Source organism: Macaca mulatta, chromosome 2, assembly GCF_049350105.2.
Source record: "Macaca mulatta isolate MMU2019108-1 chromosome 2, T2T-MMU8v2.0, whole genome shotgun sequence".
NCBI classification, from domain to species: Eukaryota; Metazoa; Chordata; class Mammalia; order Primates; family Cercopithecidae; genus Macaca; species Macaca mulatta.
This window is the reverse complement of record NC_133407.1, coordinates 43,918,740-44,035,665: the sequence shown is the minus strand read 5'-3', so window position 1 is coordinate 44,035,665 and position 116,926 is coordinate 43,918,740. Positions and strand designations below refer to the sequence as shown.

The window sequence follows — 116,926 nt, the reverse complement described above, 5'->3', positions numbered from 1 at the left end:
GTCATAGCTCAGCTCTGCTTGGCTCACCTTGAGCACAAGGCTTTCTCATTCTGAGACCCAGGCTGATAGTAGAATCATCTGAGATGTGGTGCTATTCTCATGGTAGAGACAAGAGGATGATACCAAATGAACTTATATTAGGCACTTGATATTTCTTACAGAAGAGGAACTTGATAATTGGGAACAACAATGTAATTTACCACAGCTGATTTTTTTTTTTTTTTTTTTTTTTTTGGGATGGAGTCTCACTCTGTCACCTAGGCTGGAGTGCAATGTCACAATCTTGGCTCAGTGAAACCTCTGCTTCCCAGGTTCAAGCAATTCTCCTGCCTGAGCTTCCCGAGGAGCTGGGATTACAGGCGTGAGCCACCACACCTGGCTAATTTTTGTATTTTTTGTAGAGATGGGATTTTGCCATGTTGCCCAGGCTGGTCTTGAACTCCTGACCTCAGGTGATCCACCTGCCTCAGCCTCCTAAATTGCTGGGATTACAGGCGTGAGCCGCTGTGCCCAGTCTGATCATTGTTATTAAAAGCCTCTTCTGCAGGTAAATTTCCCTGTATATTTTTGTTAAAAGCAACATACGTTTTTGTTAAAAGCTATACTTTCTCAGGAATCTCAAGGTGAACGCATCTCTGTCCATTCACATTTCCTTTATCCCCGGCATATCTCTGCCCTCCACTCGGCTTTTGATTGCTCGGTGAACTCTGGTTACTCACACTGCAGGAAGTGGGATGCTTCATTCATAATAGGCTAGAAGGCCATTGAGGCAGGTGGATGGTAAAAGCACAGTTTGAGGGCAAACAGTATCAGTGGTCTAAGCACTGAGAGAATACCTGAATTACTTTCTCAGTCTTCAGTGTATCAGTTGGATACTCAAGTCTTTATTTCTTACCAATAGTGCAGAGCAACGGCTTAGGGCCAAGGCTCCCATGATTCATCAGAGAAAATCAGCCCATCGTGAAATGCCAGTCACTTTTCTTCTTTTTCCAGGAATTTACCCCACCTACCTCAGTCTGAATGGTCCTGGCCTTCACTGAACTCCAAGAGCCTTTATTTCAGGGCATTTCACTTGGTAATGAATTATAAGTTATCTTGTAATAGATTTTCTGCTTTATTATTTAACTAATATATGGTTTGAGGATGATGGAATTCAGATTTTTTTCAAATGCCTACTCTGCACCAGGTCCCTTACATGTAGTGCAATTTTAAACCTCGTGACAACTTAATGAATGATATAGGAGGCCACAGAGCTAGTAAGTGGCAGAGGTTGGATTTAAACCCAGGTCTGTCTACTTTGCATTGTGCTTATTTGGGCTCCTTTGGGGCATTTTAAGCCCCTTGAAAGCAGGGACCATATCATATACTTCTTTGAATCATCTAAAAAAATCTAATACAGAGTCAGGACACTGGGTGGCTGTTCAAAAACATTTATTTATTTTTCTTTACAAAGAGAGAAGCAGGTGGCTCAGTGCTCCTAGGGTCTTGAAAGAAATACTGGGTATAGAGTTGTAAAAATTATTATTCCTTTTGGCTCTCATTCCTCTGGTGGTCTAATCCTCATAGCTGGTTGATGGTGTATTAGGCTGAGACTACTTTGGGGCTGAGAAGATAGATAAGTAGGGCTTTGTCAAGGCACAAAAGTAAAGCCATGGAAGTCACAGAGAGACAGAAAGGAACTCACGTTTACAGGGTGCCTGTTAGCCAGGCTTTCATCATTCATTATTTCAGCCAAGGCACATAATATCTTCTGGGGAGAGGATTTCTTACCCTCATTTAACAGCTCAGCATCACACAGCAGTAAATAACAGAGCTGGAATTTAAATACGGGTCTAACTGACTCTAAAGCCCTGATTGCTGCTGTTACACCCCACGACTAGCCTGAATAGCACAAGCCCTATTGAGAGGAAACCAGTTCAAGCCATCAGTGAGGACGGCTGGTCTCAAGCACTTGTGGAATTAATAACCAGGAATATATTCCACCACACAACTGAAAGTTACCCATTCCACACTGCCCAATCTACTGCCACTTGAGACTTGTAAGCTATTACCTGTGTGGTAGTCAAGCATTTTATCTTTTTCACTGAATTATCTTATGTTTTGACATAGTTGCTCATTCTCTCCAAAAATAAAGTGATTTATGAAGAAAACTGCAATTACAATGCCATCTATTAAAAGAATCTGAGATTCCTGTAGAGTTAAAAGGAATATGTAATTGCCAATTAAAGAAAAGCATGCCATTGGCCAAAATTGTTGATTAGAAGTAAATCTGGAAAAATTCTCTGAGCAGCATTACAGACAGACTCATTTCCTTTCTCCTAGAGCTGAAGTGACCTGTGAAAAGTTGATTTCATGGGCAACATGAAATTGCCCATGATTTCACAGGCGATCATGAAGTTAAAAGTTGATTTCATAGGCAACATGAAATCAACTTTTTTCTGATTTCTGGATTTTATTATTTCTCCCCTGGGCTTTGGCAGTCGAGTCTCCTCTCCCTGTCCTCACTCCTTTCCCCACCATCTTCTCAAAATAACACCCATGGTGATGTGGCAATCACTATTGATTGCATGCCGAAAAACCTTCCCCATCCCTTTTACATCAACAGAACAATAGTTTTAAATTTGGTCCAGTGGCAATATATTCAGCCTCAGGAGAGGAATCCTGATAGGTCTCAGTCCTTCCTGGCAACCACATTTTATTTTACCAGTGATTGATCTAGGATTAGGCAAGTGAACTAATTCTGGTTAATGAAACTTAAGGGGAAGTCTACTGGGACTCTCCGGGGAAGGTTTTTCTCCCTTAATAGAAGGTCCATCTTGAGCAAAGGAGAAAATTCCACTTGTTGTTGCTTCTTCCTTCTAGCTTCAGACATTACCCTGTAAGAAAATGATGCTTGAAGCTGTAGACACCTCTCAACCATGAAGACAAGACTAAGAGAATCATAGAGATGCCAGCCCAGCATTCCAATGTTGTTGAGTCACTAAACCAACTGGGAACCACGACCCCATGACTACATTCATATATTCAACAAACATTTATTAAGCACCACTGTGTGCCAGGCACTGTTTCTGGCATTAAAGATATATCAAGGAACAGCAATGATTTTTAACCTTGTGGTTTTTAGATGGGGGCGGGGGTGGAGAGGTGGAAGTCAGACAATAAACAGCACACATAGAAAATATAGAATATTTAAGAGGGTGATGAGTATATAGGAAAATAAAGAACAGAAGAGAGGAAAGGTGATTGCAAGTACTGGGGCATCATGGAAACAGTGAGATTGGAGCAAAGTCCCAAGGAGGTAAGTGAGTGAGCCATGCATGTAACTGGGGAAAGAAATTCCCAGGCACCTAGTGCAAAGGCCCTAAATAGGGAATTGCATATTGTGTTCAAGAACAGCAAAGAGACTAGTATGACTATGCCCTCCACTGGGATATTGAAAATAGGGGGACAAGGACAGGAGCAAAATTAGGAGGCCATTGAAGTAGTATTTTCGTTATTGCAGCTTCTTGTTATAAAATAGATAATTACACATTTTTCTCTACTTGAGCCATTGACAGTAGTCCATTGTTTGCAGTCAAAATGATTCCTAATCATTATCATAATCTTGCTAGTACATCATCTAGTCATAGTACTGCCTTGTAATTGGGGGAAGACTTAAACAGAATACAAACAGATAAATGAAGTCAACTGTATCTCAAAAGAATATCCACAGTGAAGGGGAAAAAAAGAATGAACTTAAGTAATTTTTCAGCACAATCCTTGACTGACTTCCCATTGAATAAAATACAGACTTCTTGACTTGACATAAAGGTCCTCCATGAATAAATGAATTTCCTAGCCCCTGGATTAGCTCCTTTTCTCAGTTCTCTTGAATCTCAAGTGAATAGGTTTTCCTGCCTATATACAAACAGAATTTGGCTATGAAGAAAACTTGATAGCCTGGGTAATATGGCAAAACCTCATCTCTACTAAAATTTAAAAAAACAATAAAAGAAAGATCAGGTGTGGTGGTATGCATATGTAGTCTCAACTACTCAGGAGGTTGAGGTGGGAGAATCACCTAAGCCCGGGAAGTTGAGGCTAAAGTAAGTTGTGCTCGTACACTACTGCACTCCAGCCTGGGCAACAGGGAGAAACCCTGTGTTGAAAGAAAAAAAAAAAAAAGAAAACTTGTTGGCCAGGCACGGTGGCTCACAGCTGCAATCCCAGTGCTGTGGGAGGCTGAGGCAGGAGGCTCACTTGAGCCCAGGAGTTTGAGGCTACATTGAGCTACAATTGTACCACTGTACTCTAGCCTGGGTGACAGAGCAAGACTCTGTCTCTACAAAACATAAAAAAGAAAAAGAAAACTTGTCAAAATTATTTTATTTTTTGTTTTGTTTTAGAGATGGAGTTTCACTCTTGTTGCCCAGGCTGGAGTGCAGTGGTGTGATCTCAGGCTCTCTGCAACCTCTGCCTCCTTATTTCAAGTGATCCTGCTGCCTTAGCCTCCTGAGTAGCTGAGATTACAGGTGCCTGCCACCACGCCTGCCTAATTTTTTGTATTTTTAGTAGAGATGGGGTTTCACCATGTTGGCCAGACTGGTCTTGAACTCTTGACTTCAGTTGATCCACCTGCCTCGGCCACCCAAAGTGCTGGGATTACAGGCGTGAGCCACTGCGCCTGGCCTCAAAATTATTTTAAATAAGAATGAGAGTTGAAAAGTTAGGACCATTACTTTCATACGTTGCTGCTGGTGGGAATGCAAAGTAGTACTGCCACATGAGGAGAAATTGACATCTAACAAAATGTCATAAGCATTTACCCTTCGATCCAGAAAATCCTTCTTTTAGAATTTACCCTGAAGATACACCTCAAATAATATGAAAATACATCTGCACGAGGTTATTTATTGCAGCATTATTTTGTATTATAAATTATGAGACACCACCAAAATGTTAAGAAATGGATTGAATAAGGCCGGGCATGGTGGCTCATGCCTGTAATCCCAGCACTTTGGGAGGTCGAGAAGGGCGAATTACGAGGTCAGGAGATCAAGACCATCCTGGCTAACATTGTGAGACCCCATCTCGACTAAAAATACAAAAAATTAGCCGTGCATGGTGGCGGGTGCCTGTAGTCCCAGCTGCTTGGGAGGCTGAGGCAGGAGAATGGTGTGAACCCGGGAGACGGAGTTTGCAGTGAGCCGATATCGCGCCACTGCACTCCAGCCTGGGTGACTAAGCGAGACTCCATCTCCAAAAAAAAAAACAAAGAAAGAAATCGTTGAATAAACTGTGATGCTTTCACACAATAGAGCATCATGCAGCTGTAAAGAAAAAATGCAGAAGATCTTGAATTCATGGCTGAGTGTGGTAGCTTATGTCCGTAATCCCAGCACTTTGGGAGGCTGAAGTGGGAGGATCACTTGGGGCCAGGAGTTTGAGACCAGCCTGGGCAACATAGTGAAGCAGTCACTGTCTCTACAAAAAATATTTTTTTAATTAGCCAGGGATGGTGGCATGTTTCTGTAGTCCCAGCTACTAAGGAGGCTGAAGCAAGAAGACTGCTTGAGCCCAGGAGTTCAAGACTACAGTGAGCTGTGATCACACAACTCACCTCCAGCCTGGGTGACATGACAGAGCGAGATCATCTCTAAACAGACAAACAAAAAAGATCTTTATGAACTCATATGGGGGAGTTCCATGATACACTGTCAAGAGAAAAAAAGCAAAGTACAAAAGAATATGCAACCTTTCATGTAAGAAAAAGTGTAAATAAGAAAATACACACGTAACTGTTCATTGTTTAAAAATGCAATACAGGAATAAAAACTAGAAACCACTGAAGTTTGTTGCTTAGACAGGTGGGCAGGAAGGAAGAGAAAAGGACGGGGAGAAGGAATAACATTTCACTGAGTTTAATCTTTTGCATAGTTTTGGATATTGGAAGTGTGCTAGCGTTTTGCCTATTCAAACTAATCTAAAGTAATTGGGGGAAGACTAAAATGGAATACAAACAGATAAATGAACCCAATTGTATCTCAAAAGAATATCCACAGTGAAGGGGAATAAAGAATGAATTTAAGTAATTTTTCAGCACAGTATTTTGACTATAAACCTTCAGTTTATCAACAAAAAGAAGTGCATAGATAAACAAATAAATCTTATATTCAACTTAATAGATCTGGTTTTCTGTAGAAGTGTAAGAATTCTGAAACTATTTTCTATGATTTCCAGATCTGAACAAATAAGCAAATACGCTAATGTTGTTGGTAACCAGAGTTCTTACTGTGGAAGTTAAGGAGACATAACTACGAAACCAGCAAGGGAAGCACAACCTTACAGAGGGGGCTTGGAATTAGAGATGATTAGTATTTCTGGCTTTGTCCAGCCAAAGGCCCAAAGCGCTGACATTCTAGTGGAATGAGCATGCTCTAACACACAATTCTTGGTTTCTGAAAAACAGAAAAACATTTTCTTCTGCTCAAGAGAACCAGAAATTCTTGAAGAAACAGTTGATTCAAGGACTAGGGCAGGAAAAGTGTAAGATAAATCTGGAACATGATGCTATAACAGAAATTAAGAAATAATGGCACCATATCAAAAGTATGCAAGACACACCTGAAGGCACTAAGTATCCAAATATAAAGCAGTAATAGATTATAAGCAAATGAATATAATAAGAATTCATAAATTTGTACAAATGCATACATACATACATACATAAAGAACAGCTCTTCCTTACTGTAGAATGCCAACTAATAAATGCAGAACAAATAACACTGTTAGAAAATCACCATTTTGCTACCATTCTAGTAATAGACACAGGCCATAATTATCAAGAAATGCTAAAACATGTGGGTGAAAGTTTGATGAGGATCAAGATATTTGCAGTCCCAACAAAGCTCTCCACAAACATAATTATTAATTTGAAAAGGAAAACTAGAAACTCAGTAAGCACCACTTTAGCATAGGAATGAAAGTCATCACCACTATGGAACAAATCTGCATCATGTGCTTTCTAGTACGATGCACTGACAAGAATACATCACTTCTGTGGTATTCTAGCCAAAAGTATATAATCTAAATCTAACAATGTGGACATATCAGACAAGCCCAAATAGAGGGATATTCTGTAAAACAATTGGCCTGACTATACCGTTCAGAATATCAAGGTCGTAAAAGAAAAAGAAGGAGGAATTGTTCCAGGTTAAAGGAGAATAAAAAGACGGGATGATCAAATGCAATATGTGATGCTGGATTTGATCCTGGCCTAGAAAAAACTTCGCTATAAATGATATTATTTGGATGATTGGTAAAATTGGAATATGGACTATAGATAACAGTGGTTATCAGTGTTAAATTCCTGCTATATTGTGGATATGTAAGAGAATTCTTTGTTTTAAGAAATGACAAATATTTCAGATGGTACAAATGCTAATTACTTCAATCTGATCACTATACATTATATGTACGGAAACACCACTATGTGCCCCGTGAATAAGTACAATTGTTATTTGTCAATTAAAAAATAAAATTAAAAAGAATTGTTTTTAGAGTGTATATAAGGAAGTATCTAGAAGTAAAGGAGCATAATGTATGTAACCTACTCTCAACGAGCCCAGATGAAGAATGATAAAGCAAATGTGGCAAATGTTAACAATTGGTCAGTTGTTGTATAATAAAGGTGGTCACTAGTTTTTTGCTACTCCTCTGATTGAAAGATGGAGTCCAATTTCCCACCTTTAAATCTGAGCTGGCTTCTTTTTTTTTTTTTTTTTGAGATGGAGTCTCACTCTGTTGCCTAGGCTGGAGTGCAGTGGCACGATCTTGGTTCAGTGCAACCTCCACCACCCAGGTTCAAGCAATTCTCCTGCCTCTGCCTCCCAAGTAGCTGGGACTACAGGCGCCCGCCACCATGCCTGGCTAATTTTTGTATTTTTAGTAGAGACAGGGTTTCGCTATGTTGGGCAGGCTGGTCTTGAACTCCTGGCCTCAGGTGATGCCCCCGCCTCAGCCTCCCAAGTGCTGGGATTACAGGCGTGAGCCACTGTGCCCGGCTGGAGCTGGCTTTAGTGACTTGTTTGAATAACGGAATGTGGGGGAACTGATGCTTTGCAACTTGCAGGACTGTCATGAGAAACTTTACGCCTTCAACCTGGGGCTCTTGGAACACGTTGTCTGGGAACCTTGAACTGCTATAAGACATCCAACTCCCTGACACCACCGCACTGAAAGTGTCTTGTGTAGGTGTTCCTGTCAATAGTTCCCATTGGACCCAGCCTTCCAGCCATCCTCAGCAAGGTGCCAGAAGCTCTTTTGGATTCTCCAGACCCATCCATCCACTTGCCAAATACTATCCTATGACTTCTGTGAACACCACATTGAACGTAAATCACTAAACTGAGCTCTGCCCAAATTCTTGTCATAGAAAAGAATAATATATACTTATAATGGTGCTTGTTTTAAGCCATCAGGTTTTAGAGTAGATCTTTATACAGAAATTGATAACTAGCACTAGGTGACTGATAAAAACGGTATTCTTTGTATTGTTTTTGCAACTTTTCTGAACATTTGATATTATTCTTAAATTAAAAGAAAAAAAGTTAGAGCCAGAAATGAATGGCTAAAATGAGTATGTATTTCTGTTTAAACCAATGGCCCTTTCTCCCAGCGGGAAAATCATTCAGCAGTTTCTTAAATCTGTGCCAATCTCTGGATCCAAGTTGAGCTCTCTGAGTGAAACATTATGAATCGAAACCATGAAGGGGTTCGTTGAGCTTAGATCCTCAATGTGGAACTAAGATTCATCCAAATGGAAACATCCTATCAAAAGAGCTTGCCTCTCTGGTATTCCCATGGTTCTTCTGCTTTTCCACTGGGTATCTCAGCGATATTGCAACTCAGCATAACCTAAATCAGACCCACATTTTCACCTCCTTGAGAGCCGACCCCCATCAAAACAAACAAACAAACAAATAAAAAAATTTGGCTCTCCTTTAGCCAACATAAAAGAGGGAAAGGGCATATGAATACACAAAAGGGTTCTTAGCTGCCGTAATTAAATAAATATGAAACTAAGAAATAAGCAAAAGATTTGCTTATCATATTGGCATAAATAAAAGGTTGTGAAAATATGCAAGTTGATGAGAATATAAAGATACAGGCAAGTTCCTACATGGTTGTACAATTAAGGTATTTAAAAACCTTCACAGGTCTCAGGCAGTCTTACTTTTGAAAGCCATACCCTACAGTATATAAAATATATTAAACTACACATACATTCATAGTAAGTGTAATTTTTGCTGATATTGAAATATTGAAAGGGTTTTTAAAATAATTTTTCTTTTGAAATGTCTTGGCTATAAGTAATTTTTATAATGGGCTATTGAATTCATAATAGGCTATTTGATTTATGATAGGCCATTTATCAACAAGAATTCACATACTTGTGAATTCCTGCAAAATGAGTAAAATATATAGCCTACAATTTTTTTTCAAATATAATGAACTTTTTAGGAATAATAACATTACAAGTAATACATTGTAGAGCTATTTGATGAAATATTTATTGATCTCAAATTGCAGTTTCCCTTTGTGTTAGGAAGCTAATATAGGCTTTTCAGTGCCCAAACCTGTTCCTAGACCCCTAATGATAAACTATGCCTACAGAACATTTTAATGATGAAATGGCCCTAGACAAACATCTCTGCGGGACAATTATGCAATGTCTATAAAAATTGTAAATGTGCATACTTTTTTCACCAAGAAATTCCACCAAAACTAATTTATCCTACACATATACTCACAAATGTACCCAAATATGTCTTTAAAATATATGTATATATTTTAAATATGATATATATTTTATATATATATATATTTTTTACTTTAAGTTCGGGATACATGTGCTGAATGTGTAGGTTTGTTACACAGGTATACATGTGCCATGGTGGTTTTCTGTACCTATCAACCCATCATCTAGGTTTTAAGCCCTGCATGCATTAGGTATTTGTCCTAACACTCTCCTTCCCCTTGCTGCAACCACCTGACAGACCCCAGTGTGTGCTGTTCCCCTCCCTGTGTCCAAATATGTCTTTACAAGAGTGTTCATTGCTGCATTGTTTGTAATAACAAAGAATAGAAGAAACTTAAAATATCCATCAATCAGGGACTGAGTAAATAAATCATGGCATGTCTGTCCACTGGAGTACTGTGCAGCTCTTGAAAATATTGGTGTACATCTAACTGTGTTGATGTGGAAAAGTCTCTTTGTGTATTATCAAATGAAGCAAGGAAGGTTCAAAACATTGTGTATAGAACCCCATCTCCCTTCTTGCTGCATATCAGTTTTTTTAAGAAGAAGCTTTACATTTCCACATATGTTTTTGTGTTTGTGAAATAGTTCTAGAAACCTCGATGGTGGTTGTCGCTATGGAGTTGGACAGGGAGGGGGCAAGAGAAGGTCACTGGGTTTTCTTTGAATAAATCTATAGGTTATTTTCATTGTTCAACAAAGGGTAAAAGGAGAAGGAAGATGAGGCAAGAGAAGAAAAAGAAAAACATATTTCTAAACTGGATCACAAAGTTTGCCTGGCCATGACTCTGTCCTCTATGGATTTATCTTGTGCTACTCATTTCACTGTCCTTCAGGCTCTAGCTTACTAGTCTGCTCTCCATTCTTTGCATTTTCAATCCTCCCTCTGACCTCTGGATCTTCACACATGCTGTTCCTTCTAACTGGAACTACCCCAACTAGCACACACAGTTAACTTTTACTTCCTTTTAAATGACTTTTTGCTCCTGAGGGAAGCCTTCTGTGACTTCTCAGGCTGAGCCAAGTTCCCCATTATGCATTCTTGTAGCATCAATGCTTTTCATGCATGGCACCAATCACAGTTTAAAATTCTGTATCTGTGGGCTGTTGTTTAACATCTGGCTCCCCTAGTAAATTGCTGCTAATCATTTCACTATCACTTAGCACCACATATGACACATATGAGGTGCTCCATAAGTATTAATGAGTAAATGAATCATCTAAGGGGGTTGCAAGGGGCAAGTCTCCCAATATGGAGTGGGGTGTTGTTTACCTAGCATGGCTCCTTTCAAGTTCTTCCCACTCAGTGGTCTCCTAATTTGAGCTAATGGCTTTACCTTTGTTGTGGGAAAGTGTCCTGCAAAGGTCTGCACTTCAGAAATGTTAGAACACACAAGAATGAACCCTTTCTTGTGGAAAACTGGAGGAGGTGTCAATAGGCTTCATCTTAGTACTTCTAGATTTTTGTTCATTTCAACGTTGTTAGAACTCGGCAAAATAAAAGTTTATTTTATGTTGGACACATTTTGTCATACATATGTCAAACAGGCCTAAAATAAATATAACAGAAGTAAGTGTATAGACAAAACAAAGGCAAAAGGAGATTTTCACTGCCAATATGACGAATGGATCTGATCCTCCCAGAGAGAACAATATAAACTTGGATAAACATATCAAAAAAAAAAAAATGACCTGGGCCTGAAGAATGATGGTAAGCAAGTAGATTCTGGAGAGGCATCTACACTTGGAAAACATGAATGGCACAGATTGAATTACTCACACGTGTGGCTTTTAGCCTTTGTTCCAGGTCTAAATCAGTACTACACAAAGTAGCTAAATCTCTGCTAGAAAACCAATAGTCTTTCTGGCCTGAAAAAACTAGAGGACCCTTTTCTGCCTGTGGACGCCGCGGAAGAAGCATCCTTAAAGTCTCTCTTCTCCCTGCCATCATGTGTAAGTCAGAGTCTCCTACAGAGCCCGAACAGCTAAGGAAGCTCTTCATTGGAGGGTTGAGCTTTGAAACAACCAATGAGAGCCTGAGGAGCCATTTTGAGCAATGGGGAATGCTCCAGGACTGTGTGGTAATGAGAGATCCAAACACCAAGCTCCAGGGGCTTTGGGTTTGTCACATAAGCCACTGTGGAGGAGGTGGATACAGCTATGAATGCAAGGCCATACAAAGTGGATGGAAGAGTTGTGGAACCAAAGAGAGCTGTCTCAAGAGAAGATTCTCAAAGACCAGGTGCCCACTTAACTGTGAAAAAGATATTTGTTGGTGGCATTAAAGAAGACACTGAAGAACATCACCTAAGAGATAATTTTGAACAGTATAGAAAAATTGAAGTGATTAAAATCATGACTGACTGAGGCAGTGGCAAGAAAAGGGGCTTTGCTTTTGTAACCTTTGACGACCATGACTCCGTGGATAAGATTGTCATTCAGAAATACCATACTGTGAATGGCCACAACTGTGAAGTTAGGAAAGCCCTGTCAAAGCAAGAGGTGGCTAGTGCTTCATCCAGCCAAAGAGGTCGAAGTGGTTCTGGAAACTTTGGTGGTGGTCGTGGAGGTGGTTTTGGTGGGAATGACAACTTTGGTCGTGGAGGAAACTTCAGTGGTCGTGGTGGCTTTGATGGCAGCCGTGGTGGTGGTGGATATGGTGGCAGTGGGGATGGCTATAATGGATTTGGTAATGATGGAAGTAATTTTGGAGGTGGTGGAAGCTACAATGATTTTGGCAATTATAACAATCAGTCTTCAAATTTTGGACCCATGAAGGGAGGAAATTTTGGAGGCTGAAGCTCTGGCCCCTATGGCGGTGGAGGCCAATACTTTGCAAAACCATGAAACCAAGGTGGCTATGGTGGTTCCAGCAGCAGCAGTAGCTATGGCAGTGGCAGAAGATTTTAATTAGGAAACAAAGCTTAGCGGGAGAGGAGAGCCAGAGAAGTGACAGGGAAGCTACAGGTTACAACAGAGTTGTGAACTCAGTCAAGCACAGTGGTGGCAGGGCCTAGCTGCTACAAAGAAGACATGTTTTAGACAAATACTTACGTGTATGGGCAAAAAACTCAAGGACTGTATTTGTGACTAATTGTATAATAGGTTATTTTAGTTTCTGTTCTGTGGAAAGTGTAAAGCATTCCAACAAAGGGTTTTAATGCAGATTTTTTTTTTGCACCCATGCTGTTGATTGCTAAATGTAAGAGTCTGATCGTGACGCTGAATAAATGTCTTTTTTTTAAGGTGCTGTGTAAAGTTAGTCTACTCTGAAGCCATCTTGGCAAATTTCGCCAACAGTGTGAAGTTAGAATTCCTTCAGGATGATGCCAGGTTCTATTTGGAATTTATATACAATCTGCTTGGGTGGAGAAGCCATTGTCTTTGGAAACCTCGGTGTAGTTGAACTGATAGTTACTGCTGTGACCTAAAGTTCACCATTGAAAGGGATTACCCAAGCAAAATCATGGAATTATTGGTTATAAAAGTGATTGTTGGCACATCCTATGCAATATATCTAAACCGAATAATGGTACCAGATAAAATTATAGATGGGAATGAAGCTTGTGTATCATCCATTATCATGTGTAATCAATAAATGATTTAATTCTCTTGAATGAAATGAAAAAAAAAACAAAAAACTAGAGGACAGAGTTCAGGGCAACTGAAGCCACTGAGAAGTGAGGAGGGATTCTGTAAAGGACACAGCTAGAGAGGAGAAGTCCCAAATTCTGTGCAAAATCTCTACCCTAATTTCTGCATAGCCCTGGATCCATGCATACCTGGGCAGATTGTGAGCATCCGAATTAGGAAAAAAATAAGTGAACTGAGTTTTCAGGTAGTATAATTTACCTTCACTCTGAAGAATTTTCTTTGCTTTTTATTTTGTCATATAGTTCTGTCAGTAACAAGTTCTCTCAGTCTTCTTTATCTAAAAATATCTTCTTAATAGTTTTCTTCTTTATTCCTGAAAGAATACTTTCACTGGAAGTAGAATTCTGAGATGACAGTGTTTTTCACATTCACATTGTGAATATAATGTTCACAATGTTAGGGTACAATCCAAAAATATTTGACACATGAAGATCAGAAAAATCTAACCAATTATCAAGAAAAAAAGAAAATCAGCAAAGACCAACCCTGAGATAACACAGATGTTAAAATGAGCATATAAAAATTTTAAAGCAGTTATTATAATTGTGCTCAAGCAAGTAGAGGAAAATATATGAAAACAGCACACATACAGGTACACACACACACACACACACACACACACACCCCAAATGGAAAATCTACAAATGAAAAGTATAATCTCTGAAGTTTTTTAAAAAGGTACTGATGGGCTTAACAGAAGAATGGAAATAAAGGAAGAACCAATGAACTTGAAGATAGATCAGGAGAAAGTCTTCAATCTGAATAACAGAAAGGGGAAGAAAAGATTGTAAGAAGTGAACAAAGATTCCAGACCCTGTAAGACTGTATCAAAAGATCCACCATAGGTGTAGTCGAAATCCCAGAGAAGAGAGAAAATGCAGCAGAAAATATATTCAAATAAATAATTGCTGGAAATGGCTCAAATTTGGTGAAAAATATATACTTGAAGGTTCAAGAAACTTAGAGAACCAAAAATAGAATAGATAAGAAGAAAATCACATCTAGGCATATTACAGTTAAATTGATGAAACCAAAGATAAAGAGAAAATCTTGAAAGCAGTTAGATAAAAATGACACATTACTTATAGAGGAGCAATGATTTGAATATCAATGAGTGTTTCATCAGAAACTGTGGAAGCCAGAGAACAGTGAAACATTTTTTTAAGAGCCAAAAGAAAAACACTGTCATCTCAGAATTCAACATCTAGTGAAAGTATTCTTCGGATAACTAAGATATTTTTAGTTAAAGAAGACTAAGAGAACTTGTTGCTAGCAGGACTACATGACCAAAAAAGGCAGAGAAAATTCTTCAGGGTGAAGGGAAATGATACTATATGAAAACTCGGATATCTAGGAAGGAATGAAACGTATCAAAAGTTGTTAATATTTGTGTAAATAAAATGACTATTATTATGATCTCTCTTTTCTTTGAAATGCATAGAACTGTTTAAACAAAAAAGTATATTATCTTATGGGATTTATAATGTGTGTAGAAGTAATACTATGAGAACTATGGCATAAAGAATGAAATTAGGTGGACTAAGACATATGAGGCTGCAAAATATTGTACCATATTTTCATGAAGTGGTATAATATTAATTTTAAATAAACCATGAAAAGTTAAGGATATATATTGTAATTCCTGGTACAACTAACAAAAAGAAATGCAAAGATGTATAGATAAAAGCCAATTGATGAATTTAAATGAAATGCTAGAAAAAGGATTCAAAGTGAAATAAAATAGAAAAGGGGGGAAAGAAAAATTATTTAAAAATTAAAAAAAGAGACAGAAAACTAATCATAAAGTTATTAATTCAAATTCAACTATATAAATAACTACACCAAATGTTTTGAGTAACCCTCTAATGAAAAGGCTGAGATTGTCAAAGTATACTAAAAAATAGTGCAAACTAAGAGGAGCACTTTAAAAACCAAGTGCAACTAAGAGATGCACTTTAAAAATAAAAATCCAGAGCGATTGAAAGAAAATAGATTTTTAAAAATACAGCAGGTAAACGCTAAGCATAAGAGATCTATGGTGGCTATCTTAATGGCAGAAAAAATGTTACAGAGGTTAAAAAAAGGGTCATTTCATAATTATAAATGGGTAAACTAATCAGGAAGACATATGAATTATAAATATGTATATATTCAACATCATAAAATGAATCATAAAAATGTATATACTCAACATAACAGCTTTATAATTTATGAAGCAAAATTATACAGAATTAAAGGAAAAATAGACAATTTCTAAGTTATAAGTAAAGATTTTTACTCTCTCTCTTAGTAAATAATAACCACAAAGAAATCTGTAATAACAAAAAATACATATTATTTTTCCAATCCCGTAAGGTATGTTCAGCAACATAGACCATATAATGAACCACAAAACAAGTTTCAATATATTGAAGTCACGCAGAGATCGACCAACATGACCTAATTGGCATTTATAGCACAGTCTAACCCAAATAGTAGAATACACAATCTTTTCAAGTGCACATTGAACAAACATGAAAATAAACCATATTCTATGCCATGAAACAAATCTCAACATGTTTACAAAAAACAACATCATAAAAAGTATAATCATTTGAACAAAATTAAACCAGAAATCAGTTAAATATAATCAAACAGAAAGATATTTGGAACATACACAAATATTTGGAAATTGAGCAATGCATTTTTAAATAATTCATAAGTCAAAGAGAAGGTTACAAGGAAAATTAAACCTATTTTAAATAGAATGATAATAAAAACACAACCCAACATACTCTATAGCTTTTTCAATTAGAGTAATGCTTAGAGAGAAATTTATGTTACAAAATGCTGATATTACAAAACAGAAAGGGCCTGAAATCAATAATATATTCTACATTAAGCAACTAGAAAAAGAATAAAATAATCCCAAAGCGAGCAGAAAGAAGGGAACAATAAAGAGAGTAACAGGAATAAATGGAATTAAAAACAGAGAAAGAATAAAAATAATGAAGTGTTTTTTGAAAAAAAGATACATAAAGTTGATAAACATCTAGCCAAACTAATCAAGAAAAAAAGAGAAAAGACACAAATTATCACTATGAGGAATGAAACAGGAGAGAGACATTACTCATAAATATCCAATAAATATTTAAAAGAAAAATAAAGGAAAAATTTTATGCCACTTTTATGAACAACTTTACAAACAACTTTGTATCAATAAAACTGATAACTTAGATGAAATGGACAAATTCTCTGAAAGATACAAATTACCAAAACTCACTTGACAAGAAATATATGACCTGAATAGCTCTCTATGTAGAAATAAACTAAATTCAGAGTTTAAAATATTCTCACAAAAAGAGTTCAATCCCAGAGGGTTTTACTTGTGATTTCTACCAAACGTCTAAGAAGGAAATAAGATCAGTTCTACACAAACTCTTCCAGAAAATAGAAGAGGATGGAACACTTCCCAGCTCATTCTGAGGCCAGCACTATCCTGATACCAAAGACAACATGAAAAGAAAGTAAACCACAGACTATTATGAACACTGATGCAAACATTTCTTTAAAATTTAGTAAATCTAATCCAAATACATATATATGTGTGTATATATATATAAAAAATCAAAATACATATACACACACACACACACACACACAGAGAGAGAGAGAGAGAGAGAGAGAGAGAGTCTCCCTTTGTTGTCCAGGCTAGAGTGCAGTGGCACAATCTCAGCTCACTGCAACCTCCTCCACCTTTGAGGCTCAAGAGATCCTCCCACCTCAGCCTCCCAAGTAGCTGGGACTACAGGCACCATGCTCAGCTAATTTTTGTATTTTTTGTAGAGATGGAGTTTGCTATGTTGCCCAGGCTGGTCTTAAACTCCTGAGCTCAAGAAATCTGCCTGTCTCAGCCTCCCAAAGTGTTGGGATTACAGATGTGAGCTGTCACTGCACCCAGCCCCAATAATATATTTTAAAAGATCATGACCAAGTAAGGTTTATTCCAGGAATGCAAGGTTGGCTCAATATTCAAACATCAACCAAGGTAATTCACAGTATCAACAGACTAAAAAAGAAAAAGAAAAAGAAGAAGAAACTATGTAAGCATCTCAATAGTTGCAGAACAAGTATTTGACAAAATTCAATTCACATTTATGACTTTAAAAAAATTATCAGCAAACTAATAGAAGTGAATAAACAGAAATTTCTCAACCTGATTAGGGTATCTATTAAGAACCTACAGGTAAACTCATACCATTGGTGAAAAACTGAAGGCTTTCCCCCAAGAATGAAAAAAAAAATATTCACTCTCAGCACTTCTATTCAACATCATAGTAGAGATCCTCACAAGCTCAATGAGACAAAGAAAAGAAATAGAAGGCATTCAGATTGGAAAGGAAGAAATATAACTGTCCTTATTTGTCAACATGATCATGTGGGTAAAAAATTCTAAAGAATCTACAAAAAACCAATTAAGACTATTAAGAGAATGTAGCAACATCAGAGGAAACAAAGTCAATATACAAAAATCTGTATTTGTATATACTACAAGCGAATGATTAGAAATAAAATTTATAAAACAGTACCATTTATCAGAGCACAAAAGCAAAATAGTTGGCATGGTGGCTCACGCCTATAATCCCAACACTTTGGAAGGCTGAGGCCAGTGGATCACTTGCACTCAGGAGTTCGACAACAGCCTGGGCAATATGAGGAAACCCCGCCTCTACAAAAACTACAAAAATTAGCCAGGCATCGTGGTGTGCACTTGTAGTCCCAGCTATTCGGGAGGCTGAGGTTGGGGGATAGCTTGAGTTCTCGAGGCAGAGGTTGCAGTGAGCCAAGATGACACCATTGCACTCCAGCCTGGGTGATAGAGAGAAATCCTATCTCAAAAAACAAACAAAAAATACAAAGGGATGCATCTTAGTAAGTATGTGCAAGATGTGTGTGAAAGAAATCAAAGACGACTCAAATAAATGAACAGACATACCATATTCATAAATCAGAAGACTCAAGATTAAACATCAATTCCCCGAAACTGATGTATAAATTCAGCACAATCCTAATCAATATTCCAGGAGGCTTTTCAAAATTTACAAGCTGATTCTAAAATTCATATGGGAAAACAAAGAACCGATAGTAGCCAAAATCATTTTGAAAAGGAAGAACAAGTTAGAGGATTCACACTACCCGGTTTCATAACTTATTATAATAATCAGGACAGTGTGGAATTGGCATAAGAGTGGACATATAGATCAATGGAACAGAATAGAAACCATAAATAGACCTATACATATATAGTCAATTTATTTTCAACAAAGTTCCACAATCAATCAATGGAGAAAGCATAGGTTTTTCAACGAATAATGTTAAAACATTTGGACCTCCACATGCACAAAAAAATCTTAATCTTTAACTTGAACCATATGCAAAAATTAATTCAAAATGGATCCTACAGTTAATGTCAAATCTTCATCTTCCTGACTTTAAGACAGGCAAATATTTCCTAAAGAGAACATTTTTAAAAAGCATGAACCTTAAGAGAAAAATTGATAAATTGGACTTCATCAAAATGAAAAGTTTCTGTTCTTTGAAAGGCTACTATGACTGTAAGAAGATAAGCCACAGTGGGCAGAAAATATGTGCAAAACACATATTTGGTAAGTGACTTGTATCCAGAATTTATGAACAACTCTCACAGCTCAATAATAAGACAACAAATAACTCAGTTTATAAAATGGGAACGGGCACGGTGACTCATGCCTGTAATCCCAGCACTTTGGGAGGCCGAGGCGGGTGGATCACTTGAGACCCAGAGTTTGAAACCAACCTGGCCAACATGGCAAAACCCACTAAAACCTTTAGTCTCACTAAAAATACAAAAAAAATTAGCTGGACCTAGTGGGGCATGCCTGTAATCCCAGCTACTTGGGTGGCTGAGGCGAGAGAATCGCTTGAACCCAGGAGGCAGAGGTTGCAGTGAGCCGAGATTGCACCACTGCACTCCAGCCTGGGCAATAGAAATGAGACTCTGTCTCAAACAACAACAACAAAACAAACAAACAAAACACACACACACACACACACACACAAAAGAAAAAGAAATGGACAATGAAATGTATATATACAAAAACATATAGAATGTTAACAGAAGTATAAAATGCCCTTTTGGATACTTATGGAAAAACAAAATGGGGTCTTGGCAGCTTTAATTCTTCTTTCCCTGGTTGGAGACCCTCACTGTTTTGGGGTGGGTTCTGAAAAGCACTGGGAACACCCAGTGGGCTCCGTGCCATTTGTTGTGGGGCACCCAGAGTTGCTGGGAAGTCAAGACGCTGAGATGGCTTCCTTGCTGTGGCTTTCTTTCTTTCATTTGTGTGTTTTCTCTTCCCTGGCTCTGCCTCCAAGGCTGGAGTCATCTCTCCTGCCCTTCCCTGTGGCCACCTGTACTTTGAATCTTCATCCCCTCTTCTTCCTCACTGTGGCTTCCTTCCTCCTCTTCAAAGCCATCACATTCGGCTTCCTGCACCCTGGCCAGAGATGTTGCATTTCTCTTCTTCTCTAGGGCGGGGAGATCCCTCAGCCACTGTGGCGCATGCCTGGACTGCGAAAGTCACCTGTTACAAGAAATTACAGGGTTCACAGGCTTGGGATAAAAAGCAGCATCCACACAGAGAACAGCTGGTTAAAGGTACAGATACCTTTAACAATCTCTCCTTATCTATTATTTCACTTAAGGCTTAGGAGCACCTTCTGCAATAGGATGAGTAATATCCCTGCTTTACAGGGAAGGAGGCTGAGGCCTGGCGGGCCTTCCCCACCGAGGTCACATCACCCATCAATGAGCGAACAACACAAGACTTACACCCACAGGGCTCCATGCCTCACAGGGGACTGGGTGAGCCTGTTGAGGCGAGCAACGGGTTTGGAGCCAGAAAATCCAGGTCTGAGTTAGCCTTTGCCATTTGCCAGCTGTGTGATTTAAGGCAAGTCACTTACCTTCTCTGAGCTTTCCTTTCCTGTGCTCTGCTGTGGTGATAATGCTGCCTGCCGCACAGGGCTATCAGTGATGGTCAAAGGCACAATGGAGGTAAAATTCTTCTACAAGGAACTCATTTGATTTCTTTCTCTGTGAAGACAAGTCTGTTTATTATTATTATTATTATTTTGGATTCTTGCTCATTTTATTGTGAAATATTAAAACCTAAATGTTCAAAGCCGCAGGTTATATATGCAAATAAAAACGGAACTGTTTCCCCCAATTATTTGAAAATATTGTTTTCTTCTCCATTTTTCCTCCTATCCTCCCCAGGCCCCTTGTACATAATCACGCACCCTCTGCCCACCAGCTCTCCCTGTGCAGAGCCTAACTGAGGAAACATCCACAGAGTCACTGCAACAAAACTACAGAGAGGAACTTCGTTAATGAACACCACCTAAACACGGAGGATGGGTCGACGTCCAAAAAAGGAGGAAGAAGGAGAACAACGCGCAGTGGACAAAATTAACTCAGTACATTCTTGTAAATCCAGACACACTCGTGCCTCCAGGCCTGGTCAGTTCCTACACAAAGTCAGAACCATCACAGCGAGGAAACAGCGCGGAGGCAGGCCTGGGGTGGAGCAGCGAGGCGGCAAGGGAATCCAGGAAAGTCTGGCTCCGAGGGAGAGGGGCCGAGGGGCAGGCTCCAAGCAGAGGCTGGCGCGCCCCGCAGGCGTCCTCGGCGTTATTCAGAGGGAGGCCCTGCGCAGCCCGAGCCCAGGGAGGCGGAGCAGGCTGGGCCCAGATAGCAGACGGCACCCTGGGCCAGGCAGATGGTGAACAAAGGGGCCCCACAAAGGAACCAGAGCCGCACAGCTCCGTCCCGCCAAGAGCCCCCAGTTGCTGCCCTCAAGGGCACACCATGCCTCAGACCAGCTCAGCACAGGAGGAAAGGGAGCTGCCCTTTGCGGCTGGCCCGCCCCAAGCTGGGAACAACCCAGTTTCCTCCTCCAAATTTCACAGCCACATTCTAACCCCCATTTTACGGATGAAGACAGTGCTTGTCCGTCTGCTTCCAAAGCCAATGTTATTTTTATGTCTTTTCCCATAACCATTAATAAACCAAACACATTACTGCTTAGCTAGACACTTCTTTTCTTGTTTTAACTTTAATTTTAGGCTCGGGGTGCATGTGCAGGTTTGTTACATAGGTAAGCTCATGTCAAGGGGGTTTGTTGTGCAGATTGTCTCATCACCCAGGTACTAAGCCTAGTACCCAACAGTTATCTTTTCTACTCCTTGCCTTCCTCCCACCCTCCACCCTCAAGTAGGCCCCAGCGTCTGTTGTTCCCTTCTTTGCGTCCATGAGTTCTCATCATTTAGTTCCCACTTATAAGTGAAAGCATGTGGTATTTTGTTTTCCGTTTGCGAGTTAGTTTGCTAAAGATAATGGCCTACAGCTCCATCCACGTTCCCGCAAAAGACATGATCCCATTCTTTTTTATGGCTGCATAGTACTCCGTGGTATATATGTGCCACATTTTCTTTTATTTGATCTGTCATTGATGGGCATTAAGGTTGATTTCATGTCTCTGCGATTGTGAATGGTGCTGCAGTGAACATTCACTTGCATGTGTCTTTATGGCAGAATGATTTATGTTACTGGTTATATACCCAGTAATGGGATTGCTGGGTTGAAAGGTAGTTCTACTTTTTAGCCCTTCGAGGAATTGCCATACTGCTTTCCACAATGGTTGAATTAATCTGCATTCCCACCAACAGTGTACATGTTCCCTTCTCTCTGCAGCCTGGCCAGCATGTGTTGTTTCTGGACTTTTTAATAATCGCCATTCTGACTGACGTGAGATGGTATCTCATTGTAGTTTTGATTTGCATTTCTCTAATGATTAGTGATGTTGAGCTTTTTTCCATGTTTGTTGGCTGCATGTATGTCTTCTTTTGTTTTTTTGACACAGAGTTTTGCTGTGTCACCCAGGCTGGAGTGCAGTGGTGTGATCTTGGCTCACTACAACCTCTGCCTCCAGGGTTCAAGCAATTATCGTGGCTCAGTTCCTCAGTAGCTGGGACTGTGTCGGGAATTTATTCTTTCCGGTGGGTTCTTGGTCTTGCTGACTTCAGGAATGAAGCCGCAGACCCTCGCCACCGGTGAGTGTTACAGCTCTTAAAGATGGTGTGTCCACAGTTTGTCCTTCAGCTATTCAGATGTGTCTGGAGTTTCTTCCTTCCGGTGGGTTCGTGGTCTCGCTGACTTCAAGCCACAGACCCTCGTGATGAGTGTTATAGCTCATAAAGATAGTGTGGATCCAAAGAGTGAGCAGCAGCAAGATTTATTGTGAAGAGCCAAAGAACAAAGCTTGCACGGCAAAGAAGGGAACCAGAGAGGGTTGCTGCTGCTGGCTCAGGTGGCCAGCTTTTACTCCCTTATTTGGCCCTGCCCCCATCCTGCTGATTGGTCCATTTTACAGAGTGGTGATTCTTCCATTTTACAGAGTGGTGCGATTTGTCCATTTTACAGAGTGCTAATTGGTGCATTTACAATCCTTCAGCTACATACAGAGTGCTGATTGGTGCGTTTTTACAGAGTGCTGATTAGTGCATTTACAATCTGATTGGTGCATTTTTACAGAGTGCTGATTGGTGCATTTACAAACCTTTAGCTAGACACAGAGTGCTGATTGGTGTGTTTACAATCCTTTAGCTGGACAGAAACGTTCTCCAAGTCCCCACCCGACCCAGAAGCCCAGCTGGCTTCACCTCTCAGGACCACAGGTGCAAGCCACCGCACCCAGCTAATTTTTAGTATTTTTGGTAGAAATAGGGTTTCACCATGTTGCCCAGGCTGGTCTTGAACTCCAGAGCTCAAGCGATCCACTGGCCTTGGCCTCCCAAAGTGCTGGGATTACAGGCGTGAGCCACTGCCCCGGTCCAGTTTGGTTCTTTTTGCTTAGGATTGCCTTAAAGCCTATGTTTTTGATCTACTTCACCAGATTCTTTTTACAGGGTGCATGCTGAGCTCTTGGCCTCTGCACATGACTTCTGTTCAAGGTTAGAAAGACAAAACACTAAGAATTCCTCAACTTGTGTTATCACAAGCCAGCATGTTCAATAGAGACAAGTGAATCAAGCTGCCAAATTGCTTGACTACAGATATTCATAATAAGATGATAAGATGTGTGTTTTTAAATGTTTATTTATTTATTTTAGAGACTGGGTCTTGCCCTGTCAACCAGGTTGGGGTGCCATGGCACAATCATAGCTCACTGCAGCCTCGACTTCCTGGGCTCAAGTGATCCTCTTGCTTCAGCCTCCGTAGAAGCTGGGACTACAAGCATGTACCATCACACTTGGCTAATTTTTGTATTTTTATTTCGTAGAGATGGGGTTATGCTGGTTATGTTGCTCAGGCTGGTCTCAAACTGGCTTCAAGCCGCCCTTCCTCCTCTGCCTCCCAAAGTGTTGGGGTCATGGTCATGAGCCGCCACGCTTGACCTAAGATAATTGTTTTTGGAAAAGAGAGATTTTTGACCACACATTTTTGTGCTGCAGCACAACCGATCTGGACAACTAAATGCGTTTTGTAAACATAAAGAGGTGGCCTACCCAATTTCTGTGTAGCAACCCCCACTTCACCAGGTATTTCGCCAGTTCTAGGGCTCTCTGATCTCCCTGAGGAAGAGGGTGGTGACATGAGGTGGCTGTCATGAGGTACACACGTACCAACTCAAAGGGAACCTGTAGCACAAGCTCTGTCTCCATGGAAAGTAATAGCAGTAGAACCAACAGTGAGGGTGAGAGCATTATGCTGATCACATTACTGAGTGCTAGGAATTTTATAGATCCCACTGATTCCTCAGGTAGACAGCACTGTCCATTTTACAGATGAAGAAATGGAGGATGGAGATGGTGAAGTGATAGAGGGACATCTTTTTGTCTTCTTTGCCAAGGCTCCTCATCATATTCAATTCCTGGGACACAGGAATGGGCTCAGGTTTGTGCAGGTGACCCAACTCCACCAGGGAGACCCCATCCTGGGACTTGTACTGTCTTCTTAGAAAAGAGGAACCCTCTCTCCACTAGAATGGCAGAAACAATAAGTGGGTGATTGGCCTTGAGGGATCAGAGCATCCTGCGGAGTAAGCCTTCCCAAGGCTGAATTATATAGAAAAAGGGACCAGGAGGTGAGGGAGGAACAGTCCTGGGGGCCTGAGTCCTGCACTGCTTGAAGCTTTCAAGTATGTGAGCAAAGCAATACCCAATTTTGATTAAGCCCGTTCATTTTCTTTTTCCACTGATTTCACCTAAGTTCTTCAGCTCCCTTTCTCTTCTTTTTAACCTCAAGTGCAGGAATCATATCCCCCAGTCATGATACACAGTCACGAATCATTGGGAGGCCCTAGCAGGCAGAGGATGGGTGTCCAGAAAGACTGTCAGTCTCCTGTCAATCAGTAGCATGTGGCCGAGTTTTTTCATCTAGTCCACTTATTCTCTCCTCACCTCTATTTTTTTTTTTCTGGAGAGTTCTCAAGTAAATCTTAGATATCGTATTATTTTACCCTTAGATATAGATACAGACTTTTAAAAAACATTAGCACAATACCATTATGACGATGTCTTAAAATCATCTGATACCCAATCCATGTTCATGTTCCTCCCAATCCATGTTCATGTTCCTCCCAATCCATGTTCATGTTCCTCCCAATCCATGTTCATGTTCCTCCCAATCCATGTTCATGTTCCTCCCGTTGTCTCAAGCTGTCTTTTTGTATTTGGTTGTCTAAATCAGAATCAAATTATGCCCCTTACATTGCATATGGCTTCTGTATCTTAATATCTTTTACACTTATTTTAACCTGTAACAATATCCTCCTTGACTTTTTAATCTTGTATTACTTATTGATTGAAGAAAGAGTCATTTATCCTGTGGAATTTCCGACATTCTGGACATGGCAGATTGTATCCTCACAGCGTTTCTGAACACATTCTTTCATCCCTTGTATTTCCTGTAAAGTGATAGGACCGTCCATAAGCTTGGTTTGGTTCAATATTTTTTTTTGACAAGAATACTTCATGGTGGTGCTGTGTATTTTCTATGGCGTAATGCCTGGAGGAACCTTACATCTAGATGCTATGCTTTTGGCCACGTTAAATTGACCAGCAGGTTCAGCTGGTGTCATCCTGATTTATCCATCATAAAACACCCTCACCCTTTACCTAATGATTTTAGCAGCATTAATGATTGTGGTTTAGATTTCAATAAGAGTTGCAAAATGCCGGTTTTCTAATTTAATCATGTTTGATCATGTTTCTTACTTTTATAAGCTGTGATTTTTCTATAAAGATAGGCTGGGCCCGGAAGCTCATGCCTGTAATCCCAGCACTTTGGGAGGCTGAGGCAGGCGGATCACTTGAGGTCAGGAGTTTGAGACACCAGCCTGGCCAACATGGTGAAACCCTGTTTCTACTAAAAATGCAAAAATTAGCTGGGCGTGGTGGTGCACACCTGTAATCCCAGCTGCTCGGCAGGCTGAGGCAGGAGAATCACTTGAACTTGGGAGGCGGAGGTTGCAGTGAGCCGCATCACTGCACCACTGCACCACTGCACTGCAGCCTGGGTGACAAGAGTGAAACTCTGTCTCAGAAAAAGAAAGATAAAGTTTTGCCCATCAACCATTTGACTCTTCTGAAACATAGACCATCCAGTAAAGGCAGGGTTAATGCTTGATTCTTTTATTTACCTTTTTTTCAGAATAATGACTTATTCCCTGTCAATTAAAAAAAAAATGAGAAACTCACAATATATATATCTGTATATACATATTATATATACCTGATCACTATATATTTTATAGATCAAAACATCACTATGTACCCCATAATATGTTCAGTTATGTCAATTTTTAAAAATAAAAATAAATAAAAAAATTATTGGCCAAAAAATAAGTTTTTGACTATCATTTAAAGAGGATTTCTAGTATGTATGATATTTCAGTACACTGTAATCATTATTCTTTTTGATGCTCAAATTGTCTCATCTTTGGCCACTGAAAGTTACTTCAAGTTGGACTCTACATCCTTCTGGCATGGCCTGGTAGTCCTGAGAGCTTCCCTGCTCGCTGGCACAGGATGCCTTAGGCGTATCTTGTATGTATCCTGCCCCAGCCCTGGAATCAATCATTTCTCCAAGGAGCCCTAGTTCCTTTTGGTGGTAAATGGTGCTTACACGAACGAAATCATTTCAAAAGCACTTCCTCTCTGGAAATGAAGCAGACGAGCAGTTCATACAATCACTGGTCAGATCTTTCCTGGTGCAGCCAGGGGAGGCAGATGCTGCAAAGCGACTTGACTATGTTCAAGATTTTGGCCTCTGGCTGGCCCTGCCGGAAAGGACCATGGAGAAAAGCCCAGAAAAACTAAGGCCAGCTGTCTTCGCATCCTTCCCGGAGAGCAACTGGCCAAGAGCTGACAGGTGTGAGGCTGGTGTTTTCCTGCAGACCTGCTTTCTCTGCTCATCCAGCTGATATCTGCAACAAAGTGTGCTGGGCTTCCTCACAGAGCACTGGACAGTGCTATTGTGAAGTGTGTAATGAAAGGGGGAGTGAGGTGGGAGGAGTGGAGGGGGAGGAGAGGCGAATGGTTACTAAGGGCTTTTACAATTTCTTATTTAAACCTCACAATGACCCTAGAGGGTAGGTACTACCTGTATCTCCATTGTACAGCTGAGGAAAAGAGGCTCAAACAGACTCAGTCACTTGGCTAAGGTCACCAAATATTAATAAAAAGTAAATGGAAGGGTTATAATGTGACCCAGGTCTCTTGGACTTCGTAGCCTTTGTTCTTTTCATGACAATGGGCTCCCTAAACCTGGGGAGGGAGGTACTTAAATATCAACAACACTAGCAGCAGCCCCAACTGAAACTGGTAAATGCCACCCTAATATCCTTTCTCCCTTTCTTTCTTATTGTAGAATTCTGATTTTATAATGGAGAACAATGTGCTCAGCTTGAAAACTACATTTCCTGGGTTATCTTGCAGTTAGGGGCGGCAAATGTGACGTGAGTACAAGTTGTGGCATGGGACTTCTGAGTAAGCTCCTTATAAGGGGACAGATAGAGGTGAGGCACCCTATTGCCTTCCTCCCATTCCTAGCTTCCTGCTTTAACTGTGGCCATGATGACTGGAGCTCCAGTATCATCTTGGATCATGCAACAGCCTTGAAAATGGAAGCCTGGCATTAAGGATAAGGGTCTAGGAATAGAGAAGGAGGCTGGGTCCCTGATGGATGACCATTAGAATTGACATGCTGGCCCCAACTGCCTATCTTTGTACTTCATTTCTGGGAAAGAGAAACACTTCTGTCATGTTTAAGCCACTTACTTGGGTATTTTGTTCCAGGCAGATGAGCCTAATTTAAATCGATATAAACCACAGCATCCAAATCAGACATGACGCAGAATGCTGGAACTTCAGTGATCTCCTAGTTCAGAAGGTTTCAGGCTTCCTGATCAAACTTCCCTTTGTATAACAAATATTTTGCAAGGCCTCCTTTATCATCTTGAAAAAAAATTTACATGTAATCTATCCCAGTCAATATAATGTCCTAATTCTAATACAAAGGAGAAATAAAAGGAAAGTAATTTGTAATAATATGTAGTTTAATTTATAGGTGCTCAGGCACATTCATCGTAATGCAGCAGATACGATGAAGCAGTCGGATGCCAATACTTACAGGTAAACTCACTGTGAGCAAGGCAGCTTCAAATGCAAGCTGATAACCGAGGGGGTTATTTGTGACTCAGATACAGGAGTGGTAGTGTCATTGGTGGTGTGATTCTGTGAAATGGCAAACAACTCTGGGTAAAGTTTTAGTCAAACGAATTTTGCCTTGATTTACACAGTAGATGCATTTCTAGAAAACACTGTATATTGAAACCACCCAAAAATATCAAAAATACTTCTGTTTATAAAACAGAGTTCAAGGATCAGTTAGTTATGTACAGGTGGTTCACCTACGTCAATTTCTGGGAGAATACTAAGAATTCATGTGAGGTGCATGACGGCTGTGTTGTATGGGACTGTCCCATACTTTGCAGGGCTGCCAGCAACACCCACCCACACCTACCAAGCGTCCTCCTCTTCTCTATCAGCCTGAGGGCGAAAAGCACCCCTCAAGCCTCCCGAGCGCCCCCTCCTGTTCTTGCTGAGAATCTCTGGCACAGTGCATCTCTGTGAAATGCAGACGTCTCCTCTGCAGCTTCCAATATGAGAGCAAACTCATCACAACGAGAGTGCCTTCTCTTTCATGCTCCTTCTGGATCTCAGGGGCAACTCTAGGGAGTGGGTATTATTGTCCCCATTTGCCAGATGAAGAAGCAGAAGAAACCGGAAATTACTGATGCTGAAACAGTTGTACCCTGAGCAACTCAACAATTGAATTCTCAATCTCTAAGAGAAGTGACAAAGAATAGGGACATCTAACCATCTACACAACTGTCTCTGTTTTATATAGAAACACTTAGCTAACGCTGCAGATTTTTCTCATAAGACACTTGCCATGCCAATTAAGTTGGGCTGGGGTAACGAATCCCTGGATAATATGAAATTATAATCTAACAATGCTTTGCTAGTGTCATAAGAGTAAAGATGAAATGCTTCTGTGTCACTCTTCTGCTAACAACTACTCAGCCCGAAATGCAAGCTGGATAAGCAGGGACTCCCTTTAGGCACATGGTTCCACAGACCACCCTGGGCTGATACTCAGCTGCAAGAAGGAATTTATTATGGGAGTTCCTAAGAGCAACGGCATGAGAGGAACAATATGAAAAATCCATATTTCTTCTACCAAAAATTGACCAATTTATTCTTACCTTCCAAATTATGGTTTGACTTTGGCTTTGCAGAACTTGAGGCAAGGTGAATTTACACTGTGATTTCTTTCCTTCATACAGATGAACACTTCAGTTACTGACAAAGTTTTCCTTATACATATATATACACACACACACACACACACACACATATAACAGAGAATACATATATTTCTCTCATATGTATAAAAAATAAAGAAAAATGTGTTCTTTACCCAATTTATCTCCTTTCAATGCTCTTTTTTTTTTTCTTTTTCTTGGAAGAGGAAAAGACTAAGGCTGGCAAAATTTTCTCTAAGCATACGTCAGGCAGCTAAAGGGTTTAAATGGAAGTGCAATTGATTGCTTTCCTCCAGCTGGGGAGGGGGCTGGGGTGAGGTGGCATGAAAGACCCTGTACTTACCAGCCTCCTACTGTGTACCAAACCTTCTCACAGGCGCTCATCAAATTTAATGGCCAAACCAAACGTGTTGGTCATTACAATTGTCATCTTATAGATGGGGAAAATAAGAGAAGTTGACTTACTCAAGTGCCTAAGCAGGTGCTAGACTCAGGATTTGAATCTAGATCTGTCTGAACTGGGAAACCATAGTGATTTTATGATACCCTTTGGTAACCACTTGTTTGTATAACCTTGCCTTCCTCCACTGTCTCACATAGGGCGTAGTGTTCACTGCCCCATTGGGCATTTTTTTTTTTTTTTGAGACAGGGTCTCACTCTGTCTCTCAGGCTGGAGTGCAGGAGTGTAATCATAGCTCACTATAGTCCAAACTCCTGAGCTCAAGGGTTCTTCCCATCCCAGCCTCCTGAGTAGGTGGGACTACAGACACACACCACCATGCCCAATTAATTTTTTAAATTTTTTGTAGAGACAAGGTCTCACTATGTTGCCCAGGCTGGTCTGGAACTCCTGGTGTCAAGCGACCCTCCTGCCTCACCCTCCCAAAGTATTGGGACTATAGGCATAAGCCACCACACCCAGCCTTAGCATAAATCTTTGCGTGGCACAAAGAGCTGGACTTTCTGCCCTTAGAATTTGTCTCAGTTCTGAAATCTGAAACCCCAGGGGCGCAATTGTAAATGGAAACTCTACTTTCAGGGGCCTTTAGAGAGGAGCTCTTTCTCCTCTCAGCTCTGTCTCTCCGGCAGATATAACTGTGAGCACAATTTCAATGGTCTTTCACTATACACAATGAAGAACTGTTGAAGGAAGTTCTAAATTCCATCAAGCTCTGCCATGATTTCACTATAATTCAGTAAACATATGCTGAATATGAACAAACGAATAAACAAGAAAACTGATGACTGTATTCTGTGCTTCCGCAGCCTGAGAATACTTTCTCAATGAGTGAGGACTAAGGGAAGTGCTGGAACAGGCCTACTGCAGGCCTGGGCTCTTCCCCTCTTCCCACCTGCTTTAAAGTAAAGCCCTGCAGGAACAGAGAGGAAATTGCACCAATAAACACAATATTACTTTAAATCCTCGATTTCCTGCATGACATAGCAAAGCATTTGCTCTCATGCCCACTCAAGTCAGCATGAAATCCCATCCCAAAAAAGTGGAGAGGGGCTAGAGGGAGATTAAAAAGAGAGCATTTATCACAACTGCAATTAGAATCAGAATCAAATTGTTTTAAAGAAACAATGTCAACATTTTACAGACTATTCTTCTATGAGGTAGGGAGCCTGGGAGCACCCAGCTGCTGTTTTCAACTTCATAATCTCATTCTAGCTAAATTATACCATTCAGTCACAAAGGTATTAATATGCAGCACAAACTTGGATATATACAACAGTACTAAATAATATGTTAAAGGGCAAGTACCTAATGGCAAATGAGTTTATTCAAACCATATTTAATTTGCCCTTTATCATCACAGAAGACTATGAAACCACTCTTTATTTCTCTCTGTGTTTTAATGGTTGTCATCTATCAGGCTGTTGGGCATCTTGTGTATTTTGATAAAATGTTAATCTAACAGATGTTCAGGGGCACTCCTCTGTGGGTGGATGCTATCTCCAGGTTCTGAAGGTTCTCAGTGCCTGCTCCTCAGCTCAGAGGGGAAGAACCAGTGTGGACATCCAGACAGTGGCTCCAAGCCCCACAGCAGCCGCTGGACACCCCCTAGGCGTCTAAAGGGGCACGACGCCTTAATAATATTTAAGTCTCAAGCCAACTCTGTTTCTAAAAACCTTTTCAACTAGAACTAGGTTTCGATTGGGAAAAATGTCAGGGTGGATTTTTTTCTAAATTATTTCTCACCTAAGTTGAAAATTGGGTTGCATTTGTAATTATTTTCTAATTGTTTCAGGAATAGAATTAACCTTGCAGTCACACAATATCCTTTCTGTGGTATTCCTTCCCAAAGGTGCATAACCTCAATCTCATCATAAAGATAAAATAAGACAGACCCAAATTACAGGTCATTCTACAAAATAATTGATCTGTGCTTTCAAAAGGATTAGCGTCTTCAAAGTGAAACTGAGAATAGCTCTGGACTGAAGGAGACTAAAGAGACATGATAACTCAATGCAGCCTGTGATTCTGAACTGAATCTTTTTGGGACAATCGCTTGAATATGCATTGTACATTAGACAGTAGCATTGCATAAATGTTAATTTCCCCAGATTTGGTCATTGGACTGTAGTTATATAAGAGAATGTTCTTAATCTCTGCAATTTACTTTTAACTGAAAAAGAAACTAAAACAAAAAATCGAATGAGGATATGTAAATAATATACACTCTATATTAGCTTCCGTTTGTTGCTTTAACAAGTTACCAGAAACTTAGGGCTTTAGGTAGTACAAATTAATTATTTAACAGTTACGGAAGTCAGAAATCTGAAATGGGTCTTACTGGGCTAAAATCAAGGTTTCAGCAGGGCTGCATTGCTTTCTGGAGGCTCTAGGAGATAATCTGTTTTCTTGCCATTTCCAGCTTCTAGAAGTTGCCTGCATTCCCTGGCTCTTGGCCCCTTTTCATCTTTAAAACAAGTAATGACTTATTTAGTCTTTCTCACGAAGTTATCTCCCTGGTTCTGACTCTCCTGCCTCCCTTTTCCTTGTTTATAAGGCAGTTGTGATCGCATTGGATCAACCTGAATAATCCAGTATAATGTCATTATCTTAAAGTCAGCTGATTAGAAGCCTTAATTTCATCTGTAATCTTAATTCTTTCTTGCCACGTAACAAAATATACTCATAGGCTCCAGAGATAAAGATGTAGACATCTTTGGGGAGTCATTAGTCTGTATAACACACACACACACACACACACACACACACACACACACACACACGAGAAAGCAAACATTCCAAGATGTTAACAAGTTAACAATAAATAAAGGGTATATGCACCATGAAAATTCTCGTCCAAGTGGGATTTATCCTAGGGATGCAAGAATGGTTTAACATACACAAATCACTAAATGTGATACATCACATTAACAGAATGAAGGACAAAAACCACATAATCGTCTCAATAGGCACGGAAAAAGCATTTAATGAAATCCAACATCCCTTTATGATAAAAAACTTTCAACAAATCAGGTAGAGAAGGAACATGCCTCAACAGAAGAAAGGCCAGGTGTGACAAACGCACAGCTAACATCTTACTAAATACAGAAAATTTGAAAGTTTTTTTTGGATAACTGGTACAGGAAAAGAATGCCTACTTATTATTCTTATTCAACATAGTATTGAAAGTCCTAGTCAGAGCAACTTAGGTAAGAGAGAGAAATAAAGAGCAACTGAATTGGAAAAGAGGAAGTCGAATTATTTTTGTGTGCAGACAACATGATCTTATATACAGAAAAACCTAAAGACACCACTAAGAAACTCTTGGAACTGATAAACAAATACAGTAAAGTTGTAGGATACAAATCAGCATACAAAAATCAGTAGCATTTCTACACACCAATAATGAATTAGCTGAGGAGAAAATCAAGAAAGCAATCTCATTTGTAATAGCCACAAAAATAAAATACCTAGGAATAAATTTTACCAAGGAAGTGAAAGAACACTACCATAAAAACTATAAAACACTGATGAAAAAATTGAAGAAGTCACACAAAAAAGAAACCATATCCCATATTCATGAATTGGAAGAATTAATAATGTTAAAAAGACTGTGCTACCCAAAGCATTCTACAGATTCAATGTAATCCCTATCAAAATACCAATGGCATTTGTCAAAGAAATAGAAAAAAATAATTCTAAAATTTGTACGGAACCACAAAAGACCTTGAATAGTCAAAGAAATCCTGAGCAAAAAGACAAAGCTGGAGGCCCACACTACCTGACATCAAAAAATACTATAAAACTATAGTAACTAAAACGGGATGGTACTAGAAATAAAACCAGACACGCAAAATGATGAAACAGAATAGACAACCCAGAAATATATTCATGTATTTACAGCCAACTGCTTTTCAACAAAGGAATTGAGAAAATACAGTGGGAAAATGACACACTCTTCAATGAATGGTGCTGGACTGGATACCCACATGCGGAAGAATGAAACTGGACTCTTATCTCTAACTATATACAAACATCCACTCATTAGGATTGAAGACAAATGTAAGACCTGAAGCTATAAATCTACTAGAAGAAAACACAGGGGAAATGCTTCAGGATTTTATGATCTAAGGATTTTATGGATAACACTTCAGAAGCACAGGCAACAAAAACAAACGCAGACAAATGAGATTATGGTAAATTTTATTAAAGTTTCTGACCGGGCACAGTGATTCAAGCTTGCAATCCCAGCACTTTGGGAGGCTGAGGCAGGTGGATCACTTGAGGTCAGGAGTTCAAGACAAGCCTGATCAACATGGTGAAACCTCATCTCTACTAAAAAAAAAAAAAAAATAGCCTCTACGCCTATAATCCCAGCTACTCGGGAGGCTGAGGCAGGAGAATTGCTTGAACCTGGGAGGTGGAGGTTGCAGTGAGCCGAGATCATGGCAATGCACTCCAGCCTGACAGAGCAAGACTCCATCTCCAAAAAAAAAAAAAGTTTTTGCGCTGCAAAGGAAACAATCAACAGAGTAAAGAGACAATCTGCAGAATGGGGGAAAATATTTACAAACTATTCATTGAACAAAGGATTGATATTCAGGATATACAGAGAACTCAACTCAATAGCAAAAAACAAATAATCTCATTTAAAAATGGCAAATGATCTGAATAGACATCAGATTATTTCTCAAAAGAAGATATACAAATGGCCAAAATGTATATGAAAAAATGGTTCGACATCACTAATCATCGCGGAAACACACATAAAACCCACAATGAGATATCATCTTACCCCTGTTAGAATGGCTATTATCAAAAAGACAAAAAATCACAAATGCTGGTGAGGGTGTGGAGATAAGGGAACTATCCACTACAGGTTGAAATATAAATTGTTACAGCCATTGTGAAAAACAGTATGGAGTTTCCTCACAAAACTAAAAATAGAGCTACTATATGATCCCACAATCCCGCTACTGGGTATTTAACCAAAGGAAAGGAAATCAGCATATCAAAGAGATATCTGTAACCCCATGGTTATTGCAGCTCTGTTCACAATATTTACAATATGGAATCAACCTAGGTGTCCAGTAACAAATGAACAGAAAAAGAAAACGTGGTATATATATATACAATGGAATACTATTCATCCATAAAAAAGAATGAAATCCTGTAATTCATGGCAAACATGGATGAGCCTGGAAAACATGTTAAGTGAAATAAGTCAGGCACAGAAAGGCAGAGATCTCATGTTCTCACTCATATGTGGGAACATAGAAGTAACGTGTAGAATACTGGTTACTAGAGGCTGGGAAGGGTAGCAGGGTGGGTGGATAGGAAGAGGTTGCCTGATGGATCAAAAGTACAGCTACATAGGAGGAATATGTTATAGTGTTCTACAGTGCTGTAGGGGATTACAGTGAACAATAATTTATTGCATATTTTTGAACAGCTTGAAGAGAGGATTTTTAGTGTTCCTAACACAATGATAAGTGCTTGAGGTGCTGGATATGCTAATTACCCTGAATCGATCATACATATTGCATACATGTACCAAAATATTACTCTGTACTCCATAAACATGTACAATTATTATGTGTCAAATAATAAATAAATAAAAATGGAAGAAATAAAGGATGTATGGAAATTAAGTGCAATACACTAGAAGCTTTTTGTGGGTTTGAATGTTTTTCACAAAATAAAAAGTCTAACTTAAAAAAACCTTACAATAATGCTGGATATTTCAAGCAACCACAATCCCTTATCTAAAATTCTGAAGGTTAAAAGCTCTGAAAACTGAGTTTTTAAAATAACTTATTTGGCAACAAAGCCCCACCTGAACTGCCATAAGGCTGTTTATGGCCTCAATTTACCCCCTTGCTATGACTACGCATTGCTGCAGAAGTATCAATATCCCATCATTCAGTCGATGCAGTTTCACTGACAGTGGTTCATGTGTCCGGCTCTGGGCCTGGTACCAGGGAGGCAAAACAGGGAGGCAGGGCCCTACTCTTCAAGAGCCCAGAGTGGAAGGGGGCGAATGCCCAAGCTATCATGAGATCAGCAGAACCCAGCACAGGCCTGAGGGTGGGGGAAGATGAGGAACAGGGGCAGAGAAGCCTTTCTGGGAGATGGGATGCTTGTTCATCAGATGAGTGGAGAAGGTAAGTGAGGACACTTTAGGTGGAGTGTAGCATGGGAAAATGCTTGCAGGCTTAACAGCCTTGCCTATTTGGGAAACTTAAGTCAATTGTCTGATGGGAACGACAGGGGAGGAAGGAAGAGAAAACACGGCCACGTCATGAAACTGAGTCTCTTAGCATGGGGTTACCTGCTTTTTTGATCCTGAAGTTCCTGGAGAGCTACTGGGGAGGTTTTGTTATTACACAATATTTAATACAGAAAACACACACACACACACACACACACACACACACACACAGAGATATGAGGTAGGCAGCTTCTAAAAGAGCTCTCAGTTATTTCTGCCTCCTGGAATACACTTGGGTAATTCCGCCCCCTTGAGTGTGGGCTGGACCTAGTAACTTGCTTGTAATGAATAGAATATGGCAAAAGCAATAGGTTTTCATCCTGAGATGAGGTTATAAAAGACTCTGGCTTCTTTCTGGCCTGCCTCTTGCCCCATCGCTCACCCACTCTAATAAAGCCAGTGCCATGGCACGAAACTGAGGGTGGGCTTTGGCCAAAAGCTATCAAGGATCTGAGAGCCTCAGTCCAACAGCTCACGAGGAACAATCACATGAGTGAGCCTGGAAGTGGTTTCTTTCCGGTAGAGTCTTTCTTGAGTTGCCTGCAGCCCCAGGCGACACCTTGCAACCTATAAGAGTCCCTTTCGGAGGTGGAAAACCCAGATTTGTAATTCATAGAAACTATGAGATGATAAATACCTGTTACTTTAAGTTATTGAGTATCAAGGTAATTTGTTACGCAGTGATAGATAAGAAAAATATTTTCTTCTGACAAAGGTAACCATCATGTAGAATTTTGTGTTTATCATTCCCTTGGTTTTATCATTTTGACATGGATGTATGTTTGCCTAAACAAATTTTGTTGAGTTTTGCCAGATTTTGTACTTTACATCAACAGAATCATGTCATTGGTATGCTTCTGTGACTTGTTTTTCTTATTCAGAATTAAGTTCCTGAGATTGAGCCACATTGATGATGTAGTTCATTTTCACTTATGTGATGTATTTCCTCATACTCCTGTGCATGGACTCTCAGAAGGCTTTCAGAGTTTTGCTGTTTCAGCCAGGCTACTATGAACATGCTGTGTGACTCCTAGAACACGGGAGTCAGGATTTATCTGGGGAATTATAGGCCTAGGGGTGAAACTGCCAGTTTATACCTTATAAATATTTTCAACTTTATAATATAGTGAAGATTTTTTCCCAAAACGCTGATACCACTTAACACTCCCAACTAGAGTACAAAGAAATGTTTATTTCTTTGTTCCACATCCATTTGATATTGTCTGAATTATTACCTTTTGCCTCTAATAGTTGCAACATGACATTTCATTACGATTTTAATTTGCATTTTCCTAACTATCATACTATTAACATGACCATTTTTTAACATGTTTATTGCATATCAGGTTTTATTCTCCTGTGAAATACTTATGACTTTTGGCCAGGTTTTTACTGGATTGTCTTTCACTTATTGATTCATAGATATTCTTTATATATTCTATTTCTATCTCTCATCAGTCATCCGTGTGGAAAATATATTTTTCCGTTTTTTGAATTATCTTTTCATTCTCTTTGGAGTACTTTCAGAAAAAAGTTTTGAAGTTTAACGTAGGCTCATTTATCAATCATTTTTAATATCTTTTTAAAGTACTTTTAATATTTTGCTTAAGAAAGCCCTTTCTCTCACTCGTTTACAGACTTTCTCCTATATTTTCTTCTTCCAGTTGTAAAAGTTTAGCCTCTCACGTTTAAGGCTAATCCATCTGAAATTGCTTCTTTTAGTATAGTATGAGGTATCCACCAATTGGATATGAATATTTAATTATATATTTTTTCATATGGATAACTTTGAAACAGCACTATTTTGTTGGATGGTCGAGCCATCTCTCACTGATTTGCAATGTTGTCTCTGACACAGTCACGTTTCTTCATAGGTGTGTCTCTGTTTCTGGGCTCTGTCTTCTGTTTCATTATTCTAGTTGTATATCCCTGTACCAAAACCATACTGTCTTAATTACTCTAACCTTATAATAATAATGTTACTATATCCTATTCTTCTTCTTTGGAAGCATCTAGGCTATGCTAGTCCTTTGTTCTACCATGTACATTTTGGAATTATTTTAACAAATTCTAAGAAAAAGTTATTGAGCTTCAATTTTGTAGAACTAATAGGTCTATTAGACACAATTGGCATCATTCTAATACCAAGTTTTTCTAACCATAACAATTCCTATCCAATTATTTGGGACTTCTTCAAAAGTTTTCCAAAAGAGTTATTTTTTTTCACATTTTCTTCCTATATTTTCTGAGCTTTATGTTCAGCTATATGATTTTTCGTGGTTGCATAAAAAAGGCATTATTTAAAATTTGTATTTTGTTTCTTGCCTACTGTAAAATACAGTGTTTTCTATATATCCAGCAACATTGTTAAACATATATTAATTCTAATAATTTACCTATGGATTCTTTTCAGTTTTCCATACTGATGATCATAATAGCTTCATTTCTTCCTTTTTAATTGTTTCTGGCTAGGACCCTAATTATGATATTGAATAAAAGTGATAAAAGCAGGCATTCTTGATTTGTTCCTGATTTTGAAGAAACTACTGTAACGCATCACTTTAAGTATGATGCTTACTCTAGGTTTATTGAAGATATTTTCTATCAGGTTAAATAATTCTCCTTCTATTTCTAGTTTGCAAAGAGTTTTATCTCAAATGAATATAACATTTCACTAAATGCTTTTTCCACACCTGTGAGGATCATGTGGTTTTTCTTCACTAATCTGCTGATGTGAAAAATTTACACTGATAATTTTTTAAATGTTAACTAACCTTGTATTGCTGGGATTAACCCAGCTTAATTATACATTTGTTATATTTTTTAAAAGGCCATCAATAAATTCCATTTGTTTTGAGCCTATCAAGTTCATGAATGAGATTGGTGTGCAATTTTTCATACTGCCCTCTTGTTGCCTGCTTTTGCAATCAAGATATAATAATCAAAATAATGAATTAGAGAGTGTACTATTATTTTCTGTTTTCTGGAAAAATACATGTACATTTGCAATGATCTGTTCCATAAGTGGTTGATGAGACTTGATGGTTAAAATCTAGGATTTCTGGGTGTGCTATGAGAAAATTTTAAACCACAGATTAAATTTCTCTTCACAAGACAGTGTTAATTAATTTGGTAAGTGATTCTCATGAACTTGTTAATTTCATCTAAATTTTAAAAATGCTTAGTATAATATTTTGATAATCAGCACAGTTAAGATGAGTTACATATTTTTGAAGCAGAAATAAAAATTCTAGTGGCTTAAGCTGGTTTCATTTTTGTTGTATAATGGTAAGATCAAAGGTTGGTTGCCTAGAGTGGTACCGTTGCTTCACATTGCTATCTGGGATGATTTCTTTGTCTTGCTGCTTAGTCACGTCCTGTGTGCTTGTGATTACCTTGTCACAAGTTGCTTGGCCTCAAGCATGATGACAGCATTCCAGGCAAGAGGGAGTAAAAAGGTAAAGGGAGTGAGATATGGTCCAAGTAGAGATAGACAACTGGTGCAAGGTTTCTATTCCATAGCTGAAACTGCAAAGGCAAATGCACTAAGTGGTAAAACATATCAAGCATTTGAAAAACCAGGGGAAACTAGTATCTAGAGGTATTGGCATTGGGTGGCTATTGTTAAGCTCTATCACAGCTCTAGAAAGAATTAACAAATGGCTGAGTGATTAGCAGGTCATTAAAAGCCCAGTGTGAAAGCCAGGGGGGCTTCCTTAGCAGCACACAAAGAAGGGCTCATCTCTGCAGTAGGAGGGCAAGGAGACTAAGGACCAGGCCTAGGATCTAATCATCAGAGCAGTCCAGCTCCAAAGATTGAATTCCCAACCAACACAGGTCTGCTATGCCCAGGACAGAGCTGTGATTGGGAAATAATGAGGCACATGTGACAGAGTCATCTGGGTTGATGCTTCTGAAAATCTTAAATGCCTACTCTAGTGCTGGCAAGTGGCACAATAACAAAGTCACCACAGTGGCAGAGATAAAGGCCCTGCCTGGGCCCAGCAGAAAGAGATGAAGGCTCTGCCTGGGCCCAGCAGAATGGGCTTCCACCCGTAGAGGCTGATCAAGCTATTGCTGCCACCAAGTGGCCAGCCTTCCGGCAACAGAGACCAATGCTAAGCCCCAGACATGACACCATTCCTTGAGGGGTCCCGGCAGCTAGGAAGTGGGAAGTTGACTCTATCTGGCCTTTTGCATTAGGGAAGGGCCAGATATTTATCTGGACAGAACTGGACATATATTTTACATATGGGTTTGCCTTTCCTGACAGCACCTCCATCTGAGAACTTACAGAAAATATGACCCATTGGCACATCACATCAGACCAGGGGGCCCACTTTCCAGAGAAGGTGGTGTAGGAGCAGGCCTGTGATCACAAGATCTACTGGTTATATGACACTTACTACCCAAAAGCTTCGGACCTCATAACCTTGCAATGGCCTGCTGAAGGCACAGCTGAAGTTCCAGTTCACAGGTGACACTGAATAAAAAAGATGGGACACTATCCTCCAGGATGTTGTATACAAACCAAAAACTATTAGGTGGATCTGCATTCCCAAAAGAAGGAATGCATGGGTCCAAAGAGGTGATTCCAATTATCACCTCTAGCTGGTGAGTTTCATCTTTTTGCCACTCCGGGCTCTGCAAACTTAGAGGTCTGGGTCCCCAAAGAGAGGAACACTTATGCCAAGAGCCCACTTGAATCATAAGCTGCATCTGCCACCTAGGCATGTCAAGTTCTTCATGGCCAGCAGGCAAGAATAGGGGTCTTCATTTTATCAAAAAGAATTGGCCGGCATCATTAGGAGAAACTTAGGGTTTTCTGCTGCACAATGAGGGCAGGGAGGAATAAAGGGGAACCAGAAGATCCACCTGGATCCCTCCTGGTATTCACTTTCCCAATTTTGATGGTAGCTAGGCAAGTGCAGCAGACTTGCCCTGAGAAGGTTATGGTGACCAGACATTGAGACACTGCAGAGATAAGTGTCTACATCACATCATCATATGAACCACTAAGACCAGCATAAGCATGACCTGAGAGTGGGGGAAATCTAAAATAACCCGGGGAAGAGGGAAGCAATGAGTATAGTTGTAGCTTCAAGATCAGCCGCAGTTTTCCTCTTAAGTTTCCTTCAGGAAGAGCTTTCCACTGGAATACCAGTTGATAGTGTTGTTCAGATCTTCCAAAATACATTGGAGAGGTGGATCTGGACTACAGTGGACAGGGAAAGGCATCAGATAGATCACCGTTTCAAGAAATCTGTTCTTTTCCTCTAAGTTGTTGCATGTATTGGCATAAAGATCTTCATGTTTGCTTATTATCTTATTATTTCAGTATTTGTAGCATTGGTAGTATTTGTCTCTGTTTTATTTATGATATTGCTAACTTGTGTCTTAGTATTTTTTTTTTATTTTTTATTTTTTTAGAGAGGGTCTCACTCTGTCTGGAATGCAGTGGTACAAGTGGTGCAATGTCAGCTCACTACAGCCTCAACTTTCTTGGACTCAAGTGATCCCTCTACCTCAGCTTCCCAAGTAGCTGGGACTACAGTCACATGCCACCATGCCCAGCTAGCTTTTAAATTTTTTGTAGAAATGAGGTTTCACTATATGCTTAGGATGGTCTTAAACTCCTGGGCTCAAGTGATCCTCCCGCCTTGGCCCCCAAAGTGTTGGCATTACAGTTGTGAGCCGCCATGCCCAGCCTGTCTTATTCTTTTTATCAGTCTAGCTAAGGTTGTATCAACTTTATTAATCTTTCAAAAAATCAGCTTTCAGTGTCATGAATGTTTTATACTTTTTATTTTATTGATTTCTTTTTTATTACCTTTATTATTTCCTTTTTTGTACTTAGGGATAAATTAGCTCTTCTTTTTCTAGTGTTTTAAGGTGGGAGCTTAGATCTTTGATTTTATACTTTTCTATTTTAACCATTAAAGCCATTTATTTCCCTTTAAAGCACAACTTTAAATGCATCCCACAAATTTTGATATGGTGTTTTCATGATCATTCAGTTCAAAGTATTTTCTAAATAATCTTGTGATTTCTTCTTTGACCCATGGATTATTTAGAAGTATGCTGTTTAACTTCAGAATATTAGGAAGGATATTTCAGGTATTTTTCTGCTATTAATTTCTGATTTAATTCTACTTTAAATAATGTCTGTATTATTTAAATCCTTTTACATTTATTGAGACTTCTTTTATGACCCAGTATATAGTCTATGTTGGTGAATGTACCATATGCATTGAAAAGAAAGCTTTTTGCTTTATTAGATGGAGTATTCTATAAATGCCAATTAGATCAAGTTGGTTGATATTATTGTTCCAATCTTCTATATCTTTACTGACTTTTTGTCTATTTGTTCTACCACTTATTAAGACAGGAGTGTTGATATTTCCAACAATAGTTACAGATTTGTCTATTTTTACTTTCAGATGTAAGCCTTTGCTAGGAGTATGTCTGCTTTATGTGATGTTAATATAGCCACTTAGCTTCTTATGCTTCGTGTTTGCATGGTATATCTCTTTTCATCCTTTTCTTTAATTCTAATCTCTCTGTGTATCTGTATTTAAAATGGGTGCTTCTGCATGTTCTCACTTATAAGTGGGAGCTGAATGATGAGAACACATGGACACATGGCGGGGAACAACACACACTGGGACTGGTCGTGGGGGGCAGGGAGACAGAGCATCGGGAAGAATAGCTAATGAATGCTGGGCTTAGTAGCTTAATACTTAGGGGATGGGTTGATCTGTGCAGCAAACCACCATGGCACATGTTTAACTATGTAACAAACCTGCATACCCTGCTCATGTATCCCTGAACTTAAAATAAAAGCTAGGCTGGGCGCCGTGGCTCACGCCTGTAATTCCAGCACTTTGGGAGGCCGAGGAGGGCAGATCACAAGGTCAGGAGATCGAGACCATCACAGCTCACACAGTGAAACCTGTCTCTACTAAAATTACAAAAAAATTAGCCAGGCGTGGTGGCGGGCGCCTGTAGTCCCAGCTACTCGGAAGGCTGAGGCAGGAGAATGGTATGAACCCGGGAGGCAGAGCTTGCAGTGAGCGGAGATTGCACCACTGCACTCCAACCTGGGTGACAGAGTGAGATTCTGTCTCCATAAATAAATAAATAAATGTTGAAGAAAATAAATAAATAAAATGGGTGCTCAATGTGACCAAACTGAAGAGGGCAGAGAAGGAAGAACAATTCTAAGTAACTTTGGAAAACAGTGTTTTGACTATAAAGTATACAATATTGTACTCTACTTTGTAAATTTGTTTTTCAGAGAAGTGAAATTCACAATTTTTAAATGGCTTTCTGTGTATTCTAGGACTCACCATGAACAATGAGAGCCAGGTTTCTCACTGTCAGAGAAAGAAGTTACAAATAAAGGAAAGGAGACTGTTAGAGTGAACACTGTGGTGCTGGTTTAGAATAGAATGTATTAGTATGAACTCATGGTACTAGATATACAGCTATATACATATAGATATATGGCTATAGATATAGATATATACATGTATGTGTATATATTGGTTCTGTTGCTGAGACGGCCTAGAAGCCATGGTACACCATGAACAATGATTACACCTGGTGCTTAGATATTGTTTCTAAACAGCATCCTCCAACGAAAGCAACTAGTGATGCTTGGAGAAATGTCTGATTCCATGGCTGGAATAGGCAAGTACAAGATGAATGTGAAACATCTTGCGGTGCCAGAAAGAAAGAAAACACACAAAAATAGTGAAGGTATGTTAAAATGAGACAGAAGAAAACTTGAAGTAGATCCCAGTGGCTAACTCTGGAACAATTTGAACAAAAGATCAAGTAATAATCAGTAGATTAGGCTGGGCGCGGTGGCTCTCGCCTGTAATCCTAGCACTTTGGGAGGCCGAGGCGGGCAGATCACAAGGTCAGGAGATCGAGACCATCCTGGCTAACACGGCAAAACCCCGTCTGTACTAAAAAAAAAATTACAAAAAATTATCTGGGCATGGTAGGGGGCGCCTGTAGTCCCAGCTACTCGGGAGGCTGAGGCAGGACTCTGGATCACGTGAGCCTAGGGGATCCAGGCTGCAGTGAGCCATAATTATGCCCCTGCTCTCCAGCCTGGGTGACAGAAATGAGACCCTGTCTCTAAATAAATAAATAATAATATAACATTTAAAAAATCAGTAGATTATTACACATAGAATAAATCGAATAACCACCGTAGTGGTATAAATAAATAATTGGGCTGGGTGTAGTGGTTCACGTCTGTAATCCTAGCACTTTGGGAGCCTGAGGTGAGATGGGCTCAAGGGTCACTTGAGGCCAAGACCAACCTGGGCAATATAGTGAGACCACATCTCTATAAAGAAAGTAATAAATAATTGCATAAATAAATAAATTGGGTGAAGACACCATTCTTCCTTATAATAGAATTCCAATGAATAAATATAGAAGGAATGTGGAAATAGAAAGTCACCATTTGGAAGACACAGCAGTAACAATTGTTTCCTTTTCTTCATGAGACAACAGCTACTGGGTATTTGCCAGCCTCCCTTGCCAGTAGGTGTGGCCATCTGACTGGTTTCTAGCCAGTAAAATGTGAGCAGAAGTTATATGCTCCCCTACGATCATTCTCTTTTCAGCTGACTTAGAGATAGATAATCTAAAGTGTGGTCCTTGAACCAATAGCAGCAGCAGCACCCATGAACCTATTAGAAATGCAAATTCATGGGCCATACCCTTGGACCTCCTAAATCAAACTCTGGGGGTAACACCCAGCAATCAGTGTTTAAACGTCCCTCCAGGTGTTTTGGATACATGCTAAAGTTTGAGAACCACAGCCCCAGTGCAACCTTAGAAGGCACATGTGGAGAACAGCAGAGCCTCAGGCAGCCGAGTCCCTGAAAGGCTGCTGGAGAAGAACACTTGTTCCTCTGTCCAAGACTACTAAATGAGGAAGAAATAAATATCTACCATGTTGAACCACTATGCATTTATGTCTCTAAACTACTGTACTCTAACTAGCCCTAACTAAATAATACTCATCTCATTAATTTTCACCCTTTTTCCTTTTCTAATATGCAGACTTAAATTTTAAATTGTTTTTCTGAAGACTACTTAAGCTGCCTCATGGTTAACCTTGACTGGGCCACAGGGTGTGCCCAGATATTTGGCCAAAAATTATTCTGGGTGTGTTTGTGAGGGTGTTTTGGATGAGATTCACATTTATGTATTTTTCAGATGGAGTCTCACTTTGTCACCCAGGCTGGAGTGCAGTGGTACAATATTGGCTCACTGCAACTTCCACCTTCTGGGTTCAAGCGATTCTCCAGCCTCAGCCTCCTGAGTAGTGAGACTACAGGTGTGCACCATCACGTCCAGCTAACTTTTTTATATTTTTAGTAGAGATGGGGTTTCACCGCGTTGGCCAGGCTGGTCTCAAACTCCTCCTCAAGTGATCTGCCCACCTTGGCCTCCCAAAGTGCTGGGATTACAGACATAAGCCACCACGCCTGGCTGAGATTAACATTTAGATCCGTAGACTGAGTAAAGCAAACTGGCCTTCCTAATGTGGGTGGGCCTCATCCAATCAGTTGAAGGCCTGAATAAAAGGCAAAGTAAGAACACTCCACCTGCCTGACTGCCATCAAATTGGAATGTTTGTTTTTCCCTGCCTTCAGACTCAGGCGGAAACATGAGCTCTTGCTGGGCCTCATGCATGCCAGCCTTTGAACTGGAACTCCAGCACTGCCTCTCCTGGGTCTCCATAATCATGTGAATCAATCAGTCTCCATAATCATGTGAACCACTTTCCTAATATATACCATTGGTCCTGTTTCTCTGGAGAACCCTAATACAAGCTGCATCTCACCAGTTTTGACATTTAGAATTTTTACTATCATTCAGTTCAAAGTATTTGTTTCACTTGAGTTATCTGACCTATGGATCATCTAGAAGAATGTCTTAATTTCCAAACATATGTGGTTCTTCAATTTGCAAACATATGTGGTCCTTCAATTTCAAAACATATGGTTCTTCAATTATCTCCTTGTTGATTTCCAGCTTAGTTGTATTGTGGTCAGAGAACAAACCTCTGTATAATTATAATACTTTGGAATTTGTTGAGGTTCTTTCAATTCTTGTGGTTGAGGTTCTTCTTGTGGTTCTTTCAATTCTTATGGTTCTTTTCTATCTCACTTTTGACTCTATATACTGTGGAAATTTTTTAAATATATGAAAATTTTTAATAATTATATCTTTAGTGAAATAAATCTTTTATGTATCATGAGGTAACCTTCTTGAATTTTAGTAATGCTTTCTTGCCCTAAAGTGAGTTTTATTTGAGAGTAATATGACTGTTTTCCTTTGGGTAATGTTTTCACAACTTATCCTCTTCATTCCTTTATTTTCAACTTTAGCATACCTTTAGGTTTTAGCCATGTCTCTTACAAATAGTTTGTTGGTTGTTGTAGTTTCAAAATCCTGTCTGATAATCTTTAAATCAGAACATTTGGTCCATTCCCACTTAATGTACCTATAGTTTGGCCCTTGAACAATGTTGAGGTTAGGGGCACCGACCCCCGACACAGTTAAACATCCACGTGTAACTTTTGACTCCCCCAAACTAAAGTACTTATAATCTATTGTTGACTAGAAGACTTACCAATAACATAAACAGTTGATTAACACACATTTCATATGTTAAATATTATATACTGTATTTTTAAAATAAAGTAAGAGAAAAGAAAATCATAAGGAAGAGAAAATAAATTTACAATTAAGTGAAAGCAGATCAACATAAAGGTCTTTATCCTTGTCATTTTGATGTTGAGTATGAGGAGGAGGAGAAAGAAGAGGGGCTGGTCTTGCCCCTCTTGTCTCAGGTGTCAGAGGCACAAGAAGGGGAATGAAAGGGGAAGCAGGAGAGACTGGCACACTCAGTATAAACTCTATAGAAGTACATCATAATTTCTGTCTGGCATATTTGCTTTTTCACTTCTCTAAAAATGTTTCTGTATGACACTTAGTCCATTTTGTGTTCCTGTAAAGGAATACCTGAGCTGTGTAATCTATAAAAAAAACAAGGTTCATATGTTTATGGTCCTGCAGACTGTACAGGAAGCATGGAACCAGCATCTGCTTCTGGTGAGGGCCTCAGGAAACTTCCAATTGTGGTCGAAGGGAAAGCGGGGACAGTGTGTCACATGGTAAGAGCGAGAGAGAGAGAGAGAGAGAGAGAGAGAGAGAGCGAGAGAGCGAGTGCGCAAGAGAAAGCAAGGTGAGGGATGCCACACTCTTTTAAACAACCAGCTCTCATGATGTAATGAAATGAGAACTCAGTCGTTGCTGCGGGGAGGGCACCAAGTCATTCATGAGGGAAGGGCCTCTATTTCCCAAACACCTCTCATTAGGCCTCACCTTCAACACTAGCGATTAAATTGTGATTTGGAGGACACAAATATCCTAACTATATCAGGTACAAATTCTCCTTTCACCTTTTGCTTTGGCTTCATTGCTGATATCATAGAATGTTCCATGTTGTAAAAGAAGTCAAAAGTAGTCTTGAATAATCAGAATCCTTCTGCCAGATTGCTTAATGTCAAGTTGTTTTCTGTCACTGCCTCCTCTACATCTTCATCCTTATCATCTGGCGCTGGTTTGGAAGCACTTATCTCTGTCAAGTCACCTTCTCTTAATTCCTCTGGCATGGTGTCTATTGGCTCTTGAATTTCTCCAAGATCTGTATCTTAAAACTCTTCAGCCCTTATCTGTTTTGCCCACAGCCACAGTATATTTCATGGTATCTGTGATTGGCTCTGTCATGAAGCCTCCGAATTCATGCACAAGATCTGGACACAGTTTTCTCCAGCAGGAATTTCCTGTTTCAAGTAATAAGACAATCTAAATGGATTGTCTTAATTAGATTGTCTTGGAAACTTGATGTCTATAAAAAATATGTCATAGGGCCCAAATACCTGAAACAATCTAAGAATATGGCAACAGCAATGGCATTTTCAATAGTGTAATCCTTCCAGACTTTCATGATGTTCTCTCTCTCAGGGTTCTCTTCCACAGCATTGACAATCCCTTCCACAGAATACTGTGTTTAATTAACCTCAAACCTTATGACCCCCAGATCTCTGATGATCTGGTGGTCAGTGGCTGATTTAGAGACATCGTGTTTGGGGCAAGTAGACCACTTTGATACCCTTGGTATTGAATTCATGGAGTTGAACTCATGGTGCCCAGAGGCATTATCCAATATCATAAGAGCTTTAAAAGGCAGTCCCTGGGGAGTGGGGGGCAAGGGGAGGCAGAACATTAGGACAAATACCTAATGCATGTGGAGCTTAAAACCTAGATGATGGGTTGACAGATGCAGCAAACCACCATGGCACATGTATACCTATGTAACAAACCTGCACGTTCTGCACATGTATCCCAGAACTTTAAAAAAAAAAAAAAAAAAAAAAAAAAAGATAAAACGAAAAAAGACAGTCCCTTATTGACAAGGTACTTCCTGAATTCAGGGACAGAGCACTGATGGGACCAATTCAGAAAAAGGGCTCTTCTTGTCCAGGCCTTCTTGTTGTACAGCCAAAAGACTGGCAGCTGATTTTTAACGTTTCCCTTTAAGGCTTGGGGGTTAGCAGCTTTTATAGGTAAGGACAGTCCTGATCATAAACCTGACTACATTTGCACACATCAGTAGAGTTAGCCTACCCCTTCCAGCCTTAAATTCTGGTGCTCACTTCCCTTCCTTACTAATTAATGTCTTTTGTGGAATTTCCCCCCCACAGAATAGGGCACTTTGGTCTGCATTAAAAACCTGTTCAAAGCCTGGGTTACATAGCAAGACCCTGTCTCTACAAAAAAACAAAAGAAAAAAACTTAGCCAGGCCTGGTCATGTGTACCTATGGTCCTAATACTTGAAAGGCTGAGGTGAGAGAATTGCTTGAGCCCAGAAGTTCAAAGTTACAGTGAGCCATGATGGCACCATCGCACTCCAGCCTAAGTGACAAAGCAAGACCCACTCTCTAAAAAACAAAAATGAAAACAATACGAAACAAAAACCTGTGTAGGCAGCTATCCTTTCTCCTCAATGATTTTCCTAATGGTTTCTGGGAATGTGTGTGCTGTCTCTCGGTTGGCAGAAGCTGTGTCTTCTGATATCTTGACAGTTTTAAAGCCAAATATCTTCCAAAGTTATCAAACCATCCTTTGCTGGCATTACATTCTCCAGCTTTAGACCCCCCTCTTTTCTTTTAAGTTGCCATATAATGACTTCACCTTTTCTCAAATCATATTAGTCTATAGGTAATGCCTTTTTAATAGCCATCCTGCCTCACATAAAAGCTGCATTTGCAATGAGATAAAAAAGTAGTTCAGAAAAAAGTGCCAGGTTTTCACACCTGCTGGTGTAGCCACAGCCATGGCTTCACAAATTTTTCTTTTTGTATAATGGTCCTTAGCTAGATTAATTTATCTTGAATGGCAGGCCAATGCAGCTGCGGACCTCAATCTATAGCACACATCAAGCAATTAAACTCTTTCTTGTAATGTCATGCGTTTCTTTGCTTCTTGGGAGCACTTCCAACACTTATAGTTGTATTTTGCATGAGTCTAATGGTGTTACTCAAGGTTTATGGTATTGCACTAAACACTACAAAAAATACCTGAGAAGCAAGAGACACCACTTTTTACTGCAATGAACAATTTACTGGAGACAGGAACTGCTCATCTGACATGATTAGCGTCATGTCACATGGCATTTTCAATGGATACTTGCAATACTTGGGCTTACCACAATAGCAACAAGAGGTGGCTATAAAATTATTACAGTAGTAAAGTATGTACTAGTTAATTTTGTATGGTTATAATACTGCCTGTTTACATTTGCTTACATTGCTCTGGACTGCAAATGGCACCATGTATGGTTTGTTTGTGAGCATAAATTTTGATAAATTTTGACTTTTCAAAATAGATTTGTATATATTCCATGGTAGTAAATGATAAAGTAGTATCTACAATTATTTTATGCATTCATCACATACTGTGGAGACAAAAGTGACGCCATCTTGGATGGTAATCCATCGTGTTGACTTATGATTGACCCCAGTCTCATGAATCCCTCCTGATTTCTACTTTATTTACTATCCTTAAAGTAAGAGCATGTACTCACTAAATCTTGCCTTTAGATCAAAGCAACCTTAATGTTATTGCACAAATTATAGGCTATGATGCACACAGGATTCTCACCTCTTCTGGAGGGTGGCCTCTAACTGTTTTGCACAGATCATGTACTCCCTTTTTCGATGGTATAAAGCCCTGGGGCTGAGGGTAACAGCAAAGCTCTACCTGTCTTGCAGCGGCCCAAGACCATGCTTCTGTTGGTAAGTTCTCTAAACCAATTACCCTATACTGACAAACTGGACTTGTTTGCCTCATTCTTTGATTTCTAGGCTCCTTCTGTGTCTGCATATATGGCTCTGTCATGGAACACACATGAAACTTTTTCTTAATTTTTTTGTTACCTCTAGGCTACACAGTTTGTGAGGGTTTTTTTCCCCCCAAATTGTTACAAATCTCCAAAAAACGTTTCAATATACTTACTGAAAACAGTCTGTGTATTATTAGCAAACCCTTGCAGTTCAAACCTGTGTTGTTCAAGAGTCAATGGTACTGATAGATTTGGATTTAAAACTGTGTAATTTCATGGTTTCTCCTTTCTGGCCTTCCTTTGAACTGATTTTTAAAAAAGAATTATTTCATGTTTTCTCCTTCTACAAGTATACTAGTTACACTATTTATGTTCTTTTATGGTTACCCTACTTATTACAATATGTATACTTAACAAAAATTAAAATTAGTCTTCATCTTCTTCCTGGATAACACAATGCTTTGTAGAACACTTTAACTCCATTTCTCTCCCTCTTTACTTTCATAAAATTGTCATAGACTATATTGTGTGTATACATATATATGTGTGTGTATGTGTGTATATATATGTGTGTGTGTGTGTGTGTGTGTATGTATTTTTTTTTCCCGAGACAGAGTCTTGCTCTGTGGTCCAGGCTGGAGTGCAGTGGTGTGATCTTGGCTCAATGCAACCTCCATCTCCTGGGTTCAAGCAATTCTCCTGCCTCAGCCTCCTAAGTAGCTGGGATTACAGGCATGTGCCACCATGCCCGGCTAATTTTTGTATTTTTAGAAGAGATGACGTTTCACCATGTTGGCCAGGCTGATCTCGAACTCCTGATCTCAGGTGATCCTCTCGCCTCAGCCTCCCAAAGTGCTAGGATTACAGGCGTGAGCCACTGCACTCAGCCTATTGTGTATATTTTACTTATTACTTTTTATATGGTAAATCACCTTTTGCACTTGCCCACCTGTTTTGTTTGCCTTTTTTTCTTCCATCTTAGTTCTTCTGATATCACATTTCTTCTGCCTAAAGTACATCCTTTCTGGTTTTCTGACATCTTAAAAAATTTAATTTTAAAAAATATTCAAGGGCTACATAGTGATGTTTTGTTACATGCAATGTATAGTAATCAGATGAGGGTAATTAGCATATCCATAATCTCATACACTTATCATTTGTTTTGGAAACATTTAATATTCCTCCTTCTAGCTATTTGAAACTATCTATTATTGCTAACTATAGTCATCCTACAGTGGTATAGAACAGGATTTCCTTTGGTGAGCTTGAGCTGCTGCTAGTGGCAAACTGTTTTAATTTTTCTGAAATTTATTTCACCGTCATTCCTAACCCATCATCCAGGTAGCAGAAATCAGTATCTTCACTTTGTTTTCATATTCTTCCATTTCACTACAATGTTTATAGGCATGTTTTAATCTTATTTAGAATGCATTGTGATTCATGGAGCTATGGATTCATGTTTATCATCAATGCTGGAAGTTTTCCAATTACTTTTTTTTTTTGAGACTGAGTCTCCCTTTGCTGCCTAGGCTGGAGTGCAGTGGTGCAATCTTGGCTCACTGCAACCTCCGCCTCACGAGGTCAAGCGATCCTCCTGCCTCAGCCTCCCAAGTAGCTGGGATTACAGGGGCCTGCCACCACACCTGGCTAGTTTTTGTATTTTTAGTAGAGACCGGGTTTCACCATGTTGGCCAGGCTAGTCTCGAACTCCTGACCACAAGTGATCCGCCTGCCTCAGCCTCCCAAAGTGCTAGGATTATAGGCGCGAGCCACCGTGCCTGGCCTCCAATTACCTTTTAAAATATTGTCTCTTCTCCATCCTCTCCGTTTACTCTAGAACTCCGATCAGAAGTACATTAGACATGCTCATCCCATTCTCCACGATACCTAACTTTTCTTCCATATAGTTCTCTTATCTCTTTGCTGTCTTCTGGGTGAAGCACTTTAAAGAGATAAGTACCTAGTTTATGCTTTTATTTTGCATTATTAAGTTAAAAATGCTTAACATGAACACATCTTAAATGTACAGTGACAGTTTGGATGTGTCGCTGCCCAAATCTCATATTGAAATGTAATATCCAGTGTCGGAAGTGGGGGTTCTGGTGGGAGGGGATTGGATCAAGGGGGTGAAATAATGCTTCATTTTAATTCATATTGATGTCCAATTGCTCCAGTAAAATTTTTGCAAGTTAGGAAAACAAAAAAAACACACCCTAAGAATCAGTATCTAATTTAGGAAGGTATAGATCAAATAGTCTGGGCCTCTAAAACACCTCAGTTAAGTTCATACTAAGGAGATTGATCATATTAGAGAACCTTAAAAGTTAAGATTCAGAAGTAATGGTTGAAGAATGTTAGGGCTGTTTATCCTTGACAATGAAAGACTCAAGGAAGAATTCTGTAGTGCATTGGAAGAGCAGGTAGGGGACCTGGAAACAGAGAATCAGGGGTCTAGTAGTAAATTGTTTGGTTGCATTTGATAAGCTCCTGAGTTAGATTAGGTTTGGAATCGTGGTCTACCCCTGGTTTTAAAATCTCAAGAAATTTACACCTTTTGAGTCAATTCCTAGGAGGTAAGAACAAAAGAAAATGGGTTATTTTTCCCTACTTGGGCTGAAACACTTTGACCTTTAACAAAGAATGCCCCTCCCCGTATCAGCCTGTAAAATTTGTATCCGTTTCAAAGTTTAAAAATGCCATTTTCTCCATGCAACCAGATTTTGCTAAAAGAATTAATAGTTTCAGAGAACACAGATCATGCTGACACTCCTGAAGCTCATAGACAGTATGATTAAGAGCAACTTACATAAGACAAACTAGTATCTGTTAAGTCTGATTTTCTAGGATGTTGCCAATCATTCTTTGGGAGAAAAAAACTTCGAGAGGTTCCCCACTGGCCTCAGGATATCATCTAAGGTCTATATACATTAGCTTCTAAGACAGTTCATACCGTTCTTATGTATTCAACTCTGTTTCTGATTACTTCCTAATGTTTCATTCAGAGCCAACTTCTATCCATCTTTCCTTTCAAATGAAGTTTCTAAAACATCATCCTAGCGTCAAGTGCTGATGAATAACCTAGTGTAGTAAATAAAAAAACACAGGACTAAGATTCAGAGCACTCAAGTTACAAGAGTCCAGTTGTGACTAATATTCCTCTGTATGTTATTGGATCTATGGGCTATTAAGAAATCACATGAAACCACTGTATAAACAACACTCTATATACATAAACCTTGAATTGATTCAATACATATTAAGGCAGTCAGCTGGTCTATACAGTGTGAAAATAAACAAAAGGGAAGTCAGGCTGAGGCAGGAGAATCGCTTGAACCTGGGAGGCAGAGGTTGCAGTGACCCGAGATCACGTCATTGCACTCCAGCATAGGCGATAAGAGTGAAACTCCCTATCAAAAAAAAGGGGGGGGGGACATTTAATTACATTTTGCTTGCCTGAGTTTTATCAGTTGTATAGATGTTACACTAGAACCTTAAGAAATCATGAACTCACAAATTACTTCCTCTATCACGGCTCCCAATGTTCAGTAATAAACACACACACACACAACTTGCAACGCTTGTGCTCAATCTTAACCATTATTTTGCCAGTGCCTTCAGTGCAGAGTACTATTAAAGCCAACAATTTCAGATTTATGTTAATGTCGAAACACAAAAGATATTTTGTTCTGGTTTCTTCACCTACAAGACTGGACAGTGTTTGATGTTAACTACAATTCAGGAAAACCTAATAGACAAAATATAAAGCAAGTGGGCACTACATAGCATTTTATCTGTGTCATCTGTATTTCGATCTAATATATGTGGATTCATTTGGTTATTCTAACAAGTTCTCACCTCTATATTTTTCATATCAACTTTCACAAAGGCTGAAATGAAAACATGAAAAGCTTTGGATAAAAGTCAATAAACCTGTGGAAGATACGCAAGATTTCTTTCTATACTATGAGGGAGTTGGATTACTTGACCTTTTGGTTCTTTTAGACATCACTAGTCTAATAGATACCAAGTGCTCAAGATAAGGTTTGCTGACTGAATCAAACGAGCCTAATACTTAACCTGAAAATGGCAATAGATTTTTGTTCCACACATAGGATAATCCAAAAAAGTGTGACTATATTCTTAATAAAATGTTGATGTATTATAGAAAAAGTCACCATATTTTCATAAGCGTATTTTAATTTTTAAAATTTGAACAATTCAAGTAAAAGTCAGCTAGGTAACATAAATACAGAGTAAATGCACATAATTTACAGCCATGTACATAAATGCAAGATACCAAACCTCACATGAATAGTCCAAAGTTAACACTTTTGAGGTTCACTATTTAGCTATGACTGATAGGTCCTAATTGTTCACATACACGGGGGTATACATTCCAAAAGTTTATAAACACAAAAACTGAGTCAAACTAGAATTTTGTTTCTACAAGGAGTAGCATAAAAATCAGTGTGTAGGTTAATGGGATATGTAAGCACATGATGGAGAAGAGATCTGAGTGGGCAGAAAGTTTGTACACTGTATTTTATGTATTAAAATCCCTCAAATTTAAATCATTCAGAAATACCTATATTCTTAGGAATGTTAAAGTCATTAGATATTTGAGAAGAAAAGGCTGAACTGTATTCATCAGTTCCAAAGAGGGTCCCTAGATTACTAACAGTCTGGGCAGAAGAGCATGTAAACAACAAAAGGCAGGCATGGACAATTCTTGAAGAGCAAGAAATGGATTGATTTTTAGCACTTAAATCCTTCAAATCTGAATAAATATTTTTAGTGATTTAAAACCAATCTTAAAATGCTGAAATGTTTGTAATCCAGTAATAAACATTATTTTTACCAACCCAAATTCTGCTGGTCCTAATATAGTAACGCTATTCCACAGATAATCTAATGATATTCTATCCTGACTTCAAAGTTACAAATCCACTGTGGGGGACCCATCTAGAAAGGATGGTTCTACAAAGTTACATAATGAGAATCAAGCCAACTTTCGGTGACAGATTTTTTTTCTTGGGATTAAAAGCACTGCATGGTATCCCGAAATCGCAACTGCTAATTCTTCAGATTTGAATTTTGAAATTTAAAAGTACATACAATCTAAACAATGTGGACTACCTCTACACCAGAAATAAAAAAGTCATGATAAACAGATGAAAAAAAAGTCCAATGCTTTGAATGTTTTTGTTTTTAAACATGAGTCAATTTTTTAAAAACTTCAAAGAAATATTTCAGAGACAAACTTTATATACAACTTTTATATATAGTTTTCTTTTCTGAATTATCTCTGTCATACATAAACTATGGCAGATTGTGCTTAGGGAAAAATACATCTGAAATAAACCTCATTGCTCCTTTCTAGTTGTTGCACAAATAAACAATGTCCAAGACTCTAAAGATTTCTTTTCTTTCCAGTACATACATAATACTTTCAAAAGCTGAATATAATGCACTAAAGGTCAACACAAGTTTTACTTGATAAATACAAATAGAATGAGAATATATGTTCATCCTTGAAGGACACTTGTTATGAATATGCTACAACTAAATAATAAGATGTTCCTTAGCTGCTGGTTTTCATATCATTCTTAATCATTTGTGGGGTACTGAGATCAGTAAGACTAGGGAGAGTCTCTACCTTACATTCAACACAATGAATGTTTATGGGTCTTCACAAGGCAAATGGCACTGTATTAGGCAGTAGAAATGGCACCTGAAAAGGCAAACATGATAGATTCAGACCTTCTCTACAGATTTATTACGAACCCGTTTTTGGTATGTTCCTCATAATATGTGTCAAAGCTGAAATTTACCATGAAAGGTACGAATAATTCCAAAGGTAAGAAAGCTGATTTTGCCTTTGGTCTCCAAATAGATTGGAATATTTTTATTCCAATTGAGCACCTCAAAAACATCCAGTTACTGTTGACCACAAGGAAGTTAAAATGGGGGAATTTAACAGGGCACTATGTTTCATTGGTGACAGCAGAGAAAGCTTGCGATGACACGCTGCAGTATCTATAACGTTGGGGGCACAACAGGGTACACAGAATACCTAAAACATTTATATTAAGGATCTCCAAAACAACATACTTAAAACCCAGAAAAATGTTATGAACACTCTTTCTGCCTAATACATGATCAATTTTTTTAAATCTTAACATGGTATTCTCTCCTACTCTCTCACCACCCCCGCCCCCAAAAGGCCACAAAGTGCTTTCACAAAGAGTCATTCTTTTAGATAAAGCCATTGCACAAAATGTACAGTTCAGGTACTGAAATGAGTACCACACATTGGCGTCCAATCGTGGCAGTTTTTATACATCAGAATAGCATAGGCGAAGTCTTTTAAAAGAATTAGAGCAAACATCTTTATAAGGGCCATACATGTAACACATTTAAAATATTAAAAGGTACAGCTGACTCAATAGCAAAATTTAAAAGCTACATCCTGTTAGCACATTTAACCCAAATGAACTTGAATCTTTCTATGATTTACCACTCAGGAAACTAGGACAGAATAAATTTCTTGTCAAAAGCAGTTTGTTTATTTACACAAAACTAGAAGTTAATTAATGTCACTACCTGCTAAAGCAGATAGCAACGAGGCCCTTGTCTGTAATATTTATACTGTCCCAAATATTAACATCACCTTAAAATGGCAAAACTTTAAATTACTATTTTCTCTACAAAATAAATGTAATCTATCATATATAGACCTGGAAAAAACTCAAAAGTTCAAATTCTTAATGTGAAAGTAGGGAAAGATTCAAAAGTGAAAAATGTTTTATACTTTATGTAAATGATACTTAAGTATGACAAACAGGTGATAATTCAAGTTCATAACTAGTAAGTCACTGAAAGATAAATGCATTCATTCATGTACCACAAAATTAAAGAAGACATGAGGACATGCCGCAGTCAGCGAAATAGCCAAGAATCAACAATTTACTAGTTATTTTGTCCCAAACTATTACCGTGTGTGTTTGGTATGTTAACAATTTAAATATCCACATTAGGCTAAACATCAAGCACCTGTTAGCAGTGGAAACTGAAACATTTTGATGCTAAAAAATATACAAGATATTTAGACGCTATTTCATTGGTTGTCAAAAACAGTGACTACTGCAAATAATTAAATATAAAATATTGTGCCAGGTCCTCTCAGGGAAATGTGAAAATAATACTGACGATCTCATTGTCATTGTTGTGATTTTACTGGAATTAAACAAAAGCCGGAAGTTATAGATTTATGACTGCCAATACTATCTTTGGATAGTTACAATACAGTATGTAAAATTAAAGATGGCTTTGTTTAAAAGACTGCCATAAATCAACAAAACCCAACTGTGTCTGGTGGACATGGTAGAGAGAATGGCAATTTTGAGAGAGGAGTGCTTCTAAAGGCATTTCCTTGGAGGTTCTGAGGTTTTTTTTTTTTTTCTCCACATTACTGAAAGGCCAAGAAATGTGGTGTGATCACTGTAATTCCTACAACAAAACTTCCACTTATAATAGTTACATGTTCCCAAACTATTTTTCTTCTGTCTGCCATGCTGGCTTCCATATTCCATGGTCCACTGTCATCTTTTGGTCTTCTTTTTTTGTAGTACAGCAGCCCTCATGCTGCTATCCATTGAGTAGGTAAACCACCAATTCATAGGTGGCCATCATAATGGCTGTGTTTGGAATCTGTCTCACTAGATGAGTTGTCAGACCACGGTAAAGAGACCCATAACCTTCTTCTTGAACGAGCAAAGCTAGTGTCTGAAAAAAAGATCTGTATTTTGTTCCCTCTTCACGTAGTCTTGTTCTTACAACTTCTGTTTAGGAAAGAAATAAAATCATTTTACTTAAACATTATTGATATCTTTACACTCTTCTAATTATAACTGAGCACATCCCATTTATCAGTCTGTAAGTGTAAGCTCAGGATAAAAAAGGAGTAGCTTCTAATGTGTAGCTTATTGAAACCAGTCTCATTATAGTAACATCAAACTTCTAATATGGCCCAAATCATGCACGTTAATTATAAGACTTTACAGTCTTTGAATGTAAAAAGACACAATATAACAAAAGAGAAGTATCAGTTGTAAGCTAAACAGATAAAACGAAGGATAGATGTAAGAAGGAGGAGAAGGTGAAGAAGCAGTAAAGAGGTGGCATCCAGGATGAATATAAAAAGGATACAGTGAGAAACAAGCAAAAAAGATTTAACATGAATACTACAAAGAAACAATAGCATTATTAATCTATTCAAAACAGTCCACACATATGAGTGTGAAACATCATGTGGACAAAGAAGCTGACAATGTTCCAAACATTAGCTGCCAGCTATAAATCCCAGCCTGGGAATCAAGTAAGCAAAAATCATAAATTTTTAAGAGCTGAATGAACCTTAAAGATTAGTCAGTCCAATTTTTCCTCATTTTAAAAGATGAGAAACCAGAGCTACTGAGAGATTCTGGCCAGCTGCGCATAGAAGCTGGGACAAGAATTCAGAGCTTCCTATGTAACTACTTTTTTCACATCCACTATTTCTCAAATTTTTTCAACAAAGTATTCCAGAAGAGCATGGGGAAACAGTCTAAAGCAACCCACAGCAATTGTTACTATTTCATTTAACTCGAAAATGTCCTATTTGACCAGGTGTGGTGGCTCACGCCTGTAATCCTACAGCATTCTGGGAGGCCGAGGTGGGAGAATCGCTTGAGCCCAGGAGTTTGAGACCAGCCTGGGGAACCAGAGACTATGTCTCTACTAAAAATTAAAAAATTAGCTGGGCATAGTGGCCTGAGCCCATAGTCCCAGCTACTTAGGAGGCTGGGGCAGGAGGATTAATTGAGCCTTGGAGTTCAAGGTTGCAGTGAGCTATGATCATGTGGCTGCACTCAAACCTGGGTGACACAGTGACATTTTGTCTACCAAAAAAAAAAAAAAAAAAAGAATAACGTATCTTGTTTATCAACTGTACCTCTTCCTGTAATGACATCATCTCACTTCAAGGGAAAAGTCTGCTTAAACCCCAAAACCCTATTCCTTACACCTTAGCAGGCCACCATCCTAACCCATCCCATAGGTCAGTATCTAAACAATATTGCTGATACTGTCGTATTTTGACTTCTTTTAGAAAAGTCAGGAAATTCCTTCAGGAAACTGAGATAAGTTCATAGTCCAACCTGGTTAAAGAGTTGGTTTCATAAATTACTATTAGAGCAAATGTGCATTTTCTAGGCCTGTCTCATTTTTCCTGATATGATATACAATGGACACGATAAATATTAATCAGTGTAAGTGAACAAAAACGAAGTGCTTACACTAAAAAACAAATCTTAAACGTGCAAAAATCAAAAGCTACACTTAAACCAAAAAAGCTACCAAAAAACCTCAGCATGTAGCAAATAAATTCTTAAGTGATTTATCTAGCTATCAATGAAAAAGGCTATTATAAAATTTAAATACAGAAATATTAATATACTTATTTGCCAACATGAAATAATGTAAAATAGCTTGGTCTTTGGGATTACAGACTTTAATTCAAATTTGGGCTTCAGCATTAAGTAGGTATGTGACCTTGGGCAAGTTATTTCATGTTTCCATTTCTTTTCAGTATTCCATTTGAAAAGGAGAACAATTCTGGTTATGTTCTAGCAAAACAGGGAAAATAAGTACTTTAGATAATTTTTACGTAGATTAGTAATGTATGTAAACTATTTACTATAGCGCCTACCTCTATGCTTTTTTCAAAAATCAGAAACTTGCCCAAACATCTATGCTCTTTTCAAAAATCAGAAACTTGCCCAAAAGTCACCAAGCGGAAGTGAGTAAGGCTGGAATTTGATTGACTTCAGAGTTCATGCTCAATCATCACCATGCTATTTGATAGCATAATACTGACCTATTAATAGAGCCTACGTTACTTAACCAGATTTAATCTCATTATGAACTCTCAAGAATTGTATTTTGTTATACCAGAACGCAGTAAAATTATAAATGCTTTAATAAGTGAGCTGTTGGCTGGGGTGGGAAAATATTTCTGATTTAATAGATATCTCTTCTTACCATGTGGATATGCTATAGTTGTGGCACAAGTTTTTGAGGTGGCAGCAGCTAGCATCATTCCCACAAAATCTGATGCTTCTTTCACAGACTCTTCATCATTTTCCATTGTAGAAGCAGTCTTACATTCCAGTAGTTTTTGTTTTATACTTTCATAAATAACAAAATGGATAACAGTCTCTGATATACCAGCATATGAAGCAGACATGCCCCTATAAAATCCTTTTAGTCCATCTGTCTGATACACTTTACGAACACATTCAAAAGCACCCATTCGCCTTTCCCCACGGTTCCTGAAAAGCAAAAAGAAACATCTTACTGATAGGTTTTTAAAATAAAGTAAGTAAAATATAATAAAATATGTCACTCTAATAATAAAGAATGGCCTTAACTCATGAAGAATTAAATTAGAACTTAAAAAAAAATTCATATTTTAGATTTCCTATTCTTTTGTCTCAAATTTGTCGTATGAAATGAGTGATAAGTAAATAGTTTATTTTACTGAATGCAAAATGCACTACATTGAATCTTCAGTCTCGTGTCCTCATTGGGGTTCATGTGGCAGTGATAAGCAATCAAATCCTTTAGGAACTGTACACCCTGACTGCAGCTCAAGACAAAAACAAAACAAAGTAAACAAAAATCCTCACATTGTATTAATTCCAGTTCTAAGTAAACTGAATTTCCTTTGCATTTAGTAACACAAATAGAATGACTGAGACACTAATGATGATACAATATCATAAAGCAAGCAGTATGATTAACTAAAATTCTGTGCACCTGAGGGATTCTCTTTCAACCCCACTCATATTCTACATAAGAGGCAATGGGGTGAATGTAAGTCAAATTCCCTATGATCATTTAAAGGCAATGGCCATATCAGTCTCCCTGGTGACTAGTAAATGAGAACTTGTAGTGTCATAAAGTATTTATTCAGTACTCTGCCTAAGACAATGTCCTTAGTTCTACCTAAGGGGGCAGCACCTACTCTTACAGAATACAACATCTCCTCCTACACATGCATGTAATTTTGAGTTTTAACAATATTTGTTACCTTATACTGATTCCCCCAACAGGACCTTATCTATAAAGAGATAGGTTTATATGCTACCTATAAAAAAAGGGAAAATTTACCTATTTATAAATTATACCTAACTTGTTTCTGACATAAAATAAAACCACCACCACAACACCCACTTAATTACCTACAGATTCCACCAGTTTTATGAATGGATTGCCTTGAGATATTGAATACCTATTAGATAAATGATCCACAAACCAACTGTAACTAGTTTCTGCCATTAAAGATCCTTCCTCACAAGTTAAAAGAGATACAAATCCTGAAAGGTGACATATCAGCCCTATTTTTATTTTTTTTTTATTGATTTTTCTTTTTTTTCTTAACAAATGGAGTCTCCATAGTGCAATCATGGTTCACTGCAGTCTCAAACTCCTGGGCTCAAGCAACCCTCCCATCTCAGCCTCCCAGGTAGCTAGGACTACAGGCATGCATTTTTTTTTGTAGAGATTAAGTCTTGCAGTGTTGCCCAGACTGTTCTTAAACTCCTGGCCTCAAGCAATCCTCCTGCCTTGGCCTCCCAAAGTGCTGGGATTACCAGTATGAGCCATTGCACCCAGCCCTCAGCCTTATAAACTAGAATCCTCAAGTCAACCTTTCATTATCACCCCACCCCTATCTAACTCCCAACCCTGCAAGCCTAAGAATTGTGCTAGCTTGTGTTACAAGTGGAAAAAAATAAAGAGTTTTAAGTCATGCTTTTCCTGGATTCCTTATAGAGCAATGCTAAACACAGTGAAACCTAACCCTGGTAGTTTACAACAGAATAATGTGGACTAGCATCTTGTACTTTCTAACCTTTGGAATAAGTCTTAGCTACCATTACTTTTCAGATATGTGGCTTTAAGAAATAAACTTGGAGTTTTACTACAACACTTAAGATTTTATTAAAAGATCTATTTCAGATCAAACAGTTAGATATTTCTTTTCAAGTTTCCAAACAGTATATAGTTCAACATGACAGAAGATGGAAAACAGATATTTAAGCAGGCATAATTGTTAATGATGTGTTAGATCAGTTTGACTTAAAGCCTATAGGACATAACACTATTTCCCAAACACCAAAATATAAAACAGTAAAAACATGTTATACACAGAACCTACTCCAGACTGAAAGTCTAAAATAGTTTAAAATCATTAATATTATTATTGTAACATAAAAGATAGGACCATCTTGCTACTTGAGTCTATTCTAAAGCCAATAGGAGAGCTGAGATGGCAAGACCCTATGCAGCACTGCTTTTGGCCTACTCTCAGTTCCCGGAACACCAAAGGCCCTACACTTTAGAACCTCTGAGGTTTGCAAAGATTGGTTCCTCTGCTTTAAATGGGTTCAAAAAACCTTTCCTTGATTATTCCATTTAAAATTAGTCCCCACTGTTTCCTGGTGCATCTCTAAGACATAGCAGTATCTGCTAATATAGGTTTGTTGAATGAATGAATCTTACTATTATAAAGTGGTCAGTGGTAACAGACGATATATGAGAACTATTTTGTCAGCCTAGGGTTCTAGCCTAGGCCAATTATAAGTACCCATGTAGGGAAAGTATTACCTTTTGGGTTAGGTTAATCTATCTCTTTCTTTCCTTTCTGTTCCTCTACGGAATCTTTCTAGCCACTCTTTTTAAAACAAAACAAAACAACACATATTAATAATACACTTTTTTCACCTGGAAAAGCTCATATTGTCAACTCTTACATTATCTTTTTTCTGATGGCAGACCCAAATTTCAAAACTACAACAACAAATTCAGCAGCAAAAGAAAGAAAAAATTTGTAGAAAAAAAGTGGTTAAATCCACTTTAACCAATTTTATTTTAAGGAATTAACATACCTTGCATCAAGCTGTAACCGAGTCTTTATAAGCCAAATGGGGTTGGTTGCTGTGATTGCAGTAAAACCTAAACAAACATGTTTAAAATGAACTCTGGTAAAAATGAAGAATACACTATTAACTTTAAGGTTTTAAAAATTAGATAAATCTATATTAAAGAAAATGTATATAAACTACTAATTTATGTATATGTTACACTTTTCATTTTACAAATCCATACAACGACAAACATTTGTCTTCACTTCCAATCTATATGAATTCTCAAATTCTGTCCTAAACTAACAGATTCTTTTAAAAGCAAAATGAATATAAATTGCTTTCCCAACCTACTTAGAATATCCTTTAGGGTGCTTTCTACTATCTAAGCTGAATTCAGAAATCCATCTCTACAAACACGTAGACATTTTGTGTATTCTACGGCTAAAAAGCATGCACCTGGGATCCTAAAAACCAGCTAAAAAAACAGTTACTTGGGGTTTGATTAGCATTCCAAATCACTACATTCAAAATGAATTCTACATAAATGTCAAATTTCACCAATATTTTGATCTTCAATTGATTATATAGTGGGAAAGACTGTTGTTTGGCCCCATGAATACTTTCTACATATATACTTACTAATACTGTTAAAATAACCGTATCACAGTAAAGTTTTTGTTAGGGTTACTAGGACAGGCCTATCTTCATCTATTTAAAACACATACAAAAACTCAAAAGTTCAAAAAGTTACAAATTGGAAGTTCCTTCTTACTTTTATAGACATGGAAGAAACTCAGGGTAGAAGACAGCTCTAGTTTACTTTAAAACTAAAGTATTATGTACTAAGTATTGGTGCAGAATGGTGGTCACCTAAGATGGCTCATTCCAGGTAGTAAATTAAGATCTACCTGGAACAGTATGTTTCTAGGATAGTGCATGTTTTACTGCCACCTTCCTAGCTATGGAAAAATAGCACACAAAATACAATCTTGATGACAGAAACTTATAAAGATTGCTTCATCTACACAAAACAGGGTTTTAATTTACACAGACTTCATAGACCTACTTACGTTAAGTTACATTTATTCAATAAAAACTTATATGCAGAAATGTTTAAGGATCTTAACTGTTTTAATATTTCTATCAAATACTAGCAGGTCAGGCACATTATTTTTATAAAGGTGGCTAATGATCAGTACGTTCAAGATGAGTAAAGTACTTACAGGAACAGAAATGCTACAATATACTTAAGAATAATTTGTTTTTAAATTAATATAGTACAGATCCAATCATAAACCTTTCTTGGCTTTCAAAGGTATATCTACATACGCAAAATAATTATACTAAATTGTTTACAAAGCTGAATTTGGTCTCACGGGGTTCTTTTCTATGTCAGTAACTGGCTAACTCAAATTTTACTTCCTTAAGCCACTGTTTTAACATTGTAGAACTACCCAGATATTACACAGATGGATGCTCCAATTAAATCTATTTAGCAAGCAAGATAAATGGAATAAATATTCAGTTTAAATAATTCCTTTACCACTTTTGTAAAGATTATATAGTCTACATTTCTCTTAAGTGCTTTTAATACTACATACGTAAGTATAAAACTAGAATGGGACCAGCAATTTTAGACGCATCAGCAGGTACTAAGTTGATAAAATTTAAAATGTTGAGCAGGTTGCCAGGAACATCTTTTTATATAAAAGGTTGTTTTCATGCATATATTCTTGGTAAAATAAAAGAAAAACATGAAACTATCAGACCAGTTTAAATATTTTTCTTGCATGGTTCTAGCTTAACTGAGAATAAAATTATAGAGTATTATTTTTCTCTTCTTTTGAACCTCATTTTTCTACATGAAAAGGCTAGGATATTCAAATTATATTTTAAAGCAATCGGACATCAATATTCTGGTCAAACTCCAATTTAATGATTCTTGTTTTGTAAACTTAAATATCTGTATTAGCTAAATGTCTGCACAGCAAAATTAAGAGTTTGTAAGTAAAAAGCTGCTAGCCAGCATAAACCAACAAAATATTCTGCATTACTCACAATGATTTTTATTAATCATTTTATAGAAATCTTAAGAAAAACTATTTGCTTTTTATTGAATTTTAAAAGCTTAAAACTGGGAATCTTTACATCAAACTTTTTAAAAACAGCCGATCTAGGTAAAAATTCTCATTCATCTTATTATACTTATTTGAAAAGAAGATGAGCACCTAAGTTTTTTTTTTTTTAAATAAAAGTTCTATTTCTAAAAACAAACTTTAAATACCCAAGCTTCTGTCCATAATACTCTTCCAAGTCACAAAAGAATTTGAGGCTGGAAAAAAACCCATATATAAAAAACTTTATAATAGTACAATAAATTTTTATAAATGTTGTTAGGAACAAAACTTTTTAAAGACCCATAAATTATAATTTTAAATTATTCTCTGTACATATTACTATAATGTCACAAAGCAAACAACAGGTATTTCTCACTTAACTAAAATTCATTTCCAAGCACAAATTAAACTATGTAACAGGCCACATTAAAATTTAGGTAAGTGAGAGAATGTTATCTTATCCCTATGTAATTGCTATTATCAGTACGCTATGTTTACTACGGTTGCTCTGGCTCAACTCTCCCAGTGAGAGCTAGCTCTTAATAAAGACACTAACCTAAATGCCAGCAAACCATTGGGTTAGATAAAGAATCTAAGCACAATCCACAGAGTTTCAGCTATTAGCCTTTTACCACTTAAAACTCAGGTCCTTGAGTTTTATGCTATTACTTTCTCCTAACCAAAGACACTTTAACAAACTAAATAGACATTACTAGGATAATTACATCTAATAAATATAATCTAATAATCTAAGAAATGAAGCCAATGGAAAAAACCAAAAATTTATCGTAACTTAGCATTAAATATGGTAAGGCAATTTGAGGTTAGCCCAAGCTAAACATATCTTTCCATTACTTATAAGACAAACACACACAAAGATACTGGGAATAGTGCCCCTGAAATTTAGAAATTGCCTATTACTTTTTATTTTGCATTTTAATTTTGTGACATTTTGATAATATGCTAATTTATATTAAGACTCTGAGCACCTAGTGAAACATGAAAATGAACTTAAGATGACATGAGGGATCCATTTGTAAGGTAAGAAGAACTAATATTGCTCCACAGTCAGTAAAAGCAAAGTGCCAACATATTGGCTATACTGTTAGTAAGGTGGTTAGCATGTTAGAAAGCTTAAAATTTTTTTTTAAATGCTACTTTAAAAGTTTTGCTTTATCTAAGTAAGATTCCATTTGACAGTGTCGACCAATTAAAAACCAGATTAACAGAAAAATTCTGCTTAAACTTGCTGAAAATGTTGATTTCATTAAGTGAGTGATACCTGTAGTGTTGCGTTTTCGGTACTTTTTATTTCAACTAACTTCTGTAAGAACAAAGCCCACCTAACCTAAATGTATTAACACCACTTTTAAAAGTAATTAAAACTAAAACAGCTAAGATCCCATATATTCTTATCCTGCATTTATTTGCAAAGTAATGATATTAATTTTTTTTTTTTTTGCAAAAGAGTTCTAAGAAAGCCAAGTATCAACAGACAAAAAAGAATGGAAAGCATTGTATCAGGCTTTTAAATATGTTATACTAAGCAAAGAGAACTGTGATTTTATCTAAAACTTTTAAGACAGTATAATACCATTTACAGCTATATATTGTTATCACATTCTTTGGAGGTCAAGGCTGTTACCGCCAAGCTGAAGACCCCAGGCTTTTATTACATGACGACTGAAAAATACCTCATTCTTCCTTCTAGAAGGAATATTATAAAGGAATCAGACTTAGCCTTTATAAAATACGCAATGCACACACAAATTCAGGAAATAAAAGTTAATTTCCCGCCTCCTAATTCCACAGCTATTATAAAATCCCAGGGTGCGTTTCTTATACTACAGGCTGCAAGAGATGCTCAGATCAGTACTCACGAGGTTTAAGTTAGTCCATATTTCTACAGGAAGTGACCTGCGGATGGGGAGCATGAGATGACACGATCTCACTCTTTTCTCGGGAGAAATGTACAGTAAATGCCTAAAATAGACACAGGCTTTTCTGTATCATAACAACAAGCAGTGACCTCATCAGAAACATGTGTACAAATTGAATCCCATTGGAAGGATTTGAGAAATATTTACTGTGAGATCTAACTTTTTTGAAAATTTTAAGTTAAAAAAAAGAAAGGAATATCAAAATGGGCCATTTAAAAAAATGTACCGAGTACTGAAAATCCTGCCATCTGCAGCAGTTTCAGAATCTAAATACTTACCTAAAAGAAGATCAATTCTGCCTTAAAGAAAAAATGCTAACCTTGTCAAAAGGGAATATTTAGAGGGGATCATCATCTCCCATTTTCCTACCACTATTATCTATTATGATTAAGGAGGTGAAAACACAATTTCTATTCTTTAACAATCAGCCTACTTAGTAAATCTTAAAAAAAAAAAAAAAACCCAACAGAATATTCAAGTAACTTCATTTTGGAGCTATTTATATAAATTTTTAATAAAATAAAGTATACATTGCTACAATAGTACCTTTCACCTTTTGCACTATGGCCAGTAATATTGCACATCCATACTTATGAAATATTTTGCATTATTTTGTATTTAATTTCTTGTGTTCTACAAAACAAAAAACAGGAAGAATGTTTACACACAAACACACAAAACATCTGTCCAACCATCCATCTGGCTGAATTAACTGCCATGGACAAATAAAATATTGTTCAAAAATATTTCATAAATGCAAGACAATACCTGTATTTAATGAGTAAAAGCCTTTATTATAATGAAGTTTAAGTCTAATAGAAAAACATAAATTGAAAAATAACAGTGTATGCTGTAAGAAATAAAACCCACTACGTATGTAGGAAACTTTCAATGATTACATTACTAGTATTTTAAAAATTGAGAACTGTATGAATATATAATCCAATCAAAATCAGAATTCATTTCCTTTACATTTATAATGTTCTATATAAAAGTATAAACATGCCAGATAAAATCTTTTAAAAATTGGGAATTACTATAAAGAAAGAAGTAATTTAATAAATTTTTTTGCATACATCTGTGCCTAGGTGTATACAGAGGAATATACAAGTTAATTTAAACAAAATATACAGGCAACAAAACAGATACCCTCAATAGCTGAGATATACTGAGTATGTCAAAGGTCATGTGTAAGAGAAAAAAAAGGCAGGCAAAATATTAAGAGTCAACATTATTTAATTTGATTAAATATCCTCACAACTGAAAAAAATTTTTAATGCATGAAAATGTACAGCTCAATTTTAGAGGCTTACACATTCTTATAGTATGCACTACAACAAAAAGACCCACTTTAAACTGTCCTTTTAATAAAATAAATTTTTAGTATCTAAACATGAGTTCATATGGATAAAATGCAAAATGAAAATGAATTGAGAGGTCACTTGGAATAAAAATAATGTACAGTGCCTTATAAATCCTTAATGTGTGTGCTATCTGGTGTGTTAAAATCTTGCAGGCAGTATCATTAATGGTCCATTTTAGTGTGTTTTTGTGTACTAAAGCGACAAGGTTAGCATTTTTTCCCTTGAATAAACAGCTGAAAATGATTTTTCACAGAACTATCTTTACTTCATACCCCCAAATCATTCATGTTTAGACCTATAAAAATAATCCTAAAAAAAACCCCAGAGTAATCTGGTCTAGATTATTTCAAGAACAAAGGGGGCAAAAGGCTACTTCAATGAGTCTGCATTGGACCATTCAGTTTTACCAACCATATAGTTATGAATAAAACTGCAAAGCTAGATGTTAATGCTCATTAATAGTGCACAGAAGCTCTGAAAGCACAGTTCTCAGAACAATGTAACTGCGAACAAATTCAAGCAGTATTTTCTACACAATAAGTGTACAGTGCAATAACCTCTGAACAAGTATGAGACTATAAGTTTACCAAAACTCGAGGAATTCAAGTTGGGAAATGGTATCAATGTATAGATAAAAACGAACTACATGTTAACATTCGTAAACATTTGAGAAAAAAGTGCAAAGTGACAATTCTACTGAAATTCTTTGCAATGTGATACAAATACAGTAATAAATTCTGATGAGATAATCTAATGAAATAAGATGTTCCAGTGGAAATATATTCTGAACCTCTACATTTGCTATATTGATATAACAAACACCAACTTAAGGCCGGGAGCGGTGGCTCAGGCCTGTAATCCCAGCACTTTGGGAGTCCGAGACGGGCGGATCATGAGGTCAGGAGATCGAGATCATCCTGGCTAACACAGTGAAACTCCGTCTCTACTAAAAAAAATTCAAAAAATCAGCCAGGCGCGGTGGCGAGTGCCTGTAGTCCCAGCTCCTCGGGAGGCTGAGGCAGGAGAATGGCGGGAATCCGGAAGGCGGAGCTTGCAGTGAGCAGAGATCACGCCACTGCACTCCAGCCTGGGAGAGAGCAAGACTCCGTTTCAAAAAAAAAAAAAGTAAAAAAAAAAAAATCAACTTAAAATGACCGCTCATCTAACTTTCTAGATTCCAATTCTTTCAAATAAGATTAATATTTCTTTATAATTATCTGAGGTTATAAGCCAAAATCATAATCACTGGTAATTCAGAAATGTATTTTTAAAGAACCTGATAGAGTGGTTATAAGGTTTGTCACTGGCCACCAACCTTTACCTTACATCCAAATTCATAGGGGAAAAATTCTATCTATTAATATTCAACATCTGTAAAAATTACATTAAAAAAATTCTAATTGTAACAAGATAATCTCTATGACACTAAATGAAAGAACTGATTCTCAAAATCCAAATCTATGTAGACCACTTGACTCATTCCATGGGTAAGCTAACAGAGGTTCACATAAATTACAGAATTTGCCCAAGGTCTCCTTATTGGTAAATGATTGTATTTCACTCTTTTGACCTTTAGATTGTCCCTTCCAGTTTTAAAGCTTCAGTGAATCAATCGACAATTACTAAATACAAAAAGTCTTAGAAACAATTTGTAATATGATAAGGGCTATTGACCTTTCAGAAATTTGTATTTCAAACTTACTTACTTCATGAAGTATATAGGTCAAATTGATTCATTTTATTTCTAAACCAAAAGTGTTTAACAGTTTAGGGCACTTACTATTAAGCACATAATTGACACTCAATTTATTGATCAATAGCTGATGAAAGCAGCTACAGTTTATAAAGTTACAGCATAATTTGAAAATCTGAGATATGAGTAAATATGCAATAAATCTCAGATATTAGGGAGAATTTTCTATGGAAAACCAAAGTTCATGGCTTTGTCCAACATGCATAGCAGCAAATGATTCCAGAACCAGATTGGTCAAACCAACTGTTTATCTTTATGGCAGTATAAAGACCTAAAACTTGTTGTTTTAATTCAGAATCATATATACTTATCAGTGATGACAGAAAGAGAGAGTTCCTGGAAACATTTCTATAGTAAGCATGTACACATAGCCAGTGTCTAAATTTCAGGAGCTATCTAGTGTAAATTATGTAGAATAAACAATTTTAAAAAATACACATGGTAACTGAATTATCATCACTCACAAAAATTTCAGCATTTGAGCACAGGACAAAATGAATACTTTACCAAGAATTGCCGACACATTTCAGACAGAAGCCAAAACATGCAGCAAAAAGGGAAAAGACACTAACAGAAATTGAGGAGAGAAGAGTAAATCACAGCTCTGTAACTTATTTACAGTGTAATTATGGTTGGATTCTTAAAACTGTTAACAATGATCACTAAACATTCAGTGGACTACACAAGGCAATATAAATATATTACTTGTACCCTAGCATGGAAACTCCTAACTACAAAAACGTCAACTGATGACAGATTTTACATATACCTAATTTGGTTTATATGGATAAATGTAAAAATCATCTAATCAATGAAAAGCACATAAATCATCAACTTCTCACTACAAACTTATAATTCAATATTAAGCCTCTAGGTTTCAAGAAGTTTTTTGTTTTTTAATATTATACATTCATACCTGCCATTGCCGCTGAAATCATGTGTACTTGGGTAGAATCAGGATCAAATACATCATTCAACTTTTCCTTGCAGTTTGAATAAGCAGCAAAGTATATTGCTCTAAAATAGAGATTTAGATTTATCAATAAGCATGTTCTTAATGCATAAGACTTACATATAAATTGATCTTCATAATTTTAGAATGCAGAAATTTAAAAACCATAAACAAAGTCCTAGCCACATTCTCATGTAACATTAGATATATACACTTTTCATAAATACTATGAAGTACTTTTTGTATTGACTCATTAAAGTATGACAGTATCAAATGTAAAGTTCCTACCATTCATCCTCAAACAGACCCCCGTCCAATACTCTGACAGCCACTTAACTCACTAAAACTTGGTATCCAAAAAGATAAAAAGAAAAAATGAAATTTTTAAAAAAGAAAATAAAAACAAAATAACAACTAATTTAAACAAAAAGTATTTAAGATTTTGATGTTTAGAAACTAAATGAATGAATAAGGCTGTAAGGCTGATGCAGTGCTAAGGCTAAAGTAAATATAGTTATTGGAGATAAGTAGATATGGCATGAGCACTTAACAAATAATTTTTTTTCATGGGGAGAAGAGGGTGAAGCAGATCCAAATGATTAAAATATATGCTAAACAATTTTAAGATACTGTGGTATATTCTAATTCATAGTACACACACTGTAATTCACATTATCCTTAAACAGACAAAACAATTCCAACAAAAGAAATCAGACCCATCAGGTTAGAATGTTTTCCAGTGTTTGTAAACACTGAGTGAAATTTAATTAGTTCCCTCATTGTTAACTTACTATGATTTTATGCATCCCCACTACCTCCTCTATGTTAACTTCCCATGTTTTGAATTATTTGCTTGCTGTATGAAACATCCTGTTATTTCCCCATCTTACTGGATGATTACTCATCCAATAAGAATCAGAGTAGACAAATACAAATGAGAATTTCACTGTTGTACCTTTATTAATGTGCTTAAGAAAAAAGGAAAATTAACATAACTTAAAATGAAATATCGTACTTTATGAGAAGGAAAAACATAAGATACACTTGATGCCAAGTTGGGAAAAGGAATAAACAATGCATTTCTAGAAATCAGTAAGAAAAAAAGAAATCCTAATGAGAAAATGGCCATGAAATATATATAGGCAATTCACAGGATAGACAAATGACAAATTACAAGAAAGTATGACTATACCAAAAATTAAATAAATATGTATTAAAACAGTGAAAAATTCCTTTCAGTCCATTTGGTAAGTATTAAAAAAAAGATGGACAGTAGCCAGCATTGGTAAGGCTATGGATAAGGGATAAAAATCCAGTATGCCTTTTTATACTAAGGTAATTTAGTAATATTCACTAGTCTTAAATATGCATATGCCCTTTTATTCAGAAATTCTAATTTTAGGTAACCATCCTAAAAAAAATACTTCCTAGTGTTCAAAGATAAAGGTTGAGGTATGTTTACTGAACCATTGTTTATACAGTGAAAATCTAAAAATAATCTAAATGTATAATAAGCAAATGTTTATTAATGATGGAATACTATACAATTAAAAAAAACCCCTACATATTATCCATGGAAAAACTTCAAGTTAAATTAGCTTAAACATTTAGTATGATTCAGTTTATGTAAAGCATAATAAATATTAAGTATACATGTTTTTATGTATATGATAACCCAGAAAAATTACTGGAAGAATATACAGGAACTGTCTATTAATGGTGGTTATCTACGAGAAGTGTGAGTGTTTGGGAAGGTACACAGGATGAGAGATGATGTGTTTAGGGTAGAAACTTTACGCTATACTTTTTTTGTTGTTTTTGTTTTACGAGATAGAGTCTTGCTATGTTGCCCAGGCTGGTTTTGAATTCCTGGTCTCACGTGATCTTCCCACCTCAGCCTCCCAAGAAGATGGATTATAGGCATGAGCCATTGCATTTGGTGTTTTTTCTTTTAACTTTTTTTATAATTAGGATGCAATTTTGGATATTTTCTTAAAGAGAGAAAAGAACCCATAAAAAGTTGAAACCTAATAAATAACAAGACATGGATCTGGTACATGGTTTGGATACAGAAAGCATTTTCACTCTAAATATGAACTTTGCACCGTGTTCTGTCGTGGAAGAGGTTAACAATCTAAGATGCAATGGTGTCAGAGAAAAATGACGAAGTGATGTTTTCATGTCCTCTGGCTTCCTTAATAGGTAACAGAACCATTCTATCTGTTTGGTTTGTCCCATAAGCCAAAAAATGACTTAGTTTTAAGAGTTCCAGATCTTCTCTTTTCTTACTGCTAGTTCCTTTGGCTGCTCCTTTAGTTATTAGTTCCTTTGCTTGTTCTTTGTCTTTTGACTCTGCATAAAAACTGCTTCACAATGATCTTACTATGCGGTCCTTTGCACCTACACATGGTGCCATGTCCATCCTTTTGGATGGTTACTGATACCAGTTACACCATAGTTCTTTATACACATGGTGCCATGCCCATCCTTTTGGATGGTTACTGATACCAGTTACACCATAGTTCTTTATCATTATCACCCTGACATCTCTTCAGCATCTTCCTTGAATAGCTTCCTTTTTATTATGGTAAAGGCCATGTACATCACTTACTGCCCTTCAACGATACACAAATTCTCAGGTTTTTAGACTTTTTGTCCCTTTCTTCAACCCTGTTCTAAGCCCTGACATCCTTCCTAGTCCTTTGGTTCTACTTTTCTATCTTGTTTCTTTGAAGTTTGATTTCTATGTGGAAAGGGAGAAAGGAACACTAACTTCAGGTGGAGTGCAGAGCAGGATAGCTATGAAAAGCAGAAAAATTCAAGATACCCTAAATGCCTTTTGGTCCAAGGAAAATATTTGTTTAAAAGAATGCTTACCTTTCTTAGAGTCAAAATTTTTCAAGATGCAAGAGCTGGTTTAGTTAAACTCAGAAATCTACCAAGCACTTATCTCAAAATATCAGGAGTATTTTACAGCCTTAGCCCTGGTAGATTTTCAATTCTGCAGCCCCAAATTCTTCTAACTCCTACGGTCAGATGAGAGCATAAGCATCTCCCCAGAAGACTCAATATACTGCCACTAGCTATGAGGGTATTTCCAGATTTATCTTGCAAATATTACTAATTTTACATCTCCTAGTCAATGCAATATAAAGATATATAATATATTCATAATTTTCAACTTTGATTACAACATCTCCCCCAAAAAATCTCAGGTCCGTTTACAGAATTTTAACATTTAAAACTCTTATCTATAAATACAGTGTTCCTTAAACTTCTAGCTATAATAAGCGATACTTTATTATTTTCCCCAGTATAAGACTATCAATAATTTAATGCAAATACTATACCTTCTCCCTTATATTATGAAACATAGCCTTTGTATTTATATTACTACTGTTAATTTCTAATAGCACTGAAATACTGTTAGTCTTCAAAATATCCAGTACCATTTCCTACCACCAAACATTATTATATAAATTTGTTCTGGCTAGCACCTGAAATTCTTAAAAAGAAAATTAAGTATTTTAACTTCCCATAAACACTGAAAACCACATTTATAAATTTAACTGTATCTATAAATGATTAAATCCAGGTGTGCTGAAACAAAAGAGATTGCCATAATTTGCTTAACTGTAAACAATTTTTTTTTTTTTTTTACCTGGAAGGGGCTACCCCCACTAAATTGGGGCCTAATCCTCTAAACAAGGAACGTGGCCCTTCTTTTTCCAAGATCAACCTGAAAGAGAAAAAACATTCTATTAGAAATATCCTTCAAAGTCTGGTACTTTATTTACTTTGTATAAATAAAGTTAGAGTCTAAATCCAGTATATTTGTATTATGTTATGCTTCTCTGGTTTTCCTTATTTATTAAAAATTTGTGGCCAGGCACGGTGGCTTATGCCTGTAATTTCAGCACTTTGGACACTGAGGCAGGCAGATTCCTTGAGGCCAGGAGTTCAAGACCAGTCTGGCCAACACAGTGAAACCTCGTTGCTAATAAAAAACACAGAAATTAGCTGGGCATGGTGGTGCATGCCTGTAATCACAGCTACTCAGGAGGCTGGGGTAGGAGAATCGCTTGAACTTGGAAGGCGGAGGTTGCAGTGAGCCAAGATTGTGCCACTGTCCTCCAGCCTAGAGACAGAGTAAAACGCCGTCTCCAAAAAAAAAAATAATAATAATAAAAGAAAAAGAAGAAACACAACAAAACACAAAACATTGTTTTTTTCATGACATAGCATAAATTGTTGCAGACTGATAATAGATTTACTAGTGTGATTAAAAAATCTGTTCAGATTCTTTCCTGAAAGATTAAGACACAAAGATAAAGAGTTCTACATTATTTTCATATGATCATGCTACTCTTATCTTTGATTTCCTTAACTTTACTATCTTTACCAGCAAATTGAAAGCTTAATAACTACTTGCCAACTAGAAATGTAGTTCCTTCCTAATTTTCAGGTCTTTTACTCAATATTGGACAATACTTCTTAGTATTGCAGTATTATCTCATCCCCATTTCATTGAAATGCTGTAGCAGAACCTATCACCCTAATGTCCTTTAAGGTACCAGAATGGTTGGCCTGTTATTTCTCCTGCCACTCAGTTAACAGTTGCTATACTGAGTATTTAACTGTATAATTAGCTGTTTATAAGTAGAAAAAGTAAGTAGATAGAAAAAAGAAGGCGAGGACCCTGACACTGTGGAATTTGCTGTTCTGTTTTGGTAAAAAGAATTACAACAAAACAAATAAATTAACAGACCATATTAACAAGCAAATACTATACAACCTAGATACATATATGCCCAGCAGAGAAAGGAACAGAGCCAGGTGTAAGTCACAGAAGGCTTTTTTGGAGTAAGTTATGAAATGAAGTTTTGGCCGTGAGAAGGAACAGAAACTGAAGAGTAGGTATTTTAATTCAGAGTTAACAGACTAGGCCAAGTAGTTCTCAAGCATCTATCTGCTTACCTCTTTAAAGGTAGTTGGGTCTAATGGTTAATTAAGGCCTGAATTGAGCGGCCAGACTTCTCAAGATATGAAGCTCAATGTTGGTAATGAATAACTCTAAGACCCTGAAATAACTTTTCTCTCATACTTAGTTTCATCAGCAGTAAAACAAAACAAAACAAAACAAAACAAAACAAAACAAAAACAGTACCCTTCTACTGGTTACTGTGAGAATTAAGTAAATTAATATATGAAGAGCTTAAAAGAGGGCCTGAAAAACTGAGAAACTAAAACACAGCCCAGAAGGATTACTAAAGTTCCTGTGAAGAGAAGGCAAAACCACGGAAAAAGAGAATTAAAAAGTATTATCACAGAGGTCAAAAGAAGAATTTTAAGGGGAGGCAATCTGTGGTAGTAAATATCAAAATCATGGTATTAAAATACTTTTCCTATTATAAATCAGATAGAAATATTTATCTGTAACTATAGCATTTTTTTTTCTTTTTTGAGACAGAGTCTCACTGTATCACCCAGGCTGGAATACAGTGGCATGATCTTGGCTCACTGCAACCCCGCCTGCCAGGTTCAAGTGCTTCTCCTGCCTCAGCCTCCTGAGTAGCTGGGATTACAGGTGCACACCACCACACCTGGCTAATTTTGTATTTTTAGAACAGACAGGGTTTCACCATGTTGGCCAGGCTGGTCTCGAACTCCTGACCTCAGATGATCCACCCACCTCGGCCTCCCAAAGTGCTGGGATTATGGGCGTGAGCCACCACGCCCGGCCCAATTACGGCATTTTAATCCAAAACTGTTATCAATTTTATTCTACCTATTCATGTACTTATGTAAACAAGTTTGAAAAAAGAAAAGGCTGATGAAACCTTTTAGTAACAAATGTAAATACACAGAATGAGTTTATTTGCTATTACAAAATAAACACTACTGAACTAAGTTCAAACAGTGAGCTGATAAGGCAGACACAAAGGCATTCAGTTATTTACGAGTAAAAACATGCAAAACCTGATTTTAATAGTTTTGAAATTTCAAATCCAATGGCAACATAATGAAGTATGGCAAAATGTAAAAACAAATCTTTTCCAAACCATCAGGAAATGTTAAACAAATCCTGAATAGCATTAGAACTCTGCTGTCTCAGTTGTACTTAGGTTACATAAAAATCACAGATTGTCGTTAATTGGATGTACTTACTTGTGAGAGTACTTGGAACATTAAAAACATACACGAAAGGAGTTAGCATTAAACATTATCACATTTCAAAAGTAAATGAATAATCCAAAATAAAATTCTTACAATAGCGTTAGAAAAAAATCCACTGGATAAATGTAGAAATATTCTAAATACACATGATTTGGAAATAAAATTACACTTTATCTTATCTAACTATTCTTCTCCATTAGGGATTACCATTCCTTATGAGTACAATTCAGAGTAACTTCTGTAAATAGGTTTATAAAGAATCATTTTAAATGTCGCAGAATATAAGTAAACAAACATCTGGAAATCACTAACGCAAACTAAAAAAGACTGCTGAATACTATGCTCTCACTTTAGGCAATGAAGAGGTCCAGGAGACACTATTCGGTTGACACTGGCTCCAGCCATGGTGTTCAGGTGAACTTCAGAAATATAAAGCGTCACAGAAGATGACTGCAGTCGTGTTTTTACAACTTCCAGTGGACATGTCAGAATAGCTCCCACTGTACCACCACATCTAAAAAAAAAAAAAGAACAAAGCTCATCTACTTGATTCATAAGTTAGTACATATGCCCAGAGTTGTAACCCTCATGGGTACCTGGAGCTTTGCCAACATACTAAAATTTATAATTTTTTATGTTAGATGTTAAATTTTTAAGAGATTCCATTATTTGATTACATACAAACATCTTCAGTAACTAAAATGAACACAGCTTAATAACTATCTGGCAAGAATAATTGCTCATGACTTCAACCGATAGGTGCTGTTACTAAAATTGTACTGGTAAGTCACATCATGGCTTTCAATACTGTCCTAAGGTTTGATTTAGTACTCATGTATAGATAACTTGTGGCTCCGTTAAAATCTAGGCCATTCTTTGAGGTATATCCTGTCTTTCAAACTCCTGTCCTTTCAAACTGAAGAAATGGTCTTCTGAGCATTAAGAAAGAACTCATTGATAGTTAAACATATATAGTTATCTTATGTTAGATACCCAAATATTCAAAAGTATTTCATCTACAAAAAAATACAGCATTTGAGGGCATGGCTCACACATGTAATCCCAGAGCTTTGGGAGGAGGCAGAAGGATGGTCTGAGGACAGTTTGACATCAGCCTGGGCAACATAGCCAGACCCCACTTTACAAAAAATTTGTTTAAAAAATTAGCCAGGTGTGGTGGGGTATGCATGTAGTCCTAGCTACTCGGGAGGCTGAGGTGGGAAAAGTGCTCGAGCATAGGAGTTCAGGACTACAGTGAATATGATCACGCCACTGCACTCTAGCCTGGGCAACAGAGTGAGACCCTGTCTCAAAAGAGAAAAAAATTGGCATTTGAGTCTCACAATTAATGTCTGTCAGGCCTACACATGGAAATCTGTGCAATGTAGGTAGGGTTGTTAGAATAATCCAACATAGATAAAAGGACGGATCACCAGAACCATAAGAACAAAAGCTCTTAATGACATCAAACTGTTTAAAAGGTATGTAAGATATAGGCTGAGTAATTATTAGTTTATTATTTTAAAATACAAGAGTAGAAAGTAATTTCCTCTTAAAACATTAATAGCTACCAAGTGAAGCCTTTAGAACTGCTTTCTAACCAAAAAGGAAAATCGCTCAGAAAAGCTCTTAGTGCGGTCAAAGAGAAAAGCTAGTTGAGTCAGGTTAACATGGACCTTCAAAATTGGCATTAAAAGAAAAAGAAAAGCAACCTATTCAATAAAACACTAAACAATTCTACCTCCACAATTAAAAAAAACACACACACACATATATATAAAAAGGAAAGCAGGCATGGCAATGTTAGTATCACTCCAAATAGAATTAAAAAGAAATTTTAAAAGACAAAAATATGTCATATTGATTTACTAGTATATGCCACCAAGAAAATAAAACCAAACTGTATGCAACTAATGAATGAAAAACTTATGCAACAAAACTATTAAAAGATAACACTCATACGTAAAATAAAAAACGTAACCCTTACCTCACACTACATTTTAAAATTAACTCAAAATGGATCATAGACCTAAGTTTAAAATGATGAAACTATAAAACATCTAGGAAAAAAACATCTGGAAAAAAATCTTTTAACTTTGTGTTAGGCACAGACTTCTTACATGGAGATCAACAGAAGCACAAATTAAAGAAAAAAAACTGAAAAACTGGACCTTACCAAAACTAAAAACTTATACTCTGAAAGAAACTAAAACTGCTAAGATAATGAAAGAAACAGAAGAAAATGAAAGCCACAGACTGAGAACAAATATTTGCAAATCATTACCTGCAAAAGTGCTTATAATCAGGAACAAAACCACGTAATTCAGTAAGAGATTTAACAGATAGTGATATATAGATGCAAATAAATACATAGAATTCTCAAAATCCTTTGTCATCAGGGAAAAGCAAAGTAGATCCATTATAAGATACCACTGCCCATCTATTAATGGCTAGAATTAAAAAGACTGATCAACAGCCAACTGCTGAACTGGAAATCTCTTACACTACTGGTGGGAATTAAAAATGGTACAGACATTTTAGAAAGCAGTTTGTCAGTTTCTTACAGAGATAAACATAAAACTGCCACACAACCCTATCTCACTTGTGGGTACTGACCCAAGAGAAATGAACAGGTATGTCCACAAAAAGACTTGTTCATGAATGTTTATAATAGCTATACTTATTAATAGCTAAAAACCAGGAACAACCCAAATGTCCATCAACTAGTGGAAGCAAGATGTGATACACCTATACCATGGAATACTACTCTGCAGTAAAAAAAATCTCAAAAGCATTATGCTAACTGAAAAAGCTAGGCACAAAAGGCTTTTATTTTTGACATTAAAAAATTATCTCTACTTAAGCAAACATTTTTATGATATTCTAGAAAAGGCAAAATGAGACAAACAGAAATGAGATCAGTGGGTCCAAGGGGTAGAGGAGAGGGAAGAAAGTGACTACAAGGGGTATGGGGGAATTCTTGGAATAACAAAAAATGTTCAATATCCTTTTTTTTTTTTTTTTTTTTTGAGATAGGGTCTTGCTGTGTCACCAAGGCTGGAGTGCATAGGGTCTTGCTCTGTCACCAAGGCTGGAGTGCAGTGGCATGATCATAGCTCACTGTAGCCTTGAACTCCTGGGTCCAAGCAATCCTCCTGCTTCAGCCTCCCTAGCAGCTGGGACTACAGACTTTATAAATCTGCCAAAAGTCAATAAACTGTACACATTTAACAAAGCGTAGATTTTACTGTATGTAAACGATACATTGACAAATCTGATTTGAAAAATATGTGAAAACTAGTAGGAATTCTTAATATATGAACTATGTGGGGCTGAATACATTTATATTATGTGAAACATTCAATCATAAATAAGCTTAATATTTCAAAAAAAATTCCACTCATAGCTTTAAATAGGCAGTTAAAAAAATTTAACCTCCCCCCAAAAAATGTCGAAACCACAATTATATGGTCAGATTTCAACAAAATTAGACAAAAAGTAGTAGGATTATAGCAAATCTGAAACAAAATTAAGTAGAACTTAGAAACCTCAATACTCAATAAACAAGGAAAAGATATTTTCAAACAGCCATGAAATAGTCTTAAAACCTCATTATATGTAAGGCCACAAGGAGAATCTTAAATAGAAGCCATTAATTTACTTACGATAAGAGTTGAGAGTTAAGTGGTAAAAGACATGAGTCATCATCACACAGTATACTCTGAGTATATGCAATGCAGAACTCAAGAACCTGTGGGTTGGTCCATACCATATTCACACTACAACAGTGATCTATTATGGCAAACCATAGTAATTTCAATTTGTCTTTGCCTGATTTCTTTTTAGCAGTTTAGTTTATTTACTTTGTAAATTTGTTGAGCATAAAACCCACAAACAGGCCCAAAATCTATAATAAATATGCACATGTTTTGATTTTATATTCTGTAAAACCTAAGAAAGAGTATTGTTGAATATGAATAACTTCTAAAAAATGTATTCAATGAACATGAATTACTTCTATAATTAAAACGAAAACAAACAAAAAGCAACATGAGCACATAAAGCCATGATTCCTACCCAGTCATTCCTGGTTCCAAGAAAATAAATATTAAACAGCAAAAACAAAGCAACAAAGGTAAAAACAACACCTGTGCCTCACACGCTTGCTGTAAAGATAATATAATCCACATAAAGCATTTTGTAAAGTGGCACATAAAAAGTACTCAATAAATAGCAGCTATATAGTTATGTATTTCTATTACTGATAATAGTAACTATGAAATTTTGTAATAGAAGTATTATGAATATGTTGTGGCCAGACCAACAGACAAGGTAAATACTATGATATTTAAAAAACACTTCAGAAGTAAAACACATGAGAATCTGAACTGGTCAGGCATGGTGGCTGATGCCTGTAATTCCAGCCCCTTTTAGAGGCTGAGGTGGTAGGATCACTTGAGTCCAGGAGTTTGAAACCAGCCTAAGCAACACAGTGAGACTCTGTCTCTTTAAAAAAAAAAAAAAAAAAAGAGAGACTAGGCATGGTGGCTCATGCCTGTAATCCTAGCACTGTGGGAGGCCGAGATAGGTGGATCACCTGAGGTCAGGAGTTCGAGACCAGCCTGGCCAACATGGTGAAACACCACCTCTACTGAAAATACACACACACACAAAATTACTCGGGCATGGTGGTGCACACCTGTAATCCTAGTTACTCGGGAGTCTGAGGTGGGAGGATTGTTTGAACCTGGGAGGTGCAAGTTGCAGTGAGCTGAGATTACACCACTGCACACTCCAGCCTGGGTGACAGAGCGAGACTCCACCTCAAAAAAATAAGTAAGTAAATTGTAGAGAGGTGGGGGTGGCATAAGTGGGTAGATACACAAGCACTAGGTTGTCCTGAAGCAGTTTTACATTATAGAATGCAACAGATGTGTAGTGTAGGGGTGACACTCTGGTATTTCTCTTGCTGCAATTTAAAAAATAATTATTATGCACACTGAAATCAGAATTGATGTAGAGAACAAAACCATTGCTTCAATAAAGTTGGGATGAACTACATTAGATTTATCTTTTCTCCATGTCAAAAATATCACTGTCTAAAGAAATACACCAGAAGAACAGAAAGCCCCAGAGAAATCGGCAGCTGCAAGTTTTCAACCAATGAGGCAAATGGGAAAGACAACTTAGTAAAGAGGAAGAAAGGCTTGCAGAGGGAAATACCAAAAAGCAGCAGGGTTTTGCCCTGCAGAATCCCTGGGAGGCCTAATGATTAAGGGCACCAAGTATTCAAGAGGGAATTAAGGCAAAGAACTGAAAACAGAAGGACTGGCTGCTGCCACACAGGCTGTATGACAAAGGTAGGATGCCCAGTGTCTCCCTATGCCTTACACACACACACACACACACACACACACACACACACACACACACACACACACGATAAAACTATATTCCTAGGCAGAAGGCTAATTCTCTGAAGAACACAAACTCAACATTTCTGAGGTTAGGTTTAGCAGGAACAAAGGATGCAAAAACAATCCACACCAAGATGCACTACTGCAATCTTTCCAGGACTTCAACTTCCAGAAAGAAAAAAGGTCAAATAGAGGAAAAGTGACCAGATTAGCATCAGGCTTCTCGACAACTGCAGATTACTTATCCTAAAATTCTATACCAAACCAAACTATACATCTGGGACAAAGAGGTATTCAAGAAATTGTCTACTGTATACCCTTTTCTTACACAGCTAACTAAAAAATGTATTCCATAAATTAAGAGAGTAAGCTAAAAGAAGATGGTGGTGGGGAGGGAATCAAATGCAGGAACAGAATAACCCAAGACAGAGAAAGAAGTCCCAAGATGATAGTGAAACGGCAGACCTGGAAAAAAAAACCAAGCAAGACAGGATTAGTATGACAGAATTCAGTGGGACAGAAGTCTCCAGGAAAAAAAAGACTCACAGATGAACACAGCTGACCATATGAAAAAAAATGTTCAAGTATGAGTACTCACACAACTAAGCAAAAGTTTTTTAATGGAGGCAATTATTAACTTCAGGGGTAGTCAGGGGCAGTGGCATGGGGGTTGGTGGGTGGGCGGGGAGGAATGAAGTTATTCATAAGAAAGGAAAGGTCACCATAATAGACAACTCAAACTTAGCTCAGCAGTGAACAAACAATATTTGTATCGTCATAATAAGGTAAGCACTGACTACTGATTTAACAAAAACTGTATCAAATTTTATATTGAGAGGATGTAAAGAAAGGGGAAACAGAGAGTGGTAAAATATAACTAACTCCTTATCTACCACAACAGAAAGATGATGTATAATATATTAATTTGAAAACTAAGAAAAAGCAACAGAGCCATAAAAAAGGATGAGTTTGTGTCCTTTGTAGGGACATGGATGCAGCTGGAAACCATCATTCTCAGCAAACTATCCCAAGAACAGAAAACCAAACACTGCACGTTCTCACTCATAGGTGGGAACTGAACAATGAGATCACTTGGACTCGGAAGGGGAACATCATACACCGGGGCCTATCATGGGGAGGGAGGAGGGGGGAGGGATTGCATTGGAGTTATACCTGATGTAAATGACGAGTTGATGGGTGCTGACGAGTTGATGGGTGCAGCACGCCAACATGGCACAAGTATACATATGTAACAAACCTGCACGTTATGCACATGTACCCTAGAACTTAAAGTATAATAATAATAAAAAAAAAAAAGAAAAAGCAACAGAGAAAAAATGGTGGAGTAGAAGCAGGCACTCATTACTGGTCTTATTTCCCTCTGATCCAGTGATGTGGATGACATCAGTTGCAAGGTGTGGCCAATGTAATTTGCTATTAATAACACAGTTCAAGGCTGGATGCTTTACTATTTTTAAAAAGTTACAATTCAAAGTTATTTCTATAAAACAGTCACTGGTTTGTTCTGTGTGCTTTCTTGACTGGCAAAGAATTCCAAAGACAGAATAGCCAAGTCTGTAGCAGAAGAGCGTAAGTTCATTACTCTGTAACATCAAAAATTCAGAAAGAAGAGTTTCTTTCAATGTCACTATACCCCTGGTCACTATACCCTTGGTATACCCAGATTAGAAGTAACTACATGTTCTTTATGTTTGGAGCAAAATGACCTGGATCGCCACTCATTTAAAGTTTTATAGGCAAATGTCTTATATCTTAAAGATATGAGAAGGCCAAGATCACTTGGTGAGTCAAATAATCACATAGCTATGTATTGATCTTATAGAATATTTAAAATTGTTTAATATGGTTATCACTGAAGAATTTTATAAGACACTTTAAACTATTTCATTTTCATGTTTGCCAAATTGTACAGTAAGTTTATCAAGTCATCTCAGTAATTTACTGGAATGTGGACACATCTCTAGCCTATTAGGTAATACTGCAGAGGCTAGTAAAGCCAAACTTTTTAGAGTTTAACTGTCTAAGAACTTTCAAATGTTGTTTCTACTTAGTGCATATAATGAAGATAAAAATTCTAGCATGCCAGGGCATCTGGCTACCTCAAGGGCCTTTATGGACCTCTTGAGTAAAGGAGTGGCAAAAAGATACTTAGAGTGTTTTTTTTGTTTGTTTTTGAAGCTAGGCACAGTGTAACCAAAACTGCTTTAAAAAACAAAACAAAACAACCCGTGCAAACAGGTCTTGTAAGAAAGAGCAAGGCCTCTGTTGGGGGCCTCAAAGTGCTCTCCCACACTAGTTATTGAAGCACAGGAATCAAAAGTTGAGGGTGGGGAGATGGGAGAGAAAGGAGAAAGAAATTGTTCACTTAGAATATGAATAGCAAGCAGATGAATTTCAGCCATCATACCCAGTCATGAATCCCTAAGACAGTACACAGACATAAAACTCCATCGACTGGATAGTCCCAAGCTGCTAAACCACTAGATCTGGCTCCCCTAGCTTTAAAAGGACTTTTACTAACCATACTTGGAAAAAATCCAAGGCACTGTTAGATATATGTCCTCAAAATTAACCTCTTGAGCATGTATGGATCAGGAAACTTGTTTTTAACAGGAAAGGTAACAGATGAACAAAATATTTTCCGATGAGGTCCACGATATTTGTATGTGCATATTATTTAAAAAGATACTTCAGAATTCATTTTGTTAACTGTACAGTGTTTAGCTTTATAAGGCAAGATAAATAGGATAAAATATTTTATTTTTCTGCCTGTAGTGATACTCTACTTAGCGTATTAGTTACATTAAGAAATATCACTCACTAAAGATGAAGTTTCTTTAAAATGCTAGCCAAACTAAGGAGTTTTTCAATCTTAAAACATGTAGACTGCACTGGGCGCGGCAGCTCAGACCTGTAAATCCCAGCACTTTAGGAGGCCAAGGTGGGTGGATCGCCTGAGGTCAGGAGTTCAAGACCAGCCTGGCCAACATGGTGAAACCCTGTCTCTACTAAAAATACAAAAAATTATCTGGGCGTGGTGACAGGCACCTGTAATCCCAGCTACTTGGGAGGCTGAGGCAAGAGAATTGCTTGAACCTGGGAGGTGGAGGTTGCACTGAGACAAGATTGTACCATTGCGCTCCACCATGTGCAACAACAGCAAAACTCCATCTCAAAATAATAATAATAATAAAATATAGATTGTCCCTGAAATTCTATGCAAATCACTAAGGAAGTCTTACCAAAAACTGTTTCTCTGGTAGTACATTTGTGTAACTATTTTCTCTGAAGCTTTAATGTTCAGACAAGAAACAATACAAGTTTTTGAAATGGCGATGGTCATCTATATACCCGACTAACTTATGAAAAGTCAGCAATGCGTGGTTCAAAATAAAACAGCATTTTTTAAAATGTAAGAAGTGTTTCTGATGCAGAAAAAAAATTCACAGGTTATTCTTATTTTGGACGATAAAGCAAAATCAAGACTAGTAATACACAAAATTTTAGCCAACTTAAATAAACATGGAAGCAAGCCGTATCATGCAGCCCAAGATGCAATTGTACAGTCTTTACCACCATTTAGAGTGTTTTTTGGTTTTCGTAAAGGTAGGCACAGTGTAACCAAGACTGGTTTAAAAAAACAAAAACGAAAATCTCTGTGCAAATAGGTCTTTTAAGAAACAGCAATGCCTTTGTTGGGGGCCTCAAAGTGCTTACTATTTTAAGGAAAAATAGTAGGATACGAGACTGAGAAATAAAAGAAAAATCCATTATAGGAACAAAATAGGCTGAGAGAATGTGGTAGGTTTAGTAAAAGTAAATTTCCCCCTTTCTTTGCTACCCTTTAGAGCAAACCTTAAAATTGTCTATGTGTTGTCTCTAATTTCTCTCCTACTCCAACCAGACTTTTACTCCCTTGCCCTGGAAATTACTGAAAAAGTCACCAAAGGTCCTCAATTAAATTCAGTGGTTAACAGCTTTCAGACATCTTAAATGACACCAACATTGGATAGTTGATCATTTACTCCTTTCTAGATCTTGTATATTTGCTTCATTTGGATTTCAGAATACCATATTTTTTTGGTCACTATGAAGTCTACTTGGCTGGTTCCTCCTCTTCTCCTCATTCCTCTTTTCCTGCTCTCTTTTGTTGAAGTCCCCAGAGCGTAGTTCTTGGTCCCTTCTTCTCTATATTCACTCCCTTAGTGATCTCAACTAGGCTCATGGCACCACTTATGTTCCAATGACTACTAAATGTATATCCCTAGTCCAATCCTCTTTCCTGGACTCCAGGCTAGTACATCCAATCACTTAAACAACCAGCTTTTTGACCTCTCTACTTCTCAAACTTACCATGTCTAAAATGGAACTTCTGATCTCCCCTTACGCCAACTCTGTTCCATCTGCAACCTTGCCCATCTCAGTTGACAGCAATTCCACCCTTCCAGGTGCCCAAACTAAAAACCCTGGAGTTATTCTCTGCTCTTCTTCTACACTCTGCATTCAATAGGTCAAAAATCTTATTACCTTTACCTTCCAAGTCTAGCTAGAATTCAACCACTTCTCACAATGTCCATTGCTTCTAACCTAGTCTGAATCACCATTATCACTCAAGTGGGTTAGTGAAATAGCCAAATCAACTCCCTACTTTTGCCCCTGACCCATGCATAGTCTAACAGAGACCAATTAGCCTTTAAAAATTCTATGATGACTCCTCCCATTTCAATAGAAAAGGTCACAGTCCTTTAAAGGCCTAAGAAGGCTCTATCATTCTGGCCATACCTGCCTCATTATCTCACTCTTACTGGGGCTAGGGTCTTATTGGGACTAGGGTCTTACTGGGGCTAGTTCCTTTTGTATAGCTAATTCTCTCCCTTCCAAGTCTTTACTCAAATGTCATCTTCTCAATAAGATTCATGATCATTTGATTCAGTACTAGAGTGCACTCCCACCACAGCCCTTAAAGGTGCACCACTTTTTTTCCCATAGCACTTAACGCCTTCTAGTTAATGAAAACAACTACTAAACAGGACAGTCCCTTTTTAGATAATTGTCGATATTCTTCAGTACTATATTAAAACCAGACAAGTGGTAGGTTCTTAAAGATTAGTTGCAATGTAGAATCTGAACTATACCAGTAAACTTTTCATACTGTTGTATTAAAATCCACTGGTCTATTTTAAAATCTGAATGACTCTTTTACCCATGCCTGACTCTATGACATCATATATATATCGGTCATTTGAAAAATACCGGTTCAGCCGGGCGCGGTGGCTCACGCCTGTAATCCCAGCACTTTGGGAGGCCGAGGCGGGCGGATCACGAGGTCAGGAGATCGAGACCATCCTGGCTAACACGGTGAAACCCCGTCTCTACTAAAAATGCAAAAAATTAGCCGGGCGAGGCGGCGGGCGCCTGTAGTCCCAGCTACTCGGGAGGCTGAGGCAGGAGAATGGCGTGAACCTGGGAGGCGGAGCTTGCAGTGAGCCGAGATCGCGCCATTGCACTCCAGCCTGGGCGACTCAGCGAGACTCTGTCTCAAAAAAAAAAAAAAAAAGAAAAATACCGGTTCACTGGGTTTGCGGGTCTTTCAAAACATTCTAAAAGTATTAAAAAATGTACACTTACTATCACCATCTCATCAGAAACATCCTTAGGTATTGGAAGGCTGGGGGCGAGGGGTCAATTCAAAAATTCAAATTTCTGTTTGAAAACTAGAATTTTGTCATTGATAACAAATGCTATCAGCGGTTGTCCTTAAAAAGGCTTCCTTCAGTTTTTGAGAAAATGTCTAGTCTGAGTAGTCAGTCTATGAATCGTTAAGAATGGGTCTCCATGAAAAAAAGAAGCTAGTGTGGCCTACAATTAAACAATGCAGAACCCCACTTCCGCATGCAGTTACTTTATGCCTATTTCCCATTCTGTCACACTGAATATTAAATATAGAGGTATTCAAAGGCTGCGATTTAATAAAATTAGCATTCTTAAGTTAAACTGGCTTTTTTTTTTTTTAATTCCAAGTACCTGGAGGTGAATATGATGACTATAGTCTGGTGCCACTGCCTTGATGCATGCTAAGGCATCAGCAGTTTTACCCATCATTGCTTCTGTACCATCAGGACAAATGTCAACACATTTGTGCCAATAATGTCTTAGTATTTTTATGAAAATAGTTTTAAACTCTCAGACCACAAGTAGGGTCTCAAGAAGGAGAATCCCTGACCCACAATGCTGTGCTACACTAATCCATTTGCAGAAAAATGGTAGCTGCTTTGCTACAATAATCCATTTACAGAAAAGTGGTTTCTTTGAGAATATTATCCAACAGGGTAAGAAACTTCCCTTAGTTTTGCAATCTATTAGTAAGAAGAACAGAATGCATTTTTAGAAGGAAAAAAAGGGGAGGATGTCTGAATGTTTGTCTCTTCCAATGTTAGTAAGATGAAATCCTACTCACATCCCAAGGTGATAGTATTAAGCGGTAGACACTTTCAAGGTGATCAGGTCATGAGATTGTAGCCCTGACATTTGGGATTACCACCTTTATAAGACACCAGAGATCCTGGCTAGCTTCTCCTACTACATGAGGATACAGTAAGAGAGTGTCTTCTATGAGGAAGTAGATCACCATCAGACAAAGAACCTGTTATTGCTTTAATTTTGAACTTTCCAGCCTTCAGGACTGTTAGGAATATTTGTTATTTATAAGCCACCAGTTTTTGGTATTTTGTAATAGCTTAAACAGAGCAAGACAGAGGAAAAGGAGAGGTAGTAAAAATTAAGGAAATGAGACTAATAAAAATATGGTCAGAGTGAAGGGGAAATAAATCATATTAATTATACTTTTAAGTATTCTATTTCTGCCCTGATCTTCAAGAAAACCGGTGAAATAATTTAACAAATATCATTCATTATACCAAAATGGGAGTTTCAATAAATAATAATGATTGAGCAAATAAATGAGCTCCAGGATATAAAAACAGACAGTTCTTAGATCATCTTTGATTTTACTCACTACATATATTAAATTCTATCATAGAAGCTACAAAGAAAAAACTTCATCTACTTAAAGTCTGAAGGTATATAGCTCTTATATGAGACAGTATCTCCCTTAAATACAAAAAAATGAGCTGCCTCTGTAGATATATGCCACTGATACAATAACTGCACAATGTATTTAAAAATGCATTTCATATTGCTTTCATCTCTATATACATACAGTATTAGAGGTACAAATAAAATTAAATTATATTTACATCTTTTTTACTGGCTGCCATGATATGGTTCCTTAACTCAATTAACCTAACTACTGACCTTACAAACTCTGAATATTAACTCTGGCAAAAGCATAATGGGATCAAAGGGTGTCTTAAAGAAAGCACGAGTTATGCATGTCAGTATTTCACCCAGAACCAAGGTCCTGTGATGGTGTTTAACAATACAGTTACTAGGCTATTAGAAATCTGGGATTCTGATAAACATATTTGAATATTACAATTTTACTTATCAGAAAAACAACTCAAAGGCTCCATATTCTGAAAACCCTTGCCTAAGATTAAATACACTGTGACAGGTTACTGATGGTTCTTTTAAAATACACTGGGCTTTCTTTAAATAGATAAGGTGTGTTTTACTTAACTCACTTATGTAACCACATATAAAAATAAAATCAAGATGAAATGCAAAGGAAGAGAAATCATATGACTGAGCACCTACTTTGTATCAGATTCTACATACCAATATCTCATTTAATAGTCTAAATAACCTACATATGCTAGACTGGCGGGGACGGGATGGAGCTCCTAATCTATGTGTTTAGATGCTACAAAAACCTCCCATTCCTGTTCTTAAACCAGAAAATCTATATTTACATGTTTTTGTAATACCAAAATGATGATCCCAATCCAAAGTGGGAAATTAGTGCAATCAAGCTAACATTTACTTCAAATATAAGCATGTCCCATTTTTAACAAAACTTGATATATGAATCCTGAATGCAGAGTAATAGAAATGTTAGGAGCTAGAGAAGGGCTTTCGAGATCATATAATACAATCTCCTAATTTTATAGATGAAGCAATTGAAATAAAAGTGTCAATTTTTCACCCAAATTAAAATAGTGCTAGACTACATCTGTGGTCTCCTCACTTCAGGTGTTATAGATCTAATTACACGAGGGAACTCAATTATTTGCATGAGATCTTTTCAAGAGCATCTACACAGCTACTGAATTTTTTTAAAAAGATTTAATTTGCCTGATTATTGGCAGCAAACATTTCAAAAATATGGAAAGCCAATTGCCTAAACTGGGTCTCACAGATTAATAGAAAAATATTGTTTTTATGCCAGAACAGTGGCTGGCCCATAATTGGTGTACAATAAATGTTTGTTGAATGAAAGTGTGCCAACCTAAATAAAGTATTGCCATCATTGGCTCAATAGAGTCCGTATGTCCAACTCAAAGCAAGACACCGTGAACAGAACTGCATGTATATTTCTTTCATAATCTCAAAAGTGGTGGATCTAAAAACTGTAGTATTCAAGAAGATGCCAGTAACAGTCTCAGCATAAATCACCGAAGCCATTTTTGATTTAAAAAAACTCTTTATAATCCTCCAAATAAGTAACTCTTAAAATTGCTATGATTCTCCAAATGATTTAGAAGAAACAAATCTAAACAGGAGGCTAAATTGGCAGCTCTAATACTCATGTTGGCAATCAGGGAACTAAGACTTTGGGCTTAGTCCTAATCTTGCACACACATAGTAACTATTAACACTATCTTCAAAAAATCTGACCTCTCTCCACTCCTACTTTCTCCTAAGCAGCAGAAAAGCAGACGGTGTACAAGAGGGGTGGTTTTCTCGAAAGGAATCTGACCCCAAAAGTACTCCAAAGCTTTGCACCCCATTCACCACCTCGAAAAGCTCGGGCAAGAAATTTTCCAAGGCCTAGAAACACCCTACAGCAACCACGGGAGAATACCAACGCCTTCCCCGCTGGATCCCGTAGCTCCCTTACCACCCACCCTGCAAAGCCGAGCCCGGAAATGAGCTGCCCGAGGTCCGAGGTGGGGCGTGAGTGACGTGCGGAGGCCCAAGCGCGCGGCAAGGAGCGAAGGCTGAAGGAGGCTCCGGCGCCCATTTTGTCCTCAGCCTCCGCACTTTCCGCCCCGTCCCCTTGGGCCATGCAACCTACGCGAAATCCGGAGCCAGGCTACTCAAAGCGGCCCTGCATCCCCGACACCCGCTAGACTGCGGCGTGCAGCCGGGTCCAGAGGCGGTCGGGTAATCAAGCGCCGACCCCAGTTCTCGCCGGCGTCTCCTGAGACGCTTGAACTCGGCCTCCGCCTCACTCCAGGCCCCGCGGGCCCAAACCTCACTCCCGGCCCGGGTTATGAAACCCTCAACCTTGTCTGCCTGGGCCTCTCTCGCTCTCGGGCCCGGGCCTCACCCCCTTGCTTCCCCGAACCGAAACCCCCTACGCCACCCACGGGCTGGGTCTCTCCCCTCACCCGCGGGCCCGTGGCTGCTACCCGCCCAGGCCTCACCCCCGCCCCCCCTCGTCCCCCTTCACCCCCCTTCGCCCCTCTCGCCTGCGTCTTCGGCCCCAGCACCCTCAGCCCCAGTGCGCACGCCCCGCCAGGACCGTACCCCCCGGCAAACAGATGCACTAGCGTGTCCCTCTGGCTCATTCTCTCTCCCGCATGTCCTTCGGGCGCTGAGGCGGGACGCGGATCTGGCCGCCCGCTACGGCAGGCGGCTTCGGTCCCGGACTGGAGACGCACAGCGCCCCGGGGACAGCGAGGAGAGCTGGCCGAGACGCGGCTGCAGAAAGCAACCCGGCACAGCCCTCCCCGCGGCACTCTAGCCGCCCCGCCGCCTGCCTAAGCGCGCCGCCCTCCACCGAAGGCTGAGAGAGACCCGGCGCAGCGCGACAGAGGGTGGGCGGGGGATGGTAGGGGGAAGATGACTATTTGATGGCCCCCGACATAAACAGAGGCTCCCATTGGTCTGAGCGTCGTGACGTCAAGCACTCTGCAGGGCTCTTTCACGTGATCCCTGTGGGCTCTCTCAATGAAAGGGGCCACGAGGCGTGGCCAGAGCGCGTGCCCACGGGGTGGTAGGTCACCGCGCCTCTCGCACCTGAGGCCTGGGGCGAGAGACCTGGAATGAACGCGACAATCACGGCTGCGCTCTCCTGAACAGGGAACTGGCGGGGCTGGAAAAATCGCCTTGGTTCCGGGTTCACAAGAGTATTACTTTGAAAAAATTGGATTTATGACCCAGCAATTCCCTTGGTGATAGGTCTATCTCAGAGTAACATTTCGCACAATGCATAAAAAGGTTTGTGCATGGATACTCCTGTACAGGCTCTCAAACAGTACAGAATTATGAACAATGCTTGTAGTAGCAGAAAATTGAAATCAGTGGGGGAATGAAATAAATCACGGAACATTCCTACTATGGAATATTATGTAATCGTGACAAGGGATGAGGTGATTCCATATGGCAAAAAATCTCCCGAGGTGTGTAATAAGTAAAAAAGGCAAGTAGAATTTAAACACTCGGGTTTATTTTTTAAATAATAAAGTAAAAGTTCATGGAAAATGGAATTAAAATATACAATTTAAAAATACAAACTTTGTTTTTCAACGTAAGCTTCATCAAGTTAAAAACACTTTGGTAAGTGATGATACCAGTTGTTTAGTCCATCTGTAAAGAATTGAGGGTTATGGGAATTTAATCATGAAAACGCAGGCTTTTTTACATTATTAACTGAAGAAAAATGGGTGCCATTTACAGATTTTTCACGATTAGAAAACAAAAATATGTCAGAAGGAGCCAGGTCAGGAATGTTAGATGGATACCTAATAGTTTCCCATCGAAATCCCCGGAAAAATGCCCTTATTTAAAGAGGAATGAGCAGGAACATTGTCCTGGTGGAGAAGGACTCTCGGGTGAAGATTTCGTAGGTGTTTTTCTGCTAAAGCTTTGCTTCACTTTCTCCTGTAATAAGCAGATGTTATTGTTCTTCGGCCCTCCAGAAAGTCAACAGGCAAAATACCTTGAGCATCCCAAAAAGCTGCTACTCTGACTTCGGCTCTTGACCAGTCCACTTTTGATTTGACTGGACCACTTGCACCTCTTGGTAACTATTGCTTTGATTGTGCTTTGGCTTCAGGATCATACTGGGAAAGCTATGTTTGATCTCCTGTTACAATTCTTCAAAGAAATGTTTCAATATATTGATCCCACTTGTTTACAATTTCCATTGAAAGCTCTGCTCTTGTCTGCAGCTGATTTGGGTGCAACATTCTTGCACCCATCACGTGAAAATTTGCTCAACTGCAGTTTTTCAGTGAGAAATGTATAAGTAGAACCAGTTGAGATGTCTATGGTGTTGTCTATTATTTGTGCTGTTAATTGCGGGTCCTCTTCAATTATGGCACACCGAAGAATAATCTTTTCCTCAAAAATCGATGTGGATTGTTTGCCACTGCAGGCTTCCTCTTCAACATTATCTCATCCCTTCTGCAGACAAGTTATCCATTTGTAAACTTCAGATTTCTTTGGGGGAATTTTCCCCATCAAACTTTTGTAAAGCATCCTCGATTTCCCCATCCTTCCACCCAATCTTGACCATAAATTTGACTTTTGTTCTTGCTTCAATTCATGCTGCTCTGATAGGGACTGTTTTCAAGCTGATGTCTTATCCTTTTTAGTGCCTCAAACTAGATCTTGTTCACATACGTTATGACAAGTGAGTATGAATTTTAGGTGCAAAAAAGTTTGAAATTCATACATAGTTTTTTTTTTTTTTAGGGAAAATGTCTATATAAATTTAAATTTACGTATATTCCATCCTTCTCTTAACTGAAAAGAGTAAAAAACTTTCTGAGATTTTTTTTGCTACTTACCAGTTCCTTTTTTTTTTTTTTTTTTAAATATACTTTAAGTTCTGAGATACGTGTGCAGAATGTGGAGGTTTGTTATGTAGGTATACATGTGCCATGGTGGTTTGCTACACCCATCAACCCGTCATCTACATTAGGTACTTCTCCTAATGCTATCTATCCCCTTGTCCCCCAACCCCCAACAGGCCCCAGAGTGTGATGTTCCCCTCCCTGTGCCCATGTGTTCTCATTTTTCAACTCCCACTTGTGAGTGAGAACATGGGGTGTTTGATTTTCTGTTCTTGCGATAGTTTGCTGAGAATGATGGTTTGCAGCATTATCCATGTCCCTCCAAAAACACGAACTCATCTTTTTTTATGGCCGCATAGTATTCCATGGTGTATATGTGCCACATATTCTTTATCCAGTCTAACATTGATGGGCATTTAGGTTGGTTCCAAGTCTTTGCTATTGTAAATAGTGCTGCGATAAACATATGTGTGCATGTGTCTTTATAGTAGAATGATTTATAGTCCTCTGGGTATATACCCAGTAATGGGATTTCTGGGTCAAATGGTATTTCTAGATCCTTGAGGAATTGCCACAGTGTCTTCCACAATGGTTGAACTTATTTACACTCCCACCAACAGCGTAAAAGCATTCCTATTTCCCCACATCCTCTCCAGCATCTGTTGTTTCCTGACTTTTTTATGATCGCCATTCTAACTGGCATGAGATGGTATCTCATTGTGGTTTGCATTTGCATTTCTCTAATGACTAGTGGTGATGAGCTTTTTTCATATGTTTGTTGGCCACATAAACATCTTGTTTTGAGAAGTGTCTGTTCATATCCTTCATTCATTTTTTGATGGGTTTTTTTGTTGTTGTTGTTGTTGCTGTTTTGTTTTTGTTTTTGTTTTTGTTTTGAGACAGAGTCTTGCTCTTGTTACCCAGGCTGGAGTGCAATGGTGCGATCTCGGCTCACTGCAACCTCCACCTCCTGGGTTCAAGTGGTTCTCCTGCCTCAGCCTCCCTAGTAACTGGGATTACAGGTGCCCGCCACCACGCCCAGCTAATTTTTTTTTTTTTTTTGTATTTTTAATAGAGACAGGGTTTCATTATGTTGGCAAGACTGGTTCTTGAACTCCTGACCTCAGGCAATCCACCCGCATCAGCCTCCCAAAGTACTGGGATTACAGGCATGAGCCACTGTGCCCGGCTGTTTTTTTTTTTTTTTTTTTAAATTTGTTAAGTTCCTTGGAGATTCTGGATATTAGCCCTTTGTCAGATGGATAGATTGCAAAAATTTTCTTCCATTCTGTAGGTTGCCTGTTCACTCTGGATAGTTTCTTTTGCTGTGCAGAAGCTCTTTAGTTTAATGAGATCCCATTTGTCAATTTTGGCTTTTGTTGCCATTGCTTTTGGTGTTTTAGTCATGAAGTCTTTGCCCATGCCTATGCCTGAATGGTATTGCCTAGATTTTCTTCTAGGGTTTTTATGGTCTTAGGTCTTATATTTAAATTTTTAATCCATCTTGAGTTAATTTTTGTATAAGGTATAAGGAAGGGTTACAGTTCCAGTTTTCTGCATATGGCTAGCCAGTTTTCCCCAACACCATTCATTAAATAGGGACTCCTGTACCCATTGCTTGTTTTTGTCGGGTTTCTCAAAGATCAGATGGTTGTAGATGTGTGGTGTTATTTCTGAGGCCTCTGTTCTGTTCCAATGGTCTATATATCTGTTTTGGTACCAGTACCATGCTGTTTTGGTTACTGTAGCCTTATAGTATAGTTTGAAGTCAGGTAGCATGATGCCTCCAGCTTTGTTCTTTTTTCTTAGGATTGTCTTGGCTATATGGGCTCTTTTTTGGTACCATATGAAATTTAAAGAAGTTTTTTCTAATTCTGTGTAGACAGTCAATGGTAGCTTGATGGGAATAGCATTGAATCTATTAATTACCTTGGGCTGTATGGTCATTTTCACTATATTGATTCTTCCTATCCATGAGCATGGAATGTTTTTCCCTTTGTTTGTGTTCTCTCTTATTTCCTTGAGCAGTAGTTTGTAGTTCTCCTTGAAGATGTCCTTCACATCCCTTGTAAGTTATATTCCTAGGTATTTTATTCTCTTTGTAGCAGTTGTGAATTGGAATTTGCTCATGATTTGGCTGTTTGTCTATTATTGGTGTACAGGAATGCTTGTGATTTTTGCACATTGATTTTATATTCTGAGACTTTGCTGAAGTTGCTTATTAGCTTAAGGAGTTTTTGGGCTGAGATGATGGGCTTTTCTAAATATACAGTCATGTCATCTGCAAACAGAGATAATTTGACTTCCTCTCTTCCTATTTGAATACCCTTTATTTCTTTCTCTTGCCTAATTGCCCTGGCCAGAGCATATCCAATACGACGTTGAATAAGAGTGTTGAGAGAGGGCATCCTTGTCTTATGGTGGTTTTCAAAGGGAATGCTTCCAGCTTTTGCCCATTCAGTATGATATTGGCTATCAGTTTGTCATAAATAGCTCTTATTATTATTTTGAGATACGTTCCATCAATACCTAGTTTATTGAGTGTTTTTAGCATGAAGGGGTGTTGAATGTTATCAAAGGCCTTTTCTGCATCTATTGAGATAATCATGTGGTTTTTATCACTGGTTCTGTTTATGTGATGGGTTATGTTTATTGATTTGCATATGTTGAACCAGCCTTGCATCCAAAGGATGAAACCAACTTGTTGTGGTGGATAAATTTTTAATGTGCTGCTGGATTCAGTTTGCCTCTATTTTATTGAGGATTTTTACATTGATGTTCATCAGGGACATTGGCCTGAAATTTTCATTTCTGTGGTGTCTCTGCCAGGTTTTGGTATCAGGATGATGCTGGCCTCATTAAATGAGTTAGGGAGAAGTCTCTTTTTTTCTATTGTTTGGAATAGTTTCAGAAGGAATGATACCAGTGCCTCTTTGTACCTCTGGTGGAATTCGGCTATGAATCCGTTTGGTCCTGGGCTTTTTTTGGTTGGTAGGCTATTACTTACTGCCTCAGTTTCAGACCTTGTTATTGGTCTATTCAGGGATTTGAGTTCTTCCTGGTTTAGTCTTGGGAGGGTGTATGGTCCAGGAGTTTATCCATTTCTCCTAGATTTTCTAGTTTATTTGCATAGAGATATTTATAGTATTCTCTGATGGAAATTGTATTTGTGTGGGATCAGTGGTAATATCCCCTTTATCATTTTTAATTGTGTCTGTTTGATTCTTTTCTCTTTGCTGCTTTATAAGTCTGGCTAGCGGTCTATCTATTTTGTTGATCTTTTCAAAACAGCTCCTGGATTCAATGATTTTTTTCAGGGTTTTTTTTGTTTCTATATCTCCTTCAGCTGTGCTCTGATCTTAGTTATTTCTTGTCTTCTGCTAGCTTTTGAATTTTTTTGCTCTTGCTTCTCTAGTTCTTTTAATTGTGATATTGTGATGTTAGGGTATCAATTTTAGATCTTTCCTGCTTCCTTCTGTGGGCATTTAATGCTATAAATTTCCCTCTGAACACTGCTTTAGCTGTGTCCCAGCGATTCTGGTACATTGTGTCTTTTCTTATTGGTTTCAAAGAACTTATTTATTTCTGCTTTCATTTTCTTATTTACGAAATAGTCATTCAGGAGCAGGTTGTTCAGTTTCCATGTAGTTGTGTGGTTTTGAGTGAGTTTCTTAATCCTGAGTTCTAATTTGATTGTTCTGTGGTCTGAGAGACTGTTATTATGTCCATTCTTTTGCATGTGCTGAGGAGTGTTTTATGTGGTCGATTTTAGAATAAGTGCTATGTGGTCTTGAGAAGAATGTGTATTCTGTTGATTTGGGGTGGAGAGTTCTGTAGATGGTCCACTTGGTCCAGAACTGAGTTCAAGTCCTGAATATCCTTGTTAATTTTCTGTCTCATTGATCTGTCTAATATTGACAGTGGGGTGTTAAAGTCTCCCACTATGATTGTGTGGGAGTCTAAGTCTCTTTGTAGGTCTCTAAGAACTTGCTTTATGAATCTGGGTGCTCCTGTATTGAGTGCATATATATTTAGGATAGTTAGCTCTTTTTCTTGCAATGATCCCTTTACCATTACATAATGCCCTTCTGTGTCTTTTTTGATCTTTGTTAGTTTAAAGTCTGTGTTGTCAGAGACTAGGATTACAACCCCTGCTTTTTTTTGCTTTCCATTTGCTTGGTAAATATTCCTTTATCCCTTTATTTTGAGCCTATGTGTGTCTTTGCATGTGAGATGGGTCTCCTGAATACAGCACACCAATGGCTCTTGACTCTTTATCCAGTTTGCCAGTCTGTGCCTTTTAATTGGTACATTTAGCCTATTTACGTTTAAGGTTAATATTGTTATGTGTGAATTTGATCTTGTCACTAAGATGCTACCTGGTTATTTTGCCCATTAGTTGATGCAGTTTCTTCATAGTGTTGGTTGTCTTTACATTTTGGTTTGTTTTTGCAGTGACTGGTACCAGTTTTTCCTTTCCATATTTAGTGCTTCCTTCAGGAGCTCTTGTAAGGCAGGCCTGGTGGTGACAAAATCCCTCAGCATTTGCTAGTCTGTAAAGGATTTTATTTCTCCTTCACTTATGAAGCTTAGTTTGTCTGGATATGAAATTCTGGGGTGAAAATTCTCTTCTTTAAGAATGTTGAATATCGGCTCCCACTCTCTTCTGGCTTGTATGGTTTCGGCTGAGAGATTCTCTGTTAGTCTGATGGGCTACCGTTTGTGGGTAACCCAGCCTTTCTCTCTGGCTGCCCTTAAGATTTTTTCCTTCATTTTAACCTGGATGAATCTGACAATTTTATGTCTTGGGGTTGCTCTTCTCAAGGAGTATCTTTGTGGTGGTCTCTGTATTTCCTGAATTTGAATGTTGGCCTCTCTTTCTAGGTTGGGGAAATTCTCCTGGATAATATTCTAGAGTGTTTTCCATCTTGGTTCCATTCTGCCTGTCACTTTCAGGCACACCAATTAAATGTAGGTTTGGTCTTTTCACGTAGTCCCGTATTTCTTGGAGGCTTTGTTTGTTCCTTTTCATTCTTTTTTCTCTCATCTTGTCTTTATGCTTTATTTCATTAAGTTGATCTTCGATCTCTGATATCCTTTCTTCCACTTGATTGATTTGGCTATTGTATGCTTCACAAAGTTCTTGTGCTATGTTTTTCACCTCTATCAGGTCATTTATGTTCTTCTCTAAACTGGTTATTCTAGTTAGCTATTCCTCTAACCTTTTTTTAAGGTTCTTAGCTTCCTTGCATTGGGTTAGAACATGCTCCTTTAGCTCAGAAGAGTTTGTTATTACCTACCTTCTGAAGCCTACTTCTGTCAATTCGTCAATTTCATTCTCCATCCAGTTTTGTTCCCTTGCTGGCGAGGAGTTATGATCCTTTGCAGGAGAAGAGACATTCTGGTTTTTGGCATTTTCAGCCTTTTTGCACTGGTTTTTCCTCATCTTCAAGGATTTATCTACCTTTGGCCTTTGCTGTTGGTGACCTTCAGATGGAGTTTTTGCTTGGTTGTCCTTTTTTTTTTATGTTGATGCTATTGTTTTCTATTTGTTAGTTTTCCTTCTAACAGTCAGGCCCCTCTTCTGCAGGTCTGCTGGAGTTTGCTGGGGGTGCACTCCTGACCCTGTTTGCCTGGGTATCACCAGCGGAGGCTGCAGAACAGCAAAGATTGCTGCCTGCTCCTTCGTCTGGAAGGTTCATCCCAGAGGGGCACTTGACACATACCAGCTGGAGCTCTCCTGTATGATGAGTCTGTCGACCTCTGCTGGGAATTGTCAACCTGTCAGGACGCTCAGAGGTCAGGGGCCCACTTGAGGAGCCAGTCTGTCCCTTAGCAGAGTCTGTCACTCTCTTCAGAGCTGGAAGGCAGGAATGTTTAAGTCTGCTGAAGCTGTGCCCACAGCTGCCCCTTCCCCCAGGTGCTTTGTCCCAGGGAGATGGGAGTTTTATCTATAAGCCCCTGACTGGGGCTGGTGCCTTTCTTTCAGAGATGCCCTGCCCAGAGAGGAGGAATCTAGAGATACAGTCTGGCTACAGTGGCTTTCCAGCGCTGTGGTGGGCTCTGCCGAGTCCGAACTTCTGGCAGCTTTGTTTACACTGTGAGGGGAAAACCAACCGCCTACTCAAGCCTCAGTAATGGCAGATGCCCCTCCCCCCACCAAGCTGAAGCATCCCATGTTGACTCCTGACTGCTGCGCTGGCAGCGAGAATTTCAAGCCAGTGGATCTTAGCTTGCTGGGCTCCATGGGGGTGGAATTCGCTGACCTAGATCACTTGGCTCCCTGGCTTCAGCTCCCTTTATAGGGGAGTGAACAGTTCTATCTTGCTGGCGTTCCAGGTGCCACTGGGGTATGAAAAAAAAACAAAACTTCAGTTAGCCCGGTGTCTGCCCCAACAGCCACCCAATTTTGTGCTTGAAACCCAGGTCCTTTGTGCTGTAGGCATCCGAGGGAATCTCTGGTTTGTGGGTTGTGGAGACCGTAGGAAAAGTGTAGTATCTGGTCCAGAGTGCACCGTCCCTTACAGCACGGTCCCTCGTGGCTTCCTTTGGCTAGGGGAGGGAGTACCCCAACCCCTTGTGCTTTCTGGGTGAGACGACGCCCCACCATGCTTTCACTCACCCTCCATGGGCTGTACTCGCTGTCTAACCAGTCCCAGTGAGACGAACCGGATACCTCAGTTGGAAATGCAGAAATCAGCAACCTTCTGCTTTGGTCTTGCTGGGAGCTACAGACCAGAGCTGTTCCTATTTGGCCATTTTGCCTGGGAATGCATAGTTGTTTTTATAATATCCATTTTCCGTGAACCTTTTCAAGATCCTTCCAAAAATGGGCCAGGTTAAACATAGGGTTATGCTTATAATTCTAGCATTTTGGGAGGCCAAGGCAGAAGGATTGCTTGAGGCAAGGAGTTGGAGACCACCCTGGGCAATACAGTGAGGCCCCTGTCTTTACAAAAAATAAAACTGGAGGCTGAGTTAGAGTCTGCAGTAAGCTATGATAGCATTAGTTCACTCCACCCTGGGCAACAGAGTGAGACCCTGTCTCATAAACAAAAATTAAAAAATGGTAGTTGATATTTATTGGGGACTTACTAATGTGCCAGGCTTTAAGCACTTTATAACATTCTCTTTGTTATTTTAGAGATGAGATCTCTTTTTGCTGCCCAGAGTTGCTACATTGCTATGTTGTCCAGGCTGGCCTCAAACTTCTGGATGCAAAAACCCTCCTGCCTCAGTCTCCTGAGTAGCTAGGACAACAGGCACACAACACCACGCCCAGCTATAACATTTTTTCATTAAACTTTCACAACTACCCTATGAGATAAGTGATTTAATCCCCTTAATTTCACATGAGAAAACTGAATTTAGAATAAGTAAGTGAATTGGTCATGATTACCCAGTTCATTGAAAGGGAGCTTGGATTTGAATCCACCAGTCTGTCTGACTCCATGGCTTCAGTTGGTAAACAAGCTGCCATTAGAAGGGGAAAACTTGACAAAATTTGTCAAAAACAGAAGTAGAAATAAAAATTGGGGCAATCCTGGCCATACTTTCCAAAAACATGCTGCATTAACATTTGAGGGCTATTTCTCTCTTATACAAGCTTTATCAAAATGCAATTCACATAACATAAAATTCACCAATTTAAAGTGTATGATTTAGTGGTTTTTAGTATATTTCAAGGTTATGCAACCATCACTACTACCTAATTCTGGAATATTTTTCTCACCCAAAAACCTACCCTGTACCTTTTAGCAGTCACTTCCATTTCCCTCTTTTATCTACTGGCTAATCTACTTTCTAACTCTTTGGTTTTGCCTATTCTGGACATTTCATACAAATGAATCATACAATATGAGGCATTTTTGTATCTGATTTCTTTCACTAAACATAGTGTTTTTGAGGTTCATTCATGTTGTAGTGTTTTTCAGTACTTCACTCCCTTTTATGACTGAATAACATTCCATTGTATGTATATATCACATTTTGTTTATCCATTCTCAATCGATGGCTCTTTGGATTGTTTCTGCTTATTATCCGTTTATATGAATAATGCTGCTATGAACATTCTTGTACAAGCTTTATTATGGGCATATGCTTTCAATTCTCTTGGTCATATACCTAGGAGTGGAATTGCTGGGTCACATAACCCTATGTTTAATCTTTTGGGGTGCTGCCAAGCTTTTCCAAAGTGGCTGCACCATTTTAGGTGTATTTCATTTAAGACAATAGCTGTAGCTCATGTTTTTGACATAGTGAATGCCATAGTAATTACACTTAATGAAGTGTCTGAAACTGGTAAGGAAGGAATCAGAGTTCTTATGTGCAATAACAGTTATTTCCATGGGCAATGACAATTCCTAACGTGACGGGTTCCCTTTGAACCTCATTCAGAAGCCACCGTGGAAGTCGACTCTGCCCTCTGCGCATTCTGGCTGGTATCCCTGGGGACCGCCCACTCGGGTGTGGTTGCCTTAGTCGTCATTCTTGCTGGGATTCCAGGGTTGAGTTGCTGAGGTGCAAGCGTGATCTGCCCACTCTTTTATAACCTTCCTCCTCGTTCCTGTTGTTTAGAGTGCTTCTTCAAGCGGTTCCTTCAAGATCAGTACAAACGTGAGGTTTCTGGTGCCTGTGCCCCTTGCACAAACATGCTTCCGGGAGAAAGTCCTTAAGGCAGGGTGGGAGGGACTAAGACCACGCTTTGGTATTAGTTGCATCTTCACCTCCTCCTGCCCCCTATTCCTGCCGAGAGGACTTCTGGGAGTTGTAGTCTCTTACTGAATAAAGAAAGAGAAACGGATCTTCGCTATCAGGGTGTTCTCAACCTAGTGCCAGCCTAAAACAAGCAAACTCATTGTGAAGTAAAAGGGACTAGATTTCCAGGTTAGTACTGGTCTCAACTTTTAATTGCTAATAAGCCGAAGAAAAGTTGTTAATACCTATCTATGGTGGAGTAGAGCTTAGATGGACCACGGATGTCATCCTCCCCAACCCCTACCCGTTGGCCTCTATTGGTCATGTGGGTTCAGAAAATTCCTGTGGCTTTTCAGAAAAGCCAAAAACTGTGCTTGATATTTTTTCTCCCCTGCAGTACCTGGTACAATGTTAACACTGGGTCAGCATCCAGGGTCAAAAAAAAAAAAAAATTCCTTATTTTAAAAAAATTTTATTGTTTTTATTTCTATTATTTATCCGTATTTCTATGTCTTCTTCACTATTTTCGTGGGAGATTGGAAGATATTTGTTCATATTCTCTTAGCCATATGCTATCTTATTTAATTTCTTTTTCCATTTTACTTTTGGTAAAAACTAATAAATTCAAAGAGTACAAAGGTGTAAGAGATAGAAATTAAAATCCTCCCATCAACCTCTCTTCCTAAATCCCACTCCTCAGGGGAATCCCAACAGTTGGGCGAATGTTTTTGTGGGTACTCTCCATGCCAAGCTGGTTATTATCTCAAAGTGCTTCAGATTTATGCAGCACTTAGAGGCATTGTTGCAAGCCCTTTGCCAGTATTTAATCTTCTCTACAACCTAATGAGGTGCCCATTTTACAGATGAGGAAACTGAGAGGTCAGGGGATTTGTTAAGGTGACTTAGCTAGAAAGTCACTGAGCTGGGATGGAAACATGGACAGTTTGGTTCCAAAGTCTGCACTCTTACTTTCTCTTCTATAGCATCTCAATAGTTTTCTTTGTTGAATGAAAATATAAGCTGTAGTTCCTACAATCACCGCCACCACCACCACCAACAATGAGAAACTGGTGCGCAAGAAGAGAAAATGTTCACTTAGATCTGAGCTCCAGATGAAAGTCATGAGGGCAATTGTTCCCTAATGAGGACTTAATCTCCTTTTTGAGCTGCCACTCCCATCAGCCGCTCTGTGTATTCAAAAATTTTTCTTTTTCTTTTTCCAACAAGAATGAGGTTGAATCGATAATGTTTAATGGTTCTTAGATACAATGGTGGCAAGCATACAGAAGTAGTACTGGAGCTAGATAAGAAGCTTTACTTGTAAAAATGGATTTTCCCCATAATCAATCAACATTTTCCTTGTATTTCTCAGGACAGTGTCCCAGGAGCCATGAAAAAACCAACCAACCAACCAACATGATTTTTCTTTTTCTTTTATTTTTTTTTTGAGACGGAGTCTCGCGCTGTCACCCAGGCTGGAGTGCAGTGGCCGGATCTCAGCTCACTGCAAGCTCCGCCTCCCGGGTTCACGCCATTCTCCTGCCTCAGCCTCCCGAGTAGCTGGGACTACAGGCGCCCGCCACCTCGCCCGGCTAGTTTTTTGTATTTTTTAGTAGAGACGGGGTTTCACCGTGTTAACCAGGATGGTCTCGATCTCCCGACCTCGTGATCCGCCCGTCTCGGCCTCCCAAAGTGCTGGGATTACAGGCTTGAGCCACCGCGCCCGGCCCCAACATGATTTTTCTTATCTTTCAGGAAAAGGGTATTAGAAGAGAGGGAAGGCCTTGCAAAGAAATACATAGATTTCATTGAGAAGAGGGTGTAACACACTTTTTTATTTTGTGTGGACATGCCTAGTTCTTCAACCCTGTGGTAATAGAGTAGTACCCTGCTTCTCATTTAGGAACCCATCTAGGGGCCTCATCAAGGGCCGCTGCTTTGAAACTCAGCTTCCCTGTTGGCATTTAGATCTTGCTTTTAACATTAACTCCTTGTTTTTATTGAAAAAATAATACAAACAACCAATCCAAAGATGGGTAAAGGACTTGAATTCACATTTATCCAAAGAAGAGATACAAATGACAATAAGCCAATAAAAAGATACTTAACATTACTAATCATCAGGGAGACATCAAAACCACAATGAGATACTACTTCACACCCATTAGGATGGCTATAAACAAATGTGCATATTTTTAAAAACCTAGAAGATACAAGAGTATTGACCAGGATGTGGAGAAATTGGAAACTCGTGCACATTGCTGCTGGGAATGTAAAATGGTGCAGCTGTTGTGAAAAACTGTATGACATTTTCCTTAAAAAGTTAAACATAGAATTACCATATGACCCAGCAATTCCACTTCTTGGTCTACACCCAAAAGAATTGAAAGCAGAGGCTCCAACAGATACTTGCACATCAATGTTCATAGCAACATTATTTACAATAGCTCAAAGAGGAAATAACTTGTCAACATGTCCATCAGCAGGTGAATAGATAAACAATATGTTGTACATACATACAATGGAATGCTATTCAACCTTAAAAAGAAAGGAAATTCTGACACGGGCTACAATGTGGGTGAAACTAAAACATAATGCCAAGTGAAATAAATCAGACACAAAAGGACAAATATTGTAATGATTCCACTTATGTGAGGTACCTAGAATAGTCAAATTCCTAGAAAGAAATAATGGTTTCTACGGGCTGTGGGGAGGAGAAAATGGAGAGCTATTGTTTAATGGGTTTGGGTTTCCATTTGGAATGATTAAAAAGTTCCAGAAATGAATAGTGATAATGGCTGTAGAACAATGTGAATATACTTAATGCTACTGAATTATATACTCAAATATGATGAAAATTATAAGTGTTATGTTATATATATATATTTTTTACCACAATAAAAAAATTACAGGTGATGCACATGGTTATAAAAAAGTAGATGTGTAGTACTGGAGAAGTTATAAGGGAAAATATCAGACCCCCTACCCCATTTTTTTCTGTCTCCACATTTTTGTACCTAGAAGTAACCACATTCAACTTTTTCCTCTTTCTTTAGCTCTATAGTTCTCAATAATAGTAGTGTATGATGTTTTTCTGAATTTCTTAAATTCAGATATTATTTATTACACTTCTGGTTATAATAAATGCAGATTTAGCTTTCTTACTCCATTTTCTTATTCCCCATTTTTCTTGTTCCATCTTCCCCAAAACCTTTAGGATATATATTTTTTTTATCTCTGGCTTTAGGACATTTTTTGACACAAGGTATCATGATGTTGGTGGGGTCTCTACATTTACTGTGCTGGGTACCCAGTTGGCCTTTGCGGTCAGAAAAGGAAAATCTGTAATTTGCCCTTGGACTATCTTTAATGGTTTCATGAGTGCTACCTTGGGTCTCTGAGCCCTCCCCAAAGCCAAAAAGTGTGATTGATATTTTTTCTCCCCTATAGTACCTGGCACAATGTTAGCATTGGGTCAGCATCGGTGTAAAGAGCCATTAGTTGAAAAGATAGACTTCTGGTTTGGCAGCACTGCTGTTAGAAGCAGCATCTAATAAATACTTGGTAAGGAAGGGGGTGATAGCAGCTTCATTTTACAGCCCGGGGTTAAGAGAACTAGTTCAGCAACTTTCTGACTTCTCCAGCCTCTACTTTTACAAGCCATCCCCTCTTACTCTGCTTAATAGTTGGGTGAAGAGGTAGGAAATGGAGAATAGTATGGGAGTCTCATTGTGCTTGGGTTAGGGTCAAAGATAAGTGCTGCAAGGGGAAGCCCCACAACTTATAGTCAGAATTACCTCTGAAAACTCTTGAAATCTCCCAGAAGTAGGAGATACTGAGTGTTTTTTGTACTAATATTTGTCTATGCTCTTCAATGAATCTTTTAGTGTCTTCTTCCAAGATGTCAATGAAACCATTGCCACTCAATTTCTTGGCCACAGCTAAATAGTTTGTCTTTCATTCTGTCATTGATTGGGAAATACTTCAAATTGTTTTTACAGTTTTTTCATAATTTTGGCTGAGTAAGGCTTTCACTTCCAAACAGGATGGAGTAATAGGAATCAGAGATAACATTAAAAACCAGTCCTAGCATTTTGGGAGGCCAAGGTGGGAGGATCACTTGGTTTTTAAGACATTTGGGTAATGAAAGACAATGATTCCTGAGAGATGCGAAACAAAGCAAGTCAAATAACTGCAACAGCTTATAACCTGGAGAGAGTTTCCAAGCCATAGCACAGGAAGATGGGAATCAGGCAGAACCTGGCAGGAACAGACATCTTGGATTGAGGACATGCAGTTGAGAGTCTAGGAAGACCAGACTGTTAGGATTTGTGTGTCAGAGTGCCAAGAACCCCAGATATTGACAGTTTTATTTGACATTTTGGCTGAGTACTGATGAGTGCATGCATGTGAGGAAACTACCTGAGGGAGGAAAAGATCCTCTTCAAAGAATGAGGAGGAATAGTTTGTAGCATTCACACAGGGCCAGGAATAGTACCTATTCACATCAGCTACAATGAAAAATCTCAAAATCATGGGCATTAAGTATAGTACTCAGAAGGGTCTTGCCTCACCAGTAGGGAAGAATTAGCCCTAGATTAAACACTGCTCTAATCCTGCTTAATAAATCTTTAAAGTGAAATGTGAAAGAATTAAACTGTGTGCATCTCAGACCAAAGGGATGTATTTTATATTTTATTGAATACAAAAATATCCCAGTGCCCAACAAAATAAAATTTATAATGTGTGGCATCCATTCAAAGAAGCAGGAAAATGTGACCCCAAAATACTATTGTATATTTCTTTGCTGTGTGTGAAGTATAGTATCACTTGAAGTGAACTGTGATAAGTTAAAGATGTATACTATAAACCCTAAAGTACCCAGTAACATCATAAAGTTATAGCTAACATCCAACAAAGAAGGTAAAATTGAATCATAAAAAAAATACACAATCAAATAAAAGACAATAGGAAAGGCCACAAAGAACAAATGGGCCAAATAGAAAACAAATATCAAAATGATAGAATTAAACCTAACTATATAGCTAATCATATTAAAAGTACATGACCTAAACATCCCAATCAAAAGGAGGAGATATTCAAATAGGACAAAAAAGCAAGATCCAATTATATGTTGCCCATAAGAAACCAAATTAAAATATAGACACAATCATGTCAAAAGTAAAAAGACAGAAACATATATGCCATGCCAACAGTAGTCAAAAGAGAGCAGGAGTAGCTGTATAAATGTTAGACAAAATACATTTCAGAGCAAATAATAGTACTAGCAGTAGAGAATGTCATTTCATAATGATAATTCATCAAGAGGATAGAATAATTCTAAATGTTTATTTATAAAATAACAGAGCTACAAAATACACATAGTGAATACTGATAGAACTGTAAATTCTATCTACAGCCATAGTCAGATATTTTAATACCCTTCTGTCATAGAACAAGTAGACAGACCATATCAGCAAGGATATACTAGCTTTGAACAATACTATCCACCAATATCTCCTAATTGACATTTATAGAACACTTCTCTCAACAGCAGCAGAATGCATATTCTTTTCAGTTGTACATGGAGCATTTACCAGATAGACCATATTCTGAGCCACAGAACACAACTCAAAAAATTTAAAAGGGCCCAAGTCACACAAATGATGTTCTCTGAACAATGGAATTAAATCAGAAATGATGATTTTAGCTGAACTGTAGCATCGTTTCAGGTTTGAGTGCATCTACTGCTCATGTAATTTGATTCCTTACATTAAGTGTGTGTACAACTCCACCCTTATAAGGGCAAAGAGACGATGTGAAAATGGAATGAAGTAATTGCTAAATGTGTGTATGTAATAGGTAGATAACTGAAGAAGTGATAAGTTGGTACAGTTGTAACTGTGGGTGAGAAATTGTCCACCATCCATTTTGGTCTAAGAAAGAAAATGTCTGTTGACAGTTCTGCAACTAACTTTTATTCAACTGATTTTTATCAGCTAGGGATCTGACATATTGGTGGATGCTTTTACATAACATATTATCTCACATATAAGTATATGAGATAAATCTTGTAGGTTGAATTTATTCATTTTTCTACTTATAAGGGAGAGGAGGGGTGGGAGTAGATAAAAGAAAGTTCAGATCCCTTAGCTTGGCACTCAAGCCTTTCATAGTAAAGTCCCTGTCTACCTCTCCCTCCCACTCTCCTGCCTTGAACAAGCACAGGTTACTCTAGGCCTGCTGAGCTGCTGGTGTTGTACATACTCACACAACTGTTTCATTCCTCTGGGCTTTCAGATATGCCTCCCTCTGGAAAATCTCTCTCCCCCACTTTAGGCCTCCGCAGCTCTGTGCTGACCTCGCCAGACCATGTTCCATCCACACACTGGGCTCGTGTACTCCCTGAGTGCCAAGATTCCTGGCATACAAAAGGCACTGAGCTGTCCCAGGCTGGGAGCCATCTTATATTTGTCTCTGTAGCCTCATTGGCACTTGGCAACATGGACCTTCAAGAAATATTTTCCACATGCCTACCCTGTGCCAAGTACTGTCCTGCAGAGCAGTAAGACAGACAAGGTGACAGCTGTTGCTGAAGTTATATTCTATTGTAAAACAGACAATACACTGGTCAGTAAGTAAAATAATCTTACAATGTAAACAATTTTACGGAAAAACAAATGAGAGGAGGGCATTGTTTAGACTGAGTGGTTAGGGGCACACTCTCTGAGGATATGACATTCATGTTGAAAACAGAGAATAAGAAGGAGCCAGCCACGTGAAGAGGTGGGTGATATGAGTTTGCTGGAGCTGCCATAACAAAAAGTACCACAGATGAGGTAACTCCAACAACAGAAATTTGCTTACAGTTTTGGAGGCTAGAAGCCCAAGATGAACATTTTGGGAGGTTTGGTTTCTTCTAAGGCCTTGCTCCTTAGCTTGCAGATGGCTGCCTTCACACTGGGACTCCGCCACATGGTTGTCTCTCAGTGTGTCTGTGTTCCAGTCTCCTCTTCTTAAAAGGACATCAGTCATATTGGATTAGGGGCCACCCTAATAACCTCATTTTACTTTAACTACCTCTTTAAAGGCCTGTCTTCAAATACAGTAACATCCTGGAGTATGGGGGTTAGAACACATGAGTTTGGAGAGGATGTCATTTAGTCCATAACAGGGGTGAGGTGCATTCCTAGGAATAGCAAATGTAAAGGCCCTGAGGGAGTTCAGGAAGAAAGGCAGAAAAAGAAAGAGAAAGAAAGAAAAGGAAAGGAAAGAAGGAAGGAAAGAAGGAAGGAAGGAAGGGAGGGAGGAAGGGAGGGAGGGAGGGAGGAAGGGAGGGAGGGAGGGAGGGAGGGCTGACTGGAGATGCTGTTGGAAAGGCAGCCAGGGGCGGCTTATGTAGGCACCTGTAGGTCATGATTACTTCGTTTTAAGTGAGGTAGGAGCTCACTGGAAGGTTTTAAGCAGCGTAATACGAGCACCCAGTTTTCAGTTTCAGAAGATCATCTGGTAATGTGTGGAAACTGACTGGGAGGCAGACAGGAGAGGAAACAGAAAATCTGTTGGGGCAATTGTAGGTGTGGCTTAGAGTACTCATAGAGCAATATAGATTTTCTGCTAGATGGAGGGCCAAGGATAACGGGGAGACTAAGAGGGTGGGGATGAAAAAGAAAGTACATGGCACATTCTGCTGTTTTAGTCAATCAAAAACAAACAAACAGATAAAATACATGGCATCTTTTATAAAAATATAATTATCACTTTGGGAGGCTGAGGTGGGCAGATCACGAGGTCAGGAGATTGAGACCATCCTGGCTAACATGGTGAAACCCCATCTGTACTAAAAAAATACAAAAACTTAGCCAGGTGTGGTGGCACGTGCCTGTAATCCCAGCTACTTGGGAGGCTGAGGCAGGAGAATCACTTGAACCCAGGAGGCGGAGGTTGCAGTGATCCGAGATCGTGCCATTGCACTCCAGCCTGGGTGACAGAGCAAGACTCCACCTCTCAAAAAATAAAATAAAATAAATTAACCCAAATTCATCATTGCAGTATGAGGTGCTAATCTATGAAGACTTTCCATGACTGCAACAAGGCCACTCTAATGAGTCTTGGATGACTTGATTGGAATACTAAGTGCCATTCAAGTCACTATGTGCCGGATACCTGCTTTATATGCAGCTTCATTTGATCCTCATGACAATCATGTGAGAGGGAATTGCCACCATCATCTTAGATATGAAGAAACAGAGGATTTAGTGAAAACAGTGGTGAGTATCAGAGCTGGAAATGCGCCCTCCAGCCTCCCAACCCCTCCCTGACATCCCTTAGTGCCCTTCTGTCCTCTGCCCTGGTCTCTCCCTCCACTGCTTACTGTGGGGCTCAGCGGAGGGCTGCTGGCTGCCCCATCTCACCTGAGCAGCTGAGCCTCTGTCTCAGATCTGCCTGCGGAGCAAGCTCAGCAGTGCAGACCTGAGCCTGCAGGCCTTAATAATATAGAGTTGCTAAAAGGGAACATTTAATTGCATGTTTTATTAATTTATTCCTTATGAAATAGTAATCATGAATTTTTGCTAGCACGAAGTCTGGGCAGCAGTGAGTAACTTTGACATGTGGAATTCTTGAAAATACTGAAACTCCCCCAATTCAGGTTCCTGAGAACTTGTTTATCTATGGTGAGACACAGAAGGGGCTATTGATGAAACCCTCATTGATGATATTGAGGGTTTCATCAATAGCCCCTTCTTTGTCTCTCCATAGATAACTACTCCACCTGGGGGACTCTGCTCAACTCCATCCTGATCTCTTATGGAAAGCTACAAACTTATTTTTTATGAAAAGGAAAATAAAACATTCAAAAGGAAGGAGAAGCCCAGGGTGGGTAGGGCAGCAGCTGGCAATGCAGGGAAAAGCAAAGCAGCTCTGGAGGAGATTAGGAATGGGACATGCAGAGGTCACGAAGCTGAAGACCTTTTCTTCCTGCCCAGACCACTGAGCTGGCCAAGAAGTAAGTGAACCTGACTTCTTGAGAGGCCTGGCTTTGAAGGGAAGGCAACTCTTTATCCCCAGGTGGTTTTCTGCTGGCCGGGAGGAATGTCAGCTCTGGACACCAAACAGAGGTGGTCATTACTTTTACTTGGTCCACAACACACATTGCCACTCTCTCTTCAGAAGGCCTTGGGGCCAGGAACACAGTTTTAAGAAATGGAGAGACAATCAATAAAGAGGAGAGAATGGCCAGTATTCCAGGCAGGTATCCAGTGATTTGTGGAGATGGTACAAAGGCCACTGCCTCTGCCTTTGGCATTCTCATCTTCACAGAAGCAAAAGGGCCCTTTCATCTAACGGGGGAAGGAACGTCTTTTTGTGGGAAGGCCTTTTTATAGGTGCAGTTGGATTCCTGCCCTTAGGGAATGGTCAGTTTGAGAGAGTAGACAAGTTCAAGGAGCTCCCAGGCTAGAGGTCTCTGTTCTCATGGAGTCCCCAATAAGACCTTGGGGAAATCACAGCTCAATGCAGTTACACACAGTAGTTTATAGTAAACTCCAGGATATGGTGAACACATGCATGAAAATGACTCGTGTACCTTGTCATATTTGAATAAATGTTAGGTATATATAGGTGCCCTCTATTTTAAGTAACCACAAAATACAGACTTTAAAAAGCATTCTGTTTTTTAGATCTAAGTGCATATGAAAATTTAACATAAAAGTGGTATTTCAAATCCCTGGGGGAAGATAAATTATTCAATAAGTCATGTTGGGATAATTGAATTAGCATACCTATGAAAACCAAACAATACCTGGATTCCTAACCTCATTCTTTAGATCAAAATAATTTCCAGGTGGATCAATATTTAAATAAAAAAGTGAAGCCAAGTCATGAGAGTAAGAAGACAAGTCACAGCCTAGGAGAAAATATTTGCAAAACATATCTGAAAAAGACTGTTATCCAAAATATACAAAGAACTCTTAAAACTAAAGAATAAGAAAATGAACAACCTGATTTTAAAAATGGGCAAAAGACCTAGTCATCTCACCAAAGAAGATATACAGATACCAAATAAGCATATGAAGAGATGTTCAACATCACATGTCATTAGGGAATTGCAAATTGAAACATCAATGAGATACCACTACACACCTATTAAGATGGCCAAATTCGAAAACACTGACAATACCAAATGCTGGTGAGGATGTGGAGCAAGAGGAACTCTCGTTTATGCTAGTGGTAATGCAAAATTGCACATCCACTTTGGAAGATAAGTGGGCAGTTTCTTACAAACTAAACTTACTTCTACCATGTCATATTTATCCAAATGAACTACAAAATTATGTCCACACAAAACCTGCACACGGATGTTTATAATAGCTTTATTCGTAATTGTCCAAACTTGGAAGCAACTGAGATGCACTTCTGTAGGTGAATCGATAAATAAACTATGGAGGTACTTCCAGACAGTGGAATATTATTCAGCAGTAAAAAAATATCCACTATCAAGTCATGAAAAGACATGGAGGAGACTTAAGTGCATATCATTAAGTGAAAGAAGCCAATCTGAAAAGACTACATATTAGATAATTCCAACTAGATGACATTCTTGGAAAGGCAAAACTATGAATATGGTAAAAAGATCAGTAGTTGCTAGAAGTTGGGGAGAACAAAGGATGACTAGGCAGAGAACAGAGGATTTCTTTTATGGATGAGATAAGTTGTTTATTAGATATTTAATTTCTTTTAAATTTTAGATTCAGGGGGTACATGCACACATTTGTTTCACGAACATATCACACGATGCTGAGGTTTGGGCTTCTATTAGTCCTGTCACTCAAATAGTGAACATACAATTTTTCAACCCTTGCTCTTCTCCCTCCCTCTCCCCTTTTGGAGTTCCCAGTGCCTATCGTTCCCATCTTTGTGTCAGTGTGTTCCCAATGTTTAGCTGCCATTTATAAGTGAGAATATGTGTTATTTTGTTTTGGTTTTGTATTAATTTATTTAGAATAATGGCTTCTAACTGCATCCATGTTGCTGTAAAAGACATAATTTTGTTCTTTTTTATGGCTGCATGCTATGCCATGATGTATATGTATCACATTTTCTTTATCTGGTCCGCTCTTGATAGGCACTAGGGTTGATTCTATGTCTTTGCTATTGTAAATAATACTGCAGTGAACATACAAGTGCATGTATCTTTTTGATTGAATAAATTATTTTCCTTGGGTATATACCCAGTAGTGGGATTGCTGGGTCAAATGGTGGTTCTGTTTTAAGTTCTTTAAGAAATCTCCAAACTGCTTTCCACAGTTGCTCAACTAGTTTACATTCTCACCAACAGTGTATAAGCACTACCTTTTCTCTGCAACCTTGCCAACATCTGTTATTTTTTGACTTTTTAATAGTAGCCATTCTGACTGGTGTGAGATTGCGTCTCCTTGTGGTTTTGATTTGCATCTCTGATGATTAGCAACGCTGAGCATTTTTTCATATGTTTGGTAGAGCTTGTATGTCTTCTTTTCAGAAGTGTGTTCATGTCCTTTGCTCACTTTTTAGTGAGATTATTTGTGTTTTGTTTGTTGATTTAAATTCCTTATAGATTCTGGATGCAGAATCTTTTGGATTTGCTGGATGCAATTTGTTGGATGCATAGTTTGCAGATATTTTCTCCTGTTCTGTAGGTTGTCTATTTACTCTGTTGGGAGTTTGTTTTGCTAGAGCAGAGGATTTTTAAGGCAGTGAAACTATTCTCTGTGAATCTATAATTGTGGATACATATCATTATATATTTGTTAAATTCCGTAGAGTGTACAACACCAAGACTAAACCCCAATGCAAACTATGAACTTTGAATGACAATGATGTGTCACTAAAGGTTCACAGATTTTAACAAATATGCAACTGTGGTGCGGGAGGAATGTTGATAGTGGGGTAGGCTATACACATGTGGCAGGCAGCAGGGTGTATGTGGGAACTCTGTACTTTCTCATCAGTCATGCTCTGAATCTAAAACTGCTCTAAAAAATAAAGTCTATTAAAAAAGTAAGCCATCAGAAAATAAAGAAACAAAACAAAGTGAAGCCAAGCAGATTTATTCATAATAATCCCAAACTAGAAGATATCTAATAAGTGAAGGGACAAGTAAATTGTGGCTTATCCATACAATGAAATACTACTCAACAATAAAAAAGAAAGATGATACACACACACAATAACATAGATGAACCTCACAGACATTAGGCTTAGTGAAAGAAACTGGATACAAAACACATACTGTACAATTCTGCAGGACATTCTAGAACAAGCAATACGAATCTAAAAGGAAAGAAAGTGGATCCATGATTGCCTGGGAGTGAGAGTGGGGTGGGAATTAAGTATAAAGTGTTGGAGGCTTGTTTTTTTTTTCTTTTTTTTTGAGATGGAGTTTTGCTCTTGTTGCCCAGGTTGGAGTGCAATGACTCGATCTTGGCTCATTGCAACCTCTGCCTCCAGGTTCAAGTGATTCTCCTGCCTCAGCCTCCTGAGTAGCTGGGATTACAGACACTTGCCACCACGCCCAGCTAAGGTTTGTATTTTTTAGTAGAGACAGGGTTTCACCATGTTGGCCAGGTTGGTCTCAAACTCTGGACCTCCAGTGATCCACCTGCCTTAGCCTCCCAAAGTGCTGGGATTACAGGTATGAGCCACCGAGCCTGGCAAGGGATGGAGATTTGTTAAGGGGATAGAAATGCTCTTACTTGTAATGCATTACTTGGCTATACATATTTGTCAAAACTTATTGGAGTGTATACTTGAAACAGGTGCATTTTATTATATGTAATTTATACTTCAATAAAGTTGATTTAAAAAATGAAACCATAAAAAATTCAGAAGAAAACATGTGAGACTCTAAAAAATACATAACTTTAGGATGAGGAAGGCTTATTTAAACATGACACAAAACCTAGATAGCATAAAAGAAAAGATTAATTAATCTGATAATAGGAATGAAAAATTTCTGTATGGCAAAGAAATACCATGTGCAAAGTAGAAAAACAAGTGACAAACAGGAAAATATTTACA

At 38.3% G+C, this 116,926-nt stretch overlaps 1 protein-coding gene and 1 pseudogene across 3 annotated transcripts; one reads left to right on the top strand and one right to left on the bottom strand.

The window, feature by feature from the left end:
* The first annotated feature begins 11,748 nt into the window (after positions 1-11,748).
* Positions 11,749-13,330, top strand: LOC717306 (heterogeneous nuclear ribonucleoprotein A1-like; annotated as a pseudogene). The gene has a single exon (XR_013414459.1). The product of XR_013414459.1 is annotated as a heterogeneous nuclear ribonucleoprotein A1-like (transcript).
* Positions 13,331-54,716: 41,386 nt separating this feature from the next.
* On the bottom strand, positions 54,717-93,169 carry SLC25A36 (solute carrier family 25 member 36). 2 transcript variants are annotated; one of them, XM_015132003.3, is made up of 7 exons: positions 92,898-93,169; positions 78,158-78,322; positions 75,293-75,370; positions 71,596-71,696; positions 63,527-63,593; positions 60,618-60,907; positions 54,717-58,378 (listed from the first exon to the last, which is right to left on the bottom strand). In XM_015132003.3, the coding sequence occupies exons 1-7, from the start codon at positions 92,936-92,938 to the stop codon at positions 58,185-58,187; spliced, it is 936 nt and encodes a 311-aa protein (XP_014987489.1). In that variant the 5' UTR covers positions 92,939-93,169; the 3' UTR covers positions 54,717-58,184. The 2 variants fall into 2 exon arrangements, with proteins under 2 accessions (XP_014987489.1, XP_077847660.1); XM_077991534.1 differs by lacking the exon at positions 92,898-93,169 and adding an exon at positions 80,179-80,219.
* Between the last annotated feature and the right edge of the window lie 23,757 nt (positions 93,170-116,926).

Excerpts from the sequence above, each read along its gene's own strand:
- SLC25A36 (XM_015132003.3), bottom strand. The coding sequence starts at position 92,938 with ATGAGCCAGAGGGACACGCTAGTGCATCTGTTTGCCGGGGG. Across the intron at positions 75,371-78,157 it reads GGACCTCTTCATTGCCTAAA|GTTGATCTTGGAAAAAGAAG; the intron begins GTGAGAGCATAG and ends TTTCTCTTTCAG. Across the intron at positions 58,379-60,617 it reads AACTATAGCATATCCACATG|AAGTTGTAAGAACAAGACTA; the intron begins GTAAGAAGAGAT and ends TTTCCTAAACAG.